The following is a 131,008-nucleotide window of genomic DNA, read 5'->3' on the forward strand; positions in this document are numbered from 1 at the left end:
ATCTAAATCTGCAGGTTACCAAGAGTGAAGGACTCTCAAACGAAGGAAAGGCTATATGAAAATAACTTAAACTGTCTCCATTGAGCCAGGCATTTCTCAAGGTTTTACATGTTTGATGTTTCTAAAGAGTAGGTACATTTAGACAAAATGCTCAAACCAAAAAGTCAATAAGTCAAATAAAACTAGGAAGGACCACGGCGTTACTCTGGACCCTGATCTCTCTTTTGAAGAACATATCAAGACCATTTCAAGGACAGCTTTTTTCCATCTACGTAACAGTGCAAAAATCAGAAACTTTCTGTCCAAAAATGATGCAGAAAAATGTATCCATGCTTTTGTTACTTCTAGGTTAGACTACTGCAATGCTCTACTTTCCGGATACACGGATAAAGCACTAAATAAACTTCAGTTAGTGCTAAATACGGCTGCTAGAATCCTGACTAGAACCAACAAATTTCATCATAATACTCCAGTGCTAGCCTCTCTACACTGGCTTTCTGTCAAGGCAAGGGCTGATTTCAAGGTTTTACTGCTAGCCTACAAAGCATTACATGGGCTTGCTCCTACCTATCTCTCTGATTTGGTCCTGCCGTACATACCTACACGTACGCTACGGTCACAAGACGCAGGCCTCCTAATTGTCCCTAGAATTTCTAAGCAAACAGCTGGAGGCAGGGCTTTCTCCTATAGAGCTCAATTTTTATGGAATGGTCTGCCTACCCATGTAAGAGACACAAACTCGGTCTCAACCTTTAAGTCTTTACTGAAGACTCATCTCTTCAGTGTGTCATATGATTGAGTGTAGTCTGGCCCAGGAGTGTGAAGGTGAACAGAAAGGCTCTGGAGCAACGAACCGCCCTTGCTGTCTCTGCCTGGCCGGTTCCCCTCTTTCCACTGGGATTTTCTGCCTCTAACCCTATTACAGGGGCTGAGTCACTGGCTTACTGGGGCTCTTTCATACCGTCCCTAGGAGGGGTGCGTCACTTGAGTGGGTTGAGTCACTGATGTGATCTTCCTGTCTGGGTTGGCGCCCCCCCTTGGGTTGTGCCGTGGCGGAGATCTTTGTGGGCCATACTTGGCCTTGTCTCAGGATGGTAAGTTGGTGGTTGAAGATATCCCGCTAGTGGTGTGGGGGCTGTGCTTTGGCAAAGTGGGTGGGGTTATATCCTTCCTGTTTGGCCCTGTCCGGGGGTGTCTTCGGATGGGGCCACAGTGTCTCCTGACCCCTCCTGTCTCAGCCTCCAGTATTTATGCTGCAGTAGTTTGTGTCGGGGGGCTTGGGTCAGTTTGTTATATCTGGAGTACTTCTCTTGTCCTATTCGGTGTCCTGTGTGAATTTAAGTGTGCTCTCTCTAATTCTCTCTTTCTTTCTCTCTCTCGGATGACCTGAGCCCTAGGACCATGCCTCAGGACTACCTGACATGATGACTCCTTGCTGTCCCCAGTCCACCTGGCCGTGCTGCTGCTCCAGTTTCAACTGTTCTGCCTTATTATTATTGGACCATGCTGGTTATTTATGAACATTTGAACATCTTGGCCATGTTCTGTTATAATCTCCACCCGGCACAGCCAGAAGATGACTGGCCACCCCACATAGCCTGGTTCCTCTCTAGGTTTCTTCCTAGGTTTTGGCCTTTCTAGGGAGTTTTTCCTAGCCACCGTGCTTCTACACCGGCATTGCTTGCTGTTTGGGGTTTTAGGCTGGGTTTCTGTACAGCACTTTGAGATATCAGCTGATGTACGAAGGGCTATATAAATAAATTTGATTTGATTTGATTTGAATATTTTCCAGTGAACAGTACTGCAATACCAACGTCAGCAATATTGTGATTTGAAAGCTACAACCAATTCGTGACAAATTGAGATCAAAAGGACGAGGTGTGTCATTAAACAGCATACACATAATTGACCCCTATCCATACTCAAAACCTATATATGACATGGAAAATAATAGATAGCTAATTAATGCATGAATTCAAATCTATCCTAATAGTCATCATTTTGTTATGATCTTTCTTTGGAGCCGTTCTTTACAAACCCTCAGGGTATAAAAAAATGGTACAGTGTGTGGCATGTGGATACTTTAAAGACTGACAATGATGGATGGGGTGTGTTGGCTGTATTCGAGGTCCGCTGTTATATAACATTATCGTTCTCTCATCATGTGAAATGCAATACCTTGTCAAACCTAAGATCAGGTCACCGGTATGGCTGTATAGTGTTTTATATATTTTGAACTCAGTCTTTTATCCAATGTCGTCACTTTGAAAACAAACAGATGAATAGCATGAGAACACCCGTTATATAAAACTGTTTTACTGCCCCTTGGGAATATGATTGACCACATATTTTCTCCAATGAAAACAATTGAGAAATATTTAAGAATACGTTCAATGTGCAGCGCAGTACTATTATGTACATGGTGCATTACCATAACCTTGTACCGTAAAAAAGTATAAAATGTAGTAAAAATCCCTGTAATTCCTTAATCAGAAGTTTATATTTTGTTTTTGCATACAGTGATCAAATGCAGCATTATCCCTTCACCATTACACCACAGAACTCAGTTTTAAAAGGTATATTCATTCAGACACTTTGTATGTTTTACTGAGCCTACCTGGAGCTCCGTGTGGGTGGCGTTTGCACTTTTGGGACCATCGCACCAGACAAGCTGAACCAAGCACAACTAAAAGTATATGAAATATTTCAAACACTATTTGGACCCAGGTCTGCAGAACACCATATGCGTCCAGTGTGATTCAGTGGACAGAGAGAACGGGGTGAACCAGTGGGCAGAGACAGTTCACTGCACATCCCTCAGCCTACTTCATTAAGCCCCCACAGGCAGATACATTGTTAAAATCACTCCGAGGGTGAAAACAGCATTGAAGATGTCATTACTTTCATCCTAGCACAACAGAGTAGATGTCCTTCCAAATTGTTTCCATTCTGCCTGGCTGACTGTCGGTAAAACTATCCTCCCCCGAACAGAGCTTCCCTCTGAGTGGCTCAGTGAATGCGGAGGAGGGGAGAGAAATCACTCTACTGTAAACTCGTTAAGCAAACACAGCAAATTAAGATTAAACCCATGCTGTCTCCTTCTGCTGTGATTCACCGATAATAACAGAACAGATCAACAGGCCTTTATAGGGCTGAAACATCTCTCTCTCTCTCTCTCTCCCCCTCCAGCAACTGGAGTAAGTTTGAGATACCTTGTGTGTACTCATTATTGAAAATTGGATGTGTGTGTGTGTGTCTGTGAGTGGAGCGTATTTTGTTTTTAAACGAGGACATGCTACAGCCAAGCATCACAGAGGGCATTTGAAATTATCAAAGTCCTTTGGCACGGCTGGTGGATTCCTGCCATCCATTGATTCTATCCCCTTAAGATAACAAAGGCAGGCTTTGTTATGTGAGGGCAAGCAAGCGTTGAAATTGGGCAAAGTCTCGCAGGCAAGTGAAACTCTCATTGTTCACGTCTTCAGCATGGCCACATCAAATGGCAGTACTCACGTGACTGTGGACACCCGGAACCTTTGAAGCCAACTCCTATAACTGCCAGTTCATTTTATCAGAATACACTAATCTATATCAAGACTATATCAAGACCATCCTCAACATAAATCCCAAATGGCACCCTATTCCCTATCTAGTGCACTACTTTCCCCCCTTCTTTTTTACCATAGGGCCCTGGTCAAAAGTAGGGCACTTTACTGTATAGGGAACAGGGTGCTATTTGGGATGTAACCAATGTCTTTCTATGGTCCATGTACAAATCATGTTTATTTCAGAGCTAAACGAAAGGCATAGGAAGCCTCAGAGATGTGAGACGACACTTATAAGTCACCTTATAATACGTTAATGGTGTGTGTCTTCGTACATGATATTTTCTCTGAACTAAGGAGTGGAAAGGTCCATAGCAGTGGTGACCAGTTCAAACTTGCATAAGAATACGGTAAAGTCTGTTGAATGAAAATTGGAATTAGCTTTTTTTTCTGTTTGTATAGGCCTATGTGTGCTCAGTGATGTAGTTGTGTACATTGCTGTCTTATCCCTCTTTTATAAAATCGTAATGTTTCGTCTGGTTTAAATCATAACCGTTTCAACAATTTTGGCATATCAATGTTTTTCTTCTGTTTTGTTGTTTCCTTGATGTGGTAGAATTTAATGGATAGATACATGTCATGGGAATCATCAGCAAGTACCCCTTCTACTGACAGATTGGTTGGAACGTGACACCCCATCCCGGATCCGGGAGCGTAATCATCGACTGACACTAATTAGCATAACGCAACGGACATAAATATTATTCATTATTCATTCAATATTCTATTCATGAAAATCACAAGTGAAATATATTGACACACAGCTTAGCCTTTTGTTAATCACCCTGTCATCTCAGATTTTCTAAATATGCTTTACAGCCAAAGCAAGACAAGCATTTGTGTAAGTTTATCGATAGCCTAGCATAGCATTATGTCCAGCTAGCAGCAGGTAACTTGGTCACGAAAATCAGAAAAGCAATCAAATTAAATTGTTTACCTTTGATGAGCTTCGGATGTTTTCACTCACGAGTCTCCCAGTTAGATAGCCAATGTTCCTTTTTTCCAAAAATATTATTTTTGTAGGCGAAATAGCTCCGTTTGTTCTTCACGTTTGGCTGAGAAATCGACCGGAAATTGCGGTCATGACAACGCCGAAAAATATTCCAAATTAGCTCCATAATATCGTCAGAAACATGGCAAACGTTGTTTATAATCAATCCTCAAGGTGTTTTTCAAATATCTATTCGATAATATATCCACCGGGACAATTGGTTTTTCAGTAGGACCGATTGGAAAAATGGCTACCTCTGTATTTTACGCGAGAATCACTCTGAGAGCCCTCAGGTGACCACTTACACAATGTAGCCGCTTACGGGTTTTCTTCAACATAAAGGCGTAAAACTACGTCACAATGCTGTAGACACCTTGGGGGATATGTAGAAAAAGTAATCTGGTTGATAGCCCATTCACTGCTCAATAGGGACACATTGGAATGCAGAGCTTTCAAAACATGAGGCACTTCCGGATTGGATTTTTCTCAGGCTTTTGCCTGCAATATCAGTTCTGTTATACTCACAGACAATATTTTTACAGTTTTGGAAACTTTAGAGTGTTTTCTATCCTATCCTGTCAATTATATGCATATTCTAGCATCTTGTCCTGACAAAATATCCCGTTTACTTTGGGAACGTTATTTTTCCAAAAATGAAAATACTGCCCCCTAGTCACAAGAATTAAGGGGAAATATTGCACAACATAACCACAGACACTCACTGGAAACCCAGATGAAAATATAGACGTCTTGTTTCTTCTTCTCATTCTAGTTGGTTTGGAGGCGGACAGTGGAAACCGGGGAAATAAGTCACTTTCACACACAATGGCTCTGTTACAATTCATCTTGACTTTATTGTTACCCATTTGGAAAGAATGCCAACCGAAAATGTATTCGTCATGTCACTTGTAGGGTCGTGTGAGTGTAGTATGTGAAAATCCTTGCCAAAGCACTTCCATCAACATATGTTCCTTGGTAGGTATTCAGCCTTCATGCAATCGTAAACATTTATTTTCTAACAATAGTATGTATATAGGCAAGTTATCGTTACTCATTGTGTATTTATTTCACCTGTTGTAATTTTTTCTATATTTTTTCTATATTTTTCTCTCTGCATTGTTGGGAAGGGCCTGTAAGTAAGCATTTCACTGTTAGTCTACACCTGTTGTTTACGAAGCATGTGACAAATAACATTTGATTTGATTTGATTTACTACTCAATGACTATTGTTTTAGACTTCTAAGGTATTATACCCATGCTGGTAGACTTTATGAAAGTAGCTGTCACCTTTCAACCGGAGAGATCAGATAAATAGCCACCGGGCAAAAACGTGTTGAACTAACATTTAAACTCAATTAAATATCAACCAAAAATTGACATTGGTTTTACGTTACATAATCTTTTTTTATGGGAACAGGGAACAGTCGGATTATTTCAGATGACAAGGTCACCATGGAGATGTGAGAGAGCCAGTGACCTCACCACTTGTAGCCCACTGCTTTTCATTACACCCTGGTGCTGCTTTGCCTTCTAGGGTTCCCAACGCTGCAGTTTAGCCCTTATTTTGATGCGCACCATACATTTTCACCATAGCAACCTAAATCTACTTTAACCTTGGAAAGTCCCTAATGATGTCCTCATTAACAGTTTTTTTTCCTCCAGAGGAATAAGAAGGCAATGTGAGACTGTTCCTTCTCCCTAATGCTGAGCTGTAGGTCTCCTCTGTGGTATTGAAACTACTCAAGGGAAACTCACAGTAGTAGAAGAGTATTGTACTTGTGAATGTGCATATCTAAATAGTGGAGTTGAACAGTTGCTTTTTAGAGTAGGGGTGTAAGTGTGTGTGTGGAGGGGGTGAGTGTGTGTGTGGAGGGGGTGAGTGTGAAAGAGCTAGACTGGTTCCTCATTCCTGCGATTGGAAAAACAACAAACCAGCTGCCCCACCACTTGTTCTGGTAAACAGCTGATGATTGGCTATACTGCATATCATTCATTTAATAGACCAAAAATGGATGTACCAAGCGAACAATGCCGTTTTAAGCAGAAAAGTTGTGGAATTTATTTTAGACAATACATTTTCAAAATAACAGCTAATCTCTAAACTTCAAAGGTCCGACAGCTTTTCTTTTGGATACATGCCCTCCGATGCTGGCTCAACATACAATGCAGAAATGTTCAGCTCAGTTCAACTCAGGACAGGCTTTTCGGTGACGTGGCATGTATTTAGCCAGAGACAATGGTAAATGAGGGCTGTCATTTTGACTGTAGTGCCACAATTACGAGAGCAAAGCTGCTATAGCTGTGCTGCACGATTTTCCTATTTTTTTGGGAGAGTCTCGAGATTTCTGAGGACCTAATTTAGCCCAGCTGGGTGTTGCTTACAGACCCTGTCAGGACATTTGATGAACCAAGCAATATGCCTGCCAGTTGTGTTTCCTGCTTCTGTCATTGAGCTTTTCAAATCAAATGTCAGGCTTTGGTTTGCATGGGTAGCGTACATTATTCATTGGCATTATGTGCAATTACATTAAAGGAGAAGTTCACTTTATTTGAACCTAATGTCAATTTTTTTATGTAAGTGGCATGTTCTAGAAGTGTTCAGACACTTTTTTAAAGATCTCACTTGTTTTTGAGAAACTTAGCCCACCAATGATAGACTTCCTCGTGCTCTTTTAGCAGTTATAGGGGCAGAGATGAAACATGAACATAGGCTCCAAAAACACAATGTGTCCTTTTGGAAACAGCAACGCTCTCAGTATAGTGATACAGGTCTTTAGATGTTGTACACATGAAATTGTGTCATTCAAAACTTTATTCGCAACACTATATTCCATTTTGTGGGACTCTAGTGATACGTCTCTGTGTAAGCCCAGGATACTTTTCCGTGTGCGTATGAGCGGGCTACACCGAGAAAAAACGTACAAAATGGAATATGATGTTGCAGGTAATGTTCAGAATGGCAGAATGCAGTTGTTTCTAGTGGTACACCATCTGTTAGTTAATGAACTTCAAAGCAAGATCACTGCCGGGTGAGGCAGCACACAGTACTACGCACTCAATTGTGTCATCCAATTAGTTATTGATTCGCTGAATGTTTTAACCACAAAGTCTTTGATTCAACCAAAGTGGTCCTCCATTTTGGCACAACGTTGACCCAAGTCAAGATGTGGAGCTGATGACACAGGCGCCAGTGAGATGAACTGCAGTTGTTAATGACCTCTTTGAACACGGCACATTCTGTATCTGGCCCAGGGGCTTATGATATTAAAGTAAACAAATAAATAGGTCTCTCTCTCGCTGTCTCTCTCTCCCTCTCTCTCTCTCTCTCTCTCTCTCTAATTCAATTCAAAGGGCTTTATTGGCATGGGAAACAATGTTTTCATTGCCAAAGCAAGTGAAATAGTGTAACGCTCGTCCTCTTCTTCTGACGAGGAGTAAGAGAGATCAGACCAATTTGCAGCGTGGTAAGTGTCCATAACGTTACTTTATTTGCAAGAACACTAAACTACAAAATAACAAAGTGAAAGAATGAAACAAACGCAACAGTCCCGTGTGGCACAAACACTAACACGGAAAACACAATCACCCACAACTCAAAAGTGAAACCAGGCTACCTAAGTATGGTTCTCAATCAGGAACAATGATTGACAGCTGCCTCTGATTGAGAACCATACCAGGCCAAACACAGAAATCCCAAATCATAGAAAAAGGAACATAGACAACTCACCCAACTCACGCCCTGACCATACTAAAACAAAGACATAACAAAAGAACTAAGGTCAGAACGTGACAAATAGATAATAAACAAAAGTGAAATAAACAGAAAAAAAAGAATAGTAAACATTACACTCACAAAAGTTCTAAGCAATTTAAAATGTCATATTATGTCTATATACAATGCTGCAATTATGTGCAAATAGTTAAAGTACAAAATGGAAAATAAATAAACATAAATATGGGTTGTATTTATAATGGTATTTGCTCTTCACTGGTTGCCCTTTTCTTGTGGCAACAGGTCACAAATCTTGCTGATGTGATGTCACACTGGTATTTCACCAAATAGATATGGGATTTGTTTTCGAATTCTTTGTGGGTCTGTGTAATCTGAGGGAAATATGTGTCTAATATGGTCATACATTTGGCAGGAGGTTAGGAAGTGCAGCTCAGTTTCCACCTCTCTCTCTCTATCTCTCTAATGTTTCTCTCCAATTGAGTCCATGTAGTATTTTATCCCAATTGTGGCAAATGGTCCATTCCAACATCCATATTTCCAAGAGTAACAACTTTTCTGGTGCCCCTGACCTTTTCAAAGCTAAAGCCTCCAATAACGGGGCCGACAGTACGGGAAACATATCACACTGTTAAGAGGTCATTCTTCAGACCAGAGTTTTTGGTGTTTATTTTAGCCTGGGATTTCAACCGCTGTATTTGTAGCTTATTGCCCTCGCTAGTCTCCTTACCCAAACAGAATGACCAGTTTGAGTCCCACATGTCCGTGATCGAGGCACTACAGACACTTCCAAACAAAGTAGCGCCAACAGAAGATACATGTGCATACAGAATGCACACAGCCATTTTTCAGACAGACACCCTTTCTATGGGACTGTTTTTCATGCTCTGCTTTTGAACAGCACAGTGGTCCCTCCCTACAAAACACTTCTGGGTAACAATGAGTCAATTGGTTTCTGGTGGACTGGTGGGCTGGCCTGAAGGCTTAGGTCGGTGGCTATAGTATGACTTGATTCAGCCTGCAGAACAGGTTTTCAGTAGTGAGGCCTAATCTAATGCAAGGACAAGTTCACCCAATTACTATGCAACTACACATTAATAACTGTAGTAGCGACATAGTAGTTGCATAGGTGTTACTACGTAATTACATGGTAACAAGGTTGTAGCGCTATCAGTTAATATGAACCTTTGTCAAATCCATTAAAGGGAAGTGATACTGAAAAATATTATCAAGTGGATGCGTAATTACACATGTGGAATAACCTTCAGCATTGGATGTGTAATTACACATTCCTTGTTCCAATTGTGCAACAACTACAACCTTATTACCATGTAATTACATAGTAACACCTGTGTAGTTACATAGTAATAGGAGCAACAATGTAAAGTGTTACCTAAAATATATCAAAACCGTTTTTTCCTACATCTATGAGCTGAAATGACCTCACTTGAAACTTGATACATTCTTAGATTTGCTAATCTGTCTGTTGTACATGGCCTTCTAAATGCATTTAACTCTGCAACGCTGGTCATATTGAATTTCAAGGTTACCTAAGTGTCCCAGCCGTTGCAAAGGCCAACTTAGTAAGGGCTCAATGGTTCCAAAGGACCGGAAAATATTAACCCTTTGAGGTTGTTTGCCCCATGAGAAGAGAGTGAATGGGCACACAGCCATCCACTTAGAGAAAAGGGGGAAATGAGTAGGGGAAGTCTTTTCTGCAAACTGTTGTGTCCATGTGTCATCCATTGCACCGCTATGTCAAACGCATAACGGGATTTCCGCACAGGAATTATCCTCACACGTTGTGGGGTAGTACTGGGGGTAATACTCTTTCAGCTGAACTCAAAGCCAGAAAATAAATCATAAATCAAAAACTAAACTGGGGGCATGTCTAGATGTCTTTCCTTTGTGCAACAAGCACCAAAAAAACATCCCAATACATCAAACTCACTTCAACAGGTTTCCGTGGATGGATTCTGAGGATGGAAAATGTCATTACTTTGAGATCCACTTGCTTTGTTTTGATTTAAAAGAAAAGAGACAGTTTAAACATAGTTCGGTGACTGTGGGTTGCTACTCACCATGCCATTCTGGGTAGGGGACATTTTTTTAGTTAAAACCTTTATTGAAATGGAAACAATTAGCCGACCACCGTGGCTCCACCTTGACATTTAAACACACATGAAGGAGCAAAATAGACAAGAGCCAGGAGAGATCTGAGACCAGTTTATTTAGTATATGCCGTTATATACAGTATGTGTATATATATTCTTCTTACAGGCTCAGTTTTAGTATTCCACAAAGTCAAGCATCACAAAGCTGGCCAGTCTGGGTGATGGAAACGAGAGAGAAATGCTTAATAGGAATGGAAATACATGCAAACTATATCATATATTTGTGTATTTTTCACATGTACGGAAGAGAAGACCTTTTGCAATTCTACAACCGGCCTTTTTATCAATTTTACAGAAACAAACTGTGATGTGGTAGTAATAATTAAAGGGATAGTACAGCGATTTTACATATTCCAATATGGATTGCAGTCACTCCTTGTCCATAGACTGCATTCAATGTAAAGAAACAAATGTCTAAATATGTCAAATCGCTTAACTATGACTTTAAAAGTAAGGTAGAGTAAGTATGACATTACATTTTAACATTTGAATGTCGGAGAAGGAGGTGTGGTGCACTGAAGACGCGCTCCAGGCCTGTTTGTCAGACTCTTTGTTTCTCCCTGGCTGTACCATCACTACCCCCTCCACTCAAGGTACTGTATACTGCCTTTCTAGCCCACTGCCTCAACTCCATTTCCATTTTTTAAATGTATGTACTGTGTGTATGTGTATTTTTAACTGTTAAATAAAATAATTAAAACAAAAATGATAATCAAGTAATGTTTGAGAGGTCGTGTTTAGGGTTTCTGCATTGCCAAGACTCGGGGGAGTTGTAAGGGTTGTTATGTTAGCCGGGACCAGAACTATACATTGTATAATTAAGCAATAAGGCCCGAGGCGGTGTGATATATGGCCTACAGTATATACCATGGCTAAGGGTTGTTCTTACGCATGACACATCACGGAGTGCCTGGATACAGCCCTTAGCCGTGGTATATAGGCCATAGACAACTAACCCCCAAGGTGCCTTATTTCTTTTATAAACCAGTTACCAACACAGTAAGGCAACGAACTACACATCTAAATAGAAAATGTTGCTTTAATAAATAAATTCATAATAATTACATTCTGACAGAAAAAGTAGTCCGGACAAAAGTCTCATTGCTTGAATGGTTGCTATGCAACAACCACAAGCTATCTAGCAAGCTTACATTTAATGTATGCAAAAACAATGCATTAGAGACACTTCTAGTGTGACTAACACATTCAAATTATTTATTAATGTTGATCTGAATGTTGCCATTTATTGTGCACAAATTATTTTTTTCTCTCCGTGTTATCATTTGTTGTTGGCTTGCCAAGGCCATGTTGTCGTTTGTTGTTGGCTTGCCAAGGCCATGTTGGCGTTTGTTGTTGGCTTGCCCATGCCATGTTGTCGTTTGTTGTTGGCTTGCCCATGCCATGTTGTCGTTTGTTGTTGGCTTGCCCATGCCATGTTGTCGTTTGTTGTTGGCTTGCCCATGCCATGTTGTCGTTTGTTGTTGGCTTGCCCATGCCATGTTATCATTTGTTGTTGGCTTGCCCAGACCATGTTGTCGTTTGTTGTTGGCTTGCCCAGGCCATGTTGTTGTTTGTTGTTGGCTTGCCCAGACCATGTTGTCGTTTGTTGTTGGCTTGCCCATGCCATGTTGTTGTTTGTTGTTGGCTTGCCCAGGCCATGTTGTTGTTTGTTGTCGGCTTGCCCATGCCATGTTGTCGTTTGTTGTTGGCTTGCCCATGCCACGTTGTCGTTTGTTGTTGGCTTGCCCATGCCATGTTGTCGTTTGTTGTTGGCTTGCCCATGCCATGTTATCATCTGTTGTTGGCTTGCCCATGCCATGTTGTCGTTTGTTGTTGGCTTGCCCATGCCATGTTGTTGTTTGTTGTTGGATTGCCCATGCCATGTTGTTGTTTGTTGTTGGCTTGCCCATGCCATGTTGTTGTTTGTTGTTGGCTTGCCCATGCCATGTTGTCGTTTGTTGGTTCCATGCTGCTGGAAATGCATGCCGTTCTTTTAGCTTGGGGAGCTGCTGTGTTGTCAGAGAACAGTGCTCCACCGCTTCCAGATTTGGCCTCCAATAACTTTGAAGAGAGGTTTTGAATCTGTGTCCTGTGACAGATAGTATTTCTCGCCTCTAGTCAAGCATTCGACAGTTTCTGGATCATGGTGGTCCGGAGGCAGTGGATTGTATACATCTGGGACGGGCCAGCTATTTTGCAGGACTTAACCTTGGGCAACATTGTTGCGAGTGTGGTCACTCTCATCGGCTCTTCCGAAACATATAAGAAAAAATAAAGTTAACTAATAGTTTGGCCTACAACACTACTGGTTATATTGTCAGGGTACATTAGAAAGATTTAACTAGCTAGCTAACAGTTAACGTAAACTCACCCCATTCCGTACAAATGTGCGTAACCGCGACATTCAAACGAGGCTACAAAGAAAACGAATGGGACTGTAGCGACTGAGTTGACTTCAAAGTCGGGGGTGTGAACTAGGTTTCTATTCAAGCGTTGATCGACATGGTAATGGCTCTATAGTATTGGAGAAAAGTTGAAAAAACGGACCCTACTTTACATCTTGATGTGTGTGTCATGTCGTAACGTACAGCACGCATAAAGCAACTATTTCTGTCTTACAATCTCTCTCCACCAGGTGTAGCACTTCTCTCATCGTTTAAAAACGAGAAATGGACAGTGACGGGGGTAAGGGGGGAATACCTAGTCATTTTTTTGTCATCATTGCATGCGATCATCATTCTCAAAGCCGCTGTTTACTTCTATGATCACTTTAGCACCGCCCTAAAAACCTGATTCAAATTCGACACAAACCTTCAAATAGGTATGTAATGACACATTATATAAACTCTTTATAGTGTTTTATTTACATTTTATAGGCAATACGGTGATAAGTTGGACAGATCAAGTGAAAAAAGCAATTTTCCCACACGACATCTGTCCTTCTCACAACCACGCATTAGTTTCGCTTCCCCACCCTCCATTTTTAAAAAGACCCCACGGGGCGCATTGCCTGCTTGAATTATGCAGAAACAGGCAGTGTTTGGGTCATGTAATTGATTTTTGTTGGAAAGGGGGAAAATTGTGCTTTACAATGGTATTGACATTACATTTGATCTGGAAGTATTACATTTTTGGGGCGCTAAAATAAGGGCAATTGTACGGACCAAGGCGATGTACGAGTTTACGTTAGTTTATGTAACCTCATCCATTCACTGGTGGGCAGCTTTGTCACGCCCCTCTTTCCTCAACTTTTTAATTACGCCAACAGACACTTTGTTGCTCGTTGCAAATTCAGTGTCCTTCTGTATACTCCATGTCAGACTGAGAGGGGGGTCGTTGATATGTCGGTTCAAACCAGCTCTGAGTCCAGCGTAGCTGCTAATCCCATATTCTTCGCCATTCATGTTTCTCACTGAACAATAAAAGTCCCGTAGAATGGCGTTCAGCTCCGTTTTTGTTGTATTCCCAAACTCACAATGTGTCCTTTTTCTGCACACCAGTCCGTGAAGCAGGTACGTGCCCATCTTGTTTGTTTCACAATGTTCTTTTCTTTTTGATTTCTCTCAAGTTCATCTAAACGCTTTTTTTCCTACATCGACATGTCAAACTATTGTTGATGTAGCCATTTTATTGAGGTGAAAAGGCGCAGTGATATCAAGGTGAAAAGCCTGAACGGCATAGTCATGGTATACATTCTCACATACACACGGCTAAATTATGTTTTAGCCAATCAGCATCCAGTACCCAAACTACCCGGTTGATAATGACAACCAAATACATATGATAACATTTGTGAAAGTTACTCGGTCAGTGGTTTTGGGTAACGACAGTGGTCAGGACCTGTCGTAGGAAGTGTTCTCAAAATACCCAGCTGCCCCGATGCTCAGTGAGACAAAATTAATGTGGGAGACTGCCTAGCTCTCTCCAACAATAGGCGTGGATTACGTGGCATGATGTAGTGGGTCTGTGACTGTTATTTCAGGGAAGCCAGAACACTTGAATCAGCAAATTCCACAGTGACTGAATGAGGTGGATGTGTTGGAGATAGGCTGTGGTCGTGAGCCTCTTTGACTGCATCATCAGTTGTGGATCTAGACTGAAAAGCACAGCAGTTTGCGCCTCATCATGTTTATCTTTGGCATTCTAAACAGTTAAGTTAAAGTGATAGTTCAGGGATTTTACATATTTAGATATGACTGCTTTCAAGGTAGGGAAACAAATATCTAAATGTGTAAAATTACTGAACTATCCCTTTAAGATTACTGAACTCTCCCTTTAAGATAGTGGTCACAGTGTTATTACAGTTAAAGAGCCAACAACTTCCACACATCTGTCAACTTTTTGGCAAATCTAAGAAAGGTTGCAGGCCTACATACAGTAGCTAGCCAGTAAACACATCACTACCACACAACATTGTTCAATGTTGACTCAAAGTTGTGGGCCTCAACATGCCATTGCTACTTTTTAACAACCCTTGGACAACTTTTGTGTTGCGCTGCATGAAAACTGGTCATTGGTTGCTACTGCTGCCTACTGTATGTAATTCCCGGAAAGGGAGAGTGGGAATCATCTGACACACGTGATGAGAACACAAAGAACACAATATTCACGTGTTATTTATTTGTGCACAGATGAATGTATACATAGTATACAAATGCAGCGGATGAAAGAACAAGTCTTTTGCTGTACATAATGCAAAAGAAAATGAAACAATTCCAATTCCAAAGAATACAGGAACCATCTTTCAGATGGAAGATGTGGTTCCTCCGAACCAAAACAAAATAAACAACAGAATGGTATCATGGGAGTGGATTCTGTGCCAGGAAAGTACCTTTTCATTGACAGTGGATCTAAATGGAATGTAGAGCAAAACAAAAAGCCTTTTGTCACTTTCCTATGCATTGTAATAAAACAATTTTTATTACATAATAATGTAACACAGGCTTTATTAGAAAAGTCAGTAGAGAGGACAAAGTTTCAGAAATTGCATTGCTGATGATGTGACATGGTCTTGTAAAGTTCCTATGATAATTTACCAGCATTGCATTGAAATAGCTGAACTGAACACACTGTAACTAATAGTATTTACTTGAAACTCAAATTCTCAAATGACCATCATGCAAAAGGGGACAAGGAAGAATATCAGCATCCACTGTACTGCAAGAGGTAAGAAAGCTATGCTATGTCAAGTTCACGTGGTGAATCTGAGATGTGTCTCTTGCAAAGGCTTTCCTCATATTCAGTATCCTCATTTCTTTGGCGAAACATGAATACAATCTGAGCGTTGTGAAATTTGCACAGTTCAAGACACAACATTAAGAGGAAAATCATGCATTGCACAATACAAGTACATTATTTATTGAAAGGAATCATTAGTTATATAGTACATACAGTGCGTTTGAGTCTCTATGTCTATATATACACATATTGTTTCTTTCTCTTAAAATATTGAATTGTTTGGCCAAATTTGCACTGCTTTATTGCATCACTGGATTGATTAAAATCCGATTCATACTTGATTTTATAATTGCCATTTGCTGATAATATTTTCAAGTGTATAGGATATTTCATTAACAATTTTTAATTATCATATGAGAAATATTACTATCAACTGTTTAATCATGGAAACTGATAAAGGTATATTGTAGGGTTTTAACAAGACTTTAGCAAATAGTTCAGATTACAATTGTATTTTATTTTATTTTTTATGATATTTAATTTATGTCAATGTACCTAATAGATTAACAATTAACAATGTTAATAAAATTCCATTGTAAATACAAAAATATCATTTGAAACTAGTGCATGGACCAAACAGGTCTTATATTTTGCAGATACAGTACTGCATTTCACATTTCATTAAGATTATTACAGGACAAGATGGGGATGGTGAATCACAGATGAAAGATGTTCACTGTTTCAGATGTCAATAAATCAAGATAGCTAACATACTGCTCCATAATCCAGTTGCTGATTTGAAGGTGATTGAGTGTCTGGTGTCAAATACAGCAAGTCTATAGACCTGTATATAGACCGTACCTAGACCAGTGCTGTGTGTGCATTTGTGTTTTACTCTTTGTCTCACTAGAGGTAGAATGGCTGTGGCTGTGTCCAAAATCGTTCTTGCCTACTAAAAGAACTAAAATAATAAACAATGTATTAACCTTACCACATACGGTTTAGACCACACTGTTTGTTAAAAATATTTGCAGTAAGCAACAGATATCAACATACTAGGCTCGTCCATACTGAGAGGGTATCATCTAATGAGTAGGCGGGTTGTTCCCTGCCTTTTGTTCATTTTGGTACAGCCCCTCCCGTTTTCTGTTTATCAGCTGTTGTCAAACTCACGTGGATCTAATAAACACGATCATCTTCCTCAATAGTGTACAGCGAATTCATATTAGATTAAAAGCCAAAAGAAGTCCTGGCATTAAAAACACTCAATATTAGAAATTTCCCATACAATAAAACATTATATTTTTTCGCATACTCAAAAACCCTACTACTTAGGACACAAGTACAAGTATTCAGGCACTGCCAGTAACTCAACTGAAATGGTCCCACATTTTGTACCTCTACCACTTTCTTTCCCTTAGCTGTTTCAAATACCAACAATGCCATGCACTACGGGAGTTTGTCAGAGCCCAATAGGACAGCGAATGGGTTTTATTTTCAAGAGCATCACTGGAACAACACAAAGAATCAGCAGACATAGAACTTCTCTAACACAGCTGCGCTGTGCAGAAATCTAGTTCCTGTGGCTTCTTCATGCCAGAGCAGTGCTCTCTGGGTAGGTGCATGCCAGTCTGAGTGGTGCAACGCAGCGGCCGCCGCTTGAAGCCCCTTCCACATGTCTTGGAGCACAAAGACCACTGGCCTATGTCCCACATGGGACAGGAGTCCCCACATACCCTGGTGGCAGCCGGCCTCTGTAAGCTGTCACAGTCCGTGGCTGTTTTGCCCTCTGGGTCCGTACACTGAACCAGTCTACTCTGGAGCCCGTTCCCACAGGTCACGGTGCACTCTTCCCATGCCCCCGTCGACCACATGTTCGGGGGAATGGACTTGTGCGACGACTCCTTTAGCTTCACCTTGTTGCGGTCCATCAGGACGCTGTTCTGCGAATGGCTCCTCTCCATTTTCTTCAGGATGTTCTCCTCCTTATGGTGCTCCCGGGCCAGGAAGAATGAATAGCGGACCCGGGGAGGGGTCATCTTCCCCACCGAGAGGACCTCTACGGTCAGTGCTTCCTGGAGAGGCCTGGTGGCCTGGAGGATCTCCACAGCACTAGTGGTGCCGCTGTAGCGCAGCAGGCTGCCCTTCACAATTATGTCCCGCTCCACCGCTGACACCACGTAGTTCCCATTCAGAAGGTATTTGCCATGTCGGTTCTTCACCGCTAGGTAGTTGTCGTCGTTAACCAAGCCTCTGTAGCCACGCTGCCGGATGTCGATGTTGGACGCTCCCACAGGCAACATCACCACAAAGTTGTAGCCATGTCTGAAAAAAGTATGGTGACATAAAGTATGGTGACATAAAGTATGGTGACATAAAGTATGGTGACATAAAGTATGATGACATAAAGTATGGTGACATAAAGTATGGTGACATAAAGTATGATGACATAAAGTATGATGACAAAGTATGATGACAAAGTATGGTGACATAAAGTATGGTGACATAAAGTATGGTGACATAAAGTATGATGACATAAAGTATGATGACATAAAGTATGATGACATAAAGTATGATGACATGAAGTATGGTACAAAAAAGTAGCAGATTCTTGCATGCACTAGGAACAGCATACTGTGTGCCGGTCACTTACATGGGTTTGGTGAACAATCCGGACACTTTCTTGCATCTTTGGTTGTCCCCTCCACACACACCACACTTGTCATACTTCTTATTGGAGCTGAGCTTGCCGTCACAGCCCGCCTTGATACATTTCCCTTGGACACACACGGCAGAGGTGTCAGGAGAACAGGGTGTTCCATCAACAACCTGTGGGTTTGAAATAGGGGAATATATTAGTGAGAGAGAGAAAGGAAGCGAGAGAAAGAGTGCTTGTGTGTGTGTGTGTGTGTGTGTGTGTGTGTGTGTGTGTGTGTGTGTGTGTGTGTGTGTGTGTGTGTGTGTGTGTGTGTGTATGTGTGTGTATGTGTGTATGTGTGTGTGTGTGTGTGTGTGTGTGTGTGTGTGTGTGTGTGTGTGTGTGTGTGTGTGTGTGTGTGTGTGTGTGTGTGTGTGTGCGTGTGTGAGCTTGACACTAACGTAGAACTGATTTTTTACTTCCGAAAGCTCAAGTCACTTGGTCTGTAACACAATGCGCCAAAAAGGTAACTGGAAATAGTGTTGTATGATGCAAGGAACCCCTTTACAAAATTAAATGTATTATTATCATTACTATACCTATTAGTATACAGAAAATCAGACAAAAATGTAAGCTACCCTCTGCCTATTGGTATCTTTGCAGATTCAAGACTGTCTCAAAATACAACATTGCCCCTTTAAAGGCCCAATGCAGCCATTTTATATCAATATCAAATCATTTCTGCGTAACAATTAAGGACCTTACTGTAATAGATTTCCATTAAAATTGGCAAAAGCTGCTTTTTAACAATAAACAATATTTCAAGCAAGAATTTTGCTAGGACTATCTGGGAGTGCTCTAAATGGGGATGGGAAAACTGAAAACTAGCTGTTATTGGCAGAGAGGTTTGGAACTATTTTTGTTATTGTTCTATTAACCAATGAATCGCATGGTGATGTCACCATGGAAAGCCGGTACTCCCACCAAAGCAAACCTGCTGATTAGAATGTCCTGTGTTGAGTGTATTTTCAACCAGCAACTATCAGGAAATAATACTGATCAATTTTTTCACACTTTTACAGTGTTAGTTTCATCAGCAGTTGTACAATATGATATAAAGCACAGAAAAAACGGAATTTGGACTGCACTCGTTCTTTACGTCTCTCCTTGAGGATGATTGCAACACTAGGCCTACATTTACAACCAAATACTTTTTATGTCTTTATAAAATAATTTCCTCATTCAATGAATCAGGTGGAAAATGGCTAAATTAGGCTACTTCAAAGCAAGGTAACTAACTGAGACACGTTTATCTATAACATAAGGCAAAATATTCAGGTTTCAGGGGCTGCATTGGAGATATTTGTTAATTCTAAGAATATATTTTAAAATTGTCAGAATGACATGGCCAGTGTTGAATAGAGGGGAATCCCATCTTTCCAATGGTGTCAGATTTTGGGAGAACAGCAATACTTTGCATCCAGAGGACAATTATCCAATTCTGATCCAATTCTGATTGGAGTAATTGTTAGATATTGTAATTGATAGAGAGATATTCCATTCTAAAAGACCCCAAATGGATCCACACTTTTCTATCCAGCAACTATCTGGACCATCTAAAGACAGAACAGCAAACAAGAAAGTCTAAATATCAGAGTGCTCAAAAGGAAAGAGAGGTCTGGTATGTATTGATATAAAAGCTTGTTTCAGTGCTTGGTTGGTTGGTTGGTTGGTTGGTTGGTTGTGTAAATACTTGCCGAGATACAACAGCTGTAAACAACACAGTCCATGCCTGCTCTCTCTCTCTCTCTCTCTCTCTCTCTCTCTCTCTCTCTCTCTCTCTCTCTCTCTCTCAATTCAATTCAATTCAAAGGGCTTTATTGGCATGGGAAACATGTTTACATTGCCAAAGCAAGTGAAATAGATAATAAACAAAAGTGAAATAATCAATAAAAAATTAACAGTAAACATTAAGTCACAAGTTTCAAAGGAATAGACACATTTCAAATTATTCAAATTTCAAAATTATGTGCAAATAGTTAAAGTACAAAAGGGAAAATAAATAAAGATAAATATGGGTTGTATTTACAATGTTGTTTGTTCTTCACTGGTTCACCTTTTCTTGTGGCAGCAGATCACAAATTTTGCTGCTTGATTGCACACTGTGATAAATCTTGATGGCACACCGTGGTATTTCACCCAATATATATGAGATTTTATCCAAATTTGTTTTGGAATTCTTTGTGGGTCTGTGTAAACTGAAGGAAATATGTGTTTCTAATATGGTCATACTGTACATTTGGCAGGAGGTTAGGAAGTGCAACTCAGGTTCCACCTCATTTTGTGGGCAGTGTGCACATAGCCTGTTTTCTTTTGAGAGCCAGGTCTGCCTACGGCGGACTTTCTCAATAGCAAGGCTATTGTCACGAATATCACCGAAGGTGGCTCCCCTTCCGTCGTTGTAGCTGCCACCGATCCCTTTTTCCCTTTTTGTTTGGTTTTGTCTAATTGTTTTCACCTGTTCCTTGTTGGGTTTTTTGGGTTGGGGTTATTTAAGTTTGATTAGCCCACTTGTGTTTGTGCAGGCTTGTTGCTGTGTATGTAAGAGGTGTATTGTTTATTGTTGGGTTTTTGCTGTCCGAATATTACCAGTGGTCCTTGGGTTGTGTTTTACACCTGTGTTTTGGCTTCACCCATTTGTACGTGTTCCTGGTTGTTTTTCCCTCGAATCTTCTGCTCTCTGCGCCTGACTCCACAGGACCGGCAACGCTACCATCTCCTCCAGCGGGATCCGGTGCCAGCGCTCTGCGTATTACACCTCCGAGGGAGTACGATGGAGCGGCGGAGGGGTGCCAGGGATTCCTGCTTCAACTAGAGCTCTACCTGGCCACCGTTCGGCCGGCTCCCTCGGACGAGGAGAGCGTGTGTGTCCTCGTCTTTTGTCTGACGGGTAGAGCCCTGGAGTGGGCCAATGCCGTCTGGAACGTGCTCGACTCGGCGAGGGGCCACTACCCGAAGTTCACCCGCCGTTTCCGGGCCGTGTTCGATCACCCTCCGGAGGGCCGAGCGGCGGGTGTGAGATTGTTCCATCTCAGGCAGGGGACGAGGAGCGCACAGGACTTCGCACTGGAATTCCGGACCTTGGCCGCTGGAGCGGGTTGGAACGACAGGGCCCTGATAGACCATTACAGGTGTAGCCTGAGAGAGGACGTCTGCTGGGAGCTGGCTTGTCGGGACATTACGCTCAGCCTGGACGAACTTATAGACATGTCGATCCGGCTAGACCATCTGCTGGCTGCTCGCGGACGTTTTGAAAGGGTCCTGTATGTTCCACCTCCTGGTCCTCCCGCTCCCATACCGATGGAGCTGGGGGGGGGCTGCATCTAGGGAGACAGGAGGAGGAGGCTCCTCCTGTACCAGCTGTGGCTGAAGAGGGCACACTTCCGGTCGGTGCTGAAGGAGTCCATCTGGGAGTCGAGAGGGCAGGCAGAACACTCTTCAGTAACCCCAGGTGAGTCAGCACCACACACTCACTCAGAGCTTCCTGTTGGTCACATGTTTTTATTAATTTGTTTCCTTAAGTTTTCTCCTTCTCTCCAGCATAAGGCACTAGTCGATTCAGGCGCAGCTGGGAACTTTATAGATCGCGGACTCGCCCAGAGATTGAGGATTCCGTTAGTAAAGGTAGACCCCCCCCCCTGCACTCCTTAGATAGTCGACTGTCAGGTTCAGGGCTGGTCAGGGAGGCCACGATTCCTCTGGATATGATTACGTGGGGGGATCATAAGGAGCGGATTAGCCTGCGTTTACCTGCGTTTCCGGTGGTGCTGGGGATTCCCTGGCTAGCTATTCACAATCTTAAGATTTCGTAGAGACAGGGAGCTCTCCAGGGGTGGTCTGATGAGTGTTCAGGCAGGTGTGTAGGATTTTCCATCGGTGCGACAACGGTGGAGAGTCCAGACCAGATTTCCACCGTGCGCATTCCCGCTGAGTATGCCGATTTGGCTATCGCCTTCAGTAAAAAGAAGGCAACCCAATTACCACCCCATCGACAGGGGGATTGCGTGATAAACCTCCAGGTAAACTCTGCACTGCCCAGAAGTCACGTGTATCCTTTGTCCCAGGAGGAGACGTTGGCTATGGAGACATATGTCACGGAAGCTCTGGGACAGGGGTACATTCGGACCTCCATGTCACTCGTCTCCTCGAGTTTCTTTTTTGTGAAGAAAAGGGAGGGTGGTTTGCATCCGTGCATTGATTATCGAGGTCTCAATTCCATCACGGTGGGTTTTAGTTACCCACTACCTCTTATCGCTATCGCGGTGGAATCATTTCACGGGGAGCGGTTCTTCACGAAACTGGACCTCAGGTGCGTGTATAATCTGGTGTGTATTCGGGAGGGAGATGAGTGGAAAACCACGTTTAGTACCACATCTGGCCATTATGAGTACCTCGTCATGCCGTACGGGTTAAAGAATGCTCCAGCCATCTTTCAATCGTTCGTTGACGAGATTCTCAGAGACCTGTACGGACAGGGTGTGGTGGTGTATATTGACGATATCTTGATCTACTCCGCCGCACGCATGTGTCTCTGGTGCACAAGGTTCTTGGGCGACTGCTGGAGCATGACCTGTACGTGAAGGCGAAGAAATGTGAGTTTTCCAAATGAGCCGTTTCCTTCCTGGGTTATCGCATTTCCACCTCGGGGGTGGTGATGGAGTGTGACCGCGTCAAGGCTGTGCGTAACTGGCCGACCACGGTAAAAGAGGTGCAGCGGTTCTTAGGGTTTGCCAATTACTACCGGAGGTTAATCCTGGGTTTTGGCCAGGTAGCGGCTCCTATTACTTCACTGCTGAAGGGGGGGGCCAGTGCGTTTGCAGTGGTCAGCAGAGGCGGACGGAGCTTTCCGTTGTTTGAAGGCGCTGATCACCGACGCGCCAGTGTTGGCGCATCCGGACCCTACTTTGGCGTTCATAGTAGAGGTGGACGCATCCAAGGCTAGGGTTGGAGCCGTGCTCTCACAGCGCTCGGGTACGCCACCGAAGCTCCACCCCTGTGCTTTTTTTTCAAAGAAGCTCGGGCCGGCGGAGCAAAACTATGATGTGGGGGACAGGGAGTTGTTGGCTGTGTTAAGGCCCTGAAGGTGTGGAGACACTGGCTTGAGGGGGCTAAGCACCCTTTCCTCATCTGGACTGACCACCATAACCTGGAGTATATCCGAGCAGCTAGGAGACTGAATCCTCGTCAGGCAAGGTGGGCCATGTATTTCACCAGATTTTGATTTACGATCTCGTATCGACCAGGTGCCCTCAACACTAAGGCCGACGCGCTGTCCTGCCTCTACGACACTGAGGACCAGTCCATCGATCCTACTCCCATCATTCCGGTGGCTAGGCTGGTAGCACCGGTAGTATGGGAGGTGGACGCGGACATCGAGCGGGCGCTAAGGTAGGAACCTGCGCCTCCACGATGCCCGGAGGGTCGTAGGTACGTGCCGCTCGCTGTTCGTGATCAATTGATTCGGTGGGCTCATAGTCTACCCTTGTCAGGTCACCCGGGTATTTCGAGGACAGTGCGAGGTCTTAGGGGGAAGTATTGGTGGCCCACCTTAGTGAGGGACATGCGATTCTATGTCTCCTCCTGATTGGTGTGCGCCCAGAGTAAGGCTCCTAGGCACTTGCCACGAGGGAAGTTACAAACGGCCGTGGTCCCATCTATCGGTGGATTTTCTCACTGATCTTCCCCCGTCTCAGGGGAGCACGACGATCCTGGTCGTTGTGGATCGGTTCTCGAAGTCCTACCGTCTTATCCCGTTGCCCGGTCTCCCTACGGCCCTACAGACTGCGGAGGCTCTGTTCACCCATGTCTTCCGGCACTACGGGGTGCCCGAGGACATTGTTTCTGATCGGGGTCCCCAGTTTACATCCAGAGTGTGGAGGGCGTTTATGGAACGTCTGGGGGTCTCGGTCAGCCTGACCTCAGGGTATCACCCGGAGAGCAATGGGCAGGTGGAGAGAGTGAACCAGGAAGTGGGTAGGTTACTGCGGTCGTATTACCAGGACCGGCCAGGGGAGTGGGCGAGATACATCCCCTGGGCTGAAATGGCCCAGAACTCATAAGCCACTCCTCTACCAACATGTCACCGTTTGAGTGTGTGTTGGGGTACCAGCCGGTTCTGGCACCATGGCATCAGAGCCAGACTGAGGCTCCTGCGGTGGAGGAGTGGGTGCAGCGCTCTAAGGAGACCTGGAGGGCCGTCCATGAGTCATTACGTCAGGCGAGTGGATGGCAGAAGAGGAGCGCTGACCGTCACCACAGTGAGACCCCCGTGTTTGCACCGGGGGACAGGGTCTGGCTCTCAACCCGAAACCTGCCCCTCTGCCTGTCCTGCCGGAAGCTTTGTCCGCAGTGTGTGGGGCCATTCAAAGTCCTGAGGAGAATAAACGAGGTGTGTTATCGATTATTACTTCCTTCGTATTATCGTATTAATCCCTCGTTTCATGTGTCTCTCCTCAGGCCGGTGGTAGCTGGTCCCATGCAGGAAGGTGAGGTTCCGGAGGTCCCTCCGCCCTCTCTGGACATTGAGGGGCCTGCAGTACCTCGTGGACTGGGAGGGGTACGGGCCGGAGGAGAGATGCTGGGTCTCGGTGGGGGACATATTGGATCCATCTATGCTGAGGGAGTTCCATCGCCTCCATCCGGATCGCCCTGCGCCTCGCCCCCTGGGTCGTCCCCGAGGCCGGTGTCGAGGCGCTGTGGGAAACGCGTGTCGGGGGGGGGGGGGGGGGGGGGGGGTACTGTCACGAATATCACTGAAGGTGGCTCCCCTTCCTGTTCGGGTGGCGCTCGCCGGTCTACTAGCTGCCACCGATCCCTTTTTCCCTTTTCGTTTGGTTTTGTCTAATTGTTTTCACCTGTTCCTTGTTGAGGTTTTTGGGTTGGGGTTATTTAAGTTTGATTAGCCCGCTTGTGTTTGTGCGGTACTCACCTTTGGAGCAAGGACATAGAAGTAGCCTGTTCCATTGGCTCTGCAGATGAGCTTGCACTTGTCCTTGGGTGACACTCCAGAATATTTGGGGACCCACACCACAGACGCTGAGAGCCTGTTGGTGTTGAGGCTGAATCCGTTGAACGCCTCACACTGCTCCTCACGGAAGCTTTTTCCTATGGATTGTATGCTTATTAGTAACGTGGATCCATACGAGTACACATCTGTAAAAAAAACATGTGGGTCATCCTTTAATGAAGCAACTTATAAAGGCTTTAGGACATTCAAAAAGTCTTCATGAGCACTACATACATGCTTGACAATTTTTTAGAATATTTAATAAATAAAATATGGTTGGATAGGTGCAGTGTAACGTGTTGATTACATCTGGTGCATTGCCAAATGTGATATTACCTTTTTGCCACTGTTCATATAACATGACGTTTGCTTGTGAATGATTTCTGAAGCTTCTGTATAAGCTTTACCATGGACTAATGGCTTTCTTTAACATTTCAAAATGTAATTTTAAAATGAGACTGTTGTTTCACACGTATTTTTACATATTAGCATGTCAGCAAATCTCATTTCTTGTGGTAAGGAAGCAAAATGCATTTTTCGAAATAATGTAATTAAGGATTACTTAAAACACAATGAGTTCTACCTGGTTCTGGGCAGGCGTCCAAATTGCAGGAGCGATGCTTCACACGGAGTCCTTGGCAGTATTTCCCCCCATATTCTGGAACAGGGTTGTTACAGTCTCTTTTGGCCAGCTGAACTCCTCCCCCACAGGTTCTGGAACATGACCCATACACACCCCACGTCCCCCATCCACCGTCCACCTGTAGGAGAACTACACACATTTAGAACCTGTACTCTAAATTACACGTAGAACCAATAGTAACATTTTAGTGTATATTCAGAAATATAGTTTACAGTACATATTATTACAAAGATGTTTCATTGTTGTTAGATTGTGAAATCATTGTATTCATTGTGAGATCAGTCTCTATCAACATCTATATCAATAGTAATAACTAAGCAGATCAGAACACTGACAGTGAGTGTGCTCATGTAACAGTATTACTTTAAACAGTCCCCTCGCCCATACCCGGGCGCAAACCAGGGAGCCTCTGCACACATCAACAGTCACCCTCGAAGCATCGTTACCCATCGCTCCACAACAGCCGCGGCCCTTGCAGAGCAAGGGGAACTACTACTTCAAGGTCTCAGAGCAAGTGACGTCACTGATTGAAACGCTATTTAGCGCCCACGCTAAGTAAGCTAGCCGTTTCACATCCGTTACACTCACCCCCCTTTTGACCTTCCTCCTTTTTCCGCAGCAACCAGTAATCCGGGTCAACAGCATCAATGTAACAGTATAAGTTAAAACCGTCCCCCTCACCCATACCCGGGCACGAACCAGAGACCTTCTGCACACAACAACTGACACCTACGAAGCGGCGTTACCCATCGCTCCACAAAAGCCGCGGCCCTTGCAGAGAATGGGGAACTACTACTTCAATGTCTCAGAGCAAGTGACGTCACCGATTGAAACGCTATTTAGCGCACACTGCTAACTAAGCTAGCCGTTTCACATCCGTTACACTCACCTTGGTCTTATTGGTATTGTTCTTGTCGGTGCACACCCCTCGGAAGCAGAGCTTACTGTTGCCACAGCTGGTGCCATCGGCCCAGGGGAAATGACGTGTCTGGCAGACCAGCTGGCCTCTGGCCTTGCCCGTGCACCACAGCTTGGAGCAGTGCTGCATGTAGGGACAGGGCTTGGAGCCCGTACCGAAGGCCAGCTCACACTGGCGGTGGAGGCTGTAGTTGGTGCCTGGGAGGCTCTCAGGCAGAGCCAGCAGTTTTTGGGGCTGATCCAGAAGACAGTCCCCTTTCGAAGAAAAACAACCACAGAGTCAAGATATCAGCTGTGCATGTCATGTATTGTCATGTTGTGTCCTGTTCCTGTTCTTTCTCTTCACCCTGTCTCCCTCTGCTGGTCGTATTAGGTTACCTTTTCTTCCCCTCTTTCCCCCAGCTGTTCCTTGTCTTCTCTAACTACCTCGTTCACCCCTTTTCCCACCTGTTCCCTTTTTCCCTCTGATTAGGTCTCTATATCTCTCTCTGTTTCTGCTTCTGTCTTTGTCGGATTCTTGTTTGTGTTACTCATGCCTGAACCAGACTATCGTCGTGTTTGCTGCAACCTTGTCCTGTCCTGTCGGAATCTGCCTGTTCATCTAACCTTGTCCTGTCCTGTCGGAATCTGCCTGTCCATCTGAGCCTACGTGTGTTTCGTCATTAAAGAAACTCTGTTTTGTTAATTCGCTTTTGGGTCCTCATTCACGCACCTGACAGAAGAATCCGACCAAGAATGGACCCAGCGACTTCGGATCCTCTCCACTCAGCCGTCGAGATCCAGGGAGCGATGCTAGGCAGACACGAGCAGGAATTGTCTGCTGCTCGACATGCCGTTGAGACCCTGGCCACCCAAGTCTCCAACCTCACAGAACAGGTTCACCATCTCCGCCTCGATCCACCGGCCACTTCCAGGGCTTTCGAATCTCCGGAGCCCAGAATCAATAACCCGCCGTGTTACTCTGGGGAGCCCACTGAATGCCGCTCGTTCCTCACCCAGTGTGATATTGTGTTTTCTCTCCAGCCCAACACTTACTCCAGGAGCACTGCTCGTATCGCCTACGTCATATCCCTCCTTACTGGACGGGCTCGTGAGTGGGGCACGGCAATCTGGGAGGCAAGGGCTGAGTGTACTAACCAGTATCAGGACTTTAAGGAGGAGATGATACGGGTTTTTGATCGATCTGTTTTTGGGGAGGAGGCTTCCAGGGTCCTGTCTTCCCTATGTCAAGGTAATCGATCCATAACAGACTACTCTATTGAGTTTCGCACTCTTGCTGCCTCCAGTGGCTGGAACGAGCCGGCTTTGCTCGCTCGTTTTCTGGAGGGTCTCCGCGCAGAGGTAAAGGATGAGATTCTCTCCCGGGAGGTTCCTTCCAGCGTGGATTCCTTGATTGAACTCGCTATTCGCATTGAGCGACGGGTTGATCTTCGTCACCGAGCTCGTGGAAAGGAGCTCGCGTTCTCCGTTGCCCCCCTCTCCGCATCACTACCATCTTCCTCTGCCGGCTCGGGTGCTGAGCCTATGCAGCTGGGAGGTATCCGCATCTCGACTAAAGAGAGGGAACGGAGAATCACCAACCGCCTCTGTCTCTATTGCGGTTCCGCTGGTCATTTTGTCACTTCATGTCCAGTAAAAGCCAGAGCTCATCAGTAAGCGGAGGGCTACTGGTGAGCGCTACTACTCCTGTCTCTCCTTCAAGATCCTGCACTACCTTGTCGGTCCATCTATGCTGGACCGGTTCGTCAGCTTCCTGCAGTGCCTTGATAGACTCTGGGGCGGAGGGCTGTTTTATGGACGAGACCTGGGCTCGGGAACATGACATTCCTCTCAGACAGTTAAGGGAGCCCACGGCCTTGTTCGCCTTGGATGGTAGTCCTCTCCCCAGGATTCAGCGTGAGACGCTACCTTTAACCCTCACTGTCTCTGGTAATCATAGCGAAACCATTTCTTTTTTAATTTTTCGTTCACCTTTTACACCTGTTGTTTTGGGCCATCCCTGGCTAGTTTGTCATAATCCTTCTATTAATTGGTCTAGTAATTCTATCCTCTCCTGGAACGTCTCTTGTCATGTGAAATGTTTAATGTCTGCTATCCCTCCTGTTTCCTCTGTCTCTTCTTCACAGGAGGAGCCTGGTGATTTGACAGGGGTGCCGGAGGAATATCACGATCTGCGCACGGTGTTCAGTCGGTCCAGGGCCACCTCTCTTCCTCCACACCGGTCGTATGATTGTAGTATTGATCTCCTTCCGGGAACCACTCCCCCCCGGGGTAGACTATACTCTCTGTCGGCTCCCGAACGTAAGGCTCTCGAAGATTATTTGTCTGTAGCTCTTGCCGCCGGTACCATAGTCCCCTCCTCCTCTCCCGCCGGAGCGGGGTTTTTTTTTGTTAAGAAGAAGGACGGGTCCCTGCGCCCCTGCATAGATTATCGAGGGCTGAATGACATAACAGTGAAGAATCGTTATCCGCTTCCTCTTATGTCTTCAGCCTTCGAGATCCTGCAGGGAGCCAGGTTTTTCACTAAGTTGGACCTTCGTAACGCTTACCATCTCGTGCGCATCAGGGAGGGGGACGAGTGGAAGACGGCGTTTAACACTCCGTTAGGGCACTTTGAATACCGGGTTCTTCCTTTCGGCCTCGCTAACGCTCCAGCTGTCTTTCAGGCATTAGTCAATGATGTCCTGAGAGACATGCTGAACATCTTTGTTTTCGTTTACCTTGACGATATCCTGATTTTTTCACCGTCACTCCAGATTCATGTTCAGCACGTTCGACGTGTCCTCCAGCGCCTTTTAGAGAATTGTCTTTTTGTGAAGGCTGAGAAGTGCACTTTTCATGCCTCCTCCGTCACATTTCTCGGTTCTGTTATTTCCGCTGAAGGCATTAAGATGGATCCCGCTAAGGTCCAAGCTGTCATTGATTGGCCCGTCCCTAAGTCACGCGTCGAGCTGCAGCGCTTTCTCGGCTTCGCGAACTTCTATCGTCGTTTCATCCGTAATTTCGGTCAGGTGGCAGCTCCTCTCACAGCCCTTACTTCTGTCAAGACGTGCTTTAAGTGGTCCGTTTCCGCCCAGGGAGCTTTTGATCTCCTCAAGAATCGTTTTACATCCGCACCTATCCTTGTTACACCTGACGTCGCTAGACAGTTCGTTGTCGAGGTTGACGCGTCAGAGGTGGGCGTGGGAGCCATTCTTTCTCAGCGCTCCCTCTCTGACGACAAGGTCCACCCTTGCGCGTATTTTTCTCATCGCCTGTCGCCGTCGGAACGTAACTATGATGTGGGAAACCGCGAACTGCTCGCCATCCGCTTAGCCCTAGGCGAATGGCGACAGTGGTTGGAGGGGGCGACCGTTCCTTTTGTCGTTTGGACTGACCATAGGAACCTTGAGTACATCCGTTCTGCCAAACGACTTAATGCGCGTCAGGCGCGCTGGGCGCTGTTTTTTGCTCGTTTCGAGTTCGTGATTTCTTATCGTCCGGGCTCTAAGAACACCAAGCCTGATGCTTTATCTCGTCTCTTCAGTTCTTCAGTAGCCTCCACTGACCCCGAGGGGATTCTCCCTGAGGGGCGTGTTGTCGGGTTGACTGTCTGGGGAATTGAGAGGCAGGTAAAGCAAGCACTCACTCACACTCCGTCGCCGCGCGCTTGTCCTAGGAACCTTCTTTTCGTTCCCGTTCCTACTCGTCTGGCCGTTCTTCAGTGGGCTCACTCTGCCAAGTTAGCCGGCCACCCTGGCGTTCGGGGTACGCTTGCTTCCATTCGCCAGCGTTTTTGGTGGCCCACCCGGGAGCATGACACGCGTCGTTTTGTGGCTGCTTGTTCGGTCTGCGCGCAGACTAAGTCCGGTAACTCCCCTCCTGCCGGCCGTCTCAGGCCGCTTCCCATTCCCTCTCGACCGTGGTCTCACATCGCCTTAGATTTTGTCACCGGACTGCCTTCGTCAGCGGGGAAGACTGTTATTCTTACGGTTGTCGATAGGTTCTCTAAGGCGGCTCATTTTATTCCCCTTGCTAAGCTTCCTTCTGCTAAAGAGACGGCACAAATCATCATCGAGAATGTTTTCAGAATTCATGGCCTTCCGTCAGACGTCGTTTCGGACAGAGGTCCGCAATTCACGTCTCAATTTTGGAGGGAGTTTTGCCGTTTGATTGGGGCTTCCGTCAGTCTCTCTTCCGGCTTTCACCCCCAGTCTAACGGTCAAGCAGAACGGGCCAATCAGACTATTGGTCGCATCTTACGCAGTCTTTCTTTTCGCAACCCTGCGTCTTGGTCAGAACAGCTCCCCTGGGCAGAATACGCCCACAACTCGCTTCCTTCGTCTGCGACCGGGCTATCTCCTTTTCAGAGTAGCCTCGGGTACCAGCCTCCGCTGTTCTCATCTCAGTTCGCCGAGTCCAGCGTCCCCTCCGCTCAGGCTTTTGTCCAACGTTGCGAGCGCACCTGGAAGAGGGTCAGGTCTGCACTTTGCCGTTATAGGGCGCAGACTGTGAGAGCTGCTAATAAGCGTAGAACTAAGAGTCCTAGATATTGTCGCGGTCAGAGAGTTTGGCTCTCCACTCAGAACCTTCACCTTAAGACAGCTTCTCGCAAGTTGACCCCGCGGTTCATTGGTCCGTTCCGTATTTCTCGGGGCGGCAGGGTAGCCTAGTGGTTAGAGTGTTGGACTAGTAACCGGAAGGTTGCGAGTTCAAACCCCCGAGCTGACAAGGTACAAATCTGTCGTTCTGCCCCTGAACAGGCAGTTAACCCACTGTTCCCAGGCCGTCATTGAAAATAAGAATTTGTTCTTAACTGACTTGCCTGGTTAAATAAAGGTAAAATAAAAAAATTAAAAAAAAATTAATCCTGTCGCAGTGCGACTTCTTCTTCCGCGATATCTTCGTCGCGTCCACCCGGTCTTCCATGTCTCCTGTGTTAAGCCCGTTCTTCGCGCCCCCGCTCGTCTCCCCCCCCCCCCCCCATCCTTGTCGAGGGCGCACCTATCTACAGGGTCCGTAAGATTTTGGACATGCGTCCTCGGGGCCGTGGTCACCAGTACCTAGTGGATTGGGAGGGGTACGGTCCTGAGGAAAGGAGTTGGGTTCCCTCTCGGGACGTGCTGGATCGTTCGCTGATCGATGATTTCCTCCGTTGCCGCCAGGTTTCCTCCTCGAGTGCGCCAGGAGGCGCTCGGTGAGTGGGGGGGTACTGTCATGTATTGTCATGTTGTGTCCTGTTCCTGTTCTTTCTCTTCACCCTGTCTCCCTCTGCTGGTCGTATTAGGTTACCTTTTCTTCCCCTCTTTCCCCCAGCTGTTCCTTGTCTTCTCTAACTACCTCGTTCACCCCTTTTCCCACCTGTTCCCTTTTTCCCTCTGATTAGGTCTCTATATCTCTCTCTGTTTCTGCTTCTGTCTTTGTCGGATTCTTGTTTGTGTTACTCATGCCTGAACCAGACTATCGTCGTGTTTGCTGCAACCTTGTCCTGTCCTGTCGGAATCTGCCTGTTCATCTAACCTTGTCCTGTCCTGTCGGAATCTGCCTGTCCATCTGAGCCTACGTGTGTTTCGTCATTAAAGAAACTCTGTTTTGTTAATTCGCTTTTGGGTCCTCATTCACGCACCTGACAGTGCAAAGCTTTTTGTAAACCATTACATAGTCATATTTTCCAGCCCAAATAAGTGCAAATACCTGTGCAAAAAAACGAGTATTTTTTAAAACATTAAACAAGCGTTGAAGCTCGTTATATGTCACAGTCAGCTAATGCAGATGTTGAACAGCAACAGTATTTGACATGAGAGGCCCACGAACTTCAATGCTATTGCTTCCAATTGCATTGCCCCATTCAAGAACTCCAATAGTAAGAACTGTTGAGATTTGCTGCAAGAGTGAGAACAAAGTCTGATGTTTTTCAAAGGAGGGGGGGCATGTATACATTTGTATGACAGCTATAATTTACACAAGCAGAACTCACACGCACATGCATGCACATTGTATGACAGCTCCAATTTACAGAGACCGAGCTGAGTGGCTGACTGACCGTGACCTCTGTCCAGGAAGTCTGTAATGATGGCTGCACTGCACACAGACCAGGGGTTGGCACGGTCAATCTGGATCAGCGTGGGGGACATCATGTGGTTGTCCTTGAGCTTCCCAAACACCTCCTTGCAGGCGTTCACATTGTCATGGGGCATGTTGAAGACATGGCCTGAAGGACAGAAGAAATAGCACAGGGAGGAAATATAACCAGAATGACTAGAAAATCTGTAAATACAGAACATTGGTTTGAGAATACCAGGTTATTTCATCATATTCTCATCATCGTCATTTTAGTCAATGTCAATCATCATCAACCAATTCCAATAATGTTCTAATTCACGAGTCAAGCTCATTCCATGGAGGGCCGAGTGTCAGCGCCTTTTAGCACCTCCTTTGTATTTAATTGAGAAATGAAGGTCACTAATTACAAAGGAACTCCCCTCACCTGGTTGTCTAGGTCTTAATTGAAAGGATAAAACAAAAACCTGCAGACACTAGTCCCTCCATGGAATGAGTTTGACACCCATGTACTAATTAGAGGATGATTTAAAAAAGAGGAAAAATCCCATTCTCTGCTCAACAAGCCATTGAGACCTTGCTATTGTCGAGTGGTGGTTTGGTTGCAGATATTTCCCCCTTTTATTAAGTTTGCCTTGTCCATTTGTTTTGCTCAGCCTGCAGTAGCTCACGACGCTAGCCTGGCCTGGTACCAGCTGCTCATGTTTGTAGTGAAGACCACTGACGGTGGAACATAATCACAGATTCATTGGGACGAGGACAATGAGAGTCAGGGTGATTTACTAGTCTTCTTCAATGCATCTGTTCACGGCAGGACTGAAGTTAGATCGCCATACTTCTCTTCTAAATCATACAGCATACAATTATACTATATGTTGTAGGGCTAGTATGTATTTTATACACTATGTTGTGAAATGTCATGTATTCACTTGAACTCTATCCCACTCCAAATTTCAAACCAACCACTTTTCACAATGCTGTCATATGAAGTTTAATAGTCACAGGCAGTGGAAGGAAAACTGTACGATGGAACTGAGGACTTTGTTTCCAACAACAAGGCAAGTCATCTCATCCCACACGGAAATGACGACTTCGCAAAGGGATGTCAAATATGACAGTCCTTTTTGAAGGAAATTCTATAATTAGTTCATAGAAGTGTGCACCTTAAACCAGTGCCTCTCAATGGGGCCTCACATCTGCTAGTACTTCCCCATCTGTTTTCAGGCTTTACTTCCTTCACAGCTCCACATGGATGATTGAAAACACTTGATGCAACTGTCACTTGTTGTCCCATTAATAATACCAGCCTTGACAAAAATGGCTTCAGTGGTAATGAGACTGTTGGACAGAATGACACCCATTTCACTTGATCAAAGGAAGAAGGTGAGAAAAGTTCAAGAGTTTTCAATGGGGCCATGTTTTTTTTCCCCCACCAATGTCTGACAGATTAGAATTGGTAATCAAATTTTGTCAAGGACCCCCTTGGGCAGTTCACACATTGAGGGATTATGTATGCTCTTTGGTCCAATTTACAACATCTCATTTCTATGGAGATTGATGAACTTTGCAGTACATCCGCAACAACAGACTACAATTGAATTAGTTAACACCACATGACATCATCAACACCTATCATCTTTTGTGCAAGACGTGCATAATGCTTACATGTTCACTCTGGCAATAACATAATAACATACAAGTCTACTTGGGCATCGACATATTATCAATTAGCTGTGAACATCGAAGACGACAAGATGCCCAATGAAGAGCTCCGTGGCCTGCTTGTCAGATGTTTCTACCTCCCTGCCTGGCTGTTCCATCCCTCCTTTCAAGATACAACTTTATGAACCTCCTATCATCTAAAACTGTGGAAGACCATCACCCAAGTACTGCCAGATCCCTGCATTTGTTTTGTAAACATTTTTGTTTTTTGTTGTTTTTATTTTTAATAGTGACTTTGATTCTACCTGTAATGAAAAGCACTATATAAAATAAATAAATATGTTATTATTATTTAGTCTTCACATGTTATCTAGAACCTATAAGGGTTCTTTGGCTGTCCCCATAAATCAAAGCACCACGATGTCACAATAGCCTGCACATTTTATTCTGGTTTGTAAATGCAGAGTTCTGTGTATGGTTGGTTCTCTGCATGGCTCTGGTCTGTATTTACAAATAACTATCGTATAATGTAGATGACAGTATGGTAGGCGGCCGGCAAAATTGTCGCTATTTTCACAAACGGAACAGGGTCAAATTATCAGATCTTAATACTTTTTGGTATTAAATTGCCTGGACCAATATATCTATTTGAAAACAGGGGGGCAGGTAGCCTAGCGCTTAGAGTGTTGGGCCAGTAACCAAAGGTTTGCTTGTTTAAATCCCCAAGCCGGCAAGGTGAAAAATCTGTTGATCTTCACTTGAACAAGGCACTTAACAGCCGTCAATAATGGCTGATCCCTGACCATGACCCCGCTCGCTGAGAGTGTCTCAGGGGGAGTTGGAATGTACAAGAAACACACTTGTACAAGTTACCCTCTTGTACATGCAGTGAAACAGGACAAATATAAGCACCCCTATTTGAGTATACAGTGGGGCAAAAAAGTATTTAGTCAGCCACCAATTGTGCAAGTTCTCCCACTTAAAAAGATGAGAGAGGCCTGTAATTTTCATCATAGGTACACTTCAACTATGACAGACAAAATGAGAAAAAAAATCCAGAAAATCACATTGTAGGTTCCTCCTTTAAAAGTTGTGTCATACTGAGGCACACCTTGTGTGCTGCTGCAGCATTCTGTGGCATGTCATAATTGTCAGGCATTTTTTCTGTTAATGCAAGCTAATTTGACCTCCAGAGGGCATCTTTGAGAAGCATTCGATCGTCTTCCATATTGGCATTACCAGAGACGGGGAGGGCACGCGGGAGACAATTCCCCGACGGGGAGGAAGGAGTAGGCTGTCCTTGTAAATATGTAAAAAATAGTAAAAAAAATAAGTCATCCTGGAATGAGTAGGTGTGTCCAAACTTTTGATTGGTACTTGCTTAATTAATTAGATTAATATTATGGTGTTTCTATTCCATGAAAAAATGAAAAACCCTCTGGGTAGGATGAAATGGAAAATATGGCGCTGTACAATGTGACGGTCGGCAGTACAGTACTGGGCTATTTAGCTAAAGAATCCCTGTGTCGTGCGGATGGGAGACTGTGGTATGTGTGTACATGTGAGAGAGGGAGAGAAAGAATGCTGTAACATACCTCACTCTCCATTGTCTTACATTGGATTTGCTTATACTGTATAATCTACTCTAGGAATGTGTGTGAGAGTGTGGATTTCTTTAGATATTGTTTATATACAGTACCGGTCAAACGTTTGGACACACCTACTCATTCAATGGTTTTTCTTTATTTTTAGTATTTTCTACATTGAAGAATAATAGTGAAGACATCAAAACTATGAAATAACACATATGGAATCATGTAGTAACCAAACAAATGTTAAACAAATCAAAATATATTTTATATTTGAGATTCTTCAAAGTAGCCACCCATTGCCTTGATGACAGCTTTGCACACTCTTGGGATCCTCTCAACCAGCTTCACCTGGAATGCTTTTCCAACAGTGTTGAAGGAGTTCCCACATATGCTGAGCACTTGTTGGCTGCTTTTCCTTCACTCTGCGGTCCAACTCATCCCAAACCAGCTCAATTGGGTTGAGGTTGGGTGATTGTGGAGGCCAGGTCATCTGATGCAGCACTCCATCATGCTCCTTTTTGGTCAAATAGCCCTTACACAAGCTGTAGGTGTGTTGGGTCATTGTCCTGTTGAAAACAAATGATAGTCCCACTAAACACAAACCAGATGGGATGGCGTATCGCTGCAGAATGCTGTGGTAGCCATGCTGGTTAAGTGTGCCTTGAGTTCTATATAAATAACAGTGTCACCAGCAAAGCACTCCCACACCATCACACCTCCTCCATGCTTCACGGTGGGAACCAGACATGCAGAGATCATCCATTCACCTACTCTGCATCTCAGACACTACAAAATTCTCAATTTGGACTCATGAGACCAAAGGACAGATTTCCAACAGTCTAATCTCCATTGCTCGTGTTTCTTGGCCCAAGCAAGTCTCTTCTTATTATTGGTGTCCTTTAGTAATGGTTTCTTTGCAGCAATTCGAACATGAAGACCTGATTCACGCGGTCTCCTCTGAACAGTTGATGTTGAGATGTGTCTGTTACTTGAACTCTGTCAAGCATTTATTTGGGCTGCAATTTCTGAGGCTGGTAACTCTAATGAACTTATCCTCTGCAGCAGAGGTAACTCTGGGTCTTCCTTTCCTGTGGAGGTCCTCATGAGAGCCAGTTTCATCATAGCGCTTAATGGTTTTTGCGACTGCACTTGAAGAAACTTTCTAAAGTTCTTGAAGTTTTCCACATTGACTGACCTTCATGTCTTTAAAGTAATGATGGACTGTCATTTCTCTTTGCTTATTTGAGTTATCTTCTGTATACCACCCCTACCTTGTCACAACACAACTGATTGGCTCAAACGCATTAAGGAAAGACATTCCACAAATTAACTTTAAACAAGGCATACCTGCTAATTGAAATGCATTCCAGGTGACCATCTCATGAAGCTGGTTGAGAGAATGCCAAGAGTTTGCAACGTTGTCATCAAGGCAAAGGATGGCTACTGAAGAATCTCAAATTCAAAATATATTTAGATTTGTTTTTTCACTTTTTTTGGTTACTACATGATTCCATGTGTGTTATTTAATAGTTTAGATGTGTATACACACCTTCCTAATATTGAGTTGCACCCCCTTTTGCCCTCCGAACAGCCACAATTCATCGAGGCACGGACTTTACAAGGTGTTGAAAACATTCCACAGGGATGCTGGCCCATGTTGACTCCAATACGTCCCACAATTGTGTCAAATTGGCTGAATGTTCTTTGGGTAGTGGACCATTCTTGATACACACGGGAAACTGTTGAGCATGAGAAACCCAGCATCGTTGCAGTTCTTGACTCAAACCGGTGCAACTGGCGTATACTACTATACCCCATTCAATGTCACTTAAATTATGTGTCTTGCACATTCACCTTGTGAATGGCACCCATACACAATCCATGACTCAGTGGTCTCAAGGCATAAAAATCCTTCTGTAACCCTTTTCCTCTACACAGATTTAACTAAAAATGGTTCTTCTAAGGGTTCTCCTATACACCAAATCAGAACGTTGTTTATAAACAGTCTGATTTGGTGTATAGGAGAACCCTTAGAAGAACCATTTTTTGTTCAAGGTAAAAATCCTTTTGGTTCTAGGTAGAACACTTTTGGGATCCACGTAGAACCCTGTCCATAGAGGGTTCTACATGGAACCCCAAAGGGATCTACCTGGCACCAAAAGGGTTATCCTATGGGGACAGCCGGAGAACCCTTTTGGAACCCTTTTTTCTTAGAGTGTTCTGGTAGATCTGATCTGAATGATACCGATAATACACAGTAAGAGTGATCTTCACTCACCCAGTTCATGAGCAGTGGTGAAGGCTGAAGGGAGACCGTCATCCTCGATGACAGAGCAGCTTCTCTTGGGATCACACATAGTTCCCACATCTGCCATGCCTAAGGTGTCACAGGTTGTGGCTCCACACAAGTCCTGTTGCAGAAGACAAATGAAATGTGATCATCTGGACAATGTGATGAGATGGGGAGATGTGTAGGTGTGTAATGTAATTTGTCTTATCATTGGGTTTACTTGATAGCTACCTACACAAATAGCTAGCTAGAACAAAGTGTTAATAAGATAAATGAATTTAAAAAGATTAAAAGCAATACAAATAAGTTATCCAGTAGGCATCTACTGAGGGAGCTAAGAGCTGTGTTGTGTGCGTATAAGTGTGTTGTTATTTCATTGCATATCCACAAATCTTTTGGTAGATATTAAAGCAGAAAACACTTACAATCTGGTCCATTGTTCTGGTTGGGCCCATTTCTTTATCTCTCTCTCTCTCCCTGTCTCTCTCTCTCTGATGTGCAAACAATCTGGCCCAGTGAGCTAACCCTTTAATCCGCAAGATGCTTAGGGAATGTTACAGCTGTCAGAGAAGAACTATTCCACTGCCACGTGCCAAGAGGTCTGTCTGACAATGGAACTGATAAAAATGTATTGTACAACACTTTCAAATACAAGTTTATTTGATTTGAGTGTCAGAATTCTTATCCGATACAACTGCATTGTTCATACAAGTACATTAACACAATGCCTCTAGCCTACAATATTCAATTCAATAACCCCCTCCCCAATAAAGTCAATAAACACTCTTTATCCCTACAGGGTAACTGTATAGGTCAAGGCATCTTCGCCATGTAAGTGGGATCATTTTACACCACTTTGATCAAAGTTGGACAGAATCAGTCTCAGAATGAAATGTTATGCATTTTGCTATGCACTCAAAGAGAACCAGTGCATCAGATTGCTTCCAGCCAAGCTCGGCTTAATGGAAAACAGACAGACTGGCTGAGTCCAGGCTGAGAGGCAGGACTAAAGGCTCACAGCTGGAAGTGAGTGGATCATCACAGAGAAATGGATACTTCCCATTCCACCATATGAGTGTAAAATCCTAGCTCTGGTCCAGGGCGTTAGTGCTAATACTGAGGATTCTGTTAGCAAGCTGCACTGAAGCCCTGTACCAGAGCTAGTGAAAACCCTGCCTGGCCTGTTCTACCTGTGGCATTTCTCAACTCAGGTTGGGATCATAGAGAATGATAGAGGCCTCTAGTGACCAAAAGGCAGTTTTAGCATGGGCAGCGCCATTGAGGGCTTCTACCATGCTTCCGCCAATTTAAAGTAGTCAAAGTAGTGAGTGGGGATTCCTATGCGTTGTAGCCTCAATGGTGCTGCCCATGCTTTCACAGATGCTATAATGGCACAGATATAAAGACGAGTCCTCTATCTACCTCTATGGTCGGGATGGAAAAATAGGTGACCGGCTATACCCACTTTCCTGAAAGATGTGAAACAATGTTTGTTCATACGGTTCAATCTTGTTCCATGAGCATGTTTTTTGGCTCAGTGATCCTAATAGTGTGGACCTTTATGCTAAATCTTCTGCAACGTGATTCATGATAGGAAAAAGGAGGGGGACTTTTAAGATGTCAAGACAGATGTGATGCTTGTTAGCTGTGCAATTGCAAGCAATGTTTTCATTTTTTGCATTGAGTAAAAATTTGAATTTGGAAGTGGAATTTTAGTGGATTTCCTTAATAGAAGAGGAATTGACACCCAAACCCACCTTGTCTCAGCATTACCAGGCTGCACCTAAACACACAGGGATGTGTCTATAAAAGAACACTTAGTATTGTATTTGCAGATAATGTATTGGGTTACATAATGAGATCATTATTCCAAATGGAAATAATTGATGATTGCATGGAAGCTAATCTGCAAGCAAACATCAAAAAGAGTTGGCACCGTGTTACCACCCCTTACCTGTTTGGTGAATAGGATTGCAGTGTCCCAATATTCAGGGTGCTTGTCATTGTATTTGTTTAAATGTTTCTGCCAAGAACAGAAACTGCGTAGAGTGAGGGCAGCATTGGTGGAAACCTTGGGTCCTTTCTCTGCTTCGCTGATCACCATGAAGCCCACTACCACTATGTTTATGTAGTTCATGATGCTGGGGTGCTTGTACAGCTTCGCAGCAACAGACATCAGGGTCAACAGGTAATGTTTCAAGTCATCCCCGTGAAATTTGGCCATAGACTCATCAGCCACGACAAGAACCTCCACAAACCTAGGGATGGAGGCAAACCTTTTTGATCTACCCAAGCTCTTCAATACAGTTTCAGTCAGGCTGTCCATCTCCAGTCCTTTAATGTGTTTATGTTTCTCAAAAGACCCTGAAATGCTTTGGGTCAAACCAGGTCCTACTCCACACCTGTTCGTGGTGGAATTGCCGCTGGAGTCCCGGTCGCGTCCCCGGCGGCGTATGACGTGGGTTCCTCTCACCCTCTCGTTCGAAAGCTGATTGATGAAATATTCCATGCCCTGGTAAGAAAAGGCGCCTTGTAAGCCTTTGCAGAGGCTCAGCGCAGCATACGATTCCTGGTCTGCATTGACATCGCCAGAGTAGAAGCAGTGGCTCAGGTCTGTGGCTGCAGAGGAATTTGATGCTAAGGAGCCGCTGTGAGGAGGGATGTTGGGCGCAATAAATGTAGAATCCGGTAAAAGGTTGAGATAAAATTCTTGACTGAAAGCCGTTATTTTAAAAACAACTAGTTGGTCATTCTTTCTCTCCTCCGTCTGTCGAATAGTATGTATTTCTAAATGTTTATAGTCTAATCGAACAGGTACGCAAAAATCTATTTCGATGCAATAGTTCAATTTTGCATATAATAGGACATCCATAAAAATAAACAGAGAGCCAATAAACGTAGTCATATTTGCAATGCAAAAACTATTACTTATCGATTAATCCGCCACTGTCCTTGGTGGTACCAAGTCTGCATGTGATCCAGTGCGCTGTGTCAGAGAGCCGCAGTTGAGCGTCCTCAAAGGATGAAAGACCAAAAGATGTGATCGATTCCCATCTTGAACCAGACTATTGAAGCCAGCCTGCTCTTTGGACTTGGTGAGTTTGACTCTCAGTCTAGAGTCATGTTTATAAACATCGGGAACTGTCAACGGAAATGTGGGGAGGTCCTTGGAAAAGCTCATTGGACATGGTCTAACCCCTTGGTTTATGCTTTGAACCGCATCCACTTGTAGCGCTCTAAATATTATTATCACATGTGGCACAAGCTGAACTGTCTCCTCCCACTATCCGAACCAAAAGTGCGTCTCTGACGCAACGGGTTGAACACTCATCGACAACCACAAAGTAGCCTACTAAAGTAACACTTTTGGTACAGTGCCAATTGTACAGTGTGAGTTATAGATTCAGGTGAAACTAATATGACTTAATCCGGCATAACTAATCGATTGATTAAACTATAATATTATACAAACTAATTATCGTACAAGGTAACTAGGCTTAATGACCTAACAGTTCAAACTCCATGCGTAATGCAAATACACCCAAGAAATATTGAGAAATAGCCTAATAATATTTCCAACAATGTCTAACCTGCTCTAGGCTATAGTTTAAAAAAGAACGACACCTGTTGCGCCTGCAGTAGAGTGCGCATCTCTGGTCATTCCCGCGCGTAAAGGGCATCTAATTTTTTTTATGGTCCAATACTACCACCTTGTGGTTGAAATGTTTACTCAGGACCTTACCTAAAATAACCTACTTTTTATATAGCGCTAACGTGTCCTTTTGCCAATGTCACTTCGAAGCTAATAAGAGCCCCAAGTAATATCAGCATTCATTGGTTACATTTTATGACATTGTTTGCTCTCTTATGACGAAGGGCAAAAGGGACACGTGCTAGCGCTTTATAAAAAGTAGGTTAGTTTAGGTAAGGGTAGCATAGTGGTTAGAGCGTTGGACTAGTAAAGCAAAAGTTGCAAGAGCGGAACCCCGAGCTGACAAGGTAAAAATATGTCGTTCTTCCACTGAACAAGGCAATTACCCCACTGTTCCTAGGCCGTCATTGAAAATAATAATTTGTTCTTAACTGACTTGCCTAGTTTAATGAAGGTAAAACAAAAAAAGTTTAGATAAGGTTCTATTGAAGCTTTTCAACCACAAGGTGGTAGTATTGGATTACAAAATAATGAGATTCCCTTTACGCGCGGGAATGACCAGTGACGCGCAAGATAAGAGTCTTATCTCTTTAACACAATTCTCTAATGTATTCCATGACATCTCTTTATCATTGATTTATTCGACTGATGAGGAACATGGCCGTGGTGGGTATGCTATAGCCTACTTATGGGAGTCGCTTGGGGGCCACTGCACTGGCAGTCACTCAAAGTTTAAAATAACTGACCGAGCCCTTCAATTATAATATAGGTATCCATGTTGCAGCGTCCTGTGCTGTAGGCCTATGCCGAGTTCATGTTAGTTGCAGGGTTGTCAAACTGCAGCTATTTCAGAAGGGGGGAGTGTCGCTTACTTCCCATTGGATCCGATTTATCCAAGAGTTTCTCATGAGGTACGAGTGGGAGGAGAATTTGAGGCAACGAGTGGTATACAAGAAAGTATAAATACCTCCGCTACTCCTAGTATTCAGTGGTGCTGCCGAGTGGTAGAACAGTATTTTAGCTCCGCTATAATAGCATGAAGATCACACAATTAAACTAAAAATATCAAACATTCTCGACACAGACTGACTATACAGCAGTGGGTTTTTGTCACATTATACTGATGAAAAAAATATTTTAGTTGTGAGGTCCCTAAGACTAAAAATAGTTTAGTGACTCGAGATTTTCTACCGACATTATCTATTGACGAGTACAGCTGCGTATGGGCTTGGTCCGGAATTTTGGTTGAAAAGTTGTTTTTGTTTTAACATTTTTTTTGTGCAATTTCCATTGCAGAATATGTGTTCGAATAGGTGTTTCGTTTTACTAGTCCTGTGCGTAATCGACAAATCACTTTCTAAATTGTTTGATTCCGAGGAAATTGTACCTGTCAGGTTAAATGGAAGAAGCAGTGGTCGTTTTTGGAAACGAAGTGAAGAACAGCCGAGATTTAGACTCAGTGCCTTTGGCCGAGATTTCACTTTGAATTTAAGTCCGGATAACAGTTTCTTATCTACTACACTGACAATTCAACGCATCAAAGCAAACGATCTCCACACTTTACGCAGCGCCTCAGGTGTCCATGGCAGACACACTTCTGAGACTGAAACGGACTTTCACAACTTGATAAACAAGACTGAAGAGATGGAAAGACATTTGAGAAGCTGTTTTTACTCGGGGACTGTGGACTCCAACCAAGATTCTGTTGTTGCGGTCAGTCTCTGTTATGGCATCCTTGGATCGTTTGTTACAGACGGGGATGAGTATTTAATTGAGCCCAAAGTGCTCGGCTCAGGGAGAAGGGAGAGGTCGACTGAACAGTTACATTTTATCAAAAGGACGACACCCACCGAAGCACCACATGACACTCAAACTGTATTTGATCAACTGAGTGAGGAGAGTCGTGTAAAAGCTGACATGAACAGTTTTATTCACGATGAACAATATCCTGAGAGACAATTACGAGGGAAACGCTTTGTTTCAGCACCACGATTTATTGAGACGCTGGTGGTTGCAGACTCGTCCATGACACATTTCTATGGAGATGAGATAAAGGTAGGATATATTCGATTAATATAGCCTATGTTGACTAATTTAATTTATTGCATTTAATCCAACCCCCAATGCGAAAACACACACAGCCAAAATATTTTATGAAAAAAATAGTTTCTGTTTCAATTGAAAATAATTATAGCCTATGTTTTGGGTGCAGAAACAATGTTTCTGATCTGCTCTGTCATGCAGGACTAGGCTCGCCACACTTGCTGATATGCATGGCGGTAACTAAGTTGAAGTAATGAGATCATTATAAAAGGAAGAGTGCGTAGAGAGTAATGATGGGACTGGGAAACCTCTGATAAGGTCAGGCATGATAATGATGCTTTGGCAGTAATTTCGTTCCGCATTCATTATGACGTAGCTTCTAAATCATCACCATTAAACAATGTTGGGGTCATGCAAGTGATAAAGAGCATGAACATTAGACATTTTTAAAGATACTTCCTCTTTTTTTTTAACGGGGGAAAAACATGTGTGTTTACTTCGTTATTTCACTCACTTAGTTTTTCCCCTCCAGTTTTAGCCTAAATCATCACCACCAGTGTTGCCTTGTAAGCCTCCCTAATGCCGGTTGTCCTCCCTTGCTCCAGCACTATATCCTGACCTTGGTCTCAATGGCTGCCCAGCTTTACAAACATCCCAGTATCAAGAACTCTGTCCACATGGTGGTGGTGAAGATGGTGGTGGTGGAAGACGAGGAGGTTGGACCGTCACTCTCCAATAACGGGGGAGTCGCTCTGCGCAATTTCTGTGCCTGGCAACAACAGTTCAACCCGGCCAGCCAGAGGCATCCTGAGCACTACGACACTGCTCTACTTTTCACCCGAGAGGTGAGCACTGCCTGCCCCACATGTATACTGTCACACATTACATCAATGTCACAGGATCTCCCTAACCCCTTATTCCATAATGATGTTACCATATGGTTTGGAGAGTTAATGAAATACTGTAAGCAAACAGTGATATATTTGATTATGTATCCTCTAAGGAAATACAATTGGCTGAATCAGATTGGATGAGCTTTCTAAACATACAGTATAGGGCTGAATGGTCTCCTATGAGGTATTTTTTAGAATTGCCACAAATCAGCCTTGAGTGATGATGACATCCCTTAAAATGGCCAGAGTATGGGTGTAATGTTGCTGCCCTGAATTTGACCTGCCGAAGAATGTGTGCCACATGCCTCGCCACAAGAGAAACCCCAAAACTTGAGACTTAAATTGGAAGTAGTTTGCACATGCGGTCTCCAATGAGCTATGCTTCTGCAAAACAAGGTGTACACGTGCTGAGTTGAATTCAGCATGTCACTCTGAGTCCAGATGTCCTTTGAATCATGTATGGTTATGTCTTGTGGTTTGGGATCATAGGCCCCAGGAAACATTTCTCAGTCGCAGAGAGTGAGCCTGACATGTGAAGGGAAAATGTTGAGGCATGTCGTTGAAATATATATCTAATACCACACCATTAATTTCCCCACATCATAGATCTGCTTCTGTCTGCCAGGAATATTTATTTGCTTCATTTTATGATGGAAACATTGACAAACACGTTTTTTTGGCATTAGCTCTCAAGTGAAAAGAGAAAAAAAACAAACAACCAGGGACAAAAAGAAATGCTGTCTAAAGATTCACTGTTTGAAACCGCTGTTGTCTGTCTTCCAGGATATTTGTGGACATCAGAGTTGTGACACCCTTGGGGTTGCTGATGTGGGAACTGCGTGCGATCCAAAAAGGAGTTGCTCTGTCATTGAGGACAATGGACTTCAAGCAGCTTTCACTGCTGCCCATGAACTTGGTATGACTTGTGCATTAAACAATTTGAACTTTCTCAAACTTCTATATTGACCATATATAAAGCTACTATAGGTCTACATACATTTAGCCTCTTGTCGAAAAGGGTCTGCTAAATGTACAGAAATATTGTCCACAAATAACTTCATTTGTACAGAAAGGGGCACACCCATGAGCCGAAAGCTTATGCAAAAGTGGGTTAGCCTACAACTAATAATTGTGTGGTTTAATGAGATACGAACTTGATATGAACCATACAGTCGACCCCCAAACCTAAAGTAGATGTAAACTATTAGCAACTTTACTTCCATAGCATACCTTAAATAGTATTAATTTAATTTGAATGGTATTGTTCTGCTTTAGGCCACGTGCTGAGTATGCCACACGACGACTCCAAGAATTGCGAGAGGATGTTTGGGAATCTGGGCGGCCATCACATGATGGCCCCTCTGTTCATTCACCTCAACAAGACTTTCCCCTGGTCCCCTTGCAGCGCTCTCTACATCACAGAGTTCTTTGACAACGGACACGGTATGTCATGCTGATAAACAACACTGACAACTCTGATGTAGGCAAAGGAAACATATTTGGTAGCACTTTCTATGAGGAAAGTGTTAAAGTGTTTATTTTTGTTAAAAGCTTTTAAATGATTTGATATTACAGTCATTTTTTTACAACTATTATACTTTTTTTTAATTTAAATTTTAAATTCTACTGCATGTATATCACAACATATGAACACTGTGTGTTGAGGTCAGTAGACTGGACCTGAATGAAATCACATACATTGTTTTTAAAACTCAGCAGTTGCTGGTAGATCCATTTTTACAAAAGCCTTCTAGGTCTGTTTTTACTAGAGCCTTCTAGTTCAAACCACTCTGTTATGAGGGCCCAGTTTTCACTTCTGTATTTTCTTTGATAATATCTACCCGCTTAAGGAAATGATGGCCTCTGACAACGACAATGAATACTTCCAGTAGAAGTTACTTATTGTAAGCCATTCCAAAGGCTCATAATGCTTATAACAAGTTACAAAGCGTTATACCTGCAGGCTTCACACGTGTTCACAATGTTAACTCCACCTGTAGTTTCTCACCGCAGGTTTGCTTATATGCAAAAGAGTCACTAAAATATGCACTAATAAATCTCAAAATGGAGATAAATTGGAGACATCCTAAGGAATTTAGAGATTGGCTGACAAATTGTTTGTGGTTACTACTTATATCTGAAATTGGGCGTGAATGGTACTGTTTGTTATTTGAAGAGATTCATATTATTTTGTAACATTTAATCAAGACCTTCCGTTCCTCTGAGTCATACATACAGAGAAGGTTTCGGTTCTCACAAGCCAAAAGTAACAGCTGGTGTGAGCAGATAATATGTTCTTTATCAGTTAGTCAGTGATTCCAGAGAGAGTGTATGTGGCTAAGAAAGTGGTCTGATCACCGGGTCAAGAACAACATCACACTAAAGCTCATTGAATATCAATCCAAATAAGAGATCATGGGTCTGAGAAGCTTCACCAACTGTCCAAAATGTGATTGTGTGAAGACTCCAACAAAGTCAGCTTCTGTCACTGTCAAGTCTCCACATTATACAACCAGTTGATTAAAAAAAAACAAAAAAAAAACAGACCTCTCGTGTGTTCAATCACAGGCGACTGCCTCTTGGATCCACCGGAGAGCATCTTACCGTTACCCAGTGAACTCCCAGGCACCACATACAGCCTCGACCGCCAGTGTCAGCAGATGTTTGGGGAGGAGTTTGTGCACTGCCCCAACACCTCTGACAGTGATGTCTGCAGCCAGCTGTGGTGCCGGGAGGAGGGCAAGCCCCACTGCACCACCAGAAACGGCAGCCTTCACTGGGCAGATGGCACCACGTGCGCCACCAACATGAGCTGTCTGCACGGTGCATGCATGGCAGCCCACGAGGTCATGCAGCCAAAGGTAAGCCCTAGTTTTTCTCAGAAAAGGGGAGAAAAAAAAATCTATATTTGGTCTTCTGGTATTGCATTTTGACAAAAACTCTGTCTCAGAATGCCTTGTTAGTTACTATATGTGGATTAATTTCTCTGTGACAGAGAATTTCCTTCCTGCTTTGTAAGGAAGACCGTACTTCTGAGAGTACAAGCTCTGTAGCATGTGCCAATAAACTCGATTTATAAATTGACATGCTGGCAGTTAATATACTTTTTGCTCACCCACTAGTAAAAGCTTGTGAAAACACACACACACACACAGACACACACACTTTAGTCTTGCCAAGTGCGCCACGGGTTCTACAAGTGGTGACACATAGAACAGGAATGTGGGAGACAGCAGAAGCGTGCCACACTGACGGACAGATTTACCCAAGTCATGGCATGCCAAGAGACGCCTCAGCCTAGACTGTGGTTGAGTTGGACGGCTGATGTTATCATGGCACTCAGTACTCACTCTGTTTCGTTTTGGCTTTACCACAGGTGGTTGTGGATGGCGGCTGGGGTGCTTGGGGACCATGGCAACAGTGCTCCAGGACATGTGGAGGGGGTGTGGAGTTCTCCTACAGGGAGTGCACAGATCCCGTGCCCCAGAACGGCGGCAAGTACTGCGAGGGCCAGAGAGTCCAGTACCAGTCCTGCAACCCCCAGACGTGTGAGGAAAATGGTGAGCCATATTTTGTCTAGGCACTTGCACTACATAATTTCCTTTAATTTATATAGTGGTGAGCTATAGTGGTGTTTTTAACCTAGATTTTTCAATAAATGTCTCTGCTTTGATATTAGTTTTATGGATAATTTTTTCCCCTTTGTCATTTCTCCAACCTTAGGGAAGAGTTTTAGAGAGGAGCAGTGTGAGAAGTACAACAGCTTCAACTATCTGGACATTCTTGGGAACATGAAGCAATGGATTCCAAAGTACGCTGGTGTGTCGCCCCGGGACAGGTGTAAACTCTTCTGCCGGGCCAAAGGCAGCAGTGAATTCAAAGTCTTTGAAGCAAAGGTACGTTCACTAAAAATCATCTGTAAAATGTTGGCCATTGTAAATAAATATTTTACAGCTTGCCTTCACTGTTTGGTGAATCACAGTGTTAAGTAAATTGAGACCTTAAGTTTGCATTTGTGGTCCATAGGTTATCGACGGCACGACATGTGGTCCTGACACTACGTCTCTCTGTGTACAAGGCCAATGTGTCAAGGCGGGCTGTGACCAAGAGATCGGCTCAAACAAGAGGCTTGACAAGTGTGGCTTGTGTGGTGGGGATGGCCTCAGTTGCAGGAAGATCACTGGCTCATACAACAAAGCCACGTGAGTACACCTAAATATTCCAATTGCAATGATGGTAACAATCATTTATGACCCTAATGTCTTAGCCATTATTGTCTTATAATGAGCCAGAATAAATAACAGTCATATTTAGAAAGCATTATTGGTTGATTGTCTTTTGTGCTGCGGATGTGATTACAGCTGTAATGAGACATTTAGCTTCTTTCTTTCAGTTATGGATACAGCGACATTGTGACCATTCCTGTCGGGGCTACCAATATTGACATTAAACAGCGTAGCCATAGGAACATCACACACGATGGAAACTACCTGGCGGTCAAGCGAGAGAGCGGTGGCTACATACTGAATGGTAACTTCTCTGTGTCCACGGTGGAGCAGGATATCCCTGTTCTCGGGGCTGTGCTGAAGTACAGTGGCTCGTCCACCACCTTGGAGAGAATCCAGAGCTTCAGACAACTGAGGGAGGCCATCACCATCCAGTTGCTGGCCACTGCTGGGGAGGCATTTCCACCCAAGGTCAAATACACATTCTTTATCCCCAAAGATGTGTCTTTCACTAAATCCAAAGAGAAAAAGGCTTCGTTGCATGTGATCCAGGCTTTCGGTGTGCCCCAGTGGCATTTGGGCAAATGGTCAGAGTGCTCCAAGAGTTGCAGCTCTGGGTGGTCCCGAAGGAACGTTGAATGCAGAGACAACGCTGGATTCCATTCCAATACCTGCGATAAGGACCTGAAACCCACAGATATCAGACCCTGTGCTGATCTGCCATGCCCCATCTGGCAAATGGGGCCTTGGTCATCCTGTTCACGAACTTGTGGCCAGGGGGAACGCCGACGCAGTGTTGTCTGTATAGACTACACCGGCAAGACTGTCGAGTCGGAGAAGTGTGACGCTAACAAGCAACCTGCGCCAGTGTCGGTAGAGTGTGTTTACCAAGAGTGCTAGCGAGGAGACATGAAGACAGAGAACTTTGGGAGGGGTAGTGTAGTGGATTCTTAACCGACCCGACCGTGCTTTAGAGAAAAGCAGGGAAACCCTAGTTTGGAAATTAAGAGTGCACTAACTAACCCAGACAAGTCATAGGACATAGGACAATAGGACAACCACTAGAGAAGTTTGAACCAATAGAGATCTAGCTACCTCAGGATGTACATGTGTTGTTTTGTTAAAATAGACAAAGGTACTGTGTGCAAAATATTATTCTCTCCTAAAAGCAATTACTTTGCATAAAACCTACTGACAAACACCATTGCTGTTAAATATACCTCAATTTTCCAGCATATAACCCAGAACTATACAGTCAGAGACTCAGAGCCAATAAATGAACAGGGCTAATAAAGTTAGTTTGAAGGCATACTATTCCTACCATAACATGTGACATTATCATTGCAAGACAATGACTTACAGTGTGTATTATTTTTGAGTAAAAAGGGTTTGTGTAAAACATTTGATTAGGTGGACAAGATGAAAAACTTTGTAAAATACCTTGCTTGTGGATACCTTGCTTGTGGATACCTTGCTTGTGGATACCTTGCTTGTGGTTTGCTCTTTTGTTTAATTTCCTTGGGAAAAATAATTATTTTTTGTGTTGTGTTAACTGCCTGTAAAAAAATGTGTCAAAGAATCTATCTGCTATCTTATTGTTGATTAATGATTTGTGGAACTGATATGATTAAAGATGAAAATGTAAGTTCACCCATAATCATTCAAATAGTACAGGTGATTAGGTCTGCCATTGACTAATCTCTAGTGGGCAGACAACGAAACAATCTGATGCAATTAAGCAACATTTTAGTTTAGGGTTTTTGAGATTAGACATTGACAGACATTAAATCAAATAATATACTTTGTAACAAAAAAGCAACCAGCATTAATTAGCAGTAAGAATGAAACAGACATTTTAGTGTTCCTAAAATGAGTGTACACACTCTTTGTGTAAAATTTAGTTTAGCAGACCATGGTCAGGAATCTGATCTGAGGCAAATCAGTGTAACGGGGATTTATTTTCTCTGTTCTGTACTTTTTATGTAGTGTTTTTAAAGGAATTGTAAGTACAACCAAATTCAATATAAACACGTGTGAAATGGTATATTATGGTGCATCGAAAATAATTTGCATAAAGAACAAGTCCTTTGTTTGTAATAATTTCATAGTTGATTTAAAAATATATATTATTCATAATGGGAAGAATGCTCTATTGTTTGTCAGATGTCTGTATATGTTTGATTTCTCATTCCAGTTTGTATGTCATAAAACAAAAAAGGCAAAATATGATATACCTTCAGTGAAGGACCATAATACTATATTATTATTATTGTAGCTTCCTTTTAAAGCTATTTATTTTAACGTTTTTACCTTGGACCTGAAATTATAACATTTTCAAATGCTGCTGTCTTTGAGATTTATGTCTACAATATCTTTGAGATTTCTCTACAATTTATTGTATATGTCTACAATAAAATGGTCAAATACATCACATTTTACTATATGCAGTAAACATTGAGTTGTCTCTTTTGTTACCCGTTTTGGAAAGTTTGACCTACCACGGGTCTGCTTCTCCTTCCACTGCAGTCTTCTGGTTTAAACACAGAGAATAAAAATACAAATATGTGCACACTACGCACATTGTTCAATCTTCCTATTAGATGGACATACACATCAAATCAAATGTTATTTGTCACATACACATGGTTAGCAGATGTTAATGCGAGTGTAGCGAAATGCTTGTGCTTCTAGTTCCGACAATGCAGTAATAACCAACGAGTAATCTAACTAACAATTCCAAAACTACTACCTTATACACACAAGTGTAAAGGGATAAAGAATATGTACATAAAGATATGTGAATGAGTGATGGTACAGAACGGCATAGGCAAGATGCAGTAGATGGTATCGAGTACAGTATATACGTAGACATATGAGATGAATAATGTAGGGTATGTAAACATATTAAGTAGCATTGTTTAAAGTGGCTAGTGATATATTTTACAGACAATGAAAGTGTGTTTTAAATGATCCTCTGTCCATAATTTGTGTTCTTCTGGCTAGCATTTATGGGCTTATTGTATTACATGCAAATAGTTGATCAGCTAGCTTTCAGAGGTACCGTAGCCTATATGAAAGGAGCTTTTTGACAGCATGATCTTCATCCAAACAAAATAATTCAGAGGCTATCTCCAGGATCATCCAATAGAATGGTCCAGAACTGTGTGTGCAGACTCTTGACTACAGTACAACAATAAAATATTCAGAGATGAACCTGCAGCTGTGCCTGCAGAAATTATAGCTAATTTCTTTGGATACATGAGAAATCAAATTCATATTTTTTTCCATTGTCATTTCCAAACAAAATCTTTTGGGGCACAGCTCATGGATTCTGCTCATGCATTCTTTGGGCAATTCAACTCGATGCCAGTAGGCTTCCTGCTGGGCACACTGGTTGAATCAATGTTGTTTCCAAGTCATTTCAATGAAATTACGTTGAACCAATGTGAAATAGACGTTGAATTGACGTTTGTGCCCAGTGGGTTGGCTACATAATATGATAGGCTAAGAAAACTAGTGTTACTAGTGGCCTAGTAGACTACAAAGCAACCTTGTCAACTGGTTTGGACCTCTTGGTGTTACGGTTAAGGTGTTAGACTGACAGAGATCCGTGTTCAAGTCCAAGTTGGACTATGTGTTAAGGGCCTTACACGCAGGGAGCTGCAAAACCTGGCGAAGCCCCCTACAGTTTATGAAAAATCTTAAACTCTGGCGGCAACACGGGCGGAGAGAGGCAAATTAAAATGTGTGTGGCAGAGAAAAATTACCCAAACAAAGAGGTGTATTGGGTTTTCACTCAAGAATATGTTGCATAAAGCTTACTTCATTATTCAATTATTTTTTTTATTATTTTCACTTCACCAGGGATTCAGTGTGCAGGTATAATTGTATTTTTATTTAATTTGAAAGTTTTGCAGTTCGTGGATTTCTGTGCTCAAGACCACAGAAGAAGACAAAACCAGAAGTAGTTGGTTGTTGTTACCTCGATAGCATTTGACAATCCCGTATGTAATCATCTTCCATCCTTCATCATGCAGTCTTTCATAGCCTTTGTGCTGTATGTTTAACTATCCTTTATGTTTTATGAACACTTTTTATGCTGTTATTTAGCTGTTTATATCACTTTTTGCTACATCAAAAAGATTGTTGGCCAAAACGGTCTTAGCCGTTATCCGTTTTAATAGAAATGTAAATGTAAAAGTATTAGCCTAGCTGTTTTTTAGCCCCATTGAAATGTAGCTACGTAGCCTTTGTTTTCGTCATGCTAGCTAATAAGTATGTGCTTGTATACAAATGGGACAATACAATTGGGGACAAATCATTCACTAAACCTTAAACCTCAACTAGATCTTGTAATAAATCATGTGGAAATTGAGCAAATTGAGATGACTAAACTGCTTGGAGTAACCCTGGATTGTAAACTGTCATGGTCAAAACATATTGATACAATAGTAGCTAAGATGGGGAGAAGTATGTCCATGATAAGGCAATGCTCTATCTTCTTGACAGCACTGTCAACAATGCAGGACCTACAAGCCCTAGTTTTCTCGTACCTGGACTACGGTTCAGTCGTGTGGTCAGGTGGCACAAAAAAGGACTTAGGAAAATTGCAATTGGTTCAGAACAGGGCAGCATGGCTGGCCCCTAGATGTACACAGAGAGCTAATATTAATAATATGCATGTCAATCTCTCCTGGCTCAAAGTGGAGGAGAGATTGACTTCCACACTGCTTGTATTTATGAGAGGTGTTGAGACATGTTGAATACCCCGAGCTGTCTGTTTGCACTACTGGCGCACAGCTCGGACACCCACAAGACATGCCACAAGAGGCCTCTTCACAGTCCCCAAGTCCATAACAGACAATGGAAGGCGCACAGTACTACATAGAGCCATGACTACATGGAACTCTATTCCACATCAAGTAACTCATGCAAGCAATAAAATCAGATTTAAAAACAGATTAAAAAAACACCTTATGGAACAGCGGGGACTGTGAAGCAACACAAACGATAACACACGATAACATACGCAATATACGCACGTATACATGGATTTTGTACTGTAGATATGTGGTGGTGGTGAAGTAGGGGATTGTGAATGTATTGTACAGTGGCTTGCGAAAGTATTCACCCCCATGGCATTTTTCCTATTTTGTTGCCTTACAACTTGGAATTCAAATAGAATTTTGGGGGGGTTGTATCATTTAATTTACACAACATGCCTACCATTTTGAACAAACAAGAAATGAGACAAAAAAAAAACTTGAGCGTGCCTAACTATTCACCCCCAAAGTCAATACTTTGTAGGGCCACCTTTTGCAGCAATTACAACTGCAAGTCTCTTGGGGTCTGTCTCTATCAGCCTGGCACATCTAGCCACTGGGATTTTTGCCCATTCTTCAAGGCAAAACTGCTCCAGCTCCTTCAAGTTGGATGGGTTCTGGTACAGCAATATTTATGTCATACCACATATTTTCAATTGATTGAGGTCTAGGCTTTGACTAGGCCATTCCAAGACATTTAAATGTTTCCCCTTAAATCACTTGAGTGTTGCTTTAGCAGTATGCTTAGGGTCATTGTCCTGCTGGAAGGTGAATCTCCATCCCAGTCTCAAATCTCATTAAGACTGAAAACAGGTTTCCCTCAAGAATTTCCCTGTATTGTATTTAGCACCATCCATCATTCCTTAAATTCTGACCAGTTTCCCAGTCCCTGCCGATGAAAAACATACCCACAGCATGATGCTGCCACCACCATGCTTCGCTGTGGGGATGAGATTCTAGGGGTGATGCGAGGTGCTGGGTTTGCGCCAGACATAGCATTTTTCTTGATGGCCAAAAAGCTCAATTTTAGTCTCATCTAATCAGAGAACCTTCTTCCATATGTTTGGGGAGTCTCCCACATGCCTTTTGGCGGACACCATACGTGTTTGCTTATTTTTTTCTTTAAGCAATGGCTTTTTTCTGGCCACTCTTCTGTAAAGCCCAGCTCTGTGGAGTGTACGGCTTAAAGTGGTCCTATGGATAGATACTCCAATCTCTGCTGTTGTCATGCCCTGACCTTAGAGAGCTTTTTATGTCTCTATTTTGGTTTGGTCAGGGTATGATTTGGGGTGGCATTCTATGTTCTTTTTTCTATGTTTTGTATTTCTTTATTTTGGCCGGGTATGGTTCTCAATCAGGGACAGCTGACTATCGTTGTCTCTGATTGGGAACCATACTTAGGTAGCTTTTTCCCCACCTATATTTTGTGGGTAGTTGTTTTCTGTTTAGTGTTCTGCACCTGACAGGTGTAACGGTTTTCTTTGGGTGAAGTAGAGACGGACCAAAACGCAGCGTGGTATTCTTGATTCATCTTTAATAATGATGAAAAAAACGAACAATACAAAAACAAGAAACGTATCGAGAAAACCTAACAGCCTATACTGGTGCACATAAAAACACAGAGACAGGAACAATCACCCACAAACACACAGTGAAACCCAGGCTACCTAAATATGGTTCCCAATCAGAGACAATGACTAACACCTGCCTCTGATTGAGAACCATATCAGGCCAAACATAGAAATAGACAAACCAGACACAACATAGAATGCCCACCAGCTCACGTCCTGACCAACACTAAAACAAGGAAAACACACACGAACGATGATCAGAACGTGACAGTACCCCCCCTCCAAGGTGCGGACTCCGGACGCACAACCTAAACCTATAGGGAGGGTGTGGGTGGGCATCTGTCCGTGGTGGCGGCTCTGGCGCTGGACGTGGACCTCACTCCATAATAGTCTTAGTCCACCTCCTTAGCGTCCCTAGATAGGCGACCCTCGCCGCCGACCTTGGCCTAGTAGTCCTCACCAAGGGCCCCACTGGACTGAGGGGCAGCTCGGGACTGAGGTAGCTCGGGACTGAAGGGTAGCTCGGGACTGAAGGGAAGCTCGGGACTGAGGGGAAGCTCGGGACTGAGGGGAAGCTCGGGACTGAGGGGAAGCTCAGCACTGAGAGGAAGCCCAGGCAGGTAGTTGGTTCTGGCAGATCCCGGCTGACTGGCAGTTCTGGCAAATCCCGGCTGACTGGCGGATCCTGGCAGATCTGGAAGATCCTGGCTGACTGGCAGCTCTGGCTGCTCCATGCTGACTGGCAGCTCTGGCTGCTCCATGCTGACTGGCTGCTCTGGCTGCTCCATGCTGACTGGCTGCTCTGGCTGCTCCATGCTGACTGGCTGCTCTGGCTGCTCCATGCTGACTGGCTGCTCTGGCTGCTCCATGCTGACTGGCTGCTCTGGCTGCTCCATGCTGACTGGCGGCTCTGGCTGCTCCATGCTGACTGGCGGCTCTGGCTGCTCCATGCTGACTGGCGGCTCTGGCTGCTCCATGCTGACTGGCGGCCCTGGCTGCTCCATGCTGACTGGCAGCTCTGGCGGCTCCTTGCAGACTGGCAGCTCTGGCGGCATCCTGCAGACTGGCAGCTCTGGCGGCATCCTGCAGACTGGCAGCTCTGGCGGCTCCTTGCAGACTGGCAGCTCTGGCGGCTCCTTGCAGACTGGCAGCTCCTTGCAGACTGGCAGCTCCTTGCAGACTGGCAGCTCCTTGCAGACTGGCAGCTCCTTGCAGACTGGAGACTCCGGCAGCGCTGTAGAGACGGAAGGCTCTGGCAGCGCTAAACAGGCGGGAGACTCCGGCAGCGCTGGAGAGGAGGAAGGCTCTGACAGCGCTGGACAGGCGAGGCGCACTGTAGGCCTGATGCGTGGTGCTGGCACTGGTGGTACTGGGCCAAGAACACGCACAGGAAGCCTGGTGCGGGGAGCTGCCACCGGAGGGCTGATGCTTGGAGGTGGTACTGGATAGACCGGACCGTGCAGGCGCACTGGAGCTCTTGAGCACCGAGCCTGCCCAACCTTACCTGGTTGAATGCTCGTGGTCGCCCTGTCAGTGCGGTGAGGTGGAATAGCCCGCACTGGGCTATGCAGGCGAACCCGAGACACCGAGCGCAAGGCTGGTGTCATGTAAGCCGGCCCAAGGAGACGCACTGGAGACCAGATGCGTAGAGCCGGCTTCATGGCACTAGGCTCGATGCTCATTCTAGCCCGGCCGATACGCGGAGCTGGAATGTACCGCACCGGGCTATGCACCCGCACTGGAGACACCGTACGCACCACAGCATAACACGGTGCCTGCCCGGCCTCTCTAGCCCCCCGGTAAGCACAGGGAGTTTGCGCAGGTCTCCTACCTGGCGTAGCCATACTCCCTGTGAGCCCCGCCCCCCCCCAAGACATTTTTGGGGCTGACTCTCAGGCTTCCATCCGCGTCGCCGTGCTGCCTCCTCATACCAGCGCCTCTCCGCTTTCGCCGCCTCCAGTTCTTCTTTGGGGCGGCAATATTCTCCTGGCTGAGCCCAGGGTCCTCTTCCGTCTAATTCGTCCTCCCATGTCCAGTCCTCCTCGCGCTGCTCCTGCTGCATTTCACCACGCCGCTTGGTCCTGTTGTGGTGGGTGATTCTGTAACGGTTTTCTTTGGGTGAAGTAGAGTCGGACCAAAACGCAGCGTGGTATTCTTGATTCATCTTTAATAATGATGAAAAAACGAACAATACAAAAACAAGAAACGTATCGCGAAAACCTAACAGCCTATACTGGTGCACATACAAACACAGAGACAGGAACAATCACCCACAAACACACAGTGAAACCCAGGCTACCTAAATATGGTTCCCAATCAGAGACAATGACTAACACCTGCCTCTGATTGAGAACCATATCAGGCCAAACATAGAAATAGACAAACCAGACACACAACATAGAATGCCCACCCAGCTCACGTCCTGACCAACACTAAAACAAGGAAAACACACACGAACGATGGTCAGAACGTGACAACAGGACTGTTTCGGTTTCGTTTATTCACTTTGTTATTTTGTTCTAGTGTTCAGCTTAATAAAATCATGAACACTTACCACGCTGTGCTTTGGTCCGATTCTTCCTCATCAGACGACGACCGTTACAGCTGTGGAGCTTTGCAGCTCCTTCAGGATTACCTTTGGTCTCTTTGTTGCCTCTCTGACTAATACCCTCCTTGCCTGGTCTGTGAGATTTGGTGGGTGGCCCTCTCTTGGCAAGTTTGTTGTGGTGCCATATTCTTTCCATTTTTTTATAATGGATTTAATGGTGCTCTGTGGGATGTCCATTTTTTTTATAACCCAACCCTGATCTGTACTTCTCCACAACGTTGTCCCTGACCTGTTTGGAGAGCTCCTTGGTCTTCATGGTGCCACTTGCTTGGTTGTGCCCCTTGCTTAGTGGGGTTGCAAACTTGGGGGCCTTTCAGAACAGGTGTATACAGTGGGGCAAAAAAGTATTTAGTCAGCCACCAATTGTGCAAGTTCTCCCACTTAAAAAGATGAGAGAGGCCTGTAATTTTCATCATAGGTACACTTCAACTATGACAGACAAAATTATTTTTAAAAATCCAGAAAATCACATTGTAGGATTTCTAATGAATTTATTTGCAAATTATGGTGAAAAATGAGTATTTGGTCAATAACAAAAGTTTATCTCAATACTTTATCTCAATACCCTTTGTTGGCAATGACCGAGGTCAAACGTTTTCTGTAAGTCTTCACAAGGTTTTCACACACTGTTGCTGGTATTTTGGCCCATTCCTCCATTCCTCCTCTAGAGCAGTGATGTTTTGGGGCTGTTGCTGGGCAACACAGACTTTCAACTCCCTCCAAAGATTGTCTATGGGGTTGAGATCTGGAGACTGGCTAGGCCACTCCACAATCCAGGTTTACTCCAAGCAGTTTAGTCATCTCAATTTGCTCTATTTAAATTACAGGTTGTAATGCAACAAAGTAAGAAAAATGCCAAGGGGGGAATACTTTTGCAAGGCACTGTAATATTTTTTGTAGTTGTACAAACTGCCTTAGTTTTGATGGATCACAGGAAGAGTAGCTGCTACCTTGGCTGCAGCTAATGGGGATCCATAATGAATACAAATACACAGGGATTAATAAAAATGTATAAATATGTAATTCATTTGATAAAATATAAACATTTAAATTAAGTTTATAAGCTTATTATTTATGGTTTAATTATATAACTACAGTTAGAAACTTGAGGAAATAACATGTGCACTAGTCTTGTAGTGATACAAGATGTCAATAGTACATTTTTATTAGGCAAAAAGTAATAAACGTGTCATTTTTCAATATTAATACAAAAGGGTTTACAGCGCATTCGGAAAATATTCAGATCCCTGAACTTTTTCACATTTTGTTCCTTAACAGCTTTACTCTAAAATTGATAAAATATTTTTCCCCCCATCAATCTACACACAATACCCCATAATGACGTAGCAAAAACAGGTTTTTAGAGAATTGAGCAAATGTATAAAGAAAAACAAACTGACATATCACATTTACGTAAGTATTCAGACCCTTTACTCAGTACTTTGTTGAAGCATATTTGGCAGTGATTACAGCCTCCAGTCTTCTTGGGTATGATGCTACAAGTTTGGCACACCTGTATTTGGGAAGTTTCTCCCATTCTTCTCTGTAGATCCTCTCAAGCTCTGTCAGGCTAGATGGGAAGCGTTGCTGGACAGCTATTTCAGGTCTCTCCAGAGAGGTTCGATCGGGTTCAAGTCAGTGCTCTGGCTGGGCTACTCAAGGACATTCAGAGACTTGTCCTGAAGCCACTATTTTATTGTCTTGGCTGTGTGCTTAAGGTCCTTGTCCTGTTGGAAGGTGAACCTTCACCCCAGTCAGAGGTCCTGAGTGCTCTGGAGCAGGTTTTCATCAAGGATCTCTGTATTTTTCTCCGTTCATCTTTGCCTCGAACCTGAGTAGCCTCCGAGTCCCTGCCGCTGAAAAACATTCCCACATCATGATGCTGCCACCACCATGCTTCACCGTAGGGATGGTGCCTGGTTTCCTCTAGATGTGATGCTCGGCATTCAGGCCAAATAGTTTAATCTTGGTTTCATCAGACCAGGGAATCTTGTTTCTCGTGGTCTGAGAGTCCTTTAGGTGCCTTTTGACAAACTCCAAGTGGACTGTGCCTTTTACTGAGGAGTGGCTTCCGCCTGGCCTCTCTACCTTAACGGCCTGATTGGTGGAGTGCTGCAGAGATGGTTGTCCTCCACAGAGGAACTCTGGAGCTCTGTCAGAGTGACCATCGGGTTCTTGGTCACCTCCCTGACCAAGGTCCTTCTCCCTCGATAGCTCAGTTTGGCCCGGGCGGCCAGCTCTAGAAAGAGTCTTGGTAGTTCCAAACTTCATCCATTTAAGAGTGATGGAGGCTATTGTTCTTGGGGACCTTCAAGACTGAGGAATTGTTTTGCTCTGACATGCACTGTAAACTGTGGGACCTTATATAGACAGGTGTGTGCCTTTCCAAATCATGTCCTTAGAATAAGGCTCTAACGTAACAAAATGTGGAAAAAGTCAAGGGGTCTGAATACTTTCCAAATGCACTGTATGTAGAAAATTAAAAAGGATCCGAAGCAATTCGGGAGTGATCAGCAGTGGCACAACACTGCACACACAGATAGCAATAGTAATTAAATCGGGATTGAGTAGGCATACAGCAGTAATGTGTAGGCATTGTGTAGTAATTCAATAGAGAATGTGTGTTACACAGTGGTCATTAAGGAAGAATTATGAAGTGATTTGAGTGGGAAATATGTAGTGTTCACCAGTAGTGAAACGTCCCAATTTGTCACTCATTACTACTTAAGGTACAGGTGTCAATATTATGGGCATGTGGCAGCAGTGTGTAGGAGGGAGGTTGCTAGGTGTGGGAAGTATGCAGAAGGGCATGAGACAAAGGAATGTGTAGCATTGGGGAAAGTAGTAGTGTGTGTTAATTGCAGGGGTGCCCATGGGGTTGAGGATCAGAAATGTCCTGTGCAGAGAGGCAGGTTTAGATTTCTAGGGTTAGAGTAGTGCAGATGTTGTCAAATGCTGAGGCGGTGAAGAAAGTAGAGGAAGATGGGTCAAGGGGGAGGGATCCTGAGAGGAGTGTTGTGAGTAGTAGATATGTACTAGTACAGAGCGATAGGAAAACAAGTGATATATGTTTCAGTAAGGTTGAACTTTATAGCATTTATGGTTATCAACTGTACTGCAGAGATGGAACGTAAGTCGCAGAAAATTGAGGTTGTGGTGGCAGCAGAGAGATATTTGGGTGTGCGAGACTTGACATCAGAAGAGTTACAGGGTATGTTAAGTGGTCGTGTCCCATCCTTTCAGGTTGTTGGCCTGAGGTAGTACTAAATAGTGGGTTAGGGTGGTGTTCTTTTTTTATAACTTGTTTTGTGATTGTAGTGTTAGATGGTAGGGTATTTATATAAAAATATATTTAAAAAAAAATGTCAAGCAAAGTAAAAGGGAGTTGTACTCCAGTCCAGTAGGTGGCGGTAATACAACATTTATTGGATGCAGACTGCTGCTAAACATCATTGAAGAATAAGAATGTATTTCAGGAGGCAGCACACAGGAAGTGAAGCAGCAGTACACCACAGGGGAGAGTGATTCGTCCTCTGTTGTTCTCAATCATGATCAATGATGTTTACCCTCCGGTACAGCCGGTTATTGGGACGTCTTTATTTGCAGATGATGGGGCCTTATGGAAGAGGGGAAGCAATGTGCCATACATAGCCAGGAAGGTACAGGAAGCAATGTGCCATACATAGCCAGGAAGGTACAGGAAGCAATGTGCCATACATAGCCAGGAAGGTACAGGAAGCAATGTGCCATACATAGCCAGGAAGGTACAGGAAGCAATGTGCCATACATAGCCAGGAAGGTACAGGAAGCAATTGATGAGGTAGAGTGGTGGGCATTAATGTGGGGATTCAGGTTCTCTGTAGAGAATTCAGACAGTGTTCTTTACCAGGTGGGAGGTGAGGTATGCTTGAGGTTATATGGGAGAAATTTAGAGAGGGTGGGGACCTTTCAGGTTTCTTGGGGTATACTTTGACACTAGACTGACTTGGGCAGAACACATAGAGAGAGTGGTGGGAAAGTGTAAGAATGTGCTAAATGTGATGTGCTGTCTGACGGGGAAGGAGTGGGGTGCTGGACGTTCCTCACTGAGGACCATGTATGTTGTATTGATCCGATCTGTAATAGACTATGGCAGTATACCGTATGGTTCGGCAGCCCGGACATCATTGGAAAGGCTAGATGCCATACAGGGACAAGGACTCAGAATATGTAGTGGGGCCTTTCGGATATCTCCCAGAGGCTGCATTACAGGCGGAGATGGAGGATATATGCCATTGCAGATTAGGAGACAGCAGCTGGCAATTAATTATTGGGTCAACCTACAGGGACATGGGGTGTCTCATCCTGCAAAAGGGATTTTACCAGCATGCTTGGAACATGAGCGAAGACAGAACACAAGCTTTGGGTGAGTGAGTAATACCCAGGTGAAGGTGATGGGACTGTATGGAAGGGAGTTTGGTCCAATGGTAGCTATCCCTGTAAATCCACCATGGCTACTCCTGCCTCCAGTAGTTGATCTAGAAGTGTTGGAGAGACTACAGAAAGATAGGGAGGGTGTTGATCCATCTGATTTGTTTAATAGACGTCTGAACACTGTTTAACAGGATTTTGTGGCCATTTACACAGATGGTTCAAAAGATCCAAGGACAGGATGTACTGGGTCAGCATTTGTAGTTCAGGAATGTGGGGTGGAAGTCAGGAAACATATTACAGATCATCTGGCTGTATAAACGGAAGAGCTGATGGCCATACTGTTGGCCTTGCAGTGGGTGAAAGAAGTCAAGCCAGACAGAGTAGTTATTTTCTCTGATTCATGTGCAGTGTTAATGAGTCTCCAGTCCTTTAGGTCATGTAGCAGACAAGACCTTCTTTATACGGTGCTACAAACCCATGGCAGGATTAGACAGATGGGTATACAGATAAGATTTACTTGGGTCTCAGGCCATGTGGGGGTGGAGGGGAATGAGGCATTTGATGTACTGGCTAAACAAGCACTTAGAAGTGGGGTTGTTGATGTTGTAGTTTCAATGAGCACGGCAGAGGCAGAAAGCCTGATATGAACAGTGACGGTACAGAGATGGCAGGAGCAGTGGAATAGAGATACTAAGGGTAGGCATTTATTTCAAGTACAGAGGAAAGCCGGGGAGGGCAGGTAGGGACAGAAGAGAGAATACTATTTTGTACAATATTAAGGGTGGGACACAGCCAGTTGAATACGTCCTTAAATGTGATAGGAAAGCATCCAACAGGAAAGTGTGATTATTGCCAGGAAACGGGACTGCAGAGCATATATTGCTACAGCGCGGGCAGTATCAGAGGGAAAGAGATGTCGAGATTTAGTATGAGGCAGAAGGGGCTACAGGAAATGAGTTTAAATGGTATTTTGAGTAGAACGTCATTAGATATAGTCTCAAATATGTTTTAACAGATAAACGGGGCTGGAAGGTAGGATTTAGTTTATCCGTCTCTGGCCCACACTCCAGTACAGTAGGTGGCGGTCATGCACCATAACGTTGGATGCCAACCGCCGATAAACCCCACCGAAGAAGAAGTGAAGCAGTCTAGACTGGCATGGTAGAGCACTGGTTTTCGAGTGCATGGAGCAACATTTGGTGAAACCACATGGCTACTGAGGCTTGTGAGAAGAACTGTTTAAAGAAAATGGACACTTGCCTTTAGGGTGCATCACGTCCTGTGTCTCATTTTTGGTCTATTGATAAATGTTTTACTTGTATTGGTTTCAAACGTGTTCATGAGCGCTACTGAAATGAGGAAAAGTGCATTCTGAACTGAATTTAACCATGCCTTATATTTATTAAATGTTGGTAAATTGCCTGTGCTTTGTCGGTACTTCACACTGCCTGCTCAACCAAGCTCGAAAATAACCTGCCACTTTTCCACCCTGTGATTACAACAACCATATTTAGCTACATAAATTGCTTTCGAGAGCCGTCAGACATGATCTTTACCAAATCAGATGTTGCCTACTGTAATTGGAGTTGCGCGTTGCATTATGGGACAGGAATAAAGTGCAAAAAGGATTTGCACAGAGAGGCTAGCTAAAATTATCTAAACGAAACGCTAAAACAAATCATTTTGTAAACCTTTAAAAACAATTTGTGCTATCGACAGCTCCAAGTATTAATGAAAATCTCAAATGTATCCGTCTTTGGCCAACGAATGCTTCCCAAGGAATTCCAAAGAACGGGCTAAATAGGCAAGGATAACAACCAGACAGTTTGCAAGTTAGGCTGCTGCACGCCCAGCTGTGGTGTGTTTACATCGGCCTCATTTGACTCCACAACCCGAGGCCGATCAAGTCGAACAACAGACGGAATCATACACTGTTCTATCGACTGAAGGTATATTTTGTTGCCTAGTCAGTAACTAGATCGCGGAACACTGCTAGCTAGCTATAAGGTGTGGAAGCTTGGTGTGTATTTGTAGTTTACTTGCCAGTCAAATAAACGTTACATCAGATAACTAGCTAGCTAGCTGGTGGCTTGTACAAGGCTCTGTAATTGTTCATAACCAGCTAACTAGCTATTTTTTTTGTTTTTTACTTTTTACCAAGCTTTCTTTTGTTAGCTAACTAGCTTGTAGTTAGCTAGCCAACTAGCTAGATTGCAACTTGTTGTTGCTTGCGGTATGCAAAGCACTGTTAATGTTTACAAGTGAAAATGCTAGCTAGGTTCAGTTGAGCCTACGCCCCCTTCGTCTGTAAACATAATGCCTGTCCCAATTTTGGAGGAGCTCCATTGGCTATTTGTGTCGAACCTGATTTGATTAGTAAGAACTAACAACTTCATTGCAGCAGCTAACGTAATTTAGTTAACTATTTTCGTCAGTATGATGAGGAAATCCCAAGAACGTTAGTGGAGGCTGTTCAAGAAGGGATAACCTTCTAGAAATAATGTTTTATTTCATAATGCAGGCTATTAGGCCTAGTTACTCGTCAATAGGTTTTTAGCTTGAGACTTTGATTTGTTATATTTCTACAGTGAATTATCTAGGCCTATTTATGGACCCTTCACCTATAAAAACTTAAGGCTAGTTCTTGAAAGTTCAAGCCTGGCAATGCTTGAGTCGGGTTTTGGATTAGATTAGCCACAATGTAGAATTAAGAGAATATGATTTTGAAAGGTAGACAACAACCCACACTCCAACACTGCAGCTAAAATCAGTGGCATAAGCCTAATTTGCGATGCCTCTATTGGACCAACAGCCTGGGAGTATTTTCCCTTTTTTTCTTAGTGAGAACGACAAGCTCTCCCAAAGAGAGCCCCTTCAGGAGAGTTTTGTTTGATGGAAAATCTCATGCCTCAGAGCAGCCACATGTCTGAGAGGGGCAGATGCACTTGTAGTGTGGACTCCACATGAATTTGGATTTCACCATGATGCATCTGCTTTGATTGTTGTTACATAACTTGCTGTCTACCTCTCTCTTCCACCCTCTCACTGCCCCACTCTCTTTCACCCTCTCACTGCCCTCTCTCTTTCATAGTAACTTATTGGAAGAAACCAAGCAGGACCTTTTTGGTTAATTTGATAGGCTTTTACACAATTACATCATTTTGTTTGAACAATTTGGCTGTATGGTTTCATTGGATTGTAGGATAATGTAAGCACAACTTCAGTTGTCCTCAACCATCAACAATCCAAAAACTTGTAGCAGAAATAAAATGCAGATTGTTTGGTGTTAGGTTAAGTTTGTTTTGAGATTTGTTTATCTCCTTTCTAAACCATTGCAAGAGCTGTAAATACATTGTCTCTGGCTTTGAACATCCACATTTATTTTCTGCTAGTAGCACATTTGTACGTTAGATTTTTGGGAGATTAAATCAATCTGAGTTTCAGTGCGTAAACAAATGTCAAGAGGGATGTTTCTCTTGGCTCTGCACTCCTTCATTGCCATTTGTTTCTGCATTTCTTCTGCCACCCTGTTAAGACCATGTCGTGAGGCCAAATTAAATTCACCCCAGACAATACAGACTGTTCTCTGTTAACACTTAATTTGTTAAATTGTCATTCTGTGTGGTTACGTAGGCTTAACTGAGCTCCTCTAATCCCATCATCTGACAGAGTAGATTTACTATAGTATGTGGTATTTTCTTTTTTAATACCATGACTGGGTTTATATTTAGGTTGTTTTTGTTTGTTTGCTATAGCCATTGTTTAACATCCATCAAAAGAATGAAATACAAACATTACATTGACTTTATAGCAAAGGCCCAATGTAGGCCAACATTGTAGGCTAATTTTCCATTCTTCCTGTAGGTACACTAAGACAAAGATGGGGGTCAAAACCTTTACCCACAGTTCCCCCACGCACAGTCAAGAGATGCTGGAAAAACTAAACGCCTTGCGCAACGAGGGCCACCTCTGCGACGTCACCATCCGTGTGCAGGACAAGTTGTTTCTGGCGCACAAGGTGGTGCTGGCCTGCTGCAGCGAGTTCTTCCGCTCCAAACTAGTAGACAGGCCTGATGAAGAGGATAAGTTTGTGTTGGACTTGCACCACGTCACGGTGAGCGGCTTCACCCCTCTGCTGGAGTACGCCTACACCTCCACCCTCTCCATCAGCACGGAGAACATCATCGACGTTTTAGCCGCCGCCAGTTACATGCAGATGTTCGCTGTGGCGAGCACATGCTCAGAATTCATGAAGTCCAGCATCCTCTGGAGTGCTGGGAGCATGGGGCAGGAGAAACCGCAGGAGTCAGCTCTCGGGGAGAGTGCTTCCTCCCACTGCGCCTTGACCTCATTGGACAGCAGCCTGTCACCTGTATCGTCTGACTGCAGCGTGATGGAGAGGAACATCCCTGTGTGTCGCGAGTCGCGCCGCAAACGTAAGAGCTTTATCATGATGTCCCCAGAGAGCCCACTCAAATGCACCTCGCAGATCACCTCGCCGCAGATGCCCAACCCATCGCCTTCCTCCTTTTCGGAGACCACCACCCAGCCAGTGGACTCTTCCCTGGCCTTCCCATGGACCTTCCCGTTCGGTATCGACCGGAGGTTCCACCCAGATAAGCAGCCCAAGCTTCCCGAGAGCCCACGCCGTCTGGACCAGGCAGGGCCCTCGGAGGTGAGCCGCCGGCTGAGTGACTTCCTGGCCTGTGAAAGCTCCATTAAGGCACCGCTGTCGCTGGCGGGCCCTGAGGAGGACGTGCGTGTGAAGGTGGAGAGGCTGAGTGACGAGGAGGTCCAGGAGACGTCGTCGCAGCCCGTCAGCGCTTCCCAGAGTTCCCTGAGTGACCAGCAGACGGTACCCTGCAGCGAACAGGTCCAGGAGGACCTCCTCATCAGCCCACAGTCCTCCTCCATAGGTATGGGTCTCTCAAACTGACAACACTCAGATGTTTTCCGACCTCAACAGTAGTCTTATGTCAAGGTGAGATCACATCCCACGCCTATTGTTGTGTGTTTTTAGTTAAATGCTTCGTCCCCAAATGAATGGAAGAGCTAGGCCTAACCACATAGTCTGGTGTGCATATCTTTTCCATTCGTTTTGAATTGCGGCATGTAGCTGGGTCTACATAATGGAGGACCTAGGATGTGGACTTCTCTATACAAGACCACAAACTTTTTTTCCTCTTTACACTTTTTGGGAGTGTAATTTCCCTCAATTTAAAGGGCTAATTTGCAGTTGCTACATACTTTTTTTTGTTTTAGAAATTCATTATATTTAGCCCTACCCATTGATTCTTGAATATAACTTATAAAGTCCTCATGAACTTTGTTCAACTGTCATACCCAATCAGAACCCAAAATATCATCTTGTTTTACTCAAAGTAACAAAGTAGGCTTAAATATAAACAAACACTGTATAGTCTCAAAACTATAATTTTGATATCATGGATGGTCAATCCTTGGATCGATAGCTCTGTCTATGAATTTGAGTGGCTGCATTTCGCCAGCCCCATTCCTCAACTGTTTTCCCAAACAGTGGTGGGAAGGACACTTTATTGCTTCAACTGCGGATTGCCACTTTAAAGTTATTCATTTTTTGCATTACATCTGTGTATGGGTTCGATCCCGACCCATGTCTTATGGAAATCAGACTGAGAAAGAACTATTAACTGGGGGAAATTATATTTCATCTTTGTTTTGGCATAGGTTCGATAGATGAGGGAGTCACAGAAGGGTTGCCCTCAATGCAAAGTACATCCAATGCTGGAGGTCATGCTGAGGATGATGAAAGGTAACAATATGGTTGGTTGAAGCCTTAGAAGAACGGATGGTACGGAAAAAGTAGGTGGATATATACAGTTGAAGTCGGAAGTTTACATACACTTAGGTTGGAGTCATTAAAACTCGTTTTTCAACCACTCCACAAATTTCTTGTTAACAAACTATAGTTTTGGCAAGTCGGTTAGGACATCTACTTTTTGCATGACACAAGTAATTGTTCCAGCAATTGTTGACAGACAGATTATTTCACTTATAATTCACTGTATCACAATTCCAGGGGGGCAGAAGTGTACATACACTAAGTTGACTGCCTTTTAAACAGCTTGGAAAATTCCAGAGAATGATGTCCTGGCTTTAGAATCTTCTGATATGCTAATTGACATCATTTGAGTCAATTGGAGGTGTACCTGTAGATGTATTTCAAGGCCTACCTTCAAACTCCGTGCCTCTTTGCTTGACATCATGGAAAAATCAAAAGAAATCAGCCAAGACCTCAGAAAAAACATTGTAGACCTCCACAAGTCTGGTTCATCCTTGGGAGCAATTTCCAAATGCTTGAAGGTACCACATTCATCTGTACAAACAATAGTATGCAAGTATAAACGCCATGGGACCACGCAACCGTCACACAACTCAGGAAGGAGACGCGTTCTGTTCGGTCTCCTAGAAATAAATGTACTTTGGTGCAAAAAGTGCAAATCAATCCCAGAACAACAGCAAAGGACCTTGTGAAGATGCTTGAGGAAACGGGTACAAAAGTATCTATTGCCACAGTAAATCGAGTCCTATATCGACATAACCTGAAAGGCCGCTCAGCAAGGAAGAAGCCACTGCTCCAAAACCACCATTAAAAAAGCCAGACTACGGTTTGCAACTGCACATGGAGACAAAGATTGTACTTTTTGGGGAAATGTCCTCTGGTCTGATGAAACAAAATAGAACTGTTTGGCCATAATGACCATCGTTATGTTTGGAGGAAAAAGGGGGATGCTTGCAAGCCGACGAACACCCTCCCAACCGTGAAGCACAGGGGTGGCAGCATCATGTGGGGGTGCTTTGCTGCAGAAGGGGCTGGTGCTCTTCACAAAATAGATGGCATCATGAGGTAGGAAAAGTTTGTGGATATATTGAAGAAACATCTCAACACATCAGTTAAATTAAAGTTAGAGCTTGGTCGCAAATGGGTCTTCCAAATGGACAATGACTCCAAGCATAGTTAAAGTTAAACAATTTAAAGGCAATGCTACCAAATACTAATTGAGTGTATGTATACTTCTGACCCACTGGGAATGTGATGAACGAAATTAAAGCTGAAATAAATCACTCAACTATTATTCTGACATTTCACATTCTTAAAATAAAGTGGTGATCCTAACTGACCTAAAACAGGGAATTTGTACTTGGATTAAATGTCAGGAATTGTGAAAAACTGAGTTTAAATGTTTTTGGCTAACGTGTATGTAAACTTCCGACTTCAACTGTATACACAATACCACTCGTAGGTTTGGACACACCTACTTATTCCAGGGTTTTTCTTTGTTTTGATTTTTTTCTACATTGTAGAATAATAGTGAAGACATCAAAACTATTAAATAACACACATGGAGTCATGAAGTAACCAAAAAAGTGTTAAACAAATCAAAATATATTTTATTTGAGATTCTTCAAAGTACTTACTCTTGGCATTCTCTCAACCAGCTTCATGAGGTAGTCACCTGGAATGCATTTCAATTAACAGGTGTGCCTTGTTAAAATTACATTTCTGAAATTTGTTTCCTTAATACATTTGAGCCAATCCATTGTGTTTTGACAAGATGGGAGTGGTATACAGAAGATAGCCCTATTTGGTGAAAGACCAAGTCCATATCGCAAGAACAGCTCAAATAAGCAAAGAGAAATGACAGTCCATCATTACTTTAAGACATGAAGGTCCATCAATACGGAAAATATAAAGAACTTTCAACGTTTCTTCAAGTGCAGTCGCAAAAACCATCAAGCGCTATGATGGAACTGGCTCTCATGAGGACCGCCACAGGAAAGGAAGACCCAGATTTACCTCTGATGCAGAGAGGTAGTTCATTGGAGTTACCAGCCTCAGAAATTGCAGCCCAATAAATGCTTCACAGAGTTCAAGTAACAGACACATCTCAACATCAACTGTTCAGAGGAGACTGCGTGAATTAGGCCTTCCTGATCGAATTGCTGCAAAGAAACCACTACTAAAGGACACCAATAACAGTGGAGACTTGCTTGGGCCAAGAAACTTGAGCAATGGTAGAACAGTGGAAATCTGTCCTTTGGTCTGATGAGTCAAATTTGAGATTTTTGGTTCCAGACTCAGAGTAGGTAAACGGATATTCTCTATGTGTGTGGTTCCCACCGTGAAGCATGGAGGAGGAGATGTGGGAGTGCTTTGCTGGTGACACTGTCGGTTTATTTAGAATTTAAGGCACACTTCACCAGCATGGCTGCAGCAATACGCCATCCCATCTGTTTTGCGCTTAGTGGGACAATGACCCAAAACAAACCTCCAGGCTGTGTAAGGGCTATTTTTACCAAGAAGGAGAGTGATGGAATGCTGCATCAGATGACTTGGCCTCCACAATCACCAGACTTCAACCCAATTGAGATGGTTTGGGGTCAGTTGGACCGCAGAGTGAAGGAAAAGCAGCCAACAAGTGCTCAGCATATGTGGGAACTCCTTCAAGACTGTTGGAAAAGCATTCCATGTGAAGCTGGTTGAGAGTGCCAAGAGTGTGCAAAGCTGACATCAAGGCAAAGGGTGGCTACTTTGAAGAATATAAAATATGTTTTGATTTATTTAACTCTTAAGTAATGTTTTTGGTTACTACATTATTTAATTGTTTTGGTGTCTTCGCTATTATTCTACAATGTAGAAAAGTTACAAAAAATGTAAACCCTTGAATGAGTATGCTCTTCCAAACTTTTGACTGATACTGTGTGTGTGCATGTATGTATGTATGTACAGTGCCTTGCGAAAGTATTCGGCCCCCTTGAACTTTGCGACCTTTTGCCACATTTCAGGCTTCAAACATAAAGATATAAAACTGTATTTTTTTGTGAAGAATCAACAACAAGTGGGACACAATCATGAAGTGGAACGACATTTATTGAATATTTCAAACTTTTTTAACAAATCAAAAACTGAAAAATTGGGCGTGCAAAATTATTCAGCCCCTTTACTTTCAGTGCAGCAAACTCTCTCCTGAAGTTCAGTGAGGATCTCTGAATGATCCAATGTTGACCTAAATGACTAATGATGATAAATACAATCCACCTGTGTGTAATCAAGTCTCCGTATAAATGCACCTGCACTGTGATAGTCTCAGAGGTCCGTTAAAAGTGCAGAGAGCATCATGAAGAACAAGGAACACACCAGGCAGGTCCGAGATACTGTTGTGAAGAAGTTTAAAGCTGGATTTGGATACAAAAAGATTTCCCAAGCTTTAAACATCCCAAGGAGCACTGTGCAAGCGATAATATTGAAATGGAAGGAGTATCAGACCACTGCAAATCTACCAAGACCTGGCCGTCCCTCTAAACTTTCAGCTCATACAAGGAGAAGACTGATCAGAGATGCAGCCAAGAGGCCCATGATCACTCTGGATGAACTGCAGAGATCTACAGCTGAGGTGGGAGACTCTGTCCATAGGACAACAATCAGTCGTATATTGCACAAATCTGGCCTTTATGGAAGAGTGGCAAGAAGAAAGCCATTTTTTAAAGATATCCATAAAAAGTGTCGTTTAAAGTTTGCCACAAGCCACCTGGGAGACACACCAAACATGTGGAAGAAGGTGCTCTGGTCAGATGAAACCAAAATTGAACTTTTTGGCAACAATGCAAAACGTTATGTTTGGCGTAAAAGTAACACAGCTGAACACACCATCCCCACTGTCAAACATGGTGGTGGCAGCATCATGGTTTGGGCCTGCTTTTCTTCAGCAGGGACAGGGAAGATGGTTAAAATTGATGGGAAGATGGATGGAGCCAAATACAGGACCATTCTGGAAGAAAACCTGATGGAGTCTGCAAAAGACCTGAGACTGGGACGGAGATTTGTCTTCCAACAAGACAATGATCCAAAACATAAAGCAAAATCTACAATGGAATGGTTCAAAAATAAACATATCCAGGTGTTAGAATGGCCAAGTCAAAGTCCAGACCTGAATCCAATCGAGAATCTGTGGAAAGAACTGAAAACTGCTGTTCACAAATGCTCTCCATCCAACCTCACTGAGCTCGAGCTGTTTTAGCTCGAACTGATAGAGACATACCCCAAGCGACTTACAGCTGTAATCGCAGAAAAAGGTGGCGCTACAAAGTTTTAACTTAAGGGGGCTGAATAATTTTGCACGCCCACTTTTTCAGTTTTTGATTTGTTAAAAAAGTTTGAAATATCCAATAAATGTCGTTCCACTTCATGATTGTGTCCCACTTGTTGTTGATTCTTCACAAAAAAATACAGTTTTATATCTTTATGTTTGAAGCCTGAAATGTGGCAAAAGGTCGCAAAGTTCAAGGGGGCCGAATACTTTCGCAAGGCACTGTGTGTGTGTGTGTGTGTGTGTGTGTGTATGTGTATATATATATATATATATATGAGTTGGGCAAAAAAGTATTTAGTCAGCCACCAATTGTGCAAGTTCTCCCACTTAAAAAGACGAGACGCCTGTAATTTTCATCATAGGTACACTTCAACTATGACAGACAAAATGAGAAAAAATCCAGAAAAACACATTGTAGGATTTTTGATGAATTTATTTGCAAATTATGGTGGAAAATAAGTATTTGGTCAATAAACTTTTATCTCAATACTTTGTTATATACCCGTTGTTGGCAATGACAGAGGTCAAACGTTTTCTGTAGGTCTTCACAAGGTTTTCACACACTGTTGCTGGTATTTTGGCCCATTCCTCCATGCAGCTCTCCTCTAGAGCTGTGATGTTTTGGGGCTGTTGCTGGGCAACACGGACTTTCAACTCCCTCCAAAGATTTTCTATGGGGTTGATCTGGAGACTGGCTAGGCCACTCCAGGACCTTGAAATGCTTCTTACGAAGCCATTCCTTTGTTGCCCGGAAGGTGTGTTTGGGATTATTGTCATGCTGAAAGACCCAGCCACGTTTCATCTTCAATGCTCTTGCTGATGGAAGGAGGTTTTCACTCAAAATCTCACGATACATGGCCCCATTCATTCTTTCCTTTACACGGATCAGTCGTCCTGGTCCCTTTGCAGAAAAACAGCCCCAAAGCATGAAGTTTCCACCCCCATGCTTCACAGTAGGTATGGTGTTCTTTGGATGCAACTTAGCATTCTTTGTCCTCCAAAGACGACGAGTTGAGTTTTTACCAAAAAGTTATATTTTGGTTTCATCTGACCATATGACATTCTCCCAATCTTCTTCTGGATCATCCAAATGCTCTCTAGCAAACTTCAGACGGGCCTGGATATGTACTGGCTTAAGCAGGGGGACACGTCTGGCACTGCAGGATTTGAGTCCCTGGCGGCGTAGTGTGTTACTGATGGTATGCTTTGTTACTTTGGTCCCAGCTCTCTGCAGGTCATTCACTAGGTCCCCCCGTGTGGTTCTGGGATTTTTGCTCACCGTTCTTGTGATCACTTTGACCCCACGGGGTGAGATCTTGCGTGGAGCCCCAGATCGAGGGAGATTATCAGTGGTCTTATATGTCTTCCATTTCCTAATAATTGCTCCCACAGTTGATTTCTTCAAACCAAGCTGCTTACCTATTGCAGATTTAGTCTTCCCAGCCTGGTGCAGGTCTACAATTTTGTTTCTGGTGTCCTTTGACAGCTCTTTGGTCTTGGCCATAGTGGAGTTTGGAGTGTGACTGTTTGAGGTTGTGGACAGGTCTTTTATACTGATAAGTTCAAACAGGTGCCATTAATACAGTTAACGAGTGGAGGACAGAGGAGCCTCTTAAAGAAGAAGTTACAGGTCTGTGAGAGCCAGAAATCTTGCTTGTTTGTAGGTGACCAAATACTTATTTTCCACCATAATTTGCAAATAAATGTATTAAAAATCCTACAATGTGATTTTCTGGATTTTTTTTCTCATTTTGTCAGTCATAGTGTATGATGAAAATTACAGGCCTCTCATCTTTTTAAGTGGGAGAACTTGCACAATTGGTGGCTGACTAAATACTTTTTTGCCTCTGTGTGTGTGGTATGTATGTGTGTGTGTATGTGTATATATATATATATATATATATATATATATATATATATATATATATATATATATATATATATATATATATATATATATATATATATATTTTTTTTTTTAATGTAAGTGGAAATATCAATATCCCCCTTCCCTGGCTTTCAACCCCACTCGTTTGGAAGGTTTCATACCCTTGAGATTTTATTTTGTTAAATCTAATCTTGCATTTATGTAATATGTTCCATTTTGCCTTTAAGCTGGTATGGAATCCTTTGGTCTTGATGTGTTTATGATGAAGCTTAACAAAGGTTTTGATCTGGCACCACAGGCTTTACCAAATTTGTGCGTATCTCACTGAAGCACCACATCCTCTTTCTTGATTTTCAGATTAGAAAGCCTCCAGTACCCTTACCACTTGTACATAAGCCCTTCCATCCGCCCTGGCACTAACGGGCCTGACAGACCTTTCCAGTGCCCCACGTGTGGCGTCCGATTCACCCGCATACAGAACTTGAAGCAACATATGCTCATCCACTCTGGTAGGTTTTTCCACACATCCACTATGCAGTTGGCGAAGTCTGTGTAGACTAACTACTGCTCTGCGACCTGTTATGTCCTATCTGTTATGTCATTGGTACCCATCTGGAATGTAGCTCATGTGACTTGTACCGTATTTACATTGCCCCCTACAGTAGTTCCATGCGTCCTCTATCCACCCGATGATAGGAGTCGGAGATCAATGGTATGAATGGCTATTTAATGGTTTGACTCATGGCACACTGTGGAGAAGGATGAAGGGCATTCCAGGGAACACTGATTTTGGAAACACTTGAGGCTTGGTGTCTCCCGCCTCGGTTGACATCGGAAAAACACACTCATCAAGCGCACACATACCCAAACTCATGTTTTGACGACAGTGGAACATTATAACAGGAAATGTCAACCAAATATCTACACTAATTTCAACTTGACTCTTAACCTTCACAAACAAGCAGTGCTACATTCAATGAGATCAAGTGTTGTTTTTTCAACGTTTCCAGCCCTTTATACAACAAGTTTGATTTTTGGAGTATAATGTCCTATTTAACGTCTTCTCTAAGCTTGAAGCATGAATTTGTCCAAAAGTAATCAGGCTTGCATGTGTACAGTCCCATTTGTGCAGCCATGCACAGTTACAGCATGTGGAAAGTAACTAACTATAGGCTGCAGGCAAGGACTCCATATTGTGTCCCAACGAATAATGGGATAATTGTCTCTGGTACTCCAAACATCAGACACACTGCTCACATTCATCAGGAAGACCACCAATGTATTCATCAGGGTTCTATCCCCCACCCAACACACACATCTACTAGACCCAATTATGAAATATATAGTGGAGTATTCCATCAAAACAAGAGGGGGGGTGCTCTCTGCCCTGTAGCTGTGTCCAGAGGTTTTTTACTACTGTAGCTCCTATGTGGTATTATTATTCTAAACTGGCCAGTCAAGTATACCGTAGAGTAGAGGTTGACTATCTGGTTGAAAATACTTCATGGGGCTCAAGTATTTTTCTTCAGGGTCATTTAAGCTCGATCCATAGTGTTGTATGCAGTTAAAAGTAATGCAGTTCACGTCTGCTTAAATTATCCTTCTCTGGCTCTGCGCAATGGGCTTCATTGTAAATTCTCGTAAACGTATGCCTCAAAAAAGAGCCGTTGATGTATTTTTATATTTCTCATTGAAAAAAGTCAGGCTTAATCTTAGTCGTGGCATGTTTACGAGGGCCATAAATAACTGAGTCAACGGAAGCTCTTTTTGTTGTATTCCATGGCCACTGAGTTCTATGGAAATAATGACTCGTGTGCCAATTTCCCTTCATATTGTTCCCCTGGTCCGTTCGGCACAGAACTGGTTGTTGACATTGGAGACTGGATGCCTTTGTCACAGAACACAGACAGCTGATGTTCTGAAAGAGCTGCAAAATCTGGATTCCTACAAATCAGCTGGGCTAGACAATCTGGACCCTCTTTCTAAAATTATCTGTCAATTGTTGCAACCCCTATTACTAGCCTGTTCAACCTCTCTTTCGTATCGTCTGAGATCTCCAAAGATTGGAAAGCTTCCGCGGTCATCCCTCCCTCATCAAAGGGGGAGACACTCTAGACCCAATCTGTTATGGACCTATATCCATCCTGCCCTGCCTTTCAAAAATCTTTGAAAGCCAAGTTCACCTCTCTTGGGTAGGGGGCAGTGTTTTCACGTCTGGATGAAAAGCGTGCCCAATGTAAACTGCCTGTTACTCAGGCCCAGAACCTAGGATATGCATATAATTGGTAGATTTGATAGAAAACACTAAAGTTTCTAAAACTTAAAATTATGAATGCGAGTATAACATAACTGATATGGTAGGTGAAACCCCTAGGACAAACCATCCCGAAAAAAATAAACAAATTCAGCCTACCACTGTTTTCAATGGCTGTCACTTTGTTTATAAGGCGAAATCCTCCCAGATTGCAGTTCCTAGGCTTCCACTAGAAGCTAGATGTCAACCGATGTCAACTAGATGTCAACCGTCTTTAGAAAGAGTTTCAGGCTGGGTTTTGGACAAATTAGCCAGAAATTGTAGTTTTTCTAGGTGGCTCCCATTTTGGCTGTAGTGTTTCCAAGCGCGTGGAAGAGAGCACGTTCTTTGGTATTTTTCTCCGGTAAAGACCATAACGATTTTCCGTCTTAAATTGTATAATTTATTTACGTATTCGGGTACCTACGGTTTGATTATAAACGTTGTTTGACTTGTTTGGAAAAGTTTATTAGTAACGTTTGGGATTCATTTTGTATGCATTTTGATGGAGGGAAACATGGTGGATTATTGACTGAAGTGCGCCAGCTAAACTGAGTTTTTATGGATATAAAGGAGGACATTATCGAATAAAATAACCATTTGTGATGTATCTGGGATCTTTTGGAGTGCCAACAGAAGAAGATCATCAAAGGTAAGGCATTTATTATATTGCTATTTCTGACTTTCGTGGCGCAACTGCCTGGTTGAAATATGTTTTTCATGCTTTTATATGCCGGGCGTTGTCCTCAGATAATCGCAAAGCCTTTTTGAAATCTGACATAGCGGCAGGATTAACAAGAAGTTAAGCTTTATTTTGATGTATTACACTTGTTATTTTATGAAAGTTAAATATTTATAATTCTGTAGTTTGAATTTCGCGCTCTGCAATTTCACCGGATGTTGGCCAGATGGGACGCTACCTGCCCATAAGAAGTTAACAAACAGATCACCGACCATTTCAAATCCCACCGTTCCTTCACCACTATGCAATCTGGTTTCTGAGCTGGTCATGGGTGCACCTCAGCCACGCTCAAGGTCCTAAACGATATCATAACCGCCATTGATAAAAGACAGTACTATGCAGCCGTCTTCATCGACCTGGCCAAGGCTTGGCCATCACTGCATTCTTATCGGCAGACTCAACAGCCTTGGTTTCTCAAATGACTGCCTCGCCTGGTTCACCAACTTCTTCTCAGATAAAGTTCAGTGTGTCAAATCGGAGGGCCTGTTGTCCGGACCCCTGGCAGTTTCTATGGGGGTACAGGGTTCAATTCTCGGGCCAACTCTTTTCTCTGAAAATATATCAATGATGTCGCTCTTGCTGCTGGTGATTCTCTGATCCACCTCTACGCAGACGACACCATTCTGTATACATCTGGCCCTTCTTTGGAAACTGTTAACTTCTTTTGGGCAGGTGGGACTGAATGCAATATTCAAAATACAGAAATACTCATAATAAACATTCATAAAACATACAAGTGTTATACACTGCTCACTTAAACAACACAATGTAATTCCAAGTCAATCACACTTCTGTGAAATAAAACTGTCCACTTAGGAAGCAGCACTGATTGACAATAAATTTCACATGCTGTTGTGCAAATGGAATAGACAACAGGTGGAAATTATAGGCAATTAAGCAAGACACCCCCAATAAAGGAGTGGTTCTGCAGGTGGTGACCATAGACCACTTCTCAGTTCCTATGCTTCCTGCCTGATGTTTTGGTCACTTTTGAATGCTGGCGGTGCTTTCACTCTAGTGGTAGCATGAGACGGAGTCTACAACCCACACAAGTGGCTCAGGTAGTGCAGCTCATCCAGGATGGCACATCATTGCGAGCTGTGGCAAGAAGGTTTGCTGTGTCTGTCAGCGTAGTGTCCAGAGCATGGAGGCGCTACCAGGAGACAGGCCAGTACATCAGGAGACGTGGAGGAGGCCGTAGGAGGGCCACAACCCAGCAGCAGGACCGCTACCTCCGCCTTTGTGCAAGGAGGAGGAGCAGTGCCAGAGCCCTGCAAAATGACCTCCGGCAGGCCACAAATGTGCATGTGTCTGCTAAAACGGTCAGAAACAGACTCCATGAGGGTGGTATGAGGACCCGACGTCCGCAGGTGGGGGTTGTGCTTACAGCCCAACACCGTGCAGGACGTTTGGCATTTGCCAGAGAACACCAATATTGGCAAATTCGCCACTGGTGCCCTGTGCTCTTCACAGATGAAAGCAGGTTCACACTGAGCACGTGACAGACGTGACAGAGTCTGGAGACGCCGTGGAGAACGTTCTGCTGCCTGCAACATCCTCCAGCATGACCGGTTTGGCGGTGGGTCAGTCATGGTGTGGGGTGGCATTTCTTTGGGGGGCCGCACAGCCAGAGGTAGCCTGACTGCCATTAGGTACCGAGATGAGATCCTCCTACCCCTTGTGAGACCATATGCTGGTGCGGTTGGCCCTGGGTTCCTCCTAATGCAAGACAATGCTAGACCTCATGTGGCTGGAGTGTGTCAGCAGTTCCTGCAAGAGGAAGGTATTGATGCTATGGACTGGCCTGCCCGTTCCCCAGACCTGAATCCAATTGAGCACATCTGGGACATCATGTCTCGCTCCATCCACCAATGCCACGTTGCACCACAGACTGTCCAGGAGTTGGCGGATGCTTTAGTCCAGGTCTGGGAGGAGATAGATCCCTCAGGAGACCATCCGCCACCTCATCAGGAGCATGCCCAGGCGTTGTAGGGAGGTCATACAGGCACGTGGAGGCCACACACACTACTGAGTGTTTTAGTGTTCCCTTTATTTTTTTGAGCAGTGTACATCAGTTTAAAGATTAACTTCTTGTTAATCCAGCCGCCGTGTCAGATTTCAAAAAGCCTTTACGGCGAAAGCATATCATGCGATGCGAGGACAGCGTTCCGCTTTCAAAAGCAGACAAACATTTTCCAGCGAAGTAGATTAGTCACGAAAGTCAGAAATGGCAATCAAATTAATCACTTTTTGATCTTCATATGGATGCACTCACAAGACTCCATGTTACACAATAAATGTTCATTTTGTTTGATAAAGTCCCTCTTTTATATCCAAAAAAACTCTTTGTGTTGGCGCGTTTTGTTCAGTAATCCACTGGCACAAAGGTGGTCACAACAGGCAGACGAATAGATCCAAATAGTACTGGTAAAGTTCGTCGAAACATGTCAATTTTTTTTTATTAATCCTCCGGCTGTCTATTGTCTTTATAATCGATAATATTTCAACCGAACAATAGCGTATTCAATACAAAGGACAAAGAACGAGGGCGCACTCAGAAAATTGTCATTCTTACTAATTTTTCAGAATAAAAGCCTGAAACAATGTCTAAAGACTGTTGACATCTAGTGGAAGCCATAGGAACTGCAATCTAGGTCCTATCCATTTATATGGTGGATAGGCTTTCAATGGAAAACACTCCATGTAACCGAAAAAATTGAATCCCTGCACTGACAAGGGAAAACTCTGTCGTTCTGCCCCTGAAGAAGAGAGTTAAACTACTGTTCCTAGGCCGTCATTGAAAATAAGAATTTGTTCTTAACTGACTTGCCTAGTTAAGTAAAGGTAAAACTAAATACAGTGCCTTGCGAAAGTATTCGGCCCCCTTGAACTTTGCGACCTTTTGCCACATTTCAGGCTTCAAACATAAAGATATACAACTGTATTTTTTTGTGAAGAATCAACAACAAGTGGGACACAAACATGAAGTGGAACGACATTTATTGGATATTTCAAACTTTTTTAACAAATCAAAAACTGAAAAATTGGGCGTGCAAAATTATTCAGCCCCTTTACTTTCAGTGCAGCAAACTCTCTCCAGAAGTTCAGTGAGGATCTCTGAATGATCCAATGTTGACCTAAATGACTAATGATGATAAATACAATCCACCTGTGTGTAATCAAGTCTCCGTATAAATGCACCTGCACTGTGATAGTCTCAGAGGTCCGTTAAAAGCGCAGAGAGCATCATGAAGAACAAGGAACACACCAGGCAGGTCCGAGATACTGTTGTGAAGAAGTTTGAAGCCGGATTTGGATACAAAAATATTTCCCAAGCTTTAAACATCCCAAGGAGCACTGTGCAAGCGATAATATTGAAATGGAAGGAGTATCAGACCACTGCAAATCTACCAAGACCTGGCCGTCCCTCTAAACTTTCAGCTCATACAAGGAGAAGACTGATCAGAGATGCAGCCAAGAGGCTCATGATCACTCTGGATGAACTGCGGGAGATCTACAGCTGAGGTGGGAGACTCTGTCCATAGGACAACAATCAGTCGTATATTGCACAAATCTGGCCTTTATGGAAGAGTGGCAAGAAGAAAGCCATTTCTTAAAGATATCCATAAAAAGTGTTGTTTAAAGTTTGCCACAAGCCACCTGGGAGACACACCAAACATTTGGAAGAAGGTGCTCTGGTCAGATGAAACCAAAATTGAACTTTTTGGCAACAATGCAAAACGTTATGTTTGGCGTAAAAGCAACACAGCTGAACACACCATCCCCACTGTCAAACATGGTGGTGGCAGCATCATGGTTTGGGCCTGCTTTTCTTCAGCAGGGACAGGGAAGATGGTTAAAATTGATGGGAAGATGAATGGAGCCAAATACAGGACCATTCTGGAAGAAAACCTGATGGAGTCTGCAAAAGACCTGAGACTGGGACGGAGATTTGTCTTCCAACAAGACAATGATCCAAAACATAAAGCAAAATCTACAATGGAATGGTTCAAAAATAAACATATCCAGGTGTTAGAATGGCCAAGTCAAAGTCCAGACCTGAATCCAATCGAGAATCTGTGGAAAGAACTGAAAACTGCTGTTCACAAATGCTCTCCATCCAATCTCACTGAGCTCGAGCTGTTTTGCAAGGAGAAATGGGAAAAAAATTCAGTCTCTCGATGTACAAAACTGATAGAGACATACCCCAAGCGACTTACAGCTGTAATCGCAGCAAAAGGTGGCGCTACAAAGTATTAACTTAAGGGGGCTGAATAATTTTGCACGCCCAATTTTTCAGATTTTGATTTGTTAAAAAAGTTTGAAATATCCAATAAATGTCGTTCCACTTCATGATTGTGTCCCACTTGTTGATTCTTCACAAAAAAATACAGTTTTATATCTTTATGTTTGAAGCCTGAAATGTGGCAAAAGGTTGCAAAGTTCGAGGGGGCCGAATACTTTCGCAAGGCACTGTACAAATGCCATACAACACTCCTTCTGTGGCCTCCAACTGCTTTTAAATGCTAGTAAAACTAAATGCATGCTCTTCAACCAATTGCTGCCTGCACCCGCCCGACTAGCATCACTACTCTGGACGGGTTTGACTTAGAATATGTGGACAACTACAAATACCTAGGTGTCTGGATGGACTGAACTCTCCTTCCAGACTCACATTAAGCATCTCCAATCCAAAATCAAATCACCACAGCGACCTGTGTGCTCTCGTTGGCTGGCCCTCACTTCATATTCGTCGCCAAACCCATTGGATCCAGGTCATCTCTAAGTCTTTGCTAGGTAAAGCCCCACCTTATCTCAGCTCACTGGTCACCATGGCAACACCCACCTGAAGCACACGCTCCAGCAGTTATATTTCACTGGTCATCCCCAAAGCCAACACTTCCTTTGGCCGCCTTTCCTTCAAGTTCTCTGCTGCAAAGACTGGAACAAATTGCAAAAATCACTGAAGCTGGAGACTTATCTCCCTCTCTAACTTTAAGCATCAGCTCTCAGAGCTGTATCTGTACATAGCCAATCTGTAAATAGAACATCCAACTACCTCATCCCCATATTGGTATTTATCTTTTTGTTCTTTTGCACAACAGTATCTAAATCCAATTTATTTATATAGCCCTTCTTACATCAGCTGATATCTCAAATTGCTGTACAGAAACCCAGCCTAAAACCCCAAAATTCAAGAAATGCAGGTGTAGAAGCACGGTGTCTAGGAAAAACTCCCTAGAAAGGCCAAAACCTAGGAAGAAACCTAGAGAGGAACCAGGCTATGAGGGGTGGCCAGTCCTCTTCTGGCTGTGCCGGGTGGAGATTATAACAGAACATGGCCAAGATGTTCAAATGTTCATAAATGACCAGCATGGTCAAATAATAATAATCACAGTAGTTGTTGAGGGTGCAGCAAGTCAGCACCTTAGGAGTAAATGTCAGTTGGCTTTTCATAGCCGATCATTAAGAGTATCCCTACCGCTCCTGCTATCTCTAGAGAGTTGAAAACAGCAGGTCTGGGAAAGGTAGCACGTCCGGTGAACAGGTCAGGATTCCATAGCCGCAGGCAGAACAGTTAACTGGAGCAGCAGCATGGCCAGGTGGACTGGGGACAGCAAGGAGTCATCATGCCAGGTAATCCTGAGGAATGGTCCTAGGGCTCAGGTCCTCCGAGAGAGAGAAAGAAAGAGAGAGCATACTTAAATTCACAGAGGACACCGGATAAGACAGGATAAGTACTCCAGATTTAATAAACTGAACCTAGCCCCCCGACACAAACTACTGCAGCATAAATACTGGAGGCTGAGACAGTAGTGGTCAGGAGACAAAGTGGCCCCATCCAATGATACCCCCGGACAGGGCCAAACAGGCAGGATATAACCCCACCCACTTTGCCAAAGCACAGCCCCCACACCACTAGAGGGATATCTTAATCCACCAACTTTCCATCCTGAGACAAGGCCAAGTATAGCCCACAAAGATCTCCGCCACGGCACAACCCAAGGGGGGGCGCCAACCCAGACAGGAAGATCACATCAGGGACTCAACCCACTCAAGTGACGCACCCCTCCTAGGGACGGCATGGAAGAGCACCAGTAAGCCAGTGACTCAGCCCCTGTAATAGGGTGAGAGGCAGAGAATCTCAGTGGAGCGAGGGGAACCGGCCTGGCAGAGACAGCAAGGGCGGTTCGTTGCTCCAGAGCCTTTCCGTTCACCTTCACACTCCTGGGCCAGACTACACTCACTCATATGACCCACTGAAGAGACTTAAAGGTTGAGACCGAGTCTACGTCTCTCACATGGGTAGGCAGACCATTCCATAAAAATGGAGCTCAAAATGAGAAAGCCCTGCCTCCAGCTGTTTGCTTCGAAATTCTAGGGACAATTAGGAGGCCTGCGTCTTGTGACCGTAGCTTACGTGTAGGTATGTACGGCAGGACCAAATCGGAAAGATAGGTAGGCGCAAGCCCATGTAATGCTTTGTAGGTTAGCAGTAAAACCTTAATCAGCCCTTGCCTTAACAGGAAGCCAGTGTAGAGAGGCTAGCACTGGAGTATTATGATGAAATTTGTTGGTTCTAGTCAGGATTCTAGCAGCCGTATTTAGCACTAACTGAAGTTTATTTAGTGCTTTATCCGGGTTGCCGGAAAGTAGAGCATTGCAGTAGTCTAACCAAGAAGTAACAAAAGCATGGATTAATTTTTCTGCATAATTTTTGGACAGAAAGTTTCTGATTTTTTGCAATGTTACGTAGATGGAAAAAAGCTGTCCTTGAAACAGTCTTGATATGTTCGTCAAAGGAGAGATCAGGGTCCAGAGTAACGGCGAGGTCCTTCACAGATTTATTTGAGACGACGACAACCATCAAGATTAATTGTCAGATTCAACAGAAGATCTCTTTGTTTCTTGGGACCTAGAACAAGCTTCTCTGTTTTGTCCGAGTTTAAAAGTTGAAAGTTTGCAGCTATCCACTTCCTTATGTCTGAAACACATGCTTCTAGCGAGAGCAATTTTGGGGCTTCACCTTGTTTCATTGAAATGGACAGAGGTGTGTCATCCGCATAGCAGTGAAAGTTAACATTATGTTTTCGAATGACATCCCCAAGAGGTAAAATATATAGTGAAAACAATAGGAAATTTACAGTTGATTTGTCAGAGGACAAACCATTCACAGAGACAAACTGATATCTTTCCGACAGATAAGATCTAAACCAGGCCAGAACTTGTCCGTGTAGACCAATTTGGGTTTCCAATCTCTCCAAAAGAATGTGGTGATCGATGGTATCAAAAGCAGCACTAAGGTCTAGGAGCACGAGGACAGATGCAGAGCCTCCGTCTGATGCCATTAAAATGTAATTTACCACCTTCACAAGTGCAGTCTGTGCTATGTTGTTGTCTAAAACCAGACTGAATAATTATATATTGTATACATATATAGTATACATTGTTTGTCTTCAGGAAGGCAGTGAGTTACTGCGCAACAGCTTTTTCTAACATTTTTGAGAGGAATGGAAGTTACGATATATGCTGATATTTATTCATTTATTTTTTCTTGGTCAAGGTTTGGCTTTTTCAAGAGAGGCTTTATTACTGCCACTTTTAGTGAGTCTGGTACACATCTGGTGGATAGAGAGCCGTTTATTATGTTCAACATAGGAGGGCCAAGCACAGGAAGCCGCTCTTTCAGTAGTTTAGTTGGAATAAGGTCCAGTATGCGGTATGAGGCCATGATTATTTTCATCATTGTGTCAAGTGATATCGTATTAAAACACTTGAGTGACTCTCTTGATCCTAGGTCCTGGCAGAGTTGTGCAGACTCATCACAACTGAGCTTTGGAAGAATACGCAGATTTAAAGAGGAGTCCGTAATTTGCTTTCTAATGATCATGATCTTTTCCTCAAAGAAGTTCATGAATTTATTACTGCTGAAGTGAAAGCCATCCTCTCTTGGGGAATGCTGCTTTTTAGTTAGCTTTGCAGTATCAAAAATAAATTTAGTTTTGTTCTTATTTTCCTCAATTAAGTTGGAAAAATAGGACTATCAAGCAGCAGTAAGGGCTCTTCGATACTGCACGGTACTGTCTTTCCAATTCTGGTCGGAAGACTTCCAGTTTGGTGTGGCGCCATTTACGTTCCAATTTGCTGGAAGCTTGCTTCAGAGCTTGGGTATTTTCTGTATACCAGAGAGCTAGTTTCTTATGACAAATGTTTTTAGGGGTGCAACTGCATCTAGGGTATTGCGCAAGGTTAAATTGAGTTCCTTTAGGTGGTTAACTGGTTTTTGTCCTCTGTCCTTGGGTAGGCAGAGGTAGTCTGGAAGGGCATCAAGGAATCTTTGGGTTGTCTGAGATTTTATAGCACGACTTTTGATGCTCCTTGGTTGGGGTCTGAGCAGATTATTTGTTGCGATTGCAAACGCAATAAAATGGTGGTCTGATAGTCCAGGATTATGAGGAAAAACATTAAGATCCACAACATTTATTCCATGGGACAAAACTAGGTCCAGAGTATGACTGTGACAGTGAGTAGGTCCAGAGACATGTTGGACAAAACCCACTGAGTCGATGATGGTTCCGAAAGCCTTTTGGAGTGGGTCTGTGGACTTTTCCATGTGAATATTAAAATCACCAAAAATTAGAATATTATCTGCTATGACTACAAGGTCCGATAGGAACTCAGTGAGGAACGCTGTATATTTCCCAGGAGGCCTGTAAACAGTAGCTATAAAAAGGGATTGAGTAGGCTGTATAGATTTCATGACTAGAAGCTCAAAAGACAAATGTTTTTTTTTTTGTAAATTGAAATTTGCTATCGTAAATGTTAGCAACACCTCAGGCTTTGCGGGATGCACGGGGGATATGGTCACTAGTGTAACCAGGAGATGAGGCCTCATTTAACACAGTAAATTCATCAGGCTTAAGCCATGTTTCGTTAACAGTTCTAAAAAAATCTATGTCATAATGCTAAATTCATAGTTAATCTATTGTAGTGATTCTAATGTGCAACAGAAGTAATCTTTCTATTTTGTTCATCACTTTCTCAACAGGCATTAAGCCCTTCCAGTGTGATCGCTGTGGGAAAAAGTTCACACGGGCCTACTCCCTGAAGATGCACCGGCTGAAGCACGAAGGTAAACGCTGTTTCCGGTGCCAGATTTGTAGTGCAACATTCACGTCCTTCGGCGAATACAAGCACCACATGAGGGTGTCCCGCCACATAATCCGCAAGCCCCGGATTTACGAGTGCAAAACGTGCGGCGCCATGTTTACCAACTCTGGCAATTTAATTGTACACCTGCGGAGTCTGAACCATGAGGCATCTGAACTAGCAAACTACTTCCAGAGCAGGTGAGGAGTCCCGGGGTGTCGTCCCTTCATTTACTCAGCTTAACGTAACACAGGAAATAAGCAAAAAATACAAATAAATCTCCCATAGTGGCCGTGTTCAGGGAGAAATACTATTTCAAGCTTTTCAGAATTGGTTCATTACACAGGCCCAACTAACTGTTGCACACTAAGCATACTGTAAAATGTACAGTACAACACATCTCAGTCATGCTGAATATGTGGTTCAAAGCAGTATTTGGCCACTTTCCTCTTCCCTATATAGTGGGATATATATATATTTAATGTAGAATAGACTATTACATGAGTTACTATTGTGTATTCTGTTGTCCAATTTCTTAATTGAACCATTCCAATGCTGTTATCTTAGTTGCTAGCCTTTGAGAAACATACAGTATCAAATGATGCGTGCTAGGGTCTTTAAATCCTTTCGTCTTGCTTGCAACAATTTGGATACATTACATAACCTTTTTCTGTCAATGCATTTTGCTTTTCCATATAGGAATTTCACTCCGTTTAATGGCTTTCATTCAAATGTATTGCTCATAGAACTTAAAGTACTTCTACATAAAGCAGACATGGACTCATATATTCTAGACTTTTCCACTTCTTAATCAACTCAAGCCCTCACAGGTTTTTTTAGGGCTCAAATGGGCCACTGACTTTTTAAAATGTTATAGTATAGTATGTCTATGCCTGAGATCATAACACTGTATGGAAAATTCTTTGGCGATCCAGTTTAATTCTCAAAAAACAGATCACAGGCCTCACACAGCCCTCACATAAAAGATCTGTCACTGTATTATTTTTCAAGAAAATGGGCCGATTTCCATCCGTTTTTCAAATTGCTTTCAAACTTACACCATATTTACTGTGTAGTCTACTTTATATAGGAGGTATAGAGACACTTTTATCAACAGCCTTTTCTCGTCTGTTATGTCTCCATGTGGTCCCAGTGATTTCCTCATGCCCGACTACCTGAGCCAAGTGCAGGAGGAGGAGACTCTGGGGCAGTACGAGCTGGTGGAGCACGGCTTCGAAGGCAACAACTCGTCTGTCCAGATGGCGGTCATCTCCCAGGTCTCCTCCACCCAGAATTGCGAGAGCAGCAACTTCCCCCTGGACCCCTTATCCCTGAAGGACGAAAAGGTGTCGGAGGAGCCAAAGACAAACGGCAGTAGCAGCTCCCCGGATGGCTCTGAGGAGGAGACCGCCCATATCAAAGAGCTGGCTTCCATTTCGATTGAGTGACCGTCACCTAATTGTCCCCCCCCCCCCTTTCAATCCAAAGCCTTGACTTTGGAAAGTGCCTGAGATTGCCCTTCTTAACATTCACCTCTAGAATGGGAGGTCTTAACTTTGCTAACAGTGACAAGTAGTTTCTTTCCTCCCTTATTGGATTATTGTTTTTGCATAATGAAGTTCATATGATAGATGCCGTCTTACTTCTTGAGTGCTGTCGCTTTGGGGAAACTTAGTGTTACTAAATATTGTTTGATAATCGAATGCTACATTGGATTTTGTCGTGAACTATGTCAGAGGTGTGTATGCATTCCTTTGTGAGGAGGAGCACAGTACATTTGAAAACTTTTCACACACAAAAAGTTTGAATGTGAAATTGCATCGTAGAGCTCTTTGTCTCTCACTTTCGTTATGAAATGAACTGTAGCTACTACACTTGACTTGTATTGGGTGTTAATGTAGGTGTCTACTGGTGGCTTAGACCCTCAAAGGCATGGCCGCATTTTATTTCATACGCAAAGTCAGTCGTTAAACCATCAAGAGAGACGCACTGCAGCGGCTGCCCTTTCCGATATCTGGAACAGCTAGGCTAAGTTCAAATGTGAAGTTGAAGTGGAGTAAATTTGTCAGACCTATTTCATTAATACTTGTCCCTAACATTTCTTGTGTGGTGGAAGTTTCTATACTGAGGTATTTGTAATATGTCAGCTGTGTGACAAAAAAACGAGTCTCACTATAACAACAATTTGTTAAATGTCAAAAACAATTGTCACCACCGAAGTAGTAGAAGTAATATATCACCACCATAAGTGACGTATTACTAATATGTCAACTTTGGTGACATAACTACTATAGTTTAATGTCACTATTTTGACATATAATGAGACCATGTTGCATTTGGTGGAGAATGTGTTGGTCAATTTACACTGAATGTTTACTTTGGACATGACATTTCAGAAGCTAGTGTCTTGACTGTGGGTGACCATTCTTCGGACTAACGTTGTACTAATCAAGTGGTCAGCACATTTAGAATCTGTAGCTGGGTGCCTTGCTTTTACTGTGAGTTGAGTTGTGTAATTCAATGTATATGGAGCCAGGAGAGGTCTTCAATAACATGGCAAACATGACATTGCTTTGTATCATGAAGTGTGATCGATAGGTATTTTATTCTTCATGGTGTTCTAGGTTCACTTTGCAATTTTCCAGTTTCAAGTACAGGTTACATTTTCAACAGAAATCTTGCCCTAGCTTGGACACCTGTTACTGTACATTGCTTGGACACCTGTTACATTGAGCTATCACTAGTCAGTTGCATATCACCATGCCTTTATAATAAGGTGGTGATACTCCATTGATTTAAATGCTACTGGTATTTCATTTTTCATTGTGTTCCATGCCATTAAGTGTAGTCCTTATCAATTCACTTAATCTTGGTAGTCCTGCAAAAAAACGAAAGGACTTTTGCATGCCAATGAAATGCAAATTAGATTAGAAACTTTTAACATTAGTTGGTATTGAATTCTTGACATCTCAACCAGGAATTTCTGGAATTTGACATTGGAGCAGTAGATCCTAAAAATATTACCAGGAAAATAAGAATTTGATGACAATTAACATGTTGAATCTGTTATCTTGGGTTCAGAGAAGTAACAGTTTGTTTTACTATCATAGAATGGGTGCTCAGATTTGTTTTATGATTATGTATCGTGCCATCCAATCAACCGTTCCTAAAAGATGTGGCATTTAGCCTAACTACCCTATGTCTGGGTAACAATCAAACTCTCCTATTGCACCAAATGTTCCCAATCCCTTTGGGGTTGACGTATCTACCATTTGAATCTATCGTTGCTGTTGACATTATAAAGTAATGAGCTAATCATGCTTGGTTTCCCCATGCTATTGAAACAGGAAATGTCATTTTCGCTCCGATAGACACTATCATACTGTGCGTTGAAAGTATAGCCTTATATTGGCCCTTGCATAGATTCAACCTGCACAATTTAAAATCTTGAGACAATTTCTTTTTTTCTCCCGTTTGAGCATTTTAGCGCTTAAGTAAGCTTGTGTTTTGCCTGTTTGTTTCTGTGTGTATTCATATACCTTTTTAATAAATAAATGCTGCTGTTTTGTTAACTTAAAGTGCCCAAATATTTTTTGTGAACCTAATGTGTGCAATAAATGGACAAGCTGTTTATATTTTGTCTGAATAATGCAAGAAAAGAATGTACTGTTTTTGTGTTGTGTACTTACAATGTGACAATTTAACCTGAAGAAAAATAAGTGAGAATCCACTCATCTGTGAAAATCGTGAACAAAACTTACATTTTGATATTTAAAATGTTAGTATTTTTGCATTTCGCCTAGGATTGTGAAATGCGCGTCCATTTAAAAGTCCTGTGAATCCGAGAACGTGCTTTCTGCTGTTTCCTATTCAATAAGGTCTTCTCGAGGCATTAGACCTCGGCACATATCAGCTTTTTGTTCTTGATTTTACTCCATCAAAAGTTTTTATAGATATTAGCATGTCTTTTCTTTGTTCCCCAGATGTAGCTTCTCTTTTGTGCAATGTTTAAAACATGTATTGATTACATATGCCTTTTTAACGTATACATGATATATACATTACCTGGTTCATATTGTTTGTTGAAAATATGAAAAAAAAACAGTAGCTCTTAGTTATACATGATATATTTTTGTGACTTTTTGTATTATGTTTGCCGTTTCATGAATATGCCATCTTTTGGATATTCTCGTTTAAATGTGAATAAAACAAAATGGTTAAGGAGTGTGGGCCTTTTTGTGTTCACTTTGTCTGCAAACACATCTGTATTGTGTGTGTGTGTGTGTGTGTTTTCTTTATGATGTAGATTAATTTCCAACTTAGTTTGGATGATTGAAAAATATCTATTTGACTTTCATTTAATGGTTTTAAACATCCCCATAATGCAATTCGCATATGATGCAAGAGCAAAAATGTTTGTGGTTTCATAAGCAAGTATTTACTTAGTGTTGAATTTTTTGAACTTTTCCCGTTCTAAACTGATGAAACCACTTTCTACTGCTATACAGTTAATGGATGTTCCCAATTCTGATCTGTGTTTTTTCCTAGTTATATTGTGAAGAGGGGTGTTTTGTATAGTACAAAAAAACCAAAATAAATAAAAACTTGCATCGATTCCCACCCCCTTGGCTAAGTTATTTATTTTTGCGGACATGAAAGGACAACCAATCTGGTATACATCACCTACACAGTCTTCTGACTGGAGCCTATAAATTATTTTTCTTAGCTATATGCCAAAACGATAAAACCCACCAACCTCAAAAACACAATTTTGAATCATTATGCTTTCACACTTGCCTAATGATGGTGTTTGTTTTTCCTGCTCATAACCCTGTTGACTACTGCCTATTGCTATGAAAAGCACTGTAGGCAACAAATTAAGTTCATCAAATGTACTTGTTCTTGATTATTCTGATTAATTGGCATGTACATTTTTTATTTTTCATGGCATTTATCTATTACATACTTAAAGTCTAAGACAATTCTAAGATGCATTATGTGGTTGGTAAATGAAAGGGTTTTGCATGTGTTGTAAAACAACTACACGCCCCTCATATCCAGACTTCTCCCTACAGTTCTGCCGAAGTCTCTGTAATTACTGATGCATGTTTTGATTAAAATGTGGAAAACAACGATACGAAAGATAACCTTCTGTGAAAGTGTGTTTACTTTAAGTAGTGAAAGCCCACAGAGTGATGTCTGGAGCATTAATGGGAGATTTATGATATATGTGAGATGATCCCAACCACCTGCGTATAATTCCGTGTCTCTTTGTTTGTGACTCCGAATTGGTCTTCAAATATAGAGGAATTAGGCCAGCATCAGTGAAGCTTATGTTATCAAAGTCATTAACGTGGATGGATTACCCTATAAACTAGCTCTAAGTATTACAGCTTTTATTACCTTTTAGACTCAAGGAAAGGAAAACTCTGGATCCTCAGAGATCCAATATAACATTTATCACAAGTAATGTCCTTATTAGAAACATATTTATCTTGTAAAAAAAATAATACACAAAATCAGCCTTTCATGAACTAACACTCGCACTTGACTCTTTCTCACCTTAAAATAAATACATTACTTATTTTTCGAAATACAATCTTGAGCCTAAGTTTTTTCGCAAGACCTTCTATGCTGGGTTGAAAGGTGAGACAATAATTTATTAAGAAACCCAGGTTCTTGTAATTGATACCCTTTCTATCGGTTTGACTTTTTCCCCCCCTTTCTAGCTCTGACTTTGCTGATAGCTACTGTATTGAAGAAAAATGCACTTACTATGATGGGGATATACAGTGCCTTGCGAAAGTATTCGGCCCCCTTGAACTTTGCGACCTTTTGCCACATTTCAGGCTTCAAACATAAAGATATAAAACTGTCTTTTTTTGTGAAGAATCAACAACAAGTGGGACACAATCATGAAGTGGAACGACATTTATTGGATATTTCAAACTTTTTTAACAAATCAAAAACTGAAAAATTGGGCGTGCAAAATTATTCAGCCCCTTTACTTTCAGTGCAGCAAACTCTCTCCAGAAGTTCAGTGAGGATCTCTGAATGATCCAATGTTGACCTAAATGACTAATGATGATAAATGCAATCCACCTGTGTGTAATCATGTCTCCGTATAAATGCACCTGCACTGTGATAGTCTCAGAGGTCCGTTAATAGCGCAGAGAGCATCATGAAGAACAAGGAACACACCAGGCAGGTCCGAGATACTGTTGTGAAGAAGTTTAAAGCCGGATTTGGATACAAAATATTTCCCAAGCTTTAAACATCCCAAGGAGCACTGTGCAAGCGATAATATTGAAATGGAAGGAGTATCAGACCACTGCAAATCTACCCAGACCTGGCCGTCCCTCTAAACTTTCAGCTCATACAAGGAGAAGACTGATCAGAGATGCAGCAAAGAGGCCCATGATCACTCTGGATGAACTGCAGAGATCTACAGCTGAGGTGGGAGACTCTGTCCATAGGACAACAATCAGTCGTATATTGCACAAATCTGGCCTTTATGGAAGAGTGGCAAGAAAACCATTTCTTAAAGATATCCATAAAAAGTGTCATTTAAAGTTTGCCACAAGACACCTGGGAGACACACCAAACATGTGGAAGAAGGTGCTCTGGTCAGATGAAACCAAAATTGAACTTTTTGGCAACAATGCAAAACGTTATGTTTGGCGTAAAAGCAACACAGCTCATCACTCTGAACACACCATCCCCACTGTCAAACATGGTGGTGGCAGCATCATGGTTTGGGCCTGCTTTTCTTCAGCAGGGACAGGGAAGATGGTTAAAATTGATGGGAAGATGGATGGAGCCAAATACAGGACCATTCTGGAAGAAAACCTGATGGAGTCTGCAAAAGACCTGAGACTGGGACGGAGATTTGTCTTCCAACAAGACAATGATCCAAAACATAAAGCAAAATCTACAATGGAATGGTTCAAAAATAAACATATCCAGGTGTTAGAATGGCCAAGTCAAAGTCCAGACCTGAATCCAATCGAGAAACTGTGGAAAGAACTGAAAACTGCTGTTCACAAATGCTCTCCATCCAACCTCACTGAGCTCGAGCTGTTTTGCAAGGAGGAATGGGAAAAAATTTCAGTCTCTCGATGTGCAAAACTGATAGAGACATACCCCAAGCGACTTACAGCTGTAATCGCAGCAAAAGGTGGCGCTACAAAGTATTAACTTAAGGGGGCTGAATAATTTTGCACGCCCAATTTTTCAGTTTTTGATTTGTTAAAAAAGTTTGAAATATCCAATAAATGTCGTTCCACTTCATGATTGTGTCCCACTTGTTGTTGATTCTTCACAAAAAAATACAGTTTTATGTCTTTATGTTTGAAGCCTGAAATGTGGCAAAAGGTCGCAAAGTTCAAGGGGGCCGAATACTTTCGCAAGGCACTGTATGGTTGTCTCACCTAGCTATCTTAAGATGAATGCACTAACTGTAAATTGCTCTGGATAAGATGTAAATGTAATGAACTCAGAATAAACAACAGGTTATTTTAAAACGTTCTGAAAAAACGGACCTATGGGTTAATCCACACCCTGTTGTGAACAAAAAGCCCACAGAAGTGTGGGCATATAAAGGTGAATGACTTAGTGAAACCCATAGTATTTTCTCCTGCTGTGGGCCTCATTAAAATGTTACATAAGACTGGGCTGTCACTTTGTTACTTGTAAACTTTTACTAGAGAGCCAGGAATGTGTTTGCAGATGCATTTATGACTTGTTTACATGCTTGACTTATCTGTAGACATGCAATCCCCGAGGGGATTCGAAGGGATAACGCCAAACTGCTTTGCCACGAAAACAACATACAGTGTCGAACACAGCTGCCATGTATCTCCAATCAACTCTGTCTAAACCATCAATTTTACTATGACTTGGATAATTGTATCCGATGCAAACTTAGAGCCTCAGAATCTCTACAGGGATTTCAAGGCTGCATATGAGAATGTTCAGATATTCTTAGCACTTCATAATAAACTTCATGAACAAACATTTATAATAATTTATATTGGCTTATTCATCAAAGTTGTCATTTGAAATACAAAAGAGGCCCCCCCCCCCAGTTCAATGATTTGGTGACCACAATGCCAGCTTTATCAAATGTGCTTGGATAGTATAAAGTGGGACCAAGGTGTGATTCCTGATGTGGTCACCCACAAAACTTCTTTCCCTTTGATAATCCTGCTGACCTCTATGTGGGTGACCCCAGAATGATGTGTTGTGAGACAATGATTTGACTCAACTTCAACCTTCTCTCAATTTAAATATCTAAATCAACCCTAGTCTCATTGGGGTTTTCTTACAATAAAAGGAAACTATTTTGTGGACCTTTCTCTTTTTTAATGAAACATATTGTTAATACCATTTCAGAATCATAAGCTACTCAGCAATGCAACTCTCTCTGGTTAGTCTCAACTCTGACCTCATATCATAGTTAATACGCCTATAAGGTTGTTTTCTAGTCTATCTAGTCTAGTCTGTCTAGTAGTTTGTCCAACCAAAAATGTAAATACCTTGATAATAACTGCAACTGAAATAAACAAGAGATCATTTCAAAACAATGTGTTTCATCTCAAAAGCATTGCCCGAGTCATTTAATCTGACAGTACTAAACATTGGGTATTAAGTGGATGCATGCACTTAAGCTTGTTTCCAGCAATTTTTGGACGCCCTCATAATTTAATTAGCTATTTCATTCTTTCCACTATGGCTCCGAATTGAATCCTCTGCCCTTTTGGAAAACCTTCCCTTCAGCCAGACATGGAAAATAGAGCCTTTATTCCAGTTATGATTCCATTGCATACACGTGACCCCCAGAGATAGGAGGAAGCAGGGGTAAACATGTGAGTGGAATGTCTACTAGTTGGATAATAATGAACAAGTGACGACATCTTACAGCTCGATACATCGCTTCCACTGACACATTCAACATGAGATGTTACACCTCAGTAAAACTCAGTGTTCAGCCTGTTTTAAATATTACTGATACATCTACTTATTGTGCAAAACCATATGTCATCAACACCTGCTGTGACCTACCAAATCAGGGCAATAGGTCTCTTTAATGTTATACCTTTCATCGAACCATAACTTGGCTCCAGGGGTTACATATGCATTCAATGAGAACAGCCATGAGTTCTTTCACAGTGGCTCACCGCTGGACCTTCAAAGGACAACGAAGTCACGGTATTGGAGTGGCCATCACAAAGTCCTGACCTCAATCCTATAGAACATTTGTGGGCAGACCTGAAAAAGCGTGTGCAAGCAAGGAGGCCTACAAACCTGACTCAGTAACACCAGCTCTGTCAGGAGGAATGGGCTTAAATTCACCCAAGCTTGTGGGAGGCTACCTGAAACGTTTGGCCCAAGTTAAACAATTTAATGGCAATGCTACCAAATACTAATTGAGTGTATGTAAACTTCTGACCCACATGGAATGTGATGAAAGAAATAAAAGCTGAAATAAATCATTCTCTCTACTATTATTTTGACATTTCACTTTCTTAATAAAAAGTGATGATCATAACTGACCTAAAACAGGGAATTTTTACTTGGATTAAATGTCAGGAATTGTGAAAAACTGAGTTTAAATGTTTTTGGCTAAGGTTTATGTAAACTTCCAACTTCGACTGTATATACAATTACTAATCAGGGGAAATGGGAACCAGGAGTGCGTAATTAGACAGTTCAATGAAGCCTAGGCCAGTGATGTAGAGCTCCGGAACTGGTGCACGGAATGAGCAGCAGTATCGGGGGAATCCTTGAGAGTAGAACCCTTTTGGGTTCCATGTAGAACCCTCTGTGGAAAGGGTTCTACATGGAACCCAAAATAGTTTTACCTTGAACGAACAGGGTTCTACCTGGAACCAATAAAGGTTAGTCAAAGTGTTTTCCTATGTGGACAGCTGAAGAACCCTTTTAGGTACTAGATAACACATTTTTTCTAAGAATGTACTCTATTGATACTTTCTAGTTACTGTATATGTTAACAGTACATATGGGCAAAACTGTTGATATGAGTGTGACTGTAAAAGAGCTTTGCTCTTTCCAAGTAACCTCTTCTCTCTCTCCCCAGCTGGCTGGGAGTCTCCATATGGATTCTTCCAGATCACTGCCTTATATGGTTTCATATCGCTGCACTCCAGGTTTTTTATAGTCATTGTCTGATGAACCACTTGTTCATTTAAGACTGTGATTATGAGTCCAAAAGGGCTCTGCAATTGAGCCCTGTAATGTACATTAGTTATGGGACTATATATTGTTATTGTGACTATAGGGAGAGTGACTCTGTCTGTACAAAATGTTAAATGTTCTTGTTGTATAACTGGACCTAGGTCAAGTGTCTGTGTCTGGCTTGTGTTTGTTGGCTTTGAATAACCAAAAATGTTTTACTTTGACAGACTGTGTTCTGCTGCAGAATCACAGAAACAGATCCAGTGCTTATGACTTGGAGTGATATGCAACAGCTAGTAAAATAAGATCCATTCACTAAGGCTATTGTATGGTTAGGGTTATGCTGACTGTGGTAAAATAATTATGTTTCAAACATGTGGTTTGGAGAAGAAAAACAGTCCCATGGTTCATAACAGAAGGCAACGCTTGAAAAAATTCACTAGGACGGGGAGACTGCCATACTGGAGGTGGTGGAAATGAGCACTTATAGAAAACACAGACATGTTCTATGCTATTTACAGTCAACAAAACATGTATCAGAAAGGCAATAGTTTTTAAGACACTTTTGTACATAGAATATGTGGACACCCCTTCAAATGAGTGGATTCGGCTATTTCAACCACACCCTTGCAGGCTGTTGTATACAATCGAGCACATAGCCATGCAATCTCCATAGTCAAACCTTTTCAGTAGAATGGCCTTACTGAAGAGCTCAGTGACTTTCAACATGGCGCCTTCATGCTGCAGGGTGCCACCTTTTAATCAAGTCAGTTCGTCAAATGTCTGCCGTGCTAGAGCTGGCCCGTTCAACTGTAAGTGCTGTTATTGTCAAGTGGAAACCTCTACAACAGCTCAGCCACGAAGTGGTAGGACACACAAGCTCACAGAACGGGACCGCCGAGTGCTGAAACATGTAAAAATAGTCTGTCCTTAGATGCAACACTCACTACCGAGTTCCAAACTGGCCCTGGAGCAATGTCAGTACAAGAACTGTTAGTAGGGAGCTTCATGAAATGGGTTTCTATGGCGGAGCAGACACATACAAGCCTAAGGTTTTGTTACTGTCAGGTGCGTGAATGAGGACCCAAAAGCGAATTAACAAACAAGAGTTTCTTTAATGATGAACACACGTGGGCTCAGATGGACAGGTAGATTCCGACAGGACAGGACAAGGTTGCAGCAAACACGATGATAGTCTGGTTCAGGCATGAGACACACAAACAAGAATCCGACAAAGACAGGAGCAGAAACAGAGAGAGATATAGGGACCTAATCAGAGGGAAAAAGGGAACAGGTGGGAAAAGGGGTGAATGAGGTAGTCAGAGAAGACAAGGAACAGCTGGGGGAAAGAGGGACAGAAACGGTAACCTAGTACGACCAGCAGAGGGATACCTCTGTCCGAAACGACGTCTGACGGAAGGCCATGAATTCTGAAAACATTCTCGATGATGATTTGTGCCGTCTCTTTAGCAGAAGGAAGCTTAGCAAGGGGAATGAAATGAGCCGCCTTAGAGAACCTATCGACAACCGTAAGAATAACAGTCTTCCCCGCTGACGAAGGCAGTCCGGTGACAAAATCTAAGGCGATGTGAGACCACGGTCGAGAGGGAATGGGAAGCGGCCTGAGACGGCCGGCAGGAGGGGAGTTACCGGACTTAGTCTGCGCGCAGACCGAACAAGCAGCCACGAAACGACGCGTGTCATGCTCCCGGGTGGGCCACCAAAAACGCTGGCGAATGGAAGCAAGCGTACCCCGAACGCCAGGGTGGCCGGCTAACTTGGCAGAGTGAGCCCACTGAAGAACGGCCAGACGAGTAGGAACGGGAACGAAGAGAAGGTTCCTAGGACAAGCGCGCGGCGACGGAGTGTGAGTGAGCGCTTGCTTTACCTGCCTCTCAATTCCCCAGACAGTCAACCCGACAACACGCCCCTCAGGGAGAATCCCCTCGGGGTCAGTGGAGGCTACTGAAGAACTGAAGAGACGAGATAAAGCATCAGGCTTGGTGTTCTTAGAGCCCGGACGATAAGAAATCACGAACTCGAAACGAGCGAAAAACAGCGCCCAACGCGCCTGACGCGCATTAAGTCGTTTGGCAGAACGGATGTACTCAAGGTTCCTATGGTCAGTCCAAACGACAAAAGGAACGGTCGCCCCCTCCAACCACTGTCGCCATTCGCCTAGGGCTAACCGGATGGCGAGCAGTTCGCGGTTTCCCACATCATAGTTACGTTCCGACGGCGACAGGCGATGAGAAAAATACGCGCATGGGTGGACCTTGTCGTCAGAGAGGGAGCGCTGAGAAAGAATGGCTCCCACTCCCACCTCTGACGCGTCAACCTCGACAACGAACTGTCTAAAGACGTCAGGTGTAACAAGGATAGGAGCGGATGTAAAACGATTCTTGAGGAGATCAAAAGCTCCCTGGGCGGAAACGGACCACTTAAAGCACGTCTTGACAGAAGTAAGGGCTGTGAGAGGAGCTGCCACCTGACCGAAATTACGGATGAAACGACGATAGAAGTTCGCGAAGCCGAGAAAGCGCTGCAGCTCGACGCGTGACTTAGGGGCGGGCCAATCAATGACAGCTTGGACCTTAGCGGGATCCATCTTAATGCCTTCAGCGGAAATAACAGAACCGAGAAATGTGACGGAGGAGGCATGAAAAGTGCACTTCTCAGCCTTCACAAAAAGACAATTCTCTAAAAGGCGCTGGAGGACACGTCGAACGTGCTGAACATGAATCTGGAGTGACGGTGAAAAAATCAGGATATCGTCAAGGTAAACGAAAACAAAGATGTTCAGCATGTCTCTCAGGACATCATTGACTAATGCCTGAAAGACAGCTGGAGCGTTAGCGAGGCCGAAAGGAAGAACCCGGTATTCAAAGTGCCCTAACGGAGTGTTAAACGCCGTCTTCCACTCGTCCCCCTCCCTGATGCGCACGAGATGGTAAGCGTTACGAAGGTCCAACTTAGTGAAAAACCTGGCTCCCTGCAGGATCTCGAAGGCTGAAGACATAAGAGGAAGCGGATAACGATTCTTCACTGTTATGTCATTCAGCCCTCGATAATCTATGCAGGGGCGCAGAGACCCGTCCTTCTTCTTGACAAAAAAAAACCCAGCTCCGGCGGGAGAGGAGGAGGGGACTATGGTACCGGCGTCAAGAGCTACAGACAAATAATCCTCGAGAGCCTTACGTTCGGGAGCCGACAGAGAGTATAGTCTACCCCGGGGGGGAGTGGTTCCCGGAAGGAGATCAATACTACAATCATACGACCGGTGTGGAGGAAGAGAGGTGGCCCTGGACCGACTGAACACCGTGCGCAGATCGTGATATTCCTCCGGCACCCCTGTCAAATCACCAGGCTCCTCCTGTGAAGAAGAGACAGAGGAAACAGGAGGGATAGCAGACATTAAACATTTCACATGACAAGAGACGTTCCAGGAGAGGATAGAATTACTAGACCAATTAATGGAAGGATTATGACAAACTAGCCAGGGATGGCCCAAAACAACAGGTGTAAAAGGTGAACGAAAAATTAAAAAAGAAATGGTTTCGCTATGATTACCAGAAACAGTGAGGGTTAAAGGTAGCGTCTCACGCTGAATCCTGGGGAGAGGACTACCATCCAAGGCGAACAAGGCCGTGGGCTCCCTTAACTGTCTGAGAGGAATGTCATGTTCCCGAGCCCAGGTCTCGTCCATAAAACAGCCCTCCGCCCCAGAGTCTATCAAGGCACTGCAGGAAGCTGACGAACCGGTCCAGCGTAGATGGACCGACAAGGTAGTGCAGGATCTTGAAGGAGAGACAGGAGTAGTAGCGCTCACCAGTAGCCCTCCGCTTACTGATGAGCTCTGGCTTTTACTGGACATGAAGTGACAAAATGACCAGCGGAACCGCAATAGAGACAGAGGCGGTTGGTGATTCTCCGTTCCCTCTCTTTAGTCGAGATGCGGATACCTCCCAGCTGCATAGGCTCAGCACCCGAGCCGGCAGAGGAAGATGGTAGTGATGCGGAGAGGGGGGCAACGGAGAACGCGAGCTCCTTTCCACGAGCTCGGTGACGAAGATCAACCCGTCGCTCAATGCGAATAGCGAGTTCAATCAAGGAATCCACGCTGGAAGGAACCTCCCGGGAGAGAATCTCATCCTTTACCTCTGCGCGGAGACCCTCCAGAAAACAAGCGAGCAAAGCCGGCTCGTTCCAGCCACTGGAGGCAGCAAGAGTGCGAAACTCAATAGAGTAGTCTGTTATGGATTGATTACCTTGACATAGGGAAGACAGGACCCTGGAAGCCTCCTCCCCAAAAACAGATCGATCAAAAACCCGTATCATCTCCTCCTTAAAGTCCTGATACTGGTTAGTACACTCAGCCCTTGCCTCCCAGATTGCCGTGCCCCACTCACGAGCCCGTCCAGTAAGGAGAGATATGACGTAGGCGATACGAGCAGTGCTCCTGGAGTAAGTGTTGGGCTGGAGAGAAAACACAATATCACACTGGGTGAGGAACGAGCGGCATTCAGTGGGCTCCCCAGAGTAACACGGCGGGTTATTGATTCTGGGCTCCGGAGATTCGAAAGCCCTGGAAGTGGCCGGTGGATCGAGGCGGAGATGGTGAACCTGTTCTGTGAGGTTGGAGACTTGGGTGGCCAGGGTCTCAACGGCATGTCGAGCAGCAGACAATTCCTGCTCGTGTCTGCCTAGCATCGCTCCCTGGATTTCGACGGCTGAGTGGAGAGGATCCGAAGTCGCTGGGTCCATTCTTGGTCGGATTCTTCTGTCAGGTGCGTGAATGAGGACCCAAAAGCGAATTAACAAACAGAGTTTCTTTAATGATGAACACACGTGGGCTCAGATGGACAGGTAGATTCCGACAGGACAGGACAAGGTTGCAGCAAACACGATGATAGTCTGGTTCAGGCATGAGACACACAAACAAGAATCCGACAAAGACAGGAGCAGAAACAGAGAGAGATATAGGGACCTAATCAGAGGGAAAAAGGGAACAGGTGGGAAAAGGGGTGAATGAGGTAGTCAGAGAAGACAAGGAACAGCTGGGGGAAAGAGGGACAGAAACGGTAACCTAGTACGACCAGCAGAGGGAGACAGGGTGAAAGGAAAGGACAGAAACAAGACACAACATGACAATACATGACAGTTACATTACAGCCTTACTCTAAAATGTATTTAAAAAATTATAATTCTCATTAATCTACACACAATAACCGATAATGACAAAGTGAAAATAGTTTTTCAGACATTTGCAAATGTACTAAAAATAAAAAACAGAAATACCTTATTCACATAAGTATTCAGACCTTTTGCTATGAGACTTGAAATTGAGCTGAGGTGCATCCTGTTTCCATTGATCATCCTTGAGATGTTTCTACAACTTGATTGGAGTCCACCTGTGGTAAATTCAATTGATTGGACATGATTTGGAAAGGCACACACCTCTCTATATAAGGTCCCACAGTTGACAGTGCATGTCAGAGCAAAAACCAAGTCATGAGGTCGAAGGAATTGTCTGTAGAGCTCTGAGACCGGATTGTGTCGAGGCACAGATCTGTGGAAAGGTACCAAAAATTGCCTGCAGCATTGAATGTCCCCAAGAACACAGTGGCTTAAATCAAAGAAGTTTAGAACCATCGAGACTCTTCCTAAAGCTGGCCGCCCGCCAAACTGAGCAATCGGGGGTGAAGGGCCTTGTTCAGGGAGGTGACCAAGAACCTGATGATCACTCTGACAGAGCTCCAGAGTTCCTCTGTGGAGATGGGAGAACCTTCCAGATGGACAACCATCTCTGCAGCACTCCACCAATCAGGCCTTTATGGTAGCGTGGCCAGACGGAAGCCACTCCTCAGCAAAAGGCACTTGACAGCCCACTTGGAGTTTGCCAAAAGGCACCTAAAGGACTCTCAGACCATGAGAAACAAGATTCTCTGGCCTGATGAAACCAAGATTGAACTCTTTGGCCTGAATGCCAAGTGTCACGTCTGGAGCAAACCTGGCACCATGCTTACGGTGAAGCATGGTGGTGGCAGTATCATGCTGTGGGGATATTTTTCAGTGGCAGGGACTGGGAGTCTAGTCAGGATCAAGGGAAAGATTAACAGAGCAAAGTACAGAGAGATCCTTGACGAACACCTGCTCCAGAGCGCTCAGGACCTCAGACTGGAGCTAAGGTTCACCTTCCAACAGGACAACGATCATAAGCACACAGCCAAGACACAGCAGGACCTGGCTTCGAGACAAGTCTCTGAATGTCCTTGAGTGACCCAGCCAGAGCCCTGATTTGAACCCGATCGAAACATCTCTGGAGAGACCCATAAATAGCTGTAAAGCAAAGCTCCCCATCCAACCTGACAGAGCTTGAATGGATTTGCAGAAAATAATGGGAGAAACTCCCCAAATACAGGTGTGCCAAGCTTGTAGTGTCATGCCCAACAAGACTCAAGGCTGTAATCGCTGCCAAAGGTGCATCAACAAAGTACTGAGTAAAGGGTCTGAATCCTTCTGTAAATGTGGTATTTCAGTTCTTTATTTTTAATCGAAAAACCTGTTTTTTCTTTTTCATTATTCATAACTATTTAATCCATTTTAGAATAAGGCTATAATGTAAAAAAAAAATGTGGAAAACTTCAAGGGATCTGAATAGTTTCTGAATGCACTGTAACTAAAGATAATAAGGAGTTCACCAAGACTACCTCTGAGCCCTGTTTGCCACCGATGAGTCTGAATATAGGTCCTCTGAATATACTGTGTGTAAAAACGACAAAACAACTTTAGCTCTCTGATTGGTTGTAAAGATGGACTCATTATGGATTATATACCAACAACACAAATAATTAAACCGGTTAGCAAAGTGTCAGTGTATTTCTATTGACGTCACCAAATAGATGCCTGTTTGCTCGGATTCCATGTGAACAGCATCTTGAATGCTACGCTAATGAAAGGCTAGTCCCATTAACCCAGCAGGAGTCCTGTTATTCAGTAGCAGTAATGGGAGCCCCCAACCCCTGAATGATACTTCACATTAAAGAACAGAGCTGACATTTATAAAGAGCTGTCTTAAAGCCAGACTCACTAGCTCAGCTATCCCATTAGTGCTAATGCATTGTATCAGACAAATGTGCAATCCCCTCGGCTTCTGCCGGGAGTCAGGGTATATAAGGCTGCAGGAGATACATCGGAATGTTGTGTGTCATGTGTTTCTGCGTCATAGTGATCAAACAGATGCTTCTCATCCAAACCAGACATTAGAGCTTTTTTAGACTTCAGTTGAGTCAGCGTCTCAACACAGGTTCCTGAACAGAGCTTCCTGGATGTTTATGTGGACATCATGTTAATGATTGAGTATAAATTGTAGTGCATATGCTTTATGGGAAATTAATGGGTACATGGCACATGCAGGACTAGTGTAAACAGAAGCCGTGTCTGAAAAATAGGCTTGGCGCTCAATCGTGGCACTGTGAGCCTCAACACAGCCAATTGTCTGTTTCTTGTCCAGTGAAACTCTTTCTGAGAGGCAGGTCCTAGTTTCTAAGAGCTCCCACTTAACAACCTGTCAGAGATGGACTGAGAAACCAACACAGAAAATACCAAGGGCCCTATTCAATCAAAACCGCTAATCAGATTTGACAGTTTATGTCAAATGCAAATTAGTTAAGAAAATAAACTTAACCGCATATTATGGCTAACTTATAATGAAACAATTCTCCAGATTTTGTATATCACAGAAAATGTTGGAAGCATTTTGATTGAATTGGCACTTACTTACTTACAAAAAATACAGTCTGACCATGTCTCACCACCTGTCATCTTATTGAGTTACACTGTCAGGGGGAGACTGATGATATACCACCTGCCATCTTATTGAGTTATACTATCAGGGGGAGACTGATGATATACCACCTGTCATCTTATTGAGTTATACTATCAGGGGGAGACTGATGATATACCACCTGTCATCTTATTGAGTTATACTATCAGGGGGAGACTGATGATATACCACCTGTCATCTTATTGAGTTATACTATCAGGGGGAGACTGATGATATACCACCTGTCATCTTATTGAGTTATACTGGCAGGGGGAGACTGATGATATACCACCTGTGACAGAAGTTGAGACCAGTTTACAGTGTGATCTAATATCACTTGTGTGGCAAGCCTCATAGAAATCTGCCAGTGAATCTGGCATGTTAAGCAGGTTATCCAGTTAAGCAGTAGTTATTCTACTGAGCAGTTTGTATTCTCTTCCTCACAATGGAGTGTGCTGCCTGAAACATGTCACGCTCCTCTCCAGTGGGTGTTGTCATTATCTTTGTAAACAGCATCTGTTTATAAGGCAGATCATAAAAGGCAGTGCTCTTACCGGAGCTGTTATGAATCTGTGGTGTCAACTTCCAGAATACTCATCCACTTTATGGAAGTGATTACTCATACCTCAAGGACTCCCAGAGAGTTCTGAAACCCGCTGCTGCTGTCTCGCTTGGCCAAGTGAGACATTTGACACATGGATATCATATGAATGCCATTGACAGCCATTTTATTGCAGTACTGTTAAGATGAAGCAGAATACAAGTTATGATGGAAAAGTACCCATTATACTGTACATACCGCACATTTTCTGTACAGGTATTGAAGTGAAGGACTTCTCTGATACAGTTTAATCAGCATTTGCCTTGCAATCTTGCTATTCAAAAAGCAAGAGGTAACATGTAGAAATATGTATACTTGTTAAAAAAGGTAAATGGAAAATGGTAAATGTACATTGAGAGTCTCATGCCATGATACATCCTTTGGGCCTTTGAAACCATTCACTGCTGGAATATCATCTTCCCATTTAATCTCTGCCATTACAGCGTCATGGTAACTTTTAACCAATGAGCACTGTTAAGGTTACTGACATGGTTGTCACTCATGCGTTCTACATGACTAAACTGACTCACCCCCTGGTGGGTAACAGAAAAGCTAATTCCATTGAATGATTATGTATAGTTTAAATATCAAATGTAAAGTGTCCCCTGTTATTGTTGTGTTGTTCATTTCAATTGAACCCTGATCAAACATGGTCAATTACATCATGTGATAGCACTTAGGCCACTTCCAGTTAGCCAGTTTCCATGCTATAATGAATCCTCACATTGATAAAGTACATATGGTAGTAATAGCAGAGGGAAGGAGTTAGCATTTATTTGCCAGACCAGAGGACATTTCCAGTGAAAGAAGACATCCGATAAAAGCATGATTCACCTCTCAAACATTCCCAAATATTTCCAAGAATGTGTTATATTTGTAACACTATTGGGATCAAGTTCTTGGCTCCATCTTTGACTGTACTAGCCTTACTCATATTGTCATTCCGTTGTTGATCACCGTTGCTAGGGACACTATCCACACAATTTGATTTTGACGTCAACCAGTGGGATCGTGTCATATTAGAACCTAATCTTCAAAGGTGAAGAGGATTCAATTTTCATTATGGGTCACCGAAAGGTCTTTGCTATTAATCTGCATGAGACGTTGTTGCAAATTGATTACCTGTTACTAACTTTTCCCTCAAATGATTTGACATAGTTTCCACTTACGGATAGTTTCTAGAGTAAGTAAGTGATCTTCTGTGGTTATGGTGTTTAAATGGATTCCATTGATATGTATCTGCTGGGTTAAATGTTGTCAAGTTAACAGACATGAAGCAGCTAGATAATGTCAAGGGGAATAGATATGAGGTAAGAATATTCTCTCATTCTCGATCCCATTTTGTGGTCTCTGGTATGAGCGGTCTGACATTCTTTGAATTGCTTTTTAAAGAGCCATTATGCAAAAAATGTTTACCCATTCTTTAGTTTTTACACAGTGCAGGAGCTGGTAATACTTTTGATCGGAATCTACAGTGATGGCTTATTATGACCTGCTCAGGTAAATTCAGGAAATGAAGAAGTCAAACTGGCGTAGTGAGATTCACTTAAGTGTGTCTGTAAATGGCCAAGTCAGGATTGGGTACAGTATTTTTTTGCCAATAATTTCAGAATGTGTGTTACTCATCCAGTAAAGAAAACACTACATTTCTGAAATATTCTGGATGACTGGATTTGTGAAATTAGTATCACAGCTATGTTATAAAGCAGGCTGACATAAAAAAGTTGAGGAACTTCTAGACCTATTTTCCATTATTTCACGGCAGACTCTTTCCATTGCATTTTTGGGAAGTAATGGAAAACTCAACCTGACACCAGTGACAGTAAAAAAAACTAGGACACCTGTGATACTTTCCAGTAATCTTCATGTCAGCAAGCATATTATCACGACTCAGGATAAGACCCAGATGCAGATAGTTCGAAAAACAGACGTTTATTACAAACCAGGGGGCAGGCAAACAACAGTTCAAGGCAGGCAAAGGTCGGTAGTCCAGGGCAGAGTCCGTAAGGTACAGAGTGGCAGGCAGGATCAGGGTCAGTGCAGGCAGATGTCAGTAATCAAGGGCAGTGTCAAAAGGTACAGAACAGCAGGCAAGCTCAGAGTACGAAAAACACACTAGTAGGCTTGACAAGACGAACTGGCAAAAGACCAACAGAGAACACAGGTATAAATGCACAGGGGATTAATGGGGAAGATGGGCAACACCTGGAGGGGGTGGAGACAAGCATAAATACAGGTGAAACAGATCAGGGTGTGACAGTAACCCTCCCACCAGGGACGCCTCCTGCTGACCTCTTCTTCCGGCAAGAGTTGGAGCTGGTATTCCAGGGAACACTCAAAAGGCGAGAGACCCAGTGGCTGAGCAGGGGAGGGTGTTGCAGGCGTACTCTACCTACACGTGTTGCTGACTCCAGGTGGTGGGGTTGGTGAAGACAAGACAACGAAGAGTAATCTCCAGGTCCTGGTTGGCTCGCTCTGACTTGGCCGTAAGACTGGGGGTGGAATTTGGAGGACAGGCTGGCTGACAACCCAATGAGCGTGCAGAACTTCTTCCAGAACTGGGACGAGAAGGTCATGGATCCGGAAGACATGCTGCACCATGAGCTGGGCCGTCTCCTTGGCTAAGGGTAGCTTGGAGAGAGGAATGAAATTGTCGGCTTTGGAAAATCGGTCCACCACTGTAAAGATAACGGTGTTGCCATCAGACAGGGGGAGACCAGTGACGAAGTCCAGGGATATATGTGACCAGGGACCGTGAGGGACAGGAAGTGGTTGAAGGAGGCCAGCCGGAGCTTGCCGATGAGTCTTACTCTTTGCACAGATAGTGCAGGTGGCGACGAATGTGGAGACGTCAGGGACTATGGTGGGCCACCAAAAGTGATGTCGCTCCATGGCCAGGGTCCGACGGGAACCTGGGTGACAGGCAAGCCTGTAGGAGTGAGCCCATCCCAGGACTAAGAAGCGGACAGCGTCTGGAACAAACATCCGGTTATCTGGTTCGTGACCGGGGTTCGGCTGGGAATGCTACGCCTCACAGACCTGGTTCTCTATTCCCCAGACGAGGGTAGCCACCAGGCACGAGGTAGGAAGAATGGTCTCAGGGTTCGAGGGTGTAGCCGCAGGGCTATAGCGGCGTGAAAGCACATCTGGCTTGACATTCTTGGACCCCGGGTGGTAGGAGAGGGAGAATTTGAACCGGGTGAAAAGCAGGGCCCACCGAGCTTGCCTGGAATTGAGATGCTTGGCAGGGTGGAGATTTTCCAGGTTCTTGTGATCCATCCACACAATGAAAGGATGTTCCTCCCCCTCCAACCAGTGCGTCCACTCCTCCAACGCCATCTTCACCGCGAGAATCTCATGATTCCCCACAAAGTACTTCCTCTTTGTTTATGCAGCTTAAGGTCCAGGGCAGAACGCTGGGACAGGACAGCCCCCTCTCCGACACCCAAAGCGTCGGCCTCCACCATGAACTGACGGGACTGGTCAGGATGGACTAATATGGGAGCTGTGGTGAAGCAGTTCTTGAGGTCCAGGAACGCCTGGTCAGCTGCTGGGTACCACGTGAACGGAATCTTGGGAGAGGTGAGTGCAGAAAGGGGGAATTCCAGTGTGCTGTAACCCCGGATAAAGTGACGATAGAAATTGACAAATCCCAGGAAGCATTTCAGCTACACTCTGGACGTAGGTTGGGGCCAATCCACCACCGCTCTCACCTTTCCGGGATCCATCGGCACATTAACTGCAGCGATGATGTAACCAAGGAAGGAGATGGTGAAGTGATGGAATTCGCACTTTTCCGCTTTCACAAAAAGCTGGATCTCCAGGAGGTGCTGGAGGAGCTGTGGGACGTGGAGCACATGTTCTTGGGCTGAGCGGGAGAAAATGAGGATGTCGTTGAGGTAGACGAACATGAACTGGTTCAACATGTCACGGAGAATGTTGTTAACCAGGACCTGAAACACAGCTGGAGCGTTGGTCAGACCAAATTGCATTACCAGGTTTTGTAGTGTCCGCTGGCCATGTTGTATGGTTGTCTTCCACTCGTCGCCTTCTGGTATCCGCACCAGATGATAGGCATTCCGCAGGTCCATCTTGGAGAACATGGTGGCCCCCTGGAGCGGCTCAAAGACCGAGGCGATGAGTGGTAGCAGGTAGTGGTTTTTATCAGTGATGACACTGAGACCCCGGTAGTCGATGCACGGCGCAGGGTTTTGTCCCTCTTCTCCTCAAAGAAAAACCCTGCGCCAGCAGGGGAGACAGAAGGACAGATACACCCTGCAGCCAGGGAGTCTTCAATGTAGGTCTCCATAGCCTTGGTCTCCGGACCTGACAGTGAATACAGCCGTCCCTGGGGTGGTGAGGTGCCCGGGAGAAGATCAATCCCACAGTTATAGGGTCGATCCGGAGGAAGCGAAGTGGCCCAGGCCTTACTGAAAACCTCCCGGAGGTCCTGGTACTCTGCGGGAATGGCGGAGAGGTCCGAGGCTACTTCTGAGCCCAAAGGAAGATGTCCCGCAGCAGGCTGCGCCGACTTCAAGCTATGGCTGTGGCAGAATAGACTTCAGCCCATGATAGCACAAGCAGTCTAGTCGATGAGGGGATTGTGTCATTTGAGCCAAGATAATAATAATACCACAGGAACCTGAGGAGACTTAATAATCATGAACTTCATAGCCTCGCTGTGGTTCCCTGACACGCGCAGGTTGATGGGAGTAGTATTGTGGGTGACCCTGTCTATAGAGCGCCCATCCAGCGCTCTAACAACCATGGGAATGGAGAGGGGCTGAGTGGGTATGCCCAGCTCTGGCACTAAGGTAGTGTCCATAAAACTCTCATCGGTAAGTTGGTGGTTGAAGATATCCCTCTAGTGGTGTTGGGGCTGTGCTTTGGCAAAGTGGGTGGGGTTATATCCTTCCTGTTTGGCCCTGTCCGGGGGTGTCCTCGGATGGGGCCACAGTGTCTCCTGACCCCTCCTGTCTCAGCCTCCAGTATTTATGCTGCAGTAGTTTATGTGTCGGGGGGCTAGGGTCAGTTTGTTATATCTGGAGTACTTCTCATGTCCTATTTGGTGTCCTGTGTGAATTTAAGTGTGCTCTCTCTAATTCTCTCTTCCTCTCTTTCTTTCCCTCTCTCGGAGAACCTGAGCCCTAGGACCATGCCTCAGGACTACCTGACATGATGACTCCTTGCTGTCCCCAGTCCACCTGGCCGTGCTGCTGCTCCAGTTTCAACTCTTCTGCCTTATTATTATTGGACCATGCTGGTCATTTATGAACATTTAAACATCTTGGCCATGTTCTGTTATAATTTCCACCCGGCAAAGCCAGAAGAGGACTGGCCACCCCACATAGCCTGGTTCCTCTCTAGGTTTCTTCCTAGGTTTTTGCCTTTCTAGGCAGTTTTTCCTAGCCACCGTGCTTCTACATCTGCATTGCTTTTGTCACTTCCAGGTTAGACTACTGCAATGCTCTACTTTCCGGCTACCCGGATAAAGCACTAAATAAACTTCAGTTAGTGCTAAATACGGCTGCTAGAATCCTGACTAGAACCAAAAAATTTGATCATATTACTCCAGTGCTAGCCTCTCTACACTGGCTTCCTGTCAAAGCAAGGGCTGATTTCAAGGTTTTACTGCTAACCTACAAAGCATTACATGGGCTTGCTCCTACCTATCTCTCTGATTTGGTCCTGCCGTACATACCTACACGTACGCTACGGTCACAAGACGCAGGCCTCCTAATTGTCCCTAGAATTTTTAAGCAAACAGCTGGAGGCAGGGCTTTTTCCTATAGAGCTCCATTTTTATGGAACGGTCTGCCTACCCATGTCAGAGACGCAAACTCGGTCTCAACCTTTAAGTCTCTACTGAAGACTCATCTCTTCAGTGGGTCATATGATTGAGTGTAGTCTGGCCCAGGAGTGGGAGGGTGAACGGAAAGGCTCTGGAGCAACGAACCGCCCTTGCTGTCTCTGCCTGGCCGGTTCCCCTCTTTCCACTGGGATCCTCTGCCTCTAGCCCTATTACAGGGGCTGAGTCACTGGCTTTACTGGGGCTCTCTCATGCCGTCCCTGGAGGGGGTGCGTCACCTGAGTGGGTTGAGTCACTGATGTGGTCATCCATCCTGTCTGGGTTGCCCCCCCCCCCCCCCCCCCCCCCCCTTGGGTTGTGCCGTGGCGGAGGTCTTTGTGGGCTATACTCAGCCTTGTCTCAGGATGGTAAGTTGGTGGTTGAAGATATCCCTCTAGTGGTGTGGGGGCTGTGCTTTGGCAAAGTGGGTGGGGTTATATCCTTCTTGTTTGGCCCTGTCCGGGGGTGTCCTCGGAGTGGGCCACAGTGTCTCCTGACCCCTCCTGTCTCAGCCTCCAGTATTTATGCTGCAGTAGTTCATGTGTCGGGGGGCTAGGGTCAGTTTGTTATATCTGGAGTACTTCTCCTGTCCTATTCGGTGTCCTGTGTCAATCTAAGTGTGCGTTCTCTAATTCTCTCCTTCTCTCTTTCTCTCTCTCGGAGGACCTGAGCCCTAGGACCATGCCCCAGGACTACCTGACATGATGACTCCTTGCTGTCCCCAGTCCACCTGGCTGTGCTGCTGCTCCAGTTTCAACTGTTCTGCCTTATTATTATTCGACCATGCTGGTCATTTATGAACATTTGAACATCTTGGCCATGTTCTGTTATAATCTCCACCCGGCACAGCCAGAAGAGGACTGGCCATCCCACATCTGCTCTCTCTAATTCTCTCTTTCTTTCTCTCTCTCTGAGAACCTGAGCCCTAGGACCATGCCCCAGGAATACCTGACATGATGACTCCTTGCTGTCCCCAGTCCACCTGACTGTGCTGCTGCTCCAGTTTCAACTATTCTGCCTTATTATTATTCGACCATGCTGGTCATTTATGAACATTTGAACATCTTGACCATGTTTTGTTATAATCTCCACCCGGCACAGCCAGAAGAGGACTGGCCACCCCACATAGCCTGGTTCCTCTCTAGGTTTCTTCCTAGGTTTTGGCCTTTCTAGGGAGTTTTTCCTAGCCACCGTGCTTCTACACCTGCATTGCTTGCTGTTTGGGGTTTTAGGCTGGGTTTCTGTACAGCACTTTGAGATATCAGCTGATGTACGAAGGGCTATATAAATACATTTGATTTGATTTGATTTGATCGGCACCAGTCGATGATTACCCGGAGAGATTTCAATTGGTTTCCCCATAGCAGGGGAGTAAGGGGAGAATGAAAGTTCTCTCTATGGCCCACCAGAGTACCCACACTTACCGGTGAGCCTGGTCTATTAGTTGACATGTAGACATGAAATGACCAGTAGTCCCACAATACAGACAACTCTTTGTGTTAAGTCTGCGTAAACGTTCGACTGGAGACGACCTAGCTCTGCCTAGTTGCATCGGCTCGGGAAGAGGCGAATCGGCAGACTTCGAAGACTCTCGGGGGAACTCAGATTCTCAGCCTCGGATTCTCTCGGAAACGTAGATGTCGGGGACTTCCGGGATGCCTCGGAGACAAGGTAGAATCCTTGGGCGGGTGAGGGGGACCAGAATCGGACCTCCTCTACTTCCTACATTCCCGTAGCCGGCCATCGATCCGGATGGTCAAGGCGATGAGCAAGTCGAGATCCGATGGCAGTTCCTGGGTGGCAGCTCATCCTTAACTTCTTCCGATAATTCCTGCAGGAACGTGTCAAACAGGGATTCCAGGTTCCAGGCACTCTCGGCAGCCAACGTGCAGAAATCCACCGCATAGTCTGCCACACTGCAGGAGTCTTGCTGAAGCAACTTCCGGGCAGCCTCTCTCCCGTACAAAGGAGAATCGGAAACCTTCACCTCAGCCACAAACTCCTCCAGACTGAAGCACACGGCAGACTGTTGTTCCCACACTACCGTAGCCCAGGTGAGAGCCCTCCAGGACGCAGTGTGATGAGGTACGCTATCTTTGAGCGGTCCGAGGGGAAGCAGGAGGGCTGCAGCTCGAAGATGAGGGAACACTGAGAGAGAAACGCCCGACAGATTCCAGACTCTCCAGCGAACCATTCCGGAGGAGGTAAGCGGGGTGCTCGTGAATCTGGGGTGGCCGGGAGAGATGCGTTGCTGACAGCTGGCTTACTGAGGGGCTGGGAGGTTACCATCGTGGTAGGCTGCCTAACAGACAACCTACGGAATTACTCCAGCAATGTTTTCAACACCCGGTCATGGCGTTCTGCCAAGGTCTGGAAACCTTCCATAGGGCCACAAAGCAACTCCTTGTGCCTCCCAATGGTGGCTCCTTGGGAGGAGAGGGTGTTGTGGGGCTGGTCCGAGTCTGCTTGGTCCGTCATGGCCAGTTCATACTATCACGACTCAGGATAAGACCAAGACAGTTCGAATAACAGACGTTTATTATAAAACAAGGTAGCAGACAAACGACAAGTCAAGGGCAGACAGAGGTCAGTAGTCCAGGGCAGAGTCCATAAGGTACAGAGTGGCAGGCAGGCTCGGGGTCAGGGCAGGCAAGGATCAGTAATCCAGGGCAGTGTCAAAAGGTAGAGAACTGCAGGCAAGCTCAAGGCAGGCAGAATGATCAAAACCGGGAAAACTAGAAAACAGAGGCACAAGAAAACAGGAGAACGAAAAACATCCTGGTAGTCTTGACGAGACAAGACAAACTGGAAACAGACAAACAGAGAACAACGGTATAAATGCACAGGGGATAATGGGGAAGAGCACAAAGACAGGTGAAGCAGATCAGGGTGTGGTCTATTTTTCTCTGCAGCAGTGTGCCCTCAGCTGCATATACTTTACACAAAACATGGGGTGCTCTTTTCATCTTGGCAGACCATTAAAATGTACAGTACCTCTGCCAAGTATGTGCACAATGCAGATACAATACCAGAACTGACGGTGGAAGGAACCCTCTTCCATACCCACTGTCTCTATTAAACCTATACAATTCCTGTTCAGCAAAATATTGTGTTGCATTATTATGAATTATTATGTTGCACCCCAATTAATGAAGTAGCATCTTGTAACATAACACTCTTTGAATGCTAGATTTTTTTTTAAATTAAAGGGATAATCCAACCCCAGAAAAAAATATGTCAAATTGATGAAATCCTATGTTTTATCAGTGGGTAAAATACACATTTTCCCCATGATGTAACTTCTAAGTGATCCGTCTGTGAAATCGGGAAATCGTGTAGGGACGCGTCGTAGTTTTCGTCACTGGAGATAGCGGATAACACAATATCCAATTTCATAATGCTTTTGAAACAATTACCCGCGCTCCAGATCGCCAAATCATCCAAACGATGGTATGAGCATACTTGTCTAGGACACATCCATTCGTTATATCGTCATGACAAAGTATGTATTTTGATGTGCTCAGTCTAGTGTACCAAATTATTCTACTTAGTTTCTCTTTCAAGTACCATCTTGTAATGCGCCCTGTGTGTGTGTGGGAAACATGGGAAAGGGCTGTTGTTGCCATGGCAACGTATTATGCACTCACTCTGGACAGAGACAAACTGCCAGTTGAACTCGGTGAGATAGTTTGTTTAGGCGATTTTACAGCTAGCTTGCTACTTCACATGCTGATATTGACTTTGGTATTATCGTGTGTAGCTACGTTTCATAGCTAGCTAGCCAGCCCAGAGAGAGAGAGAGGGAGAGCATTGCATTGTTGGTTTTATAGTTGAGCTCCAACAGATTTCCACAATGATTTTCACATGTTGCTTCCAACCTTGTTATGATGACAAAATGAAACATTTGTTCACAAAAAAATATTGTTTTCACATTTTAGTGCTATTTAACACTGATAATCCTTGGAATTCGTGGTTTGGGGTGGATTATCCCTTTAAATATACAACCTTTTTTTTAAAGATGAAAAACACAGAAATCCTGAAGGAAATACAACTTTTTGCCTTTTTTGTTTGGTGAACATTTATATTAAATATGTTTGCGTAAATGGAATCTTGAGTCATGGTACAGATGTAGGAGCCTTTTAAAAAGGCTTCTAAAATGTAATTTCCACGTTAACATTTCAGACTTGATTTTTCCTCATGAAAAATCTATCAACCCCTACAAAAATGTCTGTTAATTATAATTCACATTTCCTGTTGCTGCAGGATTATTTTCCTGCTGTAGCAAACTGACTGAATGCCCATCAAGTCCCAAAAGCTCCAAGAGTTTGTTTGGAATTTTATGAAATTGGCAAATGGGTTTTAACTTATGTTCAAGATGGATGTTTTTTTTCTTCACTTTAACCACACGCATCCTGCTCACTGATGCATTGGAGACATTTTCAATGGGTTTAAGAAGGTATTTACAAGAAGATTTACTGTTCTTGTAATGAATGCAATTAAAGTTTATGTTCCCTGAAAGCAGTGTGGAACTTGTTTTTCAAAACTAGTTTATATCAGCCCCATTTCTTTTTTTGAACAAACAGCACTTTTATTTTCCTAAGTAGCGACCGCAATGTCCAACACCTTCTTATAGTGATGTAGATGGAGATGATGGAAAAAGATAGTTGGATTCTATCTGCCAGATTAGCAATGAACAATCAAACCTCAACACATTTTATGTTTGATTGTACAGTAACACATACAGTAGGAATACCATCTTCATAATGCGTCAGAAGTCACCAACATAGTTGTATTGTGTATAACTCAAGACAATATAAATTATGGAGAGTATGGCAACTGTGCAAGTGTCCCCCCTATTTGTGAATGATGCTTGAATACAAGTCAAGATGACATGTAAAGTGCTTGCCCTTTTGGTATTTCCTAAATTACTTTATAGTTTATCAGACTTCAGATATTGCTTCCTCTGGAGGATTTTTTTTTCTCCAACTAAACCTAAGTATTCAGCACACTTCCACCTCTAAGCAAAGAGACATAACACATCCAGTACCACATTATAAAGGTTAATAAATGCTTAGAACTAAAGATAAAGCCTTATACCAATAAAGTGTTACCCAAAATCGTATGTTATACCTCAGTATGTATATCTGCCAAAACACAAATTCCACACAGTTGTATGTTGAGCCAGGGTAACATGTTACATCACTACTGTATCTGGTTACCCCACATCGGCTTTATTTAATCCCAGACTGTTGTTTCTCCCAACGCACTACATAGCAATGTGGCTATACTGAAAGTTAGACTGAAGAAACTGCACATTTTAGAGTGGCCTTTTATTGTCCCCAGGACAAGGTGCACCTGTGTAATGATCATGCTGTTTAATAAGCTTCTTGAAATGCCACACCTGTCAGGCAGATTATCTTGGCAAACTTGTGCACAGCATTTGAGAGAACTAAGCTTTTTGTGCGTACGGAACATTTCTGGGATCTTTTATTTCAGCTAATGAAACATCGGACCAACACTTTACATGTTGAATTTATAGTTTTGTTCAGTATATTAAACTGAGAGATTTACAACTATTTGCAAGTGTAGTATATTTTTAGGAACTGCTCATGATATACATTTTACTGGGAGCAAATGGAAGTGCATGATTATGGTGTTTATAAAGATTTATGGTGTTTATAAAGTTTTATAATGACACAATGTTTAGAATGAGTATGTTGTTGCTGTTCTCTATGCAGTAAAACAGCTAGAGTTCCTCTCTATAAAGGACATCAGTAAAAGACCTCTTGCTCGAGGGTACCGGGCCACCAATGGTTATTGTAATATGCTCTGGTACCATACCTGGGTTCAAATAGTATTTGAAACCCTTCAAATGCTTTGAGTGTTGACTTGAGCCTGCCTGTAGTGCCGAATGGTCAGGGTTTGCACTGTAGTAATACATTAGTTACATTGCACCAGGCAAGCTCAATCCAGCACAGCTAAAGTATTTTGAAGAAAACAAATCCTATTTGAACCCAGGTGTGTCTGGTAACAGAGTGCAGACAGGGCCAGGGGTGACAGGGGATGGTTCTGCTAGTTGTTAGGGTGGTGTCTGCTCTGCTGTGGTGGGAGGCGGCTGGAATCTTCCTTGCAAGAATGTGGTTCCCTTTCCAAAGTAGCTGACGTCAGACGTGGCCTTGCACAAATAAAGAAGCCAGGATGATCTGACATGTTGTTTAGTATCATTTGATCATTTGTAAGATTGTAAATCCTATCTCTTTCATGCTTATGGCCTTTTGAAAACACTAGAATGCATACTAGACACATACAAGAATGTGGTAACACTGAAAATGATGAAGAAAATAAATTATGTTTTTACATGCTATCACTTGAAAAGAGTGGACTTGGTGGACTGCTCACTGGTAACCTTTAAGTCTAATGCCAATAAATCACTTTTGTGATTTGGCCTGTTTTGGCATGTGTAGGCCCTCATTGTAAATAATAATTTGTTCTTAACTGACTTGCCTAGTTAAATAAAGGTTACATTTTGGTCTATGCATAGTTATACATTGTCCATTGCCCTCTAGTGGGGTATTTACCATTATTACATGGCATATCAATCATACATGAACCATCCATACTTACCATCCAACAATACCATACCATTGTTTATTTATTTTTATTAGTGCACTTCTTATCATGAATGAAGTCAATTCACTCATAATGCTGAATAAATACTTTGGTTCTATATTGCAAAAGCTGTCTGTTCCATAGCAGCTCTGTTCTAAGGTCTGTAGGGAAGGAAAGTAGTGAATAGGTGCGAAGAGACATACTGTATAGCCAGTGATGTCATCCGTGGCTGGGCTCCTCCCAGGCTGGTGTTATTAGAGTAAACAGCTGTGGCCATTTAGCCAAGTGCAGCGACAAAACCTGAGAAAATGCAGTGTTGGTGGGAGGACAATGAGTTGTATGTACTATGAGGAGAACTGTGCGATGGTGCACTGAGACTGGGTGAACTCTATTGATCCAGTCTCAGTGGACAGAAAATGCTTTCTCACACCGCAAAGTGTTCTTCACTTACATAAGTCAGAGCGGCAAGAAACATCTGGAAATCAACTACTTCAAGATCGGGATGGTGCCAGTAGTTTGAGAAGCAGCTGTTTCTCTGTGAACAGGCAGGCCTCACAAATAGCCCCAAACACATCAAAACCCTTCAAACTCCAACCAAATCCAATCAAATAGATATACAGAGATAACAGAAAGAAGAATGTATTGATCTCTTATGTGGGACCTGCCCACCATGCTGGATATGTCATGTGCAAAATATCTGTTTCTGGATGTCCTGATTTCAACTCAGGTTGAGGATTCTAAGGAGGAATGTATTTTGTAGCCTGGCAGAGCAGAATGAAACTGTTTTACCATTGCAAAAACAAGCTCACGCATGTGTGGCCATTCCAGTAATCAATCATTTGAGGGGAAGAATACCAGAGCCTTTGTTGTGACAGATCACACATGGTCATTACTGTACTATATTAAAACGTATTCATGATTAAGTTAAGATTTATAAATCCCGGTAAGGGAATAGCTACTAAATAATTTTAATGGAAATTCTGATAGTAGTAAAGCAACAAATGCTATGCTTAATACAGTCAGAGGAACAGTGGAGTGGAATGTTTGTTATTTTCAAGGGCATCACACTGCCTGTTTTATTGGCTAAGTTGGAGACAGACAATGTAACAGAATTCCTCTTCTTCAGAGGAGTAGCAAGGATCAGACCAATGTGCAGCGTGGTAAGTGTCCATAATGAAATATTTAATAAATCTACAGAACAAAATAACAGAAGTACAAACAAACAACCGAAACAATCCCGTATGGGGAAAAAACTAACACAGGAGACAACCACCCACAAAACACAATAGAAAACAGGCTACCTAAATATGGCTCTCAGAGATAAATGACTGACACCTGACTCTGATTGAGGACCATACTAGGACAAACACATAGAAATATAACAGAAAAAAACATAACATAGAATGCCCACCCCAACTCACACCCTGACCAACTAAAATAAAGACAAAAAAGGAACTAAGGTCAGAACGTGACAGTACCCCCCCCCCAAAAGGTGCGGACTCCGGCCACAAAACCTGAACCTATTGGGGAGGGTCTGGGTGGGCATTTACCACGGTGGTGGCTCTGGAGCGGGACGTGGACCCCACCATAGTCTCGGCCCACTTATGTGGCACCTTAGGAGTGGCGACCCTCGCCACCGACCCCGAATTGGGAACCCTAGCAGCGGGTCCCGAATGGACAGGAGATTCCGGCAGCACCGGACAGGCGGGAGACTCCGGCAGCTCCGGAGTGAAAGGCGATTCCGGCAGCTCAGGACAGACGGGCAACTCCGGCAGTGCTGGACAGGCGGGAGCACCTGTAGGGACGAGACAGAGACAGCCTGGTGCGGGGGGCTGCCACCGGAGGCCTGGTGCATGGAGGAGGCACCGGATAGACCGGACCGTGGAGGCGAGCTGGAGTTCTTGAGCACCGAGCCTGCACAACCCTACCTGGCTGGATACTCCCCATAGCCAGGCCAGTGCGGCGAGGTGGAATAGACCGTACTGGGCTGTGCTGGCGAACCGGGGACACCATGCGTAGGGCTGGTGCCATGTACCCCGGCCCGAGGAGACGCACTGGAGACCAGATGCACTGAGCCGGCTTCATGGCACCTGGCTCGATGCCCACTCTAGCCCGGCCGATACGAGGAGCTGCTATGTAACACACCGGGCTATGCCTGCGCACCGGGGACACCGTGCGCCTCTAGGCATAACACGGTGCCTGCCCGGTCCACCTCTCCACGGTAAGCACGGGGAGTTGGCGCAGGTCTCCTACCTGACTTAGCCACACTCCCCGTGTGCCCCCCCCCAATACATTTTTGGGGCTGCCTCTCGTCCCAGCCGCGCTGCCGTGCTGCCTCCGCATACCACCGCCGCTCAGCTTTCGCTGCCTCCAGCTCTGCTTTGGGGCGGTGATATTCCCCAGCCTGTGCCCAGGGTCACTTGCCGTCCAGAATCTCCTCCCATGTCCAGGAGTCTTGAGATTTCTGCTGCCCGTTACCATGCTGCTTGGTCCTTTTTTGGTGGGTGGTTCTGTAACGGAATTCCTCTTCTTCAGAGGAGTAGCAAGGATCAGACCAATGTGCAGCGGGGTAAGTGTCCATTATGATATATTTAATAAATCTACTGAACAAAATAACAGAAGTACACACAAACAACCGAAACATGTGGAGAGAAAGGAGAAGAAAAAAAAAAAAAAAAAAAAAAAAAAAAAAAAAAAAAAAAAAAAAAAAACTAACACAGAATACAACCACCCACAAAACACAATAGAAAACAGGCTACCTAAATATGGCTCCCAATCAGAGACAAACGACTGACACCTGCCTCTGATTGAGAACCATACTAGGCCAAACACATAGAAATATAACAACAGAACAAAACATAGAAAAACAACATAGAATGCCCACCCCAACTCACGCCCTGACCAACTAAAATAATGACATAAAAAAGGAACTAAGGTCAGAACGTGACAGACAAAAGGCGAGCATTAATAATGTAACCAAACAAAAGCCAGATAGGCCTACATGGACTCCAGATTAAAATGTTTCTTTCAATCAGTTTTGTCAAGATGCATCAAGGAAACATAGATTGACTGGCCCACCTGTGAGAACGTACTCATGCAGCAAATTTGAGTTGTTATTGGTGAGTATATTAGCGATGCAAAAGGCATGACATTGCACAGTATTTCGACTTATTTTGAGGTTATGAGGTCAGTGTTGGAAAGCGTAAACATACAGCAGCGAGTGGAGTGTAGATAAACACAAACCAAAGCCAGATAGGCCGACATGGACTCCTGAATTATTTTTTATTTTTTTTACATTTCAGTTGGTCTTGAAAGCTATTTTATGGACAGAGAATTATAGAGACAAAGAAAGCAGGAGAATAAACTGATAGCAAATGCCCAAGAAGCATCGGTCCTTTTCCCACCACTGATTATTATGAGGAAACTCAACCGTTTCTGGAGGTTATGTCCTTGCCTGTTCAAAGTCCATCAACCAGTGTCCACAGGGTGGCCAGAATGGATTAGTTCACCCATAGGCCTTTGACGCAAATAGCCATCTTGAATCATCACAATTGTGAATGAATGCATGAAGACTTCAAAGGGCCTTTGGTGGAATAATACAATGAAGTTACTGGAGAAACGGAAGTGAGGACTCCTGAAATCAACTTAGAACACATTAACTGGCATAAAAGATAACTAGGTTTTGTATTACAGTGAATCTGGTTGATTATAATTACTTCTTACTAACTTATCATGTTTAAAGTTACACTTTAAGTTATCTGGGCAACTCAAGCTATTACCTCAACTTGACCAAATAGGCTTTTACCCCCTCTGTGAACTGAAGGCAAGTTCATGCCTGATTTGATCATGATCATGACTTTGAGGGGGGATTTGTGCTAAGCGCATGTAGACACCCCACACTAATCCACTAATTAGACCAGCCCTGGAGGAGCCTGGGTGCTATGGCCTTGAAGGACCAGGACCAGGGGTGGCTGGAGAGACTGCTGGCTGCTGTGGGTGGCTGACATTCCCACAGTGTGGGCCAAGCTGGCTGGTGTTGGTGTTCCCACGTTAAGCCTGTCTGTCACATTGACAGCTGATGTGAAAAGGAGACTGGGGCCACAGGGCTTACTATTGGATCATTTTCTTTGTCAGGAATCAGGTGGGGGCGTTCCGTCTTTTGGATACTGGGGGTTGGGGTAATGGCCTAGAGACAATTCTTAAGAAGAACATGAAAACCAGATGCAAAATAAATGTATCTTTAGCTTTTTTTCCATGTAATGAACATTGTATTTGGAGTGATTATTAACTTGCTGTTTTAATTAATAACAACAATGGTAGCCTGAGTTGACGTCTATAGGGCCTGAGTGAATGAGTTCTGAGCTGAGGGAGATGGCCCCATAGCCCAGTTAATATAGGGAGCAGAGGGGACGCTGGGGGATGTGACCTCTGGTTACCCATAGTTCCTCTCTCTAATTACCAGTGTCGACAACCTTCATTCACTGTTGCCACGTATAGAAGAACGGCCTCATCAAAGGCCATCTATGTCCCTGACTGACACCCCTGATTGAAGGTTCCTATACCGCCTCTCCTGGAACTCGTTGTGACCCTGTGACACTACAGCCGCAGGTCATACAAAGACAAAGACAGAGAGAGATCCCTGCTAAATGGGATTAATAAAGTGGATAGATTCTTATCTCTGCAGTGGAATAAAGGAGAGCTTATAAAGTCCTGAGGAGCTGTACTGGGTTCCCTTGCCTCCATTTGGTTCTGTGTCCTGGCTACTGAGTCTGTTTATTGTTATCACATACTGTTCAGAGGACACTAGGACTTAATTCAAATGGCTACTATCCCATTCTTAATTTCCTTTTGTGTGTGTGTGTGTGTGTGTGTGTGTGTGTGTGTGTGTGTGTGTGTGTGTGTGTGTGTGTGTGTGTGTGTGTGTGTGTGTGTGTGTGTGTGCGTGTGTGGTGTTTGTTTTTTTTTGTTTTTTTTCGGGGGGGGGGGGGGGCTCTTTCCACCAATCACAGAGATCTCACTTGAACTGGAAGAATAGAATAGGGAAAGTGGACATGGAAGGAAATGTGTGCCCAATTTTCTCATTTGTTGAAGACATCGGGAGCTTTCTACTCGTACAATTACCTTATTGTCTAGGAGGTGCTCAGTTTCCATGGTGCTCCATCCTGCCAGCATCTTAATAACCCAAGGAGAAGTGTCCACTGCCAAGACAATCTCTTTTTCTCTTCTAAGATGAAACAAACCATTAAACAACCCAACCGTTTTGTCATCTATTGAGAGATAAAAGCAATGAGTGGCACTATACCTGCCACTGAAAGCTTTTACCTATCAGTTACATTCACAGAAGTCAATCCATTTACGTGTTCAGCCGCTACATTGACCAGGTCGACCGACTAGATTTACACTAATAACGATTGTTGTCATTTCATATGTGCAACATTTTTGTCAAATTGTGCTACATAAAAAAAATGGTAGTTACTCTCTCTCCATTATTACATGCAACAGTATGATTAATAGAATTAGTAAGCTTTGATTAAGAACATCATCATTATCTTACCCAAAATTGCTTTGCAGGAATGTTATGTATTTATATTACCTGTATTCATTTATACTCTCTTTGTACTGTATTTGTCTACAAATCACCTGCATGTATTTATGACTTTCTACTGCAATGAAAATGAATTGGCCCAGGCTGACACAGCTACTCTACTCCAATGTTATGTTGTAACATACTTGAATTGTTGCTCATGCAGCACATCACATGGATAAACATCTAGACTTCCCCGTTCAGCATAATACCTCATACAGACCTCCTCAAGAATCTAAAGTATTCACTCAAGTGTGACCGAACAATATAACCCAGAATATAAAAAAATACGTTATTCGGCTGAGAGTTATTTGAGAAATACCAAGCTTTACAAGGTTGAATTTATGAGAAGAATCCCTATCTGTACATGATACACTCAGGAACCACAGACTATAATTCCAATACAGAGCTCCCCAGATGACATAATACTTAGCCTGCTGGAAAATTCCACTACATGATGCCAAAAGAATGTCCTGTGATAAGAGATGTGTTATTCTTAATGGCGACTGAGAAAAAAATAACTGTTTATAATTTCATTTTAAAGTCAAATGTGATTTTTATGATTTTTCATGTATTTCACTCATGAACAATGACAAACACAACTGTTGAAGATCAAAGTATTCAGTTGAAGATATAGGCCTATCATTAATTCACAATTACACACCTCTCCCCCGAGTTAGCCCTAATCCTAACACATTATAAATGTTATGGGCAAACATTCCAAGGCACCTGCTTTGAGTTGGGCCTTGGAGCATTAGCCAATGGAGACAAGCAAAAAGTCTGGCAGAGAAAGAGAGAGTCAGGGCTGTTCAGAGAGTCAGACTCAGGATCCATCCAATATGGCACCCTATTCGTTATACAGTATGGTGCACTACTTTTGACCAGAATCCAGGCTCTATATATGGAATAGGGTGCCATTTGAGAGGCAGCCTAAGTCAAATCAAACTGTATTTGTCACGTGCCGAATACAACAAATGTAGACCTTAGCGTGAAATGCTTACTTACAAGCCCTTAACCAACAGTGCAGTTCAAGAAGAGTTAATAAAATATTTACCAAATAAACTAAAGTAAAAACGAATTAAAGTAACACAATAACATAACAATAACGAGGCTATATACAGGGGGTACCAGTGCCGAGTCAGTGTGCAGGGTACAAGTCAGTTCAGAGTCCGACAATGAACTTGGGCCGAGGTATCTCCAAGTCCTTGCATCCAGGCCTTCAGTAACAGTGGAGTTGGGGGAGTATGTCAAGCTTTTTGCCAGAGGAGCATTTCTCCCCCTCTACAAGCTGAGGAGAGGAGAGAGCGGAATGTGGACAGACTGTTCTCTGTTGACAAGAGGGGGAAACAGGGAAAACATGGAGGACCAGAGCCACAGCATGGGATAATGAATGATTCACCAGCATCATAAATGGAGCTGTCATTGAAGATGTAGGGAAAACATGATCCTCTCTCTCTCTCTCTCTCTCTCTCTCTCACTCTCTCTCTCTCTTTGTTTCTTTCTTTGTTTCTTTGTTTCTTTATTTTCTGTCTCTTACAATCTCTCCCTTGCTCTCAAATTACTTCTTCCTTTCTCTTTTTTTCTCTTTACAGATGAAATATGCCCATTTTACACAATGTGCCATATGAAAGATTTGTTGTACACAAGCTTGTACACACAGTCAGCACAATAAAGATTTCTCAATTTCTCAATATTACAAATCAATAGTTTACTCCATGTTTTAGTAATCTCATCATTTTTATCTTATCATTTGTGTGTAAAAAGTTCAAGATTGAATTTGGAGATACAGTTGCCGAGTAGACTTTTACTGCCCTCTGGTGTATCAAAAATAACCCATGACCAACTGCCATATCTCATGCAATGTTTGTACTGCATTAGAAACGTAGCAATCAATGGATGTCTATCACATAAATACAGAACAAATCTATCTGATTTTAAGATTGTACTGCATAAATCAGAGGAGGCTGGTGGGGTGAGCTATAGGAGGACAGGCTCATTGTAATGGCTGGAATGGAATACATTTTACGATATAAAACAAATCAAATACAAAATATAGAAACCACATGTTTGACTCTGTTGCATTTATTCCACTCCAGCCATTACAATGAGCCTGTCCTCCTGTAGCTCATCCCACCAGCCACCTCTGGCAGAAATCCACTTTGATGAGCTGTACCTTTCCAAGTGTAATGTCCAAAGGTTTCCACTGGAGGTCAGATTTCACAATCTTTTACAATTGAGTGTGTACGCAGTCCAAACTTTAGTAGACACCATGCAACACTGTGACTCAAGAGATGTTGTACGTCTTTACTTGCGCACATAGGTGAAAATAGGATATGTAAAAAAAAATAATAATAATACGATTTGTACTCAGAGCAAGTAATAAAACAATATTGGTTGCTTTGGCTACAAATTGCAGGTGATTGTTGAGTGTGTAAAAAACAAAAACAGACAGGAAGGAGACGCTGGGTTTGCATTACCTTGGGTTTGCTTTAATGTAATACCTCAGAGCCCAGTAGAATGAGAGTTAGCCAGTAGTAATTCCAGGCAGGTCTTCCACTTCCTGTTGCCTATTAGGTGTCGGGTGTTCAAAGAAGAGACGTGCACTAGGCCACCGGCTTATCTCTCTGGTAGCAATGAGTCACTGATAACACCACACAACTGTCAACTAGCATAACATCATCCCACCACAGCAAGACCAGCTGAGCTAACACAGTCTCACCATAGCCATGTGATGTTACATTGTAGTATCTCGTTACAGACAGACTGATTAACGAGACTGTACAATACCTATCTATCACCCAGAGTTGTTTTTCCTGGTAAAGTCACATGGTCTGAAAAAAACGCCAGGTCCAAACCATAGCCATTTAGCCTATCATCACTTTAGTCCAACAGTGTAACAGACCCTCACACAGATAACAGGTTTCTAGGCTTACAGTAATTAAGTAATACGCTAATTGTGATGTAACGCTTTACTGAAATACTTTATCTTCATTATTATAACTTCTGCATTCATTTAGAGAGAGAGAGAATGTCCACAATATGCTTTTTCACATTCCCTATAAGAATATCGCACTACTGGGTGATCTGAAAAGTCATAGTCAATCGACAAATAATATAATAATACTTTTAGCAAAAATGTTTCTTTTCAATTTTCAATCTGTAGGAACTATGAGAATAGAAAGGTTCAGAACTTTTGTGAAGCATCACAGCAGAGTTGAAAAATATATGGCAAATATAAATCCAATATGGATGGTGTTAAGAGATAGACGGGAGGGGTTGAATGGAGCTGAAGGTTGGGACTAATAACAACAAGATAACTAATGTAAAACATACTGTGTCTGTAAAATTTATATAGGTTCAGAACTTTGTTGAAAGAGCACAGTTTGAAATCTATGGCAAATAGAAATCAAACCAGATGGACATCATAATTATATGGGAGAGGTTGAATTTAGAGGAAGGACAAGAGTTAAAAACAAACAAAATAAAACAATTGTAAAATAGACTGTGTCCATAAAATGAATATAGTATGTAAGCTGGAAATACAGGCCTAAGCGTTGTTGTTCACTAGTTTGCTCCAACTGGGGAAGGGGTGGTCGGGTTGGAGGGCAATAAAGGAAATATATAAAATAAAAAATATGTATGATTGTATGTATTTACATGTGTATGTGTGTATGTATATACAGTGGGGAGAACAAATATTTGATACACTGCCGATTTTGCAGGTTTTCCTACTTACGAAGCATGTAGAGGTCTGTAATTTTTATCATAGGTACACTTCACATTGTATGATTTTTAAGTAATTAATTTGCATTTGCATGACATAAGTATGACATAAGTATATAAGTATTTGATCACCTACCAACCAGTAAGAATTCCGGCTCTCACAGACCTGTTAGTTTTTCTTTAAGAAGTCCTCCTGTTCTCCACTCATTACCTGTATTAACTGCACCTGTTTGAACTCATTACCTGTATATATATATATATATATATATATATATATATATATATATATTTGCAAGAAGAAAAAAATATATGTAATAATGTCCCATTTTCCAGCTAGAAGGATGAGGTGCCTCTATTCTGTGAATTATGGTAGCCATATGAGTGTGATGGGTGAGGTAACTGGTCTGTTTGAATTAATTGTTTATCTTCTCTGATTGGTTGCAGTTGTGACTGTAGGCAAAGATGATCTATTATATTGACAAGATAGCCAAGTGACTTCTCGAACAATGGAAATACATGTCCTGTGTGTGTGTGTGTGTGTGTGTGTGTGTGTGTGTGTGTGTGTGTGTGTGTGTGTGTGTGTGTGTGTGTGTGTGTGTGTGTGTGTGTGTGTGTGTGTGTGTGTGTGTGTGTGTGTGTGAACAACAGGCACAACTAAGTTGTTTTTTCTCAAAGTTGCTGGAATGACTCGTGCGTTCACTTATATCAGCACATTTGTAACAGCCTAAACATTGCATAACTTCTACTCTATCAAATAAGCCTCACATTACTCATCACTCTCATAGACCTCCAAACAAAAAAGAGCTTATCTCACTCGGACAGATTTTGGGCAGAGTAAATCCTCTAGCTTTGCCTCTTCCTCTCTGCTATAGAGAATGCGCCTCCATCTGTTTCTTTCCAGATGGTGTTTCCTTTTCTAGCCAGGCAGAAGGAAAGACAGGGACGGAGCTGCTCCTTTCCTACACCACACCTAGCAGTCAAATTCACGGTCGACAAATCCTTTATCCAGTCTCTATATTGTGCCAAAGTGTAGGTATCCTGAGTACAATTTTTATTTGTTGGCTGTGTGGACTTGGAGACAGCCAGCAAGGTAGTTAAAGGAGTTTTATTTTTCACAACCAAATATCTATTTTGGATGTAAAAGGCATGTTATAGGGTGCAGACACCTTTGTTTTGATAAACTTACCCCAAACAGTGATTCACTGCCTGATCCTCGTTGTGCAGTATCGGGGTTCTAAAAAAACACAAACAAATGTTCAAAAAAAACCGAACAGAGGAGGCTGGTGGGAGGAGCTACAGGAGGACAGGCTCAAAGAAATGGCTAGAATATAATACATTTTACAGTATCAAACAAATAAAACATGGAAACCACATGTTTGACTCTGTTTCATGTATTCCATTCCAGCCATTTCAATGAGCATGTCCTCCTATAGCTCATCCCACCAGCCTCATCTGACACCCAAATCTGTATTTTTTTAAACGGCAAAGCTCTCAGTATAGTGATGAAGGTCTTTAAATGTTGTAGGCCTATTCATGAAACTGTGTCATTCTGAACTGTATCCACAAAGTTATATTCCATTTTGTGTGACTCAAGTTGTTTCCCCAACAGCATAGCACCGCCTGGAATTTAATAAACGGCATTGGCACTTGGATTGGAACTGTATCATGAACTTTACCAAGTACCAGGACATTTTTATCAAAAACCTGGTTGCTTCTGCCAGGAAGCTGACACTTGGTCGCAAGTGGACCTTCCAGCAAGACAATAACCACAAGCAATAATCAAAATCTACAAAGAAATGGTTAACTGACCACTAAATCAACATTTTGCAATGGCCATCTCAGTCTTCGGACTTGAACCCCATTGAAAACCTGTGGTTTGAATTGAAGAGGGCAGTCCATAAGCACAGATGAAGGATATCAAGGCTCTGGAAAGATTCTGTATGGTGGAATGGTCTAAGACCCCTCCCAATACGTTCTCCAATCTCATAAAACATGTTAGAAAAAGGCTCAGTGTCGCTATTCTCGCAAGGGGAGTGTGCTAGAGTATTAAAAAAAGGGGTGCCAATAATTTTGACCCCTATTTTTAAATTTTATTTTTTACTTCTTAAACAAAATCTCTTTCTCTAAACAATTGTATTAGTATAAAATAATCTCCCAATTTTTGTTGAGCATACAAAATAACTATTTGTTTGTAAAAAAAAATAAAAACATATATACAGTGGGGCAAAAAAGTATTTAGTCAGCCACCAATTGTGCAAGTTCTCCCACTTAAAAAGATGAGAGAGGCCTGTACTTTTCATCATAGGTACACTTCAACTATGACAGACAAAATGAGAAGAAAAAAATCCTGAAAATCACATTGTGGGATTTTTAATGAATTTATTTGCAAATTATGGTGGAAAATAAGTATTTGGTCAATAACAAAAGTTTATCTCAATACTTTGTTATATACCCTTTGTTGGCAATGACAGAGGTCAAGTCTTCACAAGGTTTTCACACACTGTTGCTGGTATTTTGGCCCATTCCTCCATGCAGATCTCCTCTAGAGCAGTGATGTTTTGGGGCAGTTGCTGGGCAACACGGACTTTCAACTCCCTCCAAAGATTTTCTATGGGGTTGAGATCTGGAGACTGGCTAGGCCACTCCAGCACCTTGAAATGCTTCTTACGAAGCCACTCCTTCGTTGCCCGGGCAGTGTGTTTGGGATCATTGTCATGCTGAAAGACCCAGCCACGTTTCATCTTCAATGCCCTTGCTGATGGAAGGAGGTTTTCACTCAAAATCTCACGATACATGGCCCCATTCATTCTTTCCTTTACACGGATCAGTCGTCCTGGTCCCTTTGCAGAAAAACAGCCCCAAAGCATGATGTTTCCACCCCCATGCGTCACAGTAGGTATGGTGTTCTTTGGATGCAACTCAGCATTCTTTGTCCTCCAAACACGACAAGGTGAGTTTTTACCAAAAAGTTATATTTTGGTTTCATCTGACCATATGACATTCTCCCAATCTTCTTCTGGATCATCCAAATGCTCTCTAGCAAACTTCAGACGGGCCTGGACATGTACTGGCTTAAGCAGGGGGACACGTCTGGCACTGCAGGATTTGAGTCCCTGGCGGCGTAGTGTGTTACTGATGGTAGGCTTTGTTACTTTGGTCCCAGCTCTCTGCAGGTCATTCACTGGGTCCCCCCGTGTGGTTCTGGGATTTTTGCTCACCGTTCTTGTGATCATTTTGACCCCACGGGGTGAGATCTTGCGTGGAGCCCCAGATCGAGGGAGATTATCAGTGGTCTTATATGTCTTCCATTTCCTAATAATTGCTCCCACAGTTGATTTCTTCAAACCAAGCTGCTTACCTATTGCAGATTCAGTCATCCCAGCCTGGTGCAGGTCTACAATTTTGTTTCTGGTGTCCTTTGACAGCTCTTTGGTCTTGGCCATAGTGGAGTTTGGAGTGTGATTGTTTGAGGTTGTGGACAGGTGTCTTTTATACTGATAACAAGTTCAAACAGGGGCCATTAATACAGGTAACGAGTGGAGGACAGGGGAGCCTCTTAAAGAAGAAGTTACAGGTCTGTGAGAGCCAGAAATCTTGCTTGTTTGTAGGTGACCAAATACTTATTTTCCACCATAATTTGCAAATAAATTCATTAAAAATCCT

At 43.5% G+C, this 131,008-nt stretch overlaps 3 protein-coding genes across 6 annotated transcripts; 2 read left to right on the forward strand and 1 right to left on the reverse strand.

Moving 5' to 3' along the window:
- Positions 1-15,098: 15,098 nt before the first annotated feature.
- On the reverse strand, positions 15,099-41,739 carry LOC110503769 (A disintegrin and metalloproteinase with thrombospondin motifs 15). Of its 2 annotated transcripts, none has more exons than XM_036961912.1 (8): positions 40,481-41,739; positions 38,515-38,647; positions 32,966-33,133; positions 26,915-27,198; positions 25,966-26,143; positions 25,305-25,480; positions 18,332-18,507; positions 15,099-18,003 (listed from the first exon to the last, which is right to left on the reverse strand). In XM_036961912.1, exons 1-8 carry the CDS (start codon positions 41,429-41,431, stop codon positions 17,226-17,228), a joined length of 2,844 nt encoding a protein of 947 aa, XP_036817807.1. In that variant the 5' UTR covers positions 41,432-41,739; the 3' UTR covers positions 15,099-17,225. The 2 variants fall into 2 exon arrangements, with proteins under 2 accessions (XP_036817807.1, XP_036817806.1); XM_036961911.1 differs by having other exon boundaries at positions 25,305-25,528.
- Positions 41,740-43,159: 1,420 nt separating this feature from the next.
- LOC110503771 (A disintegrin and metalloproteinase with thrombospondin motifs 8) lies at positions 43,160-51,787 on the forward strand. The gene is made up of 9 exons (XM_021582286.2): positions 43,160-44,233; positions 44,827-45,066; positions 45,898-46,030; positions 46,390-46,557; positions 47,683-47,975; positions 48,491-48,674; positions 48,838-49,010; positions 49,141-49,316; positions 49,508-51,787. Exons 1-9 carry the CDS (start codon positions 43,478-43,480, stop codon positions 50,238-50,240), a joined length of 2,856 nt encoding a protein of 951 aa, XP_021437961.1. The 5' UTR covers positions 43,160-43,477; the 3' UTR covers positions 50,241-51,787.
- Positions 51,788-61,721: 9,934 nt separating this feature from the next.
- Positions 61,722-91,183, forward strand: LOC110503772 (zinc finger and BTB domain-containing protein 44). 3 transcript variants are annotated; one of them, XM_036961914.1, is made up of 6 exons: positions 61,722-62,747; positions 66,620-67,671; positions 68,462-68,546; positions 75,131-75,282; positions 86,858-86,941; positions 88,112-88,287. In XM_036961914.1, exons 1-6 carry the CDS (start codon positions 62,383-62,385, stop codon positions 88,135-88,137), a joined length of 1,764 nt encoding a protein of 587 aa, XP_036817809.1. In that variant the 5' UTR covers positions 61,722-62,382; the 3' UTR covers positions 88,138-88,287. The 3 variants fall into 3 exon arrangements, with proteins under 3 accessions (XP_036817809.1, XP_036817808.1, XP_021437962.2); XM_036961913.1 differs by having other exon boundaries at positions 61,744-62,747; positions 86,858-87,158; positions 88,112-91,183; XM_021582287.2 differs by lacking the exon at positions 61,722-62,747 and adding an exon at positions 63,937-64,704 and having other exon boundaries at positions 86,858-87,158; positions 88,112-91,183.
- The last annotated feature ends 39,825 nt before the right edge of the window (positions 91,184-131,008 follow it).

The sequence above is a fragment of the Oncorhynchus mykiss genome, chromosome 24 (genome assembly GCF_013265735.2).
Source record: "Oncorhynchus mykiss isolate Arlee chromosome 24, USDA_OmykA_1.1, whole genome shotgun sequence".
Classification (NCBI taxonomy): domain Eukaryota; kingdom Metazoa; phylum Chordata; class Actinopteri; order Salmoniformes; family Salmonidae; genus Oncorhynchus; species Oncorhynchus mykiss.

Bases quoted from the DNA above. Each gene is read 5' to 3' on its own strand.
- LOC110503769 (XM_036961911.1), bottom strand. From the start codon at position 41,431: ATGACTACGTTTATTGGCTCTCTGTTTATTTTTATGGATGTCCTATTA. The intron at 33,134-38,514 runs GTGAGTGAAGAT...TCTGTCCTTCAG, and splicing joins CACCACTGCTCATGAACTGG to GCCATGTCTTCAACATGCCC. The intron at 26,144-26,914 runs GTGAGTGTAACG...GTTCTCCTACAG, and splicing joins ACAATACCAATAAGACCAAG to GTGGACGGTGGATGGGGGAC.
- LOC110503771 (XM_021582286.2), top strand. From the start codon at position 43,478: ATGTGTTCGAATAGGTGTTTCGTTTTACTAGTCCTGTGCGTAATCGAC. The intron at 46,031-46,389 runs GTATGACTTGTG...GTTCTGCTTTAG, and splicing joins CACTGCTGCCCATGAACTTG to GCCACGTGCTGAGTATGCCA. The intron at 49,011-49,140 runs GTACGTTCACTA...TGTGGTCCATAG, and splicing joins TCAAAGTCTTTGAAGCAAAG to GTTATCGACGGCACGACATG.
- LOC110503772 (XM_036961913.1), top strand. From the start codon at position 62,383: ATGTGCTGTCTGACGGGGAAGGAGTGGGGTGCTGGACGTTCCTCACTG. The intron at 62,748-66,619 runs GTGAGTGAGTAA...TTCTTCCTGTAG, and splicing joins AGACAGAACACAAGCTTTGG to GTACACTAAGACAAAGATGG. The intron at 75,283-86,857 runs GTAGGTTTTTCC...CTTTCTCAACAG, and splicing joins ACATATGCTCATCCACTCTG to GCATTAAGCCCTTCCAGTGT.